The 107128-nt window shown below is 44.6% G+C and overlaps 2 protein-coding genes across 4 annotated transcripts; both read right to left on the bottom strand.

The window, feature by feature from the left end:
• Positions 1-15815: 15815 nt before the first annotated feature.
• SMARCA4 (SWI/SNF related, matrix associated, actin dependent regulator of chromatin, subfamily a, member 4) lies at positions 15816-59339 on the bottom strand. Of its 3 annotated transcripts, none has more exons than XM_063449510.1 (34): positions 59030-59339; positions 42341-42579; positions 41729-41861; positions 41250-41648; positions 40854-40952; positions 40404-40662; positions 39824-39950; positions 39485-39658; positions 38590-38763; positions 38006-38173; positions 37825-37875; positions 37585-37715; positions 36232-36289; positions 34830-34945; positions 34367-34517; positions 34056-34219; positions 33005-33071; positions 32453-32563; positions 31932-32174; positions 31335-31448; positions 30072-30179; positions 29422-29508; positions 29160-29206; positions 28648-28814; positions 27479-27642; positions 26714-26941; positions 26286-26363; positions 23596-23814; positions 22870-23123; positions 22617-22725; positions 22431-22532; positions 21257-21389; positions 17604-17743; positions 15816-16419 (listed from the first exon to the last, which is right to left on the bottom strand). In XM_063449510.1, exons 1-34 carry the CDS (start codon positions 59115-59117, stop codon positions 16387-16389), a joined length of 4935 nt encoding a protein of 1644 aa, XP_063305580.1. In that variant the 5' UTR covers positions 59118-59339; the 3' UTR covers positions 15816-16386. The 3 variants fall into 3 exon arrangements, with proteins under 3 accessions (XP_063305580.1, XP_063305581.1, XP_063305582.1); XM_063449511.1 differs by lacking the exon at positions 59030-59339 and adding an exon at positions 54595-54681; XM_063449512.1 differs by lacking the exon at positions 59030-59339 and adding an exon at positions 54411-54481.
• A 12774-nt stretch (positions 59340-72113) lies between these two features.
• LOC134601452 (dynein light chain Tctex-type 5-like) lies at positions 72114-86683 on the bottom strand. The gene is made up of 4 exons (XM_063445942.1): positions 86510-86683; positions 84979-85080; positions 75834-75884; positions 72114-72706 (listed from the first exon to the last, which is right to left on the bottom strand). The coding sequence occupies exons 1-4, from the start codon at positions 86585-86587 to the stop codon at positions 72359-72361; spliced, it is 579 nt and encodes a 192-aa protein (XP_063302012.1). The 5' UTR covers positions 86588-86683; the 3' UTR covers positions 72114-72358.
• Between the last annotated feature and the right edge of the window lie 20445 nt (positions 86684-107128).

Raw genomic sequence — 107128 nt, 5'->3', positions numbered from 1 at the left:
TCTCACCCCCCTCCCTCTCTCTTCTTACCCCCCTCCCTCTCTCTTCTTACCCCCCTCCCCTCACCCCCCTACCCCTCTCTCTTCTTACCCCCCCTCCCTCACTCACCCCCTCCCTCTCTCTTCTTACCTCCCCTCCCTCTCTCTTCTTACCCCCCCTCCCTCTCTCTACCCCCCTCCCTCTCACCCCCCCTCCCTCTCTCTTCTTACCTCCCCTCCCTCTCTCTTCTTACCCCCCTCCCTCTCTCTTCTTACCCCCCTCCCTCTCTCTTCTACCCCCCCTCCCTCTCACCCCCTCCCTCTCTCTCTTACCCCCCTCCCTCTCACCCCCTCCTCCCTCTCTCTTCTTACCCCCCCTCCCTCTCTCTTCTTACCCCCCTCCCCTTCTCCTCTCTCTACCCCCCTCCCTCGTCACCCCCTCCCTCTCTCTTTCTTACCCCCCTCCCTCTCACCCCCCTCCCTCTCTCTTCTTACCCCCCTCCCTCTTCTTCTTACCCCCCTCCCTCTCTCTTCTTACCCCCCTCCCTCTCACCCCCTCCCTCTCTCTTCTTACCCCCCTCCCTCTCTCTTCTTACCCCCCTCCCTCTCTCTTCTTACCCCCCTCCCTCTCACCCCCCTCCCTCTCTCTTCTTACCCCCCTCCCTCTCACCCCCCTCCCTCTCTCTTCTTACCCCCCTCCCCTCTCTCTTCTTACCCCCCTCCCTCTCTCTTCTCCCTCCCTCTCTACCCCCTCCCTCTCTCTTCTTACCCCCTCCCTCTTCTACCCCCTCCCTCTCTCTACCCCACTCCCTCTCACCCCCCCTCCTCTCTCTTCTTACCCCCTCCCTCTCTCTTCTTACCCCCCTCCCTCTCTTCTTACCCCCCTCCCTCTCTTCTTACCCCCTCCCTCTTCTTCCCCCTCCCTCTCTCTTCTTACCCCCTCCCTCTCTCTTCTTACCCCCCTCCCTCTCTACCCCCCTCCCTCTCTCTTCTTACCCCCCTCCTCTCTCTTACCCCCCTCCTCTTCTTACCCCCTCCCTCTCTCTTCTTACCCCCCCCTCCCTCTCTACCCCCCTCCCTCTCTCTTCCTACCCCACTCCCTCTCTACCCCCCTCCCTCTCTCTTCTTACCCCCTCCCTCCCTCTTACCCCCCTCCCTCTCACCCCCCTCCCTCTCTCTTCTTACCCCCTCCCTCTCTCTTCTTACCCCCCTCCCTCTTCTTACCCCCTCCCTCTCACCCCTCCCTCCCTCTCACCCCCCTCCTCTTCTTCCCTTACCCCCCTCCCTCTCTCTTCTTACCCCCCTCCCTCTCTCTCTACCCCCTCCCTCTCACCCCCTCCCTCTCTCTTCTTACCCCCTCCCTCTCTCTTCTTACCCCCCTCCCTCTTCTTACCCCCCTCCCTCTCTCTTCTTACCCCCTCCCTCTCACCCCCTCCCTCTTCTACCCCCTCCCTCTCTCTTCTTACCCCCCTCCCTCTCTCTTCTTACCCCCCTCCCTCTCTCTTCTTACCCCCCTCCCTCTCCCCCTCCTCTCTCTTCTTACCCCCCTCCCTCTCTCTTCTTACCCCCCTCCCTCTCACCCCCTCCTCTCTCTTCTTACCCCCTCTCTCCTCTCTTCTTACCCCCCTCCCTCTCTCTTCTTACCCCCCTCCCTCTCACCCCCCTCCCTCTCTCTCCTACCCCCCTCCCTCTCTCTTCTACCCCCCTCCTCTCTCTTCTTACCCCCCTCCCTCTCTCTCTTACCCCCCTCCCTCTTCTACCCCCCTCCCTCTCTACCCCCTCCCTCTCTCTCTTACCCCCCTCCCTCTCACCCCCCTCCCTCTCACCCCCTCCCTCTTCTTACCCCCTCCCTCTCTCTTCTTACCCCCTCCCTCACTCTCTTCTTACCCCCTCCCTCTCACCCCCCTCCCTCTCTCTTCTTACCCCCCTCCCTCTCACTTACCCCCTCCCTCTCTCTTCTTACCCCCCCTCCCTCTCTCTTCTTACCCCCCTCCCTCTCACCCCCCTCCCTCTCACCCCCCTCCCTCTCTCTTCTTACCCCCCTTCCCCTCTCTACCCCCTCCACCCTCTCTTACCCCCCTCCCTCTCTCTTCTTACCCCCCCTCCCTCTCCTTCTTACCCCCCCCCCTCTCTACCCCCCTCCCTCTCCCCCCTCCTCTCTCTTCTTACCCCCCTCCCTCTCTACCCCTCCCCTCTCTCTTACCCCCCTCCCTCTCTCTTCTTACCCCCCTCCCTCTCACCCCCTCCTCTCTCTCTTACCCCCCTCCCTCTCACCCCCCTCCCTCTCTCTTCTTACCCCTCCCTCACTCTCTACCCCCCTCCCTCTCACCCCCTCCTCTCTCTTACCCCCCTCCCTCTCTTCTACCCCCCCCCTTCTACCCCCCTCCCTCTCACACCCCTCCCTCTCTCTTCTTCCCCCCCCTCTCACCCCTCCCTCTCTTCTTACCCCCTCCCTCTCACCCCTCTCCCTCTCTACCCCCCTCCCTCTCTCTTCTTACCCCCTCCCTCTCTCTTCTACCCCCCTCCCTCTCACCCTCTCCCTCTCACCCCCTCCCTCTCTCTTCTTACCCCCTCCCTCTCTCTTCTTACCCCTACTCCCTCTCTCCCCCTCTCTCTTCTTACCCCCCTCCCTCTCTCTTCTTACCCCCTCCCTCTCTCTACCCCCTCCTCTCACCCCCTCCCTCTCTCTTCTTACCCCCCTCCCTCTCTCTTCTTCCCCCCTCCCTCTCTCTTCTTACCCCCTCCCTCTCACCCCCTCCCTCTCTCTTCTTACCCCCCTCCCTCTCTCTTCTTACCCCCCTCCCTCTCTCTTCTTACCCCCCTCCCTCTCACCCCCTCCCCTCACCCCCCTCCCTCTCACCCCCCTCCCTCTCGCTCTTCTTACCCCCCTCCCTCTCTCTTCTTACCCCCTCCCTCTCTCTTCTTACCCCTCCCTCACACCCTCCTCTCACCCCCCTCTCTTCTTACCCCCCTCCCTCTCTCTTCTTACCCCCATCCCTCGCTCTCTTACCCCCTCCCTCTCACCCCCCTCCTCTCTCTTCTTACCCCTCCTCTCTCTTCTTACACCCTCCCTCTCTCTTCTTACCCTCCTCTCACCCCCCTCCCTCTCACCCCCTCCCTCTCTCTTCTTACCCCCCTCCTCTCACCCCCTCCCTCTCTCTTCTTACCCCCCCTCCCTCTCTCTTCTTACCCCCCCTCCTCTCTTCTTCTTACCCCCTCCCTCTCACCCCCTCCCTCTCTCTTCTTACCCCCCTCCTCTCTCTTCTTACCCCCCTCCCTCTTCTTACCCCCCTCCCTCTTCTTACCCCCTCCCTCTTCTTACCCCCCTCCCTCTCTCTTCTTACCCCCTCCCTCTCACCCCCTCCCTCTCTCTTCTTACCCCCCTCCCTCTCTCTTCTTACCCCCTCCCTCTTCTTACCCCCCTCCCTCTCTCTTCTTACCCCCTCCCTCTCACCCCTCCCTCTCTCTTCTTACCCCCCTCCCTCTCACCCCCCTCCCTCTCTCTTCTTTACCCCTCCCTCTCACCCCCCTCCTCTCTCTTCTTACCCCCTCCCTCTCTTCTTACCCTCTCCCTCTTCTTACCCCCCTCCCTCTCTCTTCTTACCCCCCTCCCTCTCACCCCCCTCCCTCTCTCTTCTTACCCCCTCCCTCTCTCTTCTTACCCCCCTCCCTCTCACCTCCCCTCCCTCTCTCTTCTTACCCCCTCCCTCTCTCTTCTTACCCCCCTCTCCTCTTCTTACCCCCCTCCCTCTCTCTTCTTACCCCCCTCCCTCTCACCCCCCTCCCTCTCTCTTCTTACCCCCCTCCCTCTCACCCCCCTCCCTCTCTCTTCTTACCCCCTCCCTCTCTCTTCTTACCCCCTCCCTCTCACCCCCTCCCTCTCTCTTCTTACCCCCTCCCTCTCTCTTCTTACCCCCTCCCTCTTCTTACCCCCCTCCCTCTCACCCCCCTCCCTCTCACCCCCCTCCCTCTCACCCCCCTCCCTCTCTCTTCTTACCCCCTCCTCTCTCTCTTCTTACCCCCACTCCCTCTTCTTACCCCCCTCCCTCTCACACCCCCTTCCCTCTCTCTTCTTACCCCCTCCCTCTCTCTTCTTACCCCCCTCCCTCTCTCTTCTTACCCCCCTCCCTCTCTCTTCTTACCCCCCTCCCTCTCACCCCCCTCCCTCTCACCCCCCCTCCCTCTCCACCCCCCTCCTCTCTCTTCTTACCCCCCTCCCTCTTCTTACCACCCCTCCCTCTCACCCCCTTCCCTCTCTCTTCTTACCCCCCTCCCTCTCACCCCCTCCCTCTCTCTTCTTACCCCCCTCCCTCTCACCCCCCTCCCTCTCACCCCCCTCCCTCTCTCTTCTTACCCCCCTCCCTCTTCTTACCCCCCTCCCTCTCTCTTCTTACCCCCCTCCCTCCCTCTTCTTACCCCCCTCCCTCTTCTTACCCCCCTCCCTCTCTCTTCTTACCCCCCTCCCTCTTCTTACCACCCCCTCCCTCTCACCCCCCTCCCTCCCTCTTCTTACCCCCCTCCCTCTTCTTACCCCCCTCCCTCCCTCTTCTTACCCCCCTCCCTCTTCTTACCCCCTCCTCTCTCTTCTTACCCCCCTCCCTCTCACCCCCCTCCTCTCTCTTCTTACCCCCCTCCCTCTCACCCCCCTCCCTCTCTCTTCTTACCCCCTCCCTCTCTCTTCTTACCCCCCTCCCTCTCTCCCTCCCTCTAACCCCCCTCCCTCTCACCCCCCTCCCTCTCACCCCCCTCCCTCTCACCCCCCCTCCCTCTCTCTTCTTACCCCCCTCCCTCTCTCTTCTTACCCCCCTCCTCTCACCCCCTCCCTCTCACCCCCCTCCCTCTCTCTTCTTACCCCCCCTCTCTCTCTACCCCCCTCCTCTCTCTTCTTACCCCCCTCCCTCTTCTTACCCCCCTCTCTCTTCTTACCCCCCTCCCTCTCTCTTCTTACCCCCCTCCTTCTCACCCCCCTCCCTCTCACCCCCCTCCCTCTCTCTTCTTACCCCCTCCCTCTCTCTTCTTACCCCCCTCCTTCTCTCTTCTTACCCCCTCCCTCTTCTTCCCCCTCTCTCTTCTTACCCCCCTCCCTCTTCCCCTCCCTCTTCTTACCCCCCTCCCTCTCTCTTCTTACCCCCCTCTCTCTTCTTACCCCCCTCCCTTCTTACCCCCTCCCTCTCTCTTCTTACCCCCCTCCTCTCTTACCCCCTCCCTCTCACCCCCTCCCGCTCTCTTCTTACCCCCCTCCCTCTCACCCCCCTCCCTCTCACCCCCCTCCCTCTCTCTTCTTACCCCCCTCCCTCTCTCTTCTTACCCCCTCCCTCTCTCTTCTTACCCCCCTCTCTCTTCTTACCCCCTCCCTCTTCTTACCCCCCTCCCTCTTCTTACCCCCCTCCCTCTCTCTCTCTTCTTACCCCCTCCCTCTCAACCCCCCTCCCTCTCTCTCTCTTCTTACCCCCCTCCCTCTCACCCCCCTCCCTCTCTCTCTTCTTACCCCCCTCCCTCTCACCCCCTCCCTCTCTCTTCTTACCCCCCTCCCTCTCACCCCCCTCCCTCTCACCCCCCTCCCTCTCTCTTCTTACCCCCTCCCTCTCTCTTACCCCCCCTCCTCTTCTTACCCCCTCCTCTTCTTACCCCCTCCCTCTCTCTTCTTACCCCCCTCCCTCTCACCCCCCTCCCTCTCTCTTCTCACCCCCCCTCCCTCTCACCCCCCTCCCTCTCACCCCCTCCCTCTCACCCCCCTCCCTCTCTTACCCCCCCTCCCTCTCACCCCCTCCCTCACACCCCCCTCCCCTCACCCCCCTCCCTCTCTCTTCTTACCCCCCTCCCTCTCACCCCCCTCCCTCTCACCCCCTCCCTCTCTCTTCTTACCCCCCTCCCTCTCACCCCCCTCCCTCTCTCTTCTTACCCCCCTCCCTCTCACCCCCCTCCCTCTCTCTTCTTACCCCCCTCCCTCTCACCCCCCTCCCTCTCTCTTCTTACCCCCCTCCCTCTCACCCCCCTCCCTCTCTCTTCTTACCCCCCTCCCTCTCACCCCCCTCCCTCTCTCTTCTTACCCCCCTCCCTCTCACCCCCCTCCCTCTCTCTTCTTACCCCCCCTCCCTCTCACCCCCCCTCCCTCTCACCCCCCTCCCTCTCTCTTCTTACCCCCCTCCCTCTCACCCCCCTCCCTCTCTCTTCTTACCCCCCTCCCTCTCACCCCCTCCCTCTCTCTTCTTACCCCCCTCCCTCTCACCCCCCTCCCTTTCTCTTCTTACCCCCCTCCCTCTCACCCCCCTCCCTCTCACCCCCCCTCCCTCTCACCCCCCCTCCCTTTCTCTTCTTACCCCCCTCCCTCTCTCTTCTTACCCCCCTCCCTCTCTCTTCTTACCCCCCTCCCTCTCACCCCCCCTCCCTCTCACCCCCCTCCCTTTCTCTTCTTACCCCCCTCCCTCTCACCCCCCTCCCTCTCACCCCCCCTCCCTCTCACCCCCCTCCCTCTCACCCCCCTCCCTCTCTCTTCTTACCCCCCCTCCCTCTCTCTTCTTACCCCCCTCCCTCTCACCCCCCCTCCCTCTCACCCCCCTCCCTCTCTCTTCTTACCCCCCTCCCTCTCACCCCCCTCCCTCTCTCTTCTTACCCCCCCTCCCTCTCACCCCCCTCCCTCTCACCCCCCTCCCTTTCTCTTCTTACCCCCTCCCTCTCTCTTCTACCCCCCTCCCTCTCACCCCCCTCCCTCTCTCTTCTTACCCCCCTCCCTCTCACCCCCTCCCTCTCACCCCCCCTCCCTTTCTCTTCTTACCCCCCCTCCCTCTCACCCCCCTCCCTCTCACCCCCCTCCCTCTCACCCCCCTCCCTCTCTCTTCTTACCCCCCTCCCTCTCTCTTCTTACCCCCCTCCCTCTCACCCCCCTCCCTCTCACTTCTTACCCCCCTCCCTCTCACCCCCCTCCCTCTCTCTTCTTACCCCCCTCCCTCTCACCCCCCTCCCTCTCACCCCCCTCCCTCTCACCCCCCCTCCCTCTCTCTTCTTACCCCCCTCCCTCTCACCCCCCCTCCCTCTCTCTTCTTACCCCCCTCCCTCTCACCCCCCTCCCTCTCTCTTCTTACCCCCCTCCCTCTCACCCCCCTCCCTTTCTCTTCTTACCCCCTCCCTCTCACACCCCTCCCTCTCACCCCCCTCCCTCTCACCCCCCTCCCTTTCTCTTCTTACCCCCCTCCCTCTCACCCCCCTCCCTCTCACCCCCCTCCCTCTCACCCCCCTCCCTCTCACCCCCCTCCCTCTCACCCCCCTCCCTCTCACCCCCCTCCCTCTCACCCCCCTCCCTCTCTCTTCTTACCCCCCTCCCTCTCACCCCCCTCCCTCTCACCCCCCCTCCCTCTCTCTTCTTACCCCCCCTCCCTCTCACCCCCCTCCCTCTCTCTTCTTACCCCCCCTCCCTCTCACCCCCCCTCCCTCTCTCTTCTTACCCCCCTCCCTCTCACCCCCCTCCCTCTCACCCCCCTCCCTCTCACCCCCCTCCCTCTCACCCCCCTCCCTCTCTCTTCTTACCCCCCTCCCTCTCACCCCCCTCCCTCTCTCTTCTTACCCCCCTCCCTCTCACCCCCCTCCCTCTCTCTTCTTACCCCCCCTCCCTCTCACCCCCCTCCCTCTCACCCCCCTCCCTCTCACCCCCCTCCCTCTCTCTTCTTACCCCCCTCCCTCTCACCCCCCTCCCTCTCACCCCCCCTCCCTCTCACCCCCCTCCCTCTCTCTTCTTACCCCCCTCCCTCTCACCCCCCTCCCTCTCTCTTCTTACCCCCCTCCCTCTCACCCCCCCTCCCTCTCACCCCCCTCCCTCTCACCCCCTCCCTCTCACCCCCCTCCCTCTCACCCCCCTCCCTTTCTCTTCTTACCCCCCTCCCTCTCACCCCCCTCCCTCTCACCCCCCTCCCTCTCACCCCCCTCCCTCTCACCCCCCTCCCTCTCACCCCCCTCCCTCTCACCCCCCTCCCTCTCACCCCCCTCCCTCTCACCCCCCTCCCTCTCACCCCCCTCCCTCTCTCTTCTTACCCCCCTCCCTCTCACCCCCCTCCCTCTCGTCTTCTTACCCCCCTCCCTCTCACCCCCCTCCCTCTCTCTTCTTACCCCCCTCCCTCTCACCCCCCTCCCTCTCACCCCCCTCCCTCTCACCCCCCTCCCTCTCACCCCCCTCCCTCTCACCCCCCTCCCTCTCACCCCCCTCCCTCTCTCTTCTTACCCCCCCTCCCTCTCACCCCCCTCCCTCTCTCTTCTTACCCCCCTCCCTCTCACCCCCCTCCCTCTCTCTTCTTACCCCCCTCCCTCTCACCCCCCTCCCTCTCACCCCCCTCCCTCTCACCCCCCTCCCTCTCACCCCCCTCCCTCTCTCTTCTTACCCCCCTCCCTCTCACCCCCCTCCCTCTCTCTTCTTACCCCCCTCCCTCTCACCCCCCTCCCTCTCTCTTCTTACCCCCCTCCCTCTCACCCCCCTCCCTCTCTCTTCTTACCCCCCTCCCTCTCACCCCCCTCCCTCTCTCTTCTTACCCCCCTCCCTCTCACCCCCCTCCCTCTCACCCCCCTCCCTCTCACCCCCCCTCCCTCTCTCTTCTTACCCCCCTCCCTCTCACCCCCCTCCCTCTCACCCCCCTCCCTCTCTCTTCTTACCCCCCTCCCTCTCACCCCCCTCCCTCTCTCTTCTTACCCCCCTCCCTCTCACCCCCCTCCCTCTCACCCCCCCTCCCTCTCTCTTCTTACCCCCCTCCCTCTCACCCCCCTCCCTCACACCCCCCTCCCTCTCACCCCCCTCCCTCTCACCCCCCTCCCTCTCACCCCCCTCCCTCTCACCCCCCTCCCTCTCTCTTCTTACCCCCCTCCCTCTCACCCCCCTCCCTCTCTCTTCTTACCCCCCCTCCCTCTCACCCCCCTCCCTCTCTCTTCTTACCCCCCTCCCTCTCACCCCCCCTCCCTCTCACCCCCCTCCCTCTCACCCCCCTCCCTCTCTCTTCTTACCCCCCTCCCTCTCACCCCCCTCCCTCTCTCTTCTTACCCCCCTCCCTCTCACCCCCCTCCCTCTCTCTTCTCACCCCCCTCCCTCTCACCCCCCCTCCCTCTCACCCCCCTCCCTCTCACCCCCCTCCCTCTCACCCCCCTCCCTCTCTCTTCTTACCCCCCTCCCTCTCTCTCTTCTTACCCCCCTCCCTCTCTCTTCTTACCCCCCTCCCTCTCACCCCCCTCCCTCTCTCTTCTTACCCCCCTCCCTCTCACCCCCCTCCCTCTCTCTTCTCACCCCCCTCCCTCTCACCCCCCTCCCTCTCACCCCCCTCCCTCTCACCCCCCTCCCTCTCACCCCCCTCCCTCTCTCTTCTTACCCCCCTCCCTCTCTCTCTTCTTACCCCCCTCCCTCTCTCTTCTTACCCCCCTCCCTCTCTCTTCTTACCCCCCTCCCTCTCTCTTCTTACCCCCCTCCCTCTCTCTTCTTACCCCCCTCCCTCTCTCTTCTTACCCCCCTCCCTCTCTCTCTCTTCTTACCCCCTCTCCCTCTCTCTTCTTACCCCCCCTCCCTCTCTCTCTCTTCTTACCCCCCTCCCTCTCTCTCTCTTCTTACCCCCCTCCCTCTCTCTCTCTTCTTACCCCTCTCTCTCTCTCTCTTCTTACCCCCCTCTCTCTTCTTACCCCCCTCTCCCTCTCTCTCTCTTCTTACCCCCTCTCCCTCTCTCCTCTCTTCTTACCCCCTCTCCCTCTCTCTCTCTTCTTACCCCCTCTCCCTCTTTTTACCCCCTCTCCCTCTCTTCGTACCCCCTCTCCCTCTCTCTCTCTTCTTACCCCCTCTCCCTCTCTCTTCTTACCCCCTCTCCCTCTCTCTTCTTACCCCCTCTCCCTCTCTCTTCTTACCCCCTCTCCTCTACCCCCTCTCCCTCCCTCTTCTTACCCCCTCTCCCTCTCTCTTAACAGGAGTTTCTGTTTCCTGTACCCGGCTGGACTGACAGGAAGGTGCACACTCAGTGTGCACTTTCCTATCACTCCGGCCGGCAACGTGGACCGGAGAGCAGCTCGGCCACGCTACAGGGGAGGTGAGTAGCTGCAGCCACCTGAGGCTCTTAAGAGAGCGCTCAGGCGGCTGCAGCATTTAAAGGGGCGGCCGGGCCCCCTGATGGCGGGCCCCCCTCCCAGCTGGGCTCTCGGACCATGTCCGAAGTGCCCGACCGGTCAGTCCGCCCCTGCTATTAAGCTTACAAGACAAACATACCAAATTTTAAAATCGCTCCATATTAAAAGTTTATTTTACTCCTTGTGCTTTGTGACCTGTAACTACCAAAAAAAAAAAAACTTAAAATCCCAGACACATTTTATATTCTGTAAATCAGAACAACTAAATGAATTTATTTTTAATTACTTTCCTTAACCTGCACTAATTATGCTCACATTATTATTGCAAAAACTGTAAAAAAAAACACATTTTTTTGTTTGCATTTTTCTGTATTTTTTTTTATAATAAATAAGCATATATATTACATCAAATTAAAGCCCTTTCTGTCCTTAAAAAAACAGTATATGTGTCGGTGCAATAAATGAGAGAAATGCAAATTGCAGTTGAACAGCAAGAAAATGCAAAAATTGCTTGTGTCATTAAGCGTAAGACAAGCTTCTGAAGCTGTGTCCTTAAGGGGTTAACAACAACACTTTGTACTCAATATTTAAGCCAATGTTCTACCCAAGAACAAGAATATTCATCTTCTAGACCAATTTCCTTGAGTTTGAACACTAATCTATTGCGAGGAACCTTATCAAATGCCTTGGCAAAATCCAAATAGATCACATCCACTGCAACACCCTGATCTATACTTCTACTATTTTCACTTATTCGTTCATCCTTCATAAAAATATTTAGGAAATTAAAAACTTTAGACAGCATACAGTGTCATTTATCTTGCAATATTTCACACTGGGTCTGAGATGGCAGCATAAAAGCAAAAATGCAATGTTTCTGAAATTCAGTAGGTGTGACAAAATAGCGAAATAAAGAGTCAAAAACCTTCACCCCCTGCACATTGTCACCCCCCCTCCCACACACGGTAACACTTAATATAAAAAGAGGTAAATTATGGTTGAACATATAGCGCAAATTCCAGGTTTTGTTTTGGTCAGAACTTGGTAAATGGTTTCTTATCAGGCTTAGGCTTTGAATGCTGGAGTTTAAAGGATCACTATAGGGTCAGGAACATAAAACATGTATTCCTGACCCTATAATGAAAACCCACCATGTAGGTGGCTTGCCCCCCCCCCCTTAGCCCCTCAGAATCGGTTAAAAACTCCCATATTTTCAGCTCTCCACAGGTCTGCTGGCGCTGGCCCCGCCCCCTCAGTGACAATCAAAATTGCCGATTTTTAGCCAATTCCAGGAAGTACCTCCAGTGGCCATCAGAGGAGAGGCCACTTGGAGGTGTCCCTAGGGGCAATGTAAACACTGCCTTTTCTCTGCTAGATGCAGGACTCTGGGATCCCTGTATTCGGTCCGAATAGCCCCTTCAGAATGGACACAGCTACCTGTGAATGGTTCTTCCCCTTCAGAATGAACACTGCTATTTGCGCATGGCTCCGCGCACTCAGAATGGAGACAGCTACCTGTGCATGGTTCCGCGCACTCAGAATGGAGACAGCTACCTGTGCATGGCTCCGTGCACTCAGAATGGACACAGCTACCTGTGCATGGCTCCGTGCACTCAGAATGGACACAGCTACCTGTGCATGGCTCCGTGCACTCAGAATGGACACAGCTACCTGTGCATGGCTCCGTGCACTCAGAATGGACACAGCTACCTGTGCATGGCTCCGTGCACTCAGAATGGACACAGCTACCTGTGCATGGCTCCGTGCACTCAGAATGGACACAGCTACCTGTGCATGGCTCCGTGCACTCAGAATGGCCAGCTACCTGTGCATGGCTCCGTGCACTCAGAATGGACACAGCTACCTGTGCATGGCTCCGTGTACTCAGAATGGACACAGCTACCTGTGCATGGCTGTGTGCACTCAGAATGGCCGACTATCTGTGCACTCAGAATGGACACAGCTACCTGTGCATGGCTCCGTGCACTCAGAATGGACACAGCTACCTGTGCATGGCTCCGTGCACTCAGAATGGACACAGCTACCTGTGCATGGCTCCGTGCACTCAGAATGGACACAGCTACCTGTGCATGGCTCCGTGTACTCAGAATGGACACAGCTACCTGTGCATGGCTCCGTGTACTCAGAATGGACACAGCTACCTGTGCATGGCTCCGTGCACTCAGAATGGCCAGCTACCTGTGCATGGCTCTGTGCACTCAGAATGGACACAGCTACCTGTGCATGGCTCCGTGCACTCAGAATGGACACAGCTACCTGTGCATGGCTCCGTGCACTCAGAATGGACACAGCTACCTGTGCATGGCTCCGTGCACTCAGAATGGACACAGCTACCTGTGCATGGCTCCGTGCACTCAGAATGGCCAGCTACCTATGCATGGCTCCGTGTACTCAGAATGGACACAGCTACCTGTGCATGGCTGTGTGCACTCAGAATGGCCGACTATCTGTGCATGGCTCTGTGCACTCAGAATGGCCGACTATCTGTGCATGGCTCTGTGCACTCAGAATGGACACAGCTACCTGTGCATGGCTCCATGCACTCAGAATGGACACAGCTACCTGTGCATGGCTCCGTGCACTCAGAAAGGCCGGCTATCTGTGCATGGCTCCGTGCACTCAGAAAGGCCGGCTATCTGTGCATGGCTCTGTGCACTCAGAATGGCCAGCTACCTGTGCATGGCTCCGTTCACTCAGAAAGGCCGGCTATCTGTGCATGGCTCCGTGCACTCAGAAAGGCCGGCTATCTGTGCATGGCTCTGTGCACTCAGAATGGCCAGCTACCTGTGCATGGCTCCGTGCACTCAGAAAGGCCGGCTACCTGTGCATGGCTCCGTGCACTCAGAAAGGCTGGCTACCTGTGCATGGCTCCGTGCACTCAGAATGGACACAGCTAACTGTGCATGGCTCTGTGCACTCAGAATGGCCAGCTACCTGTGCATGGCCCCACTCATTCAGAATAAACACTGTTATCGGTGCATAGCCCCACCCCTCAGAATGAACAGTTAGTTATCTGTGATAATAAACGGTTATTACTTATAGGTTGACTTGGTCTTGTACTGATATAGTTAAAACAGTGTAGAATAAGAAAAAGCTTCTGAAGCTTTTTGTAAAAAACAAAACAAAAAAAACTCAACCTTTAGTGGGATTGTTCCCTAGGGCAGTCAATCTATGTCAGTAAATTCAAAGATTTGTCATAATAAATAGACTACACAATCAATATGAATAGGGGTATATTGTCTAGTGGTAATCCCATACCCTTTGTTTAATTTTGATTATTAAAAGGATAGTATAGGCCAGGGGTAGGCAACCTAGTGCCGAAGGTTTCCCTGGTATAGGCAATGAACATTGAGACTGCAGGGGCATTATCTATACACCAAACCCGCATTATGCTAAAGTTGTTTTGGGGACTATAATGTCCCTTTATTGTGCTTGTGAGTTATGTTGAGCACTGGTGAGATGATGACGACGATACGGATACTACTACTCCTTAACACTAATAAAAAAAAACAAACAGTATTAGCCACAAACTCATACTTCTACACACACATTATACACAAAAATAAAGTAACACTATGTGTGTATATACAAATGTATTATATTTAAAAGTCCAAGCTCTTTTTTCTTTTTAACTAGTTGTCGTAAAGTGCTCTTGATGTAAATCCATGCCAGATTTAGTGCTGCAGGAGTGGTTACATCACCTGCTCCCCATGCAATGTATTTACCACGTGAAAAATTGGATTCTAGCACTGCTGTTAAGGCTGACTGGCGTAGAGAGAGGAGAGTGGCCAGTGCTCCTGGTACTTCTATCTCCACCATCCTATTTAAGCTCAAAAGGGCACATTAAACGTGCTGAAAACAGACGCCCCCTAATGGTCAGACGCCAACTCTGCATAATTGGGAATCCGGCACTGTACAGTTTGAAAGCAGGGGGGTGCGCTGACATTTTTAGCTACATTCATTATAAATCAGAAACTAGTGTCTTCTGGCTGAGAAATTTGTTATGATTACCAGCCTGTAGAAAACAGAGTATGAATGAGGCTTTATGAACAAGATTTTATGCTACCAAAAAAAATATACTAAACTATTCTGGTATTGAAAGGGTCCTGTGGTGCAGCTGCAAACCTGAGTACACCTGGGTTTGAGCCCCAAATAGTAAATTCACAACACAAAACACACAAGCACCACAACCACTATAGCTTAATGTATACCCCACACAGTGAAGTCACTATAGGTTGGTATTGTTTTTTGCTTGGGTATAGAAGCAAATTCTATATTGGGCTGAGGTGTCTAATGCCACTGCTTCCACCTCTCCATTCAGCCATTATTATTATTATTATATATAACAGAATGATAAGATCTCCCTGGGACCCCATCCTTATAGTCCCACAATGAAGGTTATTATAGGCCATTCAGAAATACAATTGTATTATTGGATACGGTCTTAAACTACAACTTTATTGTTGTTGGGAGTACATTATTATTATAATTTGTATTTTTGGCACTACATATTTCATGTTCATTATGCATATATGTACTTTTTCTTTTATTAAAAAAAGAAATAAAGAATTTCCCCCAAAAAAGTTTTCACTGCAGGCTACTAGTATAAGTTGAATGGAGGAAAAACATTTATATATAATATTTGGAGTGGGAAAAAAAAAAACCACAAAACAAAAAAAAAAAAAAACTCATCTTCCCCCTTAGTGGTTTGGAAGGAGAAAACAAAATGTAAAAAAAATTATCGATGCATTTCTGCCTCCTGGAAGCAAGATCGCCAAGTTCCAGCTATAAATATTTGATGATCATTCAGGGTGGTAAAAAAAAGCAATTGCGTAAAGGAAACACTAACAATTAAAGGCTTTTGGTTTCACATTATAAATTGTGTGTGACTTGTTAAGTGTACATACATCTTTCTCTGTCGAACTAAACGTGACAAACCCATTCTAGATACTTCTAACCTTTGTCATTCTTAAGAGAACCAATTTTAAATCCTAATACACATGTTCAGCAGAAGCAGGATGAGGGACAGATAAAATTGTGTGTACACACCTGTATATTGTATACTGGCGTGCGTGAGAGAATGCAGATGTGCTGTTGTGTGCATTAGGCTGGTGCCTGTGACTAGCTACACATAAGGTTTGTATGTGTAGTTAATCATAAAGCTTTGTGTGTATGGAGGGGTGGCATGTAAAATTCTTTACTAAGGGCGGTCACTATGAATACCCAATAAACCTACATGCCACCCCATCCCAAATTCCACGGTATTGGCCAGATTTTGCCCAGATGATCCTTGTGAAGCCAGGTGATTCTCTTTGTTTTAAGTCAGGCTTCTCCAACCCCCATGATTATTTGAATAAAATGGATATGCAGAGAATTATGGGAGTTGTAACATCTGGTGGAACAGAGTTTGGAGAGCCATGTTACTTAGTCATTTACAGTTGTCAGTCGTATGGCTGGGCCTACCAGCAGGATCAGTAAAGCACCCAAATTACCAAATAGGTTTATTTCACTCATGTAAAAAATAAATAAAAATAAATAAATACAACCCCTCCCCCCCAAAAACTGGTGCTTTTTAAAACACACAACATTTCTATAACCAGGCAATGCCCGAATCAAGACAGACCCATTTCTCTCCTCTCTTTACTAAAAAAGGACATCTTAAAATTTTATTGATTTTTTTTTTTTTTATCTCCCAAAAACATAAAAAATTAAATGCATATAAAAAGATACAAGTCAGAGCAGGCGAGGTATCCCATCTTGTTTTAATTTATAACTGTTTGAAATCCAGTGACACTGACACACATACATACAGCTACCACTGCCAGCCCCCCTCCCTGTGCAGCGTGAGAGAGGGGACCCTGGACTTTGTTTTGACCTGTTTTTGTAAAATACAGTACTAATGAGTGGACTGCTAATTGCATGCATCCACGGCCGATACTACAGTGATTCCATACTGTAACTCAAACAGTACTGCCATTAAAAAAAAAAAAAAAAAAGAAAGAAATATATAATCAAAATTCATTCTCCTTTTAACCTATCCTGAGAGGCCTTGTGGCTTGGCCAGATAGTTAATGCTCTTAGAAGATGCTACAAGCAGAACTTCCCTAGAACTCCTCATTTATATAAATATGGAAGAAATTTATTTTTTACAGTTCACTACATTTCTGGCTACCCGTTAGCGACCTACGGAATTAGGGAATAAGAGGGCACGTGGTTTGGGGGATGGAATAGGCCTTTTCGTGGTAGGCCATGGAATGAGACCTAGTGGTGGAAGAGGGGGTGGGCTTTAAAAGGAATGGTTTGAGGGATTTAGTCTTCTTCGCTTCCAGTTGCCGAACGATCCTGGGGAAAAAGGGGAAGAAAAAAAAATAATTAAAATTTTAAAAAGCACAATGAAGCACAACGTTACAAGCTGAAGCAATGAATGGTGTGTGTAATAATTCAGACATGTTTAACCCCTTAAGGACCAAACTTCTGGAATAAAAGGGAATCATGACATGTCACACATGTCATGTGTCCTTAAGGGGTTAAAGATCAGATGTCACAGTTCTGATATTTTACAGAATAGAAGATCCAGAATGCTCTGACTCATATTGCATGGTGTTTTGAAATATTACACGGAGGGAGTTGCAAGCCGGTAACTCCCTCCTTGTAACTAAAACAAATTAACGAACAGCACGGACAAAATTTAGTCCAACCAGTGATTCACTTTTCCTTTCATTTGCTGTAATTTCTATTCATTCATCTTTCAAACAAATGGACTAATAGCACAAGTCTATCAGTAGAAATGACACGAAAAACTCGTGTGGCATCGGAGGAAGGACAGGCAGGGGGGAGGTGAGCATGGTGGGAGAATTTTCTGTGACAAAGGAAGTGGAGCTTGGTTAAGCTCCACCTTTTTGTCACATTTGTCAAGCGAAAGAAAAATACATAAGACAAAGTAGTCCCTACTTTGTATTCGGTTTTATAGAGAAACAGATCGTAAATTAAGAACCGATTCGGAGAGCGGAAGAGAAGAGGAAACCATATGAGAAAGGTATTTTAGTTTACCAGTCTTTGACATGGCAATTCACTTCTTTAGGAATTCACCTTGTGGCTACTAATAAGATGGCTAATGGGTCAATACTGAAAGCAAAAGGAGACTTAAAAGAGTTACCTGACAAATGAAGCCACTACAGATTTCCAGGTGAAAGTGAGAAATGTAACCTACTTAAGTGCCATTGGCAAAGAGCTGCTATTGCAAGCACTTTGTGAAAAAAACTATTGGAATTAAACCAGAGTAATCACACATTCTAGGCAGTCTGAATATTGATGGGTGGAAATCTCCAACCACAGACATTGGTCCACACATGTTTATTAGAGCAGACAGAGGATTGGGGACTTTGCTACAAATTGATAACCTAACAATGTGGGGCAATCGTAAACGGATGTACACCTCTACATCTTCGTTTAGCAATCAGAATAATAATCTGGCAGCGTGATCATAGAGGGTCTGAAGGGGCAGACAGAAGGCAGCATGCACTCACCTCCTCCTGGTCCTCTTCACTGTCATCATCACTAATCACAGGTTTGGCTCGGCACCCGCGGCTGGTCCTTCTGCGGCCCTTCATGCGTTCCTGTATTTTTTCTTTTCTTCCAAGTTTTATCTTCACCTTCACCGAGCGAGCTGTTAACAGAGGAGAATTGTATATAAATTAAAGAGAAACTTTTTTTTAGGTTTTACATTGCTTCAAAGAGTACATATATGTTAATCTGTAGGACATGGTCATCTTTGGTTAGGTGTCTAATCACTAGGCTGTACTGGTAAAAATCACCAACAAATGTAAAGAATAAAAAGAACGTTTAGGTGGGCAAGACTTGGCTGCCATGCTGACCAGACGTGCTCTGTGAAAGCTCTGCGTAAACTTTCTACTTTCAGAGGCTACAACATATTTATGCTAGCCTGCAGTCTCATTGCATACTTACCTGTTTCTGCATTCCCAGGTGCTCTTCCTGCATTTTTGTGGAAAGCGTGCGTCTTCTACACAGAACACTAGAATTTGGCCTGTGAGGCCTTGCAGACCCCGAGTATAGGACAGACGGCCGACCTCCCGGCCTGAAGTAGCATGTTAATCAATGGCGGATGCTCTGTACCACCATTTGTTTGGATGGGCGGATGTTCTCCCGATCCTCACCAGGGATGATCCCCTTAGTAGGAGTCATTGTAAATCTGATCCCCTACCAGTTGGCATCAGCGCTCATCACCTAAGAGGACTTTTTTCTTGGAGTCCTCAAAACCCTTAGTAGTAAAGCAGTTGCAGGGTCAGGAGAGTGGCCATCATTGAGGCATTTGATACACTGTGCCTGAAATGTTGTCAACATCTCAACGTGTCCTTAATTAAAATACAGCAGAAGGGGATAACTCATGGGGAATAACTGTGTATAGTGTCCTACCCGGGCCTAAAGCCACGACAGGTACTCACTCTGGACTCTGCCCACAAATCGCAGGAGACGCTTGATTCACAGGATGGAGGGGAGCAGGACGAATCTGCCTGGGGACATCAACAGACGACGGAGAGAGGGCAGAGTCCGCGGACAATGGGTTTATAATCAGCTTGGGGGATGCACTGGTACTCTCGGGATGAATCCCCACCAGTGTTTAAAGCTGAGGAACCACTATAGAAGGCTCTCTCCAAGATCGTGAATAGGCTAAACAGAATTTCATTATTTGGGGGCTCAAGATTCTCCAAATGTGGGAGACTCCGTCTATTGGCATTATATGGATGATTTTATGGAGGTTTTATCTTTTTGTTCCAATAGTGGGTATCTTGCCCGTATAACTCACATGCCTTTCTGGTGACTATTACTATGCAACATGGCTTTTTTCAAAAAGCACAATTCTATGCCCCAGTAATCTGCTAGTGTAGCCCTGTTACTGGTTAATGGATTATCCTCACAATATCTATACCAGAGTAATACTGTATTTAGTGAAACTCTAGAAAGTCCTAACTGAGCAATCCGTTAAGTATATTTTTTGTGCTTATTTTTTGCTAGTGAGAATATCCATGTTCACATTATCTCTATTACTTCCTAAACACTTCTATAATCAAACAAAAAAAGAATGTGCCTTACTCTTGCATATACATTTGTAATGTGTTTTGCTGTAATCTGCTGTCATTGCCAATATTCTTTTATCTAATGACCTAATCTCCGCTAAATCCAAAAGGTCACTACTCCATATTAATTCTCCTTGACCGCTCTGCTGCCTTTGACACCGTTGATCATGCTCTCCTCCCTCCTTCAAACTCTTCAATTGCTCGGTCTCTGTGACCCTGTCCTCTCTTGGTTTTCCTCCTATCTCTCCCAACGCTCATTCAGTGTCTCCTTTTCCAAGGATACCTCCTCCCCTCGTCCTGTCTCTGTTGGAGTCCCCCAAGGCTTTGTCCTTGGTCCCCTTCTATTTTCTCTTTATACTGCCTCTCTTGGCAAACTTCTGGCCTCTTTTGATTTCCACTACCACCTGTACGCTGATGACACTCCGATATACCTCTCCTCCCCAGACCTCTCCCCTGCCGTCCTGCAACGTGTCACTGCTTGCCTTTCTTTCATCTCTGACTGGATGTCCTCACACTTTCTGAAACTCAATCTCTCTAAAACCGAGCTCCTTGTCTTTCCTCCTCTCTCACTCTCCCTTCAAGTCAGTGATATCCACATAAGTCCATCCCTGCAAGCGCGCTGTCTTGGCGTCATACTTGACTCTGGCCTCACCTTTGAGTCTCACATCCAGTTTGTTGCCAAGTCCTGTAGGTTCCAACTCAAAAACATAGCCTGCATCCACCCCTTTCTTACGCAAGATGCTACCAAGGAGCTTGTCCATGCTCTAGTAATTTGCCGCATGGATTACTGTAACCCTCTCCTGATTGGTCTCCCCAAAAGCCGTATTGCCCCGCTACAGTCTGTAATGAATGCTGCAGCTAGACTGATTTTCCTCTCTAGTCGGTCCTCTCACACCTCACCCCTCTGCCAGTCCTTACATTGGCTCCCTGTATCCTATAGGAGTCAATTCAAAGTGCTAACCCATACATTTAAAGCACTGAACAATTCTAGCCCCTCTTATATCACTTCACTGATCCATAGGTATGCCCCTCCTCGTTCCCTCCGCTCTGCCCGTGACCACCTCCTGACCGCTGCTCACACCCGTACGGCCACCTCGCGCTTGCAGGACCTCTCGCGGGCGCCTTCTTTCCTATGAATAGCCTGCCTACTGCCATCAGACTCTCCCCTAGTCTTCAATCATTTAAGAAGGGCCTTAAAACCCATCTCTTCAGGAAAGCTTATGGCCTCCCAGAGTAATCTCTACCTTACATACCTGTCTCTTGCTTTCTCCTATAGGACAGTGCTTTACTCTCTCCTCCAGCTCGGCTTCACTCCTACTTGATATTTCCTGTCCTAATGTTTCTAATACCCCACCTCCTATAGTCTGTAAGCTCGTTTGAGCAGGGTCCTCTTCAACCTATTGTTCCTTTAAAAGTCTTTCTTGTAAATTGTCCTATTTATAGTTACATCCCCCCTCTCATAATATTGTAAAGCGCTACGGAATCTGTTGGCGCTATATAAATGGCAATAATAATAATAATAATAATAATAATAATAATAATCTATCCTGATAACACCTAAAGAAAGCATTGCCAAAATAAAAAAAATAAAAAAATCTATTGAAGTTTAGGTGAAGGCGGATTCTGCCTCCTTTGGGTGGCCGCAGCAAACAGAGGGGATTGTGTATTCTCAAACCACCATATGGTACCTATCTTATGAAGGCACTCAAAGGATTGTGGGACTTTTGAAAACCTTAAGGATACGTGCATAATCGTCATCAGCCTAATTGGTCATCTCTACCTCTGACCGCAGCACTGCCATAAGAGCATGGCATTTAATTCATTTCAATAAGGTGTAAGCTACACACCTGGAAGTAAAAACTGAATATAGGTAGCGACCTATATTCTGTTTTTCCATTTGTACTTTTTGTTGATGCTTTGAGGGAACATCACGCCTTTAGGTTGCGGCCTATTTTTTCATTTATTTTAGCTGTGTATTGGTTACTTAGCGCTGATCCTATTACCATTTACCATATACATCTGGAAGACATGACCAATTTATGAACAGATTCCCTGGGAATAAACCATATTCTAGCTCGACTCACACTCAGACTCTGAGCCTTCCTCCTCCACTTCTTCCTCTTCTTCACTCTCCTCTCCTTCACTTTCCTCCTCCTTCTCAATCTTCTGCCGTACACTGGTGAAGACTGACTGTAATACGATGGAATCTTCGTAAATCTGAAAGGAGTGAAAGAATAAGTCTACATGTGATGTAAAAAAAAAAATCAATAGGTGGACAACTTTCTTACATTCTGGACCATCTAAAACAATGGTTATTAAAGGGGTACTCAAATGAATAATAGTGGTTTAAAAACAAAACACAGTTCCTGCCCACTCTTAAATAATCAAAACTTGCCTGCGATCCCACACGGAGGACACGTTCTTTCGTCCTCAATATCACTGCCTTGAACTGCAATAGAAGGGAAAACATCCCACAATGGTCGTCCATCACTCTGTGCATGCTGACACCGGATGCTTTTTATACACCAAACTGACATTAGTAGCCTGGAATTAGAGTATTGCTGCCGGAGGTGGACTTACACCTATAAGCGCAGTTACCATTGGCATATGCAGCGTTCTTACGGAAATGCTGCACATAGACTCCAAAGCAGTGAAGTGGTTATGGTTCTTGCAATAATCCTTTAAACCCCAGGTCACTGCAGTAAGTGCTTAACTACGGAGTATTATTCAGTTATATCACTAATAACAGATCCCAACGGACATGTGCCTACATCAGCACAGGTCTCTATAGAGTATTATTGTGGGGATTTAATTCAATCCTCAACAATGGTGTGATGGTAACGGAGATACAATTTCATAGCTTTAAGCGAGTTGTCACCTTTAATACAAGCACCGGTTCAATTTACTAAAACTAAGTGACTGTATGGTCACCTAAAAACACCAAAAACCTAGTTTTACCATTGTGGAGGTCACTTCTTGAAATGCATCACTACTATAATGCAATGACTCTACAGTTATTGAGGAAATTAAGTTTTTTTTACACATCAATTGCCTCAAACACCTAGTCAGAAATATAAACTGTACATTTCTTTTTTGCTGTTCACGTCACTTTATAGGTTTTAATTTTACAAACACTTAAAGTTGACAAATTATTGTAATTCCAGCCAAGGGAACCAGCATAAGACAGTTTCACAATTCATTCTCAATAGCAAACTGTAATTTATAACTGTGGTAATGGAAGGACACAATAGTACGTACTAGGGAACCTTCAAGGTTAAAGGTCTGGGCGTTCTGACACAGCAACATAACATCTTTTTCCAAGTCATTCAGACTGCGGTACTTGTGATTTCTGATCCGCTCCTGCAGAGACAGAAGGATTTAAATCAGTTGTATGTAACAGTTTAGAAGGTAGAGCTCATGTACGAGAGTGGTCTTTCTACCCACCTTTATTTTTCTGAAGTCTACTGGCTTTCGGATCAGTTCATAGTATTCTGGAAGTTCCTTACGAGATGGCAGCTGGATGAAAACTTCACTAAGCTGGCGGCCCGAACCACTTTTGGGGGGGAGGGGAGGAAAACAGAATAAATCAATCATTAAATTTTTTTTAAGAAATTGAATTTACCTTGTAGTAAATTCATGGTACAATTGTAAAGAAGTTTTTTAGGAAAATCTCTTAAAAAATAAAAAATAGTCGTACTTGTCTTTGTATTTTATGACCGCATCCACAATCTTCTTCATCTTCTTGGTTAGGTTTGGAGGATTAGGGGAGAGCTTCTCAGCTGGAGGACGTCCCCTCTTCTTCTGTTTCTTGCCATCGTCATCCCGTTCCCTGCTTCGTGTACTCGTAGTTGGAGTTCCCAGCCCTGGGTCCACATCTCGTTTCCTTTTTCGAGTGGTCTTTTTCTGACGCACCTCCTCCTCAATTTCTTCTAACGTACCTTCTTCTATAGCCTGATGACAAATTATATTGGTCGCAATGTTACATACTACTCTACTTTACTAAAACATATTGGCAAATCAATTTGGGCAAGACTCAAACCATCCTCCGAAAGGCACAAGATATTTTGTGTGGCTTTTTGACACAAACAAATTCCCTCAAACAAAAACAAAACAAAAAAAGTTGAATAGCTTGGATACTAGAGTATAAGTGCTTTCCCGCTAGTTCAAGTTAAGGTTAAATTAAACATTCTATAGATCAGTGATAAGCAACATGTTTAGCTACAGCTCATTGTCATTCAGCTACAGACAGTATTTCTCTGGGATAATTGCTGAATATTATCGGAATGGTTTTCCACTAGCTGCCTGTGGATGGAATGCTTTGATTTCTAACTAGTAAACAGTAGTCCTTCACTTGTCTACACTCTATGCCTCATCTCCTAACCATTCATCATGCCTTTATGTAAGGAGCTTACTGCAAACCTACCTTCAGCCACTGTTTCTCCGTGAGGGAGTCACTGTAATCCACTTCTTTGCGACTTCGAGAGCCACGGCCAAACATTTTTTCTTCCTCCTCTTCACAAGTGAGTCGCTCAACTTCAGCATCATCTTTAATGATCCAGGAAGGCAACTCATCCTCTTCCATTAGACGAGGTTTACGCTTTGGATTCCGAGCTTCCTCTCTCCGTCTGTCTAAGTCCATACGCTGTAAGGAAAAGAAATGATAAGTATCCAGAGTTAAAAAACACAATCGGATACCTTTAATAATTGTTGCAGAAGTGTTGGTAGATCTAAAAAGCAAATGTCGGGGCGGAGCCGAGCCGAGTAACTGACTAGACGCACTCTACACGAGCTCCTGCGGTGCAGGCCCAAACTTAGCGGATAACCCGAGACCAAATGCTGCGATCCACTCAAGCACCAGCCCATGGGCAAGAGAAAGCAGCCACGGTCATGCCGACACCACATATAACGCCCGACCCGACCGGGAAACGCGGCAGCAAACTGAGGCCTAGTGGAGGCACGGGGGATGGACTGCCGCCTTCCCGCCAGATGCCACCCGCAATACACGAGTGCAAACCACGCACTCCCCCCCCTGTGGACCGGTGGGGGATATCCCGGTCCTCGCCAGGTGGACTGCCCCGCACCCCGCACCCAACGACAGGCAAAAAGACCTACACAAGCGAGAGAGAGACGGGTGCACCTAAGATGGCGGATCAAGCAGACACAATAGTGTCTAACAAACGACAACGCCCTGGTGGGGCAGACACCGGGAACCAAGCAAGAGACCCCATTATTGTAATTTTCAAACGCTTCTGGGCCAAATTGCAGGCATGCTTACAGCCTGAAAAGCCTTGCCGACAACATACGACGAGGGCTGGAGTCAAAGGTATGCAGAAGAAGGGGGGGTCCTCCTCAGGGCTACTCTAAGACCCACGCTACCAAATCACACACCCGTGGCCCTCCCGGGCTGAGAGCAGTAAGGGGCGCGCCCCAGAGGTGCCGGCCACACTGGCGGAGTACAACTAAGCGACTACCCAAGCGACCTGGCAAGACTCCCCGCACCACCCCAAAGGGGTTGAACCTGGGCCACGAAGGCTCCCAGGCTCACGACCGACTAGCACCAGCTCTCGCACAGCTCCGAGGCGGGAGAGGATTCCCGACTCTGAACCGCTGCGGCACTACCCAGCCGAGACGTAATTCAGGTAGAAGACCTACACCCGAACACGTTGCATCCCAACACAGCTCATCTGCCCTAGAAGCCTATAGACCATGCTGTTGCAGGTACGTGACCTGCGGCGGGCAAATTCAAGACACTGTCAAGGGACAGCCTGCCCAATTGTGGCAGCGCCTGCTTTACTGCACGAGAGGAACCCCATCGAGGAGGCTGGAGATAGCGGAGACGGGACTTACCTGACACAAGGCATAGGCTGACGGACCCACAAAACATGCCTGCACCACATATGGGACTTTAAAGGAATGTATGCTGAAGCACATTTTCTACTGCCCAGTGGCATTTCCTAGCTGTTTGCCTCACCAGTTCTAGTTTAGCCTGTTTCTCCTACTGTTCACACCTGTTAGAACTAAATTCTAGATGTCACTTAATAACAAAGCTAGTAGCCTACTATTTACAATTATGCATGATACAGTACGTAACCTAGCAATGTCTTAACAAGCGTAGTGGCTGTAAAGTACAGCTTAGAGCAACGTGACCTCTATCAGTCTTAATGCCCCACTGTGATATAATCTGTCGCAAAGTTAGCGAGAACCACTAACAGATTAGCCAAACCAAATGCGTAGTGTTATTGAATATAATGGTTATGCTAAAGTTATTATATTATAAAAATTGTGCCGTTTAACCCAATGCTCCTATTGTTACACGTGAAAATTCGCTCGAGGATTGCTCTTGGGGCACCATGAGCTTGTCTGTCATTATTTCATTGCACAACAAAAATAAAGAATTAAAAAAATAAATAAAAATAATGTCACTGAGACCATGTTTGAAGAACCTGCCAGAAACAATCATTTATCTTGTTGAAAACCAGAGCAGGATTTCCCCAATTCCAAACATCCAAAGAATATACTGGTGGCATAAGTAATGCAAATTTGTTGATTGATCAAAAGTGATTAATCGAAAAAAAAATTTTTTTTTTTTTTTTAAGTTTCTTTCCAAATTTTGCCTGTAGATTTCACAATTACATATTTTTGTTCTGTTTGCATCCATTGACCAAAAGTGACAGTTTTAGGAGTGAAAACAGGCGTTGCTATTATAATGCCAAACGTAGGTTTATTGAAAATGGCCATCGTAATCACACAAATCTTCAGTTTTCTAGGTTCTTTATAATTAGACAAATTGCAAGAAAACATAAGAGTGGTTGGGATACATGTAAAATGTATAGAGTTTTATTCCTTATTCAGTTCCACCATGTAATTTTATTATGACCTATGGAAGAACTCTTCAATAAATCCTACAATCCTGCCATGTCTGTCTCCGTCAATGACCATGTTTGACCGTGCAGAATTAAGATTTTACAGCTCAATGCAGTAACGTGTTAAGATGCCTAGAACAGAGTTACACCTTCACTTATCCCATGATTGCTACAAAGCTATGAAATAAACTCATCCATATAAATACTGAATATGACATTTGTTTACGAATAACTGGAGGTCAAGACTCACCATAAATAGCTCAAACTCCTCTTCATGTCGGGCAATCATTTGATTCACCGTTTCATCATCTGGCACCTCGTCTTCCTCCTTAAGAAAGAAAGAAAACCACATTAAACCTTTTTTAATATAACAAGAAGGGCATAGCATCCTTCCGTATGGAATAATGTCCACAGGTCTAACGTGGTACCAATCAACACCCATCCTAGTCTGTTTCAGTTTGGGGCTCACAAACTGGATTGTGGTCTTTGACAAAAATGGAATTGCAATGGCTCCAACCCACCTGACAGCCTAATTACCCGAGCAATGGTTACCCAGCACGGATTTTCTCACCATTTGGAGACCTATATTATGGGCAGGTCTTACTACTATTATCCCTCATTTCCACACACTGGGAAGGATTAAAATCAGAAAAATGCCAGGTGAATCAAGCTACTCACCTCGTCCTGCTCCTCATGTTCTAGAATGGCTTGCAGGAAGGCTTTCCTCTCGTGGCTGGAGGACTTCTGGTCAAACATGCCTGCCTGAATAACCTTCTGGTCCACATTCAGTTTGTACTTGGCGGCAGCCAGGATCTTTTCCTCCACGCTGTTCACCGTGCACAGACGCAACACACGGACCTCATTCGTCTGGCCAATGCGATGAGCGCGATCCTGAGCCTGGAGATCCTGAACAAGAAGAAACAAATTGTATATCACAGCATGAACGCAACATACAGTTTCAGTGAGTGTCCCCCATCAAATAGAAATATATAAATAGTCCTGCATGTACACAGCAACACGCATACACTACAACATGGGTTTCTTCGGCACCTATTCTCGAGCCAATCATCTATTATTACATATCAGACAAAGAATCAGGGCATCACTTTCAGTCATACAAGGATTCCTTATTGATGCGCATGTACAATAATTCACGCCCACCCGTGCTTTATACCGCAGCATGCACTGTGCACAAAGGAGCCATTTAAAATGGTTAGGCTGAAATGCATTCAGCTTCCTTAGGACACATGTATCACTTCGCAGTCATCAGAATCTGCTCCCTAAAGACATTATATGCCAGTATGGAAAGTCCTGTTCATTAAGATTTGTAATCTCCATGTTATTCAGTGGTACAAGCCTGTTACATGCCTATTTCTGTACCTTGTGTCTCGCACCCTGCAAAACCGGTTAGCAGTATATAAATAACTTTGCACTGCTTTGTACCTGATGTGGGTTCCAGTCACTATCAAATATAATGACTGTATCTGCAGACTGCAAGTTAAGGCCCAAACCCCCAGCACGGGTGCTGAGTAGGAAGATAAAGTATTCAGATGCAGGTTCATTGAATGTCTTTAGCAGCATACCACGGTCCTCTGCTTTTGTGGTCCCTGTAGCGAAAAAACAAAAATAAATTCAGAAAATAAATAAAATGCATCTGAAATCATTTAAGCACCAAAATGGAATATAAAACTTTTATAAACCTCAAGACTATCTATTCATTGTGATTTTTTTGTTTTGATTTTTTTAAAACAATCTTTACTGAAACTGATTAAAGAGGCTTTAGGCTCAATTTACCAACTAGAACACAGGGACACGTAGGAGATCTAGAACTCTGTGGGCTTTGTAACCAATACATGGTATACATTTGTATTGTTTTTTTTAAACCAAATGTGGAAACTAGACTAAGACAGCTTTAATGCTGACAAACCTATGCCAGACAATGTAAATTTGGAATAGAAAAAAAAAATGCAGAAAAGGACAAAAAGAAGCAGTCTTTGGAAAATGGCAAAATCAGGAGACATCACAGGAGTGATCTCAACCTAAAACACCACTTGTAATATCCTAAGGAGGCACTTCATAATCAGATTTGTGTGAAAATGAATGAGAACACTGGTGTAAAACCAGGTCTAGATCACATCTTCCCTATGCAGCTTGAAATTAGAAATTCAGCATTATGATTAAATGCCACTGACTTCAGGAAAAATATGGGGTCATTGACTCAAGTGTACAATGCGGACACTTCCTTTAATACAAGCGTTTATAGAAGAAGGGAACCTACCAAAGAAGTAAACATAAGCATCGCTGTTAGTATAAGTGAAACGAACAAAAGAGATTAATAGGAAAACTGATAAGAATGGCCTTCAATTGGAGATATGAAGGTAGACGACTGAAAGAGCACTAAATGAAACAGGAAATTGGTTCGACATTTTATTAGAAGTCTGCTCAGCAGGTCATCATTTTCTACGGCTTAAAAAGCCATCATGAGTTTATACTCTCCACCGCATGGCTAGTGCAGTGATACATGTATGACAAAAGAAAAAGCAGACAACAAAAAAACAGAACAAAACAAAAACACATAGGCATGGCAAATTACGTTCAATCGATCCACTTACCATCCAACCTGAGGTATTTAAATCCACGATAAGCAAAATAATCTTCCATTATGGTCATAAGAGTGGTCATCTGGCAGAAGAGAAGGACCTTGTGGTTGGTGTTGCGTAACTTTGGGAGGATGCGATCTAGAAGCTCAAACTTCCCAGACGCACGGTATAGATCCTGCCTGTGTGGAGAAAGGACAAGACCTGTCACAATAACGAATGGACGTCAAGCATACAATACTTTAACTCTTGTATTTAATTGTCAATGTCTATCAACCGAAAATCTAACTAGTCAGCTATGCTGTCACTTTCTGCCAACTGCATTACTTCAGCAACACTTTATTAGAACTTCACCATTTCTAAATATTCTATACTGTGAAAAAGAAAAGAAAAGAATAACTGCAAACTCTTGAAATAAGATGGAAGGAAACAAACTAAATGTATAATAAATAATATTTTTTACAATGTTAAAATGGTTTTGAATAGGTCATTTAGTCCATTGAATTCTTGGCATGCCAGTTACGTACCCTTGCACGATACCATTAGTGAATCCAAGGTGTTCTGAGAAGGACTCCTGAAACACAAAGTAACTAGTTACAAACAAAACTTGGGGGGGGGGGGGGAAACAATAACGCTCCAAACACCACACGCATTGCAACCACGTTTATAAAAATCCTAAAATGGACTTTGTTAATTATAGAGAGAGGGGAGAGGGAAACAATTCTAACCAATAAGGAACCAGTGTAGATCTTACTGCATGCACAGACAGTGGTGATCTCTGACACCTACCTCTATGTGCTGGAACATGTAGGGGTGGTTACAGATCTTTCTCAGTTGCATGATTGTGTTCATGAGAGTCTTGGTTCCTCCTTTACCCTGTATTGAACGGTCAATAAAAATGAACAGAGCACATTCACAACAAAGTGTACAGCATATTCACAATCTGAGTACGGATCTAATTAAAGACATATAACCAAATAGGATATTCAGCATCAGATCACTTGATAAACTAAAACGGAAAAGCAAACCTGTATGGTATATCATCACTAGTGTGACCCACCAATTAAAAGTAAAAAAATATAAGAGCAAAGTGTAGGGGGGGGCGGGGAACGAAAGCGCTTTTTTTTTTGTTTTGTTTTTTTAAATAACATTTTAGGATAGGGGAAAAATGGGGGAGGAGGGTTCACAACCTAAAAACAACTAGTGACAACTGCAGCGGTGATTATCGTGAAGGCTTAAGGTTGTGTAAATTTGACTTTTTAGGTAAAGTGAACACAAGTATTGTCGTTACAGTACGTATTTGTGCTTTAACCAAAAATCCATAGTAAAAGTTTGGCAAACTGGCTTCTAAGCATCAATTCGTGTAAGGATTCTGTTCTGCTCATGCACAAACACTGAACATTTTTGAGATATTAGTTTTACATTGGAGATAAACTGACCTTTTTATCTTTTTCTGAACCGTCTGTCAGAAGGACTCCCTTGGCCTGCATGTGTCTGTATAAGACACGCTGCAATGCAGACATGTCACACTTGATGACATATTCAACCTATTCAAAAGACAGAGGATTATTATCTGGTCCATAGCCCTGACATCATACCCTAAGCACCAGAGAGGCAAATAACAAAATGCTGCAGGAAAGCAAGACAAAAACAAGACAAAACAAAAATAATAATAATCTTGCACACTCTGAACCATAAAAATGTGAAAGGACAACCTTTAAAATAAGAAAATTTCATATATTTAGTTTATTCAGGAGTCCCCAGAGGTAGATTGGCCTGAGAATAACCGATAGTGAAGGGGAGATCACTGTAAATCCTGTACACTTATTTACAAATGGAACACAAATAAGAGATGATCGAGCTAGCGAATTTCAGGCAACAAAATGTATTTTCATTTAAATACGTGTAGGGGTCATCTTTTTGCACAGGTTATACATTTAGTATGTTTAAACCTAAAAGAATAAAGATGATCGGATGATATCTGGTCTTTCATACCTACTTAGATAATACCTTTGTATTTAGTGGGAGTATAAACTAAAAGGTGTTAATTAAGATTTCTGTGATCATGAATGGAATGTTTCCATTTATCCAGAGTATTTGATTACAATGCTTTACTGTGAATGCTTCCAAAACAGAAAACTAAATGACTACTACATGTTACCACAATTTCCTGTCTGAATGAAGGTCTCCTAAAACAAGATGCCCAACATGACTCGAAATTACTTTATATGGCACAAACATCATGCAGACATTGTGCCAGTAAATGCATAGCAGCAAAGAAAGTCCTATGAGGGGTCCAAACACACCATACATCAACACCGTGACAACTTTTATCCCACAACTCCTTGTGTATACCTGAAAGCTAGAAATCGTAGGATAACTGCTTCACTTAAGGGTAGGCTTGGCGCATGTGCACCAACCAATCCAAGGCAACATGCCACGTGTATGGAGAGGGAAAAAAAGCCAAGATGCAAACTTTTAGTAGCTACAGACTAAAAATTAGACACTTGCAGGAGGAGATTTCATCAACACACAGGAAAAGATTCCGCCAGTATCTACCAGAGTGCGAGTTATTTTTTTTTTTTTTTTTACTTTCAAAGTAGAGAAAATTGGTCCCAATGAGATAGTGGGGACAGCATCGATTTATAAAAGAAATATAATTTGAAAGCATGCTCCAAGCATTATTAACCAACTACACAAACCTTTTCTGGCAGCTGAGCTTCTACTTCTTTTTTAAGTCTTCGAAGCAAGAATGGACGAAGGACTTTATGAAGACGTCTGATAATTAGAATGGTTTCCTCTTCATTTAGATCCACCTGTGCCGACAAAGGAAGGGTGTGAAATCATTTGTGTTTCCATGGGAGACATTGAAAGCAGATTATCAGTTTTCAACATACGAGAGAAATCAACGCCATCAAAGCACTTTACAATCAATAGATCAGAATAAAAAAAAACAAAAAACAATGATCTTTCAGCCTGCAGAGCACAGATAAGACTATTCTAATACGCTTATGAGAATCTATTTTGCTGGATTGTTACATTTCACAAAACTGCTATACAGCACTAAAATACATGGTACAAGACTTCAAAAGATTTAAATGGCAGGTCAGTAGAAAGCGTTCAGAGCTGCTGTTGTTTGAACACAGCACCTCTCGTAAATCACTTTCACTCAGGACAGGCTTTGTGGATTGAACGATGCCTTAAGTGTAGAAATAAATTAAAATAAGCAGAGACTAGAAGCAGCCTTGAAGTCCAAACTCCGTATAAATAATATTTAGAATAGCATTGATGACACATACCTTTTCCCCAGTCATTGCAAAAGGGGCATTGAACCACTGCTCAAAAGTGCTGCAGCTTTTGAAGATGGTCGGAAGCAGGAAGTTGAGCAGGGCCCACAGTTCTGGGAGCTTGTTCTGCAGTGGGGTCCCTGTCAGAAGGAGACGTCGGGGGGCAATGTAATGTGTGTTTAGCACTTGTGTGAGCTTGCAGTGATGGTTCTTCATCCGATGGCCTTCATCCACAATCATGTACTTCCACCTGATCTGTAAGCAGAGATGGAAGAGTTATCAGCCTTGTTCTAACAGAACGTTGGGGCAAAAGAAGAAAGGAAAACCTAGGATACAAACAAAAACCCTTTATCCATTTATCTTATACCCCAGGACAGACACTATCAAAGAAGAGATACCCTTAACAGATTTAATGTTCAATTCAGTAAAGAGACACCACAGATAAAATATAGGAAAATGTGCCTTTAAGTGATATTTGCAGACACTGCCAGAAGCCCACTACTTATCAGGCCTTGTGACAGAGCAACACACACCTTGGCCAGAATGTGCTTGTCCTTAATTATGTACTCATACGTAGTGAGGAGGACGTTAAACTTCCCACTGCGGAGCTGGGGAACGAAGGCGCGGCGAGCAGCAGGTGAGCCCTGTAAAAACAGACAGCAAGAGGCATAAAAAAACAATACTCTTTCCCTGGGTCACCCAAACTGACATTTAAAACCAATTTACCTGGAAATTAATGTCCAATAATCCGAAATGGCCCATTTTATTTTATGGACGTAGAATACACATTTGAAAAAGAGTGGCATCATTTTATTAAAATTGCTTTGCTACTAAACAAAGTTGTTCATGTTTTTGACATGAAGTGGATTTTCCACTACGACTACATCATAAAGGCCTTTAACAAGCCTGGGTGTTCATGGACAAAGAACCTTGGGCAATTACAGAACTGCGTGATTCCATTGCAGGTCTTACATCTTTGTATTAACGTGAATTACAACTTTTGTTTTATAGTTTCAGTAGGAGCTGCGCCCCTGTGTGCATTATATTATGATTATACACAACATTTTATATGTATGCCAACCTACCTTGTATGATACTTTCACCACTGATGGCCCCCATTTATCAAATTCATAAACCCAGTTGGAAAGTGTTCTGCAACAGAAAGGATAAAAATCATATTAGTCCCATTAAATCACACTAAAAAACGCCTACCTTTCCTGACCCTGTGCAGCATGACTGGAAAGTCACCTAAGCACCAATTACAGAGCAGAAAAAACTACATTTAAAAGAAAAAAGGTTTTCGTGTGTAGAGTGTGTCCTCTGTTTCATTTCACAAAAGTGCCGATTTTAAGAGAAATTGTCACTTTTATAAATGAATACTAAAATACCTCCCTGGCAGTCACGCAGCAGGGAGGCACAGTTTGGCCCGGTTGAAACTGCTCATTGAGAAGTGATGTCTATGAAGGCTTTGATTGGTTATTGCCTGGCTCAGACCAAACCTGTTCTGGAGAAGAAGGAAAGTGTTTTCAGTATTGTCAGATATTAGATCTGCAGCTATTGCAAGCCACTATTCCACCAAAAGGAAACATGCATACATACATACTCCTTTTTGGAAATATATCTACTAAACTGGTTTTTCATTTCTATATACATTGCCATAAAGCTATTTCACACAGTCATATCGAATTAGGGGATATCCACGAAGTACACTTGCACACAAGCCCACAGTTTCTGAGATTACAATTCACTTAGGATGTGAATCTGACTTGTATGCCTGTTAGTGTGCTTGTGAGGATTGAAGATTGGATAAACAATCTATAGATGTTGGTGCCAAGTTACAATAGCTTGATGGTTAAATGATTAATGGAAACACAGAAGAGCTGCTCAACTCTATTAAAACCCATTAGTGACTGTGTGAAAAAGGTTCAAGATGAAGTTTAAAAGTCTTGGTCACTAATACCACATTTCCAACTATGCATCATATTGAGAGCCTCAGAGAGAAATTCTCTTGTAAGCCAATAATGGCTAACCCAGTCATTGCCGCTAAAGATCATGGGAAAAGTAATCCACAGAAGTATCAGGGGTAAACATTGGCCAATACAATGCTCTAGCCAGTTCCAATCTGGTGAAACTCACGAAAGTGGCACGATAATCAGGAAGGGGCCATTAATCCGCTTGTGTTCCATGAGGTATGTTATGAGACCAATGGTCTGGATAGTTTTCCCCAGACCCATTTCATCAGCGAGGATGCCGTTCAGGTTGTTATTGTATAAAGAAACCAGCCACTCGAGGCCTTTAACCTGTGGAAGAGAAACAAGCATAAATTAACCACAGAAACAGATCGCATCAGTATGCTAAAAGTTTAGAAAGTGGTTTTAACTCCAGCATGCACACACACACCATACAAATAGATGTACATTAAAGAATAGCAAGGTGGAGAAACTCACCTGGTATTGCTTGAGGAAACCATTCACTAGCAGCGATGACTGCTTCTCTACTTTCTCACTCACGGCATGTGCCACAGCATAATATGACTGAAGACCTCTTTCTGCAGCCTGTGATATACTGTATTCATCATCCACGTCCTGTCTGGCACACCTGCAGGCAAGAAAAGTTGACCATAAAAAAGTTTGAAAGAGATCAGAGGAAGCAGACAGCCTGGGAATCAGAGGTGTTCATAATCAAATTTGATTAAAAGTCCCCATATAAATTTTAGCTGTAGGCTGGACTAATAATAATTTAAAAAAAACAAAACAAAACGCTTCTGTAGCAGAGGTTAGCAGTCAAGGCATCCCCGTCCTTATTACAAAGTCCTTTTCCAAGGATTTAGGATTTATAAATAAAAAGACTGCTAATCTGCTGGTTACAGAAACATTGAGAATGGAACGTTTACAAGCCTACAATACTCACTCGATAATTTCCCGAGCATAAAACTCTGAGACCTCATCACTGTCTGGGTCGGGTATTTTCTTCTCCCCTACTGTGGGCAAAGCAGTGACTGAAGACATTGGCTGCTCTTCCTCTTCCTGGGTCAAAGGACAAAGCATTAAAAGAGTCAGTTTCAAACAACATATTCTAACAGTATATCCTAGACTGGTAGGAAGCCCAGTTATACTTTATCCTCCCAATGGAACAACCACAGAGCCAAAGTGTTTACCTACAATACATCATGAGGAGAAATATATTTGGAGCCTTGGGTTTGTCTGCTTGGACTGAAGTCAGTTAACCTCAATCACAATTTTCCCCCAACATAACCTATTTGGATTTTGCTTCCCAAGCACTACCAAGCCTCAATAAGCAAACCAGTAACCAACCTCATGCTGATGAGTTGCATTAACCAACGAAACAGCTGTCCATGAGTGGTTCACTGGCTTTGCTCCTCTTCCTAAGTTGTGTCTCAAGCTGTTGTACACAGCAAACACAGACTAAAAGGAATCCATGTTTAAAATGGAATGAGGCAAAAATGCGATTCTTTGTTAAGCCAATTTGCATATGCCCACCCAGAATCCTTTGCAGTAGTAACATCACTGCACATTTGTGATTACTGTGGGAAAAGAAAGTCTTATGCCTTCACTGGTGTGCAGATTTGTGTTTAGCATTGTATTAGCTATCCACAGACTTCAGGTGGAAAGTGTTTTCAATCACAATTTTTCCCCACCATAACTTTTTGGATTTTGATAGATAGAGATATAGAGATAGCTATATCTAGAGAGAGAGAGATATTTGTGCACAGAAATAAATCTGAAGCAGCAAGTATCTCCATAAAGCACTCCTCACATCTTCTAAAACTAGTCAGAAATCTTTGACTTTCTACAGACTATAGAAGCGTAATTTTTCACCCTAGCCAAAAGTAAGGCATTCTATGTCACAGAAGGGGTAAATCATACATGCAGAATCCTGAGTGTTTTGAGTTTCAAGAAGAATTACATTACAATAATGTTCAGGTCGCCATATTTCAGACAATTTGCCAATAAACCGAATACATTTTACACACTGGAACACAGGTTGAACAAAGCTACGTTAGTCTCATCAATTTCTTTATATTTTTTCCTAAAGAAATGCATGCCAGAGATACTATTCCTCGAGGCAGTAACTACATTTCCTTGATGCTGGCTTAGCTTCATGAGAAAGTAGCCAACATCTGCAGTACCGTATCAGGTCATAAACACTCGAGAGAAAGACACGGGCCGTCCTTACTTGGCACTGCAGATGATGAGATCTGTCCTTCAATGGCATAAGTGGATAATATATTGTGTGCCCAAGTATGCCCTATAGACTTCTCTACAAATGCCCTTTTTACAGCGTAACTCACCTCTTCCTCCTCATCTGATTCGCTCTCTTCGCTGTCTGATCTGGGAGCCACTTCATATCTAGAAAGAAAACCAAATTAAGTTCAAATTCAAATGTCAATCAAGTCACGGATGTGAGCAATTTAACAAACTTTTTTTTTTTTTTTTTAAATTAAGCTTTTGGACATCATATATTAAAAATCTACAATTACAAAACACAAGGTGTCAATGTCTCCTAGTGATAAACACATCTTTGTCACAGTTGTCCTTCTCCCCCATTTAATCTGCACATATCTTACAAAATTTGTCTTTTAGTTTCCAACAGTTTTCCTCTATTCCATTACAAAAATATACTGAAATGTATTTTATTTAAATATGCAATTGGTCAGGATATCCCACAGAATAGGTCAACCTACAATAACCCCAGTTACACAATACCTGTGGAATTTAAATGAAGACAAATGTATAGTGTTAAAACCAGCATATAGGCATATCTCTAGACCTTCTTGCAAGATGACCGTTTTATGCTCGTTTACCATAGACATACCTGACTAGCATGTATTCATCTACATTTACCAAAAATGTGCAAGAAAACTGTATGCCATGACATGGTTAGAATTTGGGTTTGTGCCGCTGTCGTGGCATAACATACCGGCTTTGTTCATGATTTGCACAATAAAATAAAGATTGCCAAAAAAAAAAAAAAAAAAAAAAAAAAAAAAAAAAAGCATATAAGGTGGCTTGCCCCCCCTAAAAGGTAAGAAAAAGAAATAAATAAAAAAAAAAAAAACAACAACAACAACAAAAAACTTATTTCCAGCACCGCGCAGGTATGCCGGTGCTGGCCCTGCCCTGCCTCCTTGGCTGACATCAGAATTTATGATCTCAGCCAAAGGAGCGGAGCCGGGCCAAATGGCAGCTTGGCCAATCAGCATCTCCTCAGAGATGCATTGCCCCAGGAAGCACCTCCAGCGGCCAGAGGAGTGACTACTGGAGGTGTCCCTAGGCAGCAATGTAAACACGGTCTGATCTCTGAAAAAGCAGTATTTACAGCAAAAGGCCTGCAGGGACTGACCATACTCACTAGAACAACTACAGTAAGTTATTTGTGACGCTATATACTTAGCTTGACAAAAGAGTGGGTAAAAAAAAAGTAAAACACAAGGCAGAGTGTGCCATAAACCACTGTGAATAAAGCCAGCTTGCAGGAAGACGATTCGTTCAATAAACAGTTTATGGTTCCATGTGTGAGCAACTGATAAAAATAAACCCTCTGAATGAGATCCGTGAAGTTCGAGTAATCATTTCAAGTTCTACAAGGGTTTGTGAATTTTTGATCTACAACAGACACTGTACTGACAATCCGCTGTACGTACCCAGGATTCATTTCCAGCCACGTCTCCAGCTGTCCAGCCCTTGGAGCATCAGCTCCAGTGAGTTTCTTTCCACTCTCCATGTGGATGACTTTGACCGGAAGATCACTCATCTGACTGGTCTCATCCAGTGGCTGCAGAAAGAAGATGGTGGTGAAGGTTAATGGACACATTCTCTTGGCCTTGGATTCACAGATCCTTACATAATGTTCCTCTAGCCAGGAAGGATGCATTCCTACTCACCTCTCCATCTGGTCCAAGTACAGGCGGCTGACCCTCTGCATTCTCCTGCACCTGCAACAACAGCCATTCTTGAGAATTTGTACATGAATCAGACGTGAAAAAGGTTCACATCTGGCCAAGACACTGACAGCAGCACATTACAGCACTGTGTTGTAATGACATGATCATACAGGCAGCCCACCTTTTTTTTTTTCCTCCTCTTCTTCTCTTTTAAAACCTGAGCCGCTTTGTGTTGCCTGACCAGCTCTGTCAGGTTGGCTACATACTCATCCGTCTGCTGTAGGAGGTAAGCAAGACGCTTGTCTTTCTTTTGGTCAATAAGCTTCCTGTAACCTTCCTCATCTTCGGCCTAAAGGAGGAAGAAACAAAACACACATGAGCAAAGAGGAACATTCACTCACCAAGCCAACATCTAGAACAAACCAGAGTGTTTCATTTCAATTGGAAAATCTTTTAAGCCAACAGTCCACAAAAGCTTCTCAAAACCCCGTGTTGGACTCGGATAAGGTAGATTCCGAATGGTTTACATTTAAACTGATCTTGGTATAAAGGACATGGTAAAAGCCTCTGGAAATTAATTATAATTTTATAAATCAGTGTAGATTTATAGAACAACTTGAGGGAACAAAGCCTTATTAAAAAGTAACCCGCCATAAAGACTAGAAAATACATATAACCTTTAATAAAAAAGGCTAAAAATGCACAAACACATTTTATTAAACGTGAAATAACTTATGTGCCAGTGGTCGGGTAGAACATACTGACCATAAGCCTCCGCATTCTCTCTTTTTCAATTCTCTCATTTTCCTTTTTCTGTTCCCGTTCTGTATTAGCATGGTACGTGGCCACAGCCTTGGTCAGTTTCTGGATCTTCCCTGTTACGGAGCGGTGGAATTCTTTGAAGTCCTTGGCATGCTGGAGAATGCTGTTTAGATATTCCTGGAAATAGGGGGTAGGGGAGTGGAGGAAATAAAAGACTTAAGGTAAGATTGAAAGTAGTCGCATTTACAAGTTACATTATAAGATTTTTCAGGGAAGAAAAAATATAGTATGTTGAAGTGAACCTGTCATTTTCAGTTTTTGAATATTTAACTTGACTTCTGCTAAACAAGGATTTATTCCCTTAATAGTTATAAAAGCTCATATTTAAATTTATTTCCAATAGCCCATCTCCTGCTGAAAAAAATCTATCACGTTTGTAGTGGACGTTATACTCTTTTTGAGAGCACAGACTTGCTTCCAATAACAGGTTAAAAAAAACTTTGTGTAGATAAAGTGTATATTATGTTCGCTCTCCATTCTTAGACAGACTGTCCAAAATGGATTCAATAAATCGTTTCTCTATTCTCTCAGAGCTGCTGCTGCTGCTTCTGCTCTTGCACAGCGCCTGCCCCTTCTCTATACGTCTCCATTTCCTAGGAATTCTGCTATCACTTAAGATTAAGCTGTATTTTTCATGACAGTTACCACGTGCTAACTAACAATAACTCTTCTTGAAGTTCGCTGCTCTAAAAAAAATAAAGTTAAAAAAAAGGCATGCATGAAGACTCAAAAGGACATAATTTGAGCGGTTTATCTCTAGAAATGATGAAGCAATGGTTTCCGGCCATTTTAGTAGTTCTCTGTTCCAACACAGCAGATTTGTAGCTTCTCAACTAACCTGGTGTTTCTGGCGCCTTTTGCGTTCCTGTTCAACCTTCTGCTGTTTCTCTAATTTCTCTGTTATCCGCGCCTCTCTCAGGGATTGGCGCTTGCTGCGTTTGTAGGCCTTGGCATTCAGTGCAGTTTCCAGTGCAGTGTCCCGCCTCATACAGACGACTACTTCCTGCCTTAACTGTATTACAATTTGAGAAGAAACCAGGTAAGGCACATCAAGAATTTAGTGTTACAAATCGTATCCTTACGTTATGTGAAAATCTTTTAACTCATCCTGACTGAGTTTGAAAGGTTCCAGATAGTACAGACTACAGTTCCCATAAACCTCAACAGTTGCGCTCACCTGTCTCTGGAAGTTCAGAAGTCTCAGTGCCTTTAGCTCTATGGTAGCTTTGGTCCTCAGATCTCCAGCCAAAGAACCCGGAAGATTTTCCAATTCCTGGATTCGGTGTGCAATTCTTGCCTGAAGCCTGCAGAGAGAGCACGGTGTGAGATATGAAACCACCCACCCTGAATAGTTTATACAATCAGCAAAGAAAGATGCCAAGGCTGTATTAAAGGAAACTCATTTTACCATTAATGGAAAAAAAAAAACAAAAAAAAAAACTACTTGTTAAGTTGACCCTGCTAAGAACAGAATGTGAGATTCTAAGGATTAAGAAAATTTACAGCTGGCACACTAATCAATTTATCTCCATAGCTTCACAATGACTACCAAAGCTCCCACTGACTAGAAAGTCAAAATAGGATAGTTAGGTTTCCATGGGTTGCATATAAAGCACGTGTTGTGCACAACAGGGTTTAAGTGCACAGAGATCATCTAAGTCCCAGCAGTTAGGTGTAGATAAATCTGGATTTAAAAAAAAAAAAAAAACTCCCATGATCTTTATTACTAGCCTGTAATAACCATCTGAACTTCTCACCTGTATTCACGTTCCTGCAGCACTTCTACAGGATCGAGACCCCGAGGTTTTTGGATGGGGGTGATTCTGTTGGGCTTGGGATGGAACTGTACCATAGGAGGAGGTTGTGCAGGCTGCCCTGGCGACTGCGTCTGTGGGGGCATGACAGGAGAAGCAGCAGGAGGCACGGCAGGAGGAGCAGGCGAGGGTCGACCCGTAGGCTGAGGAGGAATCAGCTTCTGGGGGGCAGTAGCTGGAGCTGCTGCATTGGCCATAGGAACTAAAAATAGAGCATAAGGCAGTTGGAGAAATATACTGAATCTACATCTTTAGTAAATTTTATTATGGTTCCACCATCAAAGAGACGGTTACACTTTAGGCTAATCAAGGCAAGTTAAACTATTTATTAAGCAACAATTAAAGAATAGAAAGTTAACCTTGCTCAAGCAGAGTATTTGTAATGTCACTTACCCTCAGGCCACGGTTTAGCAGGAGCACCAGGAGGGTGACCAGGTATCCCATGGGGAGCACCAGAAGGCCCTGGTGGAGGCATGGTGGGCCCGGCCATACCTGTACAAGAAAGCAGACTTACAATTTGAAAAATGCATGAAATGAGCAATATGTAGTAAAGCATTTAACTCTCGGTGCTATATGAACTGTTGTATATTGGTTTAGACCGATAATTACTTCGGCATCCCAGCGGTTATTCAACTTAATTTCCAATAATGTTAAACCAGCTTTAAGGTTGGCAGAGCATCATGGGAAAAAAAAGTTTAACAAGATTAGCAGTCACTTGTATAGTCCACTCTAAAAGAATTGAAGACAATTCAAAGTTCTGATCGATCTAAATCTGTATACAGCTCTTACCGTGAGGTCGGTTGTAGTTAGGTGGTGTTGGCCCAGGTCCTGGACCCGGCCCTGGGGAAGGCCCTGTACCAGTCCCAGAAGCTGCGGGTGGAGGTAGTGTTGGCATCTGCTGCTGCATGCCAGGCATGGGTCTCTTTCCCTGCACGGCCATTTGAAGGTGATCAGGTAAGGCCTGACCCCTGGCCAACATCTTGTAAGCCATTATTTGTGCGCGTAACTGATGCAGCTGATTTTGATTGAAAGGTGTCGGGGTGCGGTTTGTTTGTTGTTGCGGCTGGGGGTCGGAGTTTTCCATGTTCACCCCTCCAGTTCCAGAAGGCAGAGGGGGGCCAGAAGGTGGCCCATTAGAGGGCACAGGGCTTGACACATGCTCAGAGTTTCCCAGGGGTGAAGGATACCCTGAAAAATAGAACAAATTAAAGCTCTTCTGTTGTGGAGATTACCATAAATTGTATGTCAAGGCACAGAGTTCAGTTTACCTTGTGAGTGTTGGTCCATAGGACTTGGTGGGGGTCCCATCCCAGAGTGACCACCAGGTCTCATGGCCATACCTTTCATCTGGTTATAACGAGTGTCTTCAGGTATTGTCTTGTCATGCATGGAATCCATTGACTGAGAAGAGAAGGGGACACACAACTGATGAAAACTGCCACAAATCAATATTCAGGTCATCATTAAAGTATAGAGGTCTATGGAGAATACATTTTTCATTTAGCTCATGCAACAGTATGCTTCATACAAAGACATCAGGATACAAAACCTCTTTTCTGTGGAAATCAGCTTAAATTGTGCTGATTACCTCCATCATAGCTATGGGCTTGCAAATATATAGATTGAAGAAAAGATCTCAGACAGACAATTTGTATGGCATGTTTAAAATGCGCCCCCCTCCCCCCCCATATTAAAAAGATATTCTAATATAGTAGGAAAGGAATACATTCAAGTTATTTTTTATTTTAATTACCATGTTCTGTTATGAATAAGAACAATAAAAAAAAAATCTGTTTTCTTTATAACACTATATAATCAAAAAATTGGTTCAAAGTAAAGATCAGTGTCACACACACACACAGAATTACTAGAATACTGACCTTGTGCATTTGGTGCATATTCTCAGTTGGATAACCAGTTGGTCCCTGCTGAGGCATAGGAGGCCCAGGACTTGGTCCCATCATGCTGTGTGCAGAACCTGGAGAAGGACCTGGGCTGGGACCCAACATAGCACCAGGAGAAGGTCCTGGCCCAGGAGAGGGGACAGGCCGAGGGGTACCCCCCATAGGAGGGTCGGGGGTGGACATTTCCTTAGAGCGATAATCCAAACAACGCCAACCTGCACAAAAAGCAATAGTTTAACAGTTACAGAATACAAAATGTATCTGTCAGAATTCTACCACTATCCAGGAGAAAATAAATGATTGTTTTCTTCTACGCTAAACACAAGGAGATTTGATTGACTGGCACCTAGATATACCAAAACCTAACACCAATATATTCAACAGCATGTCATTGGAAAACATACTGATGTAGACAGATAGAAGATGGCCTTGCTCAAATGCGCTTATTAGTCTAGGACAGCGATTCCCAAAATGTTTCCCCAGCGCTATGATTATAGATGTCCCTCACCACCCCCACTAGCACTGAAATGCTGAAGCCGGCAGGTGAGGGAGAGAGGACCTGGGGGGAGCTTTAACCTGCAGCTCTGCCGGGTTCTCCTCTCGTGAGCTTGCCGTGTTGCCTCGGTTACCATAGCAATGCTCCAACTTAGTTAACTCTAGTCTCAGGAGCTGCTAGAGTTCACTCTCACCACATGGATCACCAGGTCTTAGTACTGTCCCCCACTCCCAGGCAACTGCCCTTATTCCCCTACTACAGCCTAGTGATCGACAGATTATCGGTCTGGCCGATATTATCGGCTGATAGTCGGTATTTCCGGCAAGATCGGTATCGGCCAATAGAGATGCTGATAATACATACTAGGACCGCCGGGTCTATTACAAGCCCGGCGGTCCTGGGGGGGGGCCCACAGCAAGTTCTTACTTACCTTCCCAGCAGCTCCCTGTGTAAATCTCGCAAGTCCCGTGGCAGAGCGTTGCCACGGGTTACCGTGAGATTTACACAGGGAGCTGAAGGAAAGATAAGTAAGAGCTTGCTGCTGGGCCCCCAATGTACTTTCCATGCCAGTGGACCACCAGGGAATGCTATATCCCCCCTCTCCGGTAAGAAGCAGGGAGGGGGAACTAAAACATAAATAAAACATTTTGATATTTTTTTTTTCTTTTTTAAATGCCTCCCCCCCTTACACAAATACACTCTGCATTCGTTATACACACACACTACACAAATACACTCTGCATTCGCTATACACACACACACACACACACACTACACAAATACACTCTGCATTCGCTATACACACACACACACACACACTACACAAACACTCTGCATTCGCTATACACACACACACACACACTACACAAACACACTGCATTCGCTATACACACACACACACACACACTACACAAACACACTGCATTCGCTATACACACACACACACACACTACACAAACACACTGCATTCGCTATACACACACACACACACACTACACAAACACTGCATTCGCTATACACACACACACACACACTACACAAACACTGCATTCGCTATACACACACACACACACACACTACACAAACACACTGCATTCGCTATACACACACACACACACACACACTACACAAACACACTGCATTCGCTATACACACACACACACACACTACACAAACACACTGCATTCGCTATACACACACACACACACACTACACAAACACACTGCATTCGCTATACACACACACACACACACTACACAAACACACTGCATTCGCTATACACACACACACACACACTACACAAACACACTCTGCATTCGCTATACACACTACACAAACACACTCTGCATTCGCTATACACACTACACAAACACACTCTGCATTCGCTATACACACTACACAAACACACTCTGCATTCGCTATACACACTACACAAACACACTCTGCATTCGCTATACACACTACACAAACACACTCTGCATTCGCTATACACACTACACAAACACACTCTGCATTCGCTATACACACTACACAAACACACTCTGCATTCGCTATACACACTACACAAACACACTCTGCATTCGCTATACACACTACACAAACACACTCTGCATTCGCTATACACACTACACAAACACTCTGCATTCGCTATACACACTACACAAACACTCTGCATTCGCTATACACACTACACAAACACTCTGCATTCGCTATACACACTACACAAACACTCTGCATTCGCTATACACACTACACAAACACTCTGCATTCGCTATACACACTACACAAACACTCTGCATTCGCTATACACACTACACAAACACTCTGCATTCGCTATACACACTACACAAACACTCTGCATTCGCTATACACACTACACAAACACTCTGCATTCGCTATACACACTACACAAACACTCTGCATTCGCTATACACACTACACAAACACTCTGCATTCGCTATACACACTACACAAACACTCTGCATTCGCTATACACACTACACAAACACTCTGCATTCGCTATACACACTACACAAACACTCTGCATTCGCTATACACACTACACAAACACTCTGCATTCGCTATACACACTACACAAACACTCTGCATTCGCTATACACACTACACAAACACTCTGCATTCGCTATACACACTACACAAACACTCTGCATTCGCTATACACACTACACAAACACACTCTGCATTCGCTATACACACTACACAAACACACTCTGCATTCACTATACACACACACACTACATTCATTATATACACACTACACAAATACACACTGCTTCCCAGTCTAAACACACTGCATCCACTACATGTGGCATGTATATTTTGTGCATTTACCTTTAGAAATAGTTTATTTTTTCAAAATGGTAAATGTACAGAATATCGGCAAGTTATCGGCCATCGGCCTGAAAGTTCAGAGATTATCGATATTGGCTCTAAAAAAAAAAATCAATATCGGTCCATGCGTACTACAGCTCCTATCCCAGCAGATCACCGGTAAGTTGCCAAACTGTTTCTAAACAGTTTGACTACTTACCCTGGGAGGGCACCAGAACCATTAAACAGTGCTGTAGTGCTTATTGTTTCTTTTTCACTTGGGGCGACTTGGAAAAATATTGAAATATTAAGGGCGCCTTGAACCTAAAAATGTTGGGAACCACTGGTCTAGAAGACATAATACTACAACAGTGCTGAAAAAACTAGAAATGGATGTTTATGTGGGGTACCATGACATATTGTTGAGCTGACTGCATTGAATAGTTGGGATGTCAACTGGTTATGTTATGTCATTTTAAGAGCAGTCTTTGGTTCTGTTTGGCAAATTGAGGACATTTTGTATGATGCATGGATGGTAAAGCTGTTCAGTTTGATGATCTTTTCACAGTTACCATATGTGACATATCTTAGATATCTTAAGGGAAGTTAGCTGGGTTTGATAATGGATCATAGATTGGGCCCAGGCTTTGACAAGCCATTATTATTAAACAGAGAATGATGTTCTTACTATTCACTAGCAAGCCTTTTTACTGAAAAGTTAGATCCGATTTAAAACATTTACTGCTAAAAGCACAAAACATTTGAATAAAAGGCTCAAATGGCAGACGTATGTCATGCCAAGAAATTGCATATCTTTGTGATATTAAAATGCCAGACTACTTCCTTAACTCCATGCCACGGGCACATATACAGCTTTAATGCATACTAAAGTCTGCGATAAAATAAGAACTAAGCACAGAATCATTAGCTCACAAATTTACTGGTAAGCCATTAGTTAATCGTTCAATTACATATGGCTGCAATAATGTATGCAAAAACTAATGCTACCATAGAAAAGCACCCAAAGCCAGGGACTGGCTGAAAGACCCCAGACACTTCCTGGATGTTAATGATATTGAAATGCAAACTGAAAAGGGAGGGGTGCACCATTTAATAAAAGCATTTTAACATTCTTTTAAGATTCAGCTAACAGAAGGACATTTTCTTGTTTTGAACTGGTATATGGTAAATATATTTCCCACCTTAAAGCCTAGACAATTGACACAGAAAATATACACATAATATACATAGAACATAAATGAGATTAAAAGACAAAAACAAAATTAGAATGACTCATTGTACTTCAGAGATCATCATCTCTTAAGGTCACAGTCAAGATTTGATTAAAAGTGAGGTCATTTGGGAGCAATTTCAAGCAGGGTCCTCCTCAGTCCATTATTCCTATAATATTTTGTAATTTTTTCAACTAATGATATTACCACTTTATAATATTTTAAAGCGCTGCGGTATACGTAGGCGCTATATATATATAAATGGTGATAATTTTTGGCATGAGAGGCAGAGTTTGGTTTCCAGCAAGATGTTCTATTGTGCATGCACACTACATGGCCATTTAAAAATGGCTTCTGCAAGGCCATCACAAAGTGAAAATGGCATGTTTTAGAAATGGGAGACTTCAGAGAAATATCAGGCTTACAAAAAAGTTTATCAAGACCAAGAACAGTCCCCTGGCAAATGGAAAAAAAGATATTCATCCCACCATGTTTGATTGCCATCTCCTGTCCTATTGTGTTTGATATCCCACCTCCTGTAGACTGTAAGCTCGTTTGAGCTCTTTAACCTATTGTTCCTGTAAATCTTTGTAATTGTTTCATTTATGGTAAAATCCCCCCCACTGATAATATGCAAAGCGCTCCAGAATATGCTGGTGCTATATAAATAGCAGTAATAATAATTTATAAAACAAAGGCTGAGACCTAGACAACGATTGGATAGGTTTTCATAAAAGCTCAGAATTAGCAATTGCTGTGCTTATGATCTACCGCCTGGTGCCTTAGGGTAGAAAGACTCGTTTTACGTTGGACTGGTAAATTTAATTAAAGAACGAGAAGCCGATTAATGGCTTGCTACACTCTTAATGTGGAATTACTGGCACTTTGATGTCTTGCTTGCATTAAATCACAAGGCCAGCCCTGCTCAGCCAACGTACCTTACCAAAGAAATTAAATTAGGATTGAAGAGAAGATAAAACACAGCCGTATGGAAGAAACTGGGTGTTTCTAGAACGAGTTGCTTATTTTGCAGACGCAAGATGAAAAGCGCAGGAGAGGGGAAAAAGCTTCAAAAGCAAAATGCATTAATTATTGATGTTTTTATCGATGCCTTGGCAGACACTAAAGCGTGCAAAAGGGCTGAGAATAAAAGAAAGCAGACAGACACTTAACATCTCAGGCATCTACAGTGCATTGGTGTATACAGAATAATAAAGCATTTCTACCCAGTACATGTCATATACCATTATAATCTGCATTACTAAGAGGAGTGCAAAGTCCTCCAGCTAGGTCCCCTGTTACCCACAACAGCCATATGTGAACTGCTAGCTTTATTATCTAGTCTACATGAAGAGAACAAGCCATCATCCATGCCCATTACTATCCAGAATAGATCACATAAACTGGATTGGGGCTGAGGAAACTAGGCACAAATAAAGTCCTTTACAAAGAATGACTAGTGTTACTAAGAGAGAGAGAGCAGCGAAAATAGGATAGTACAGCCCTTAAGCCAGGACCACCTGTGCCCAGAGCAGACTAACCTGGAGTAGTAAGTGAGAGAGGCAAAGGGGTCATTCAGTGGACACTACTTGCAGCATGGGGCCCAGATAGTGTGTGAGGTTAAAACCGATCGGTACTCCAAAAATTAGTGGGTGCAGCATCCCACTGAAAGGCTGGGATGAAGTGTGCACAAAAAGGCAGTTCATGGTTACCAAGGCAACAGGCCTTTCTGGTACCCAAACTATTTCCCCATTTCTCTGCACAGTCCATGTCCACCAATGTCCTGGTACTTGACAAAAAATGTTTTTTATAAATGTAGGTTATAATATATCTTTAGAACGTGTTGGCAATCCATTGGTCAGCACAGTTTTTAGATTGCCATTTCCGTTGCTTTATTAGATTAGTAGACACACATGCATATTTAGCAATGAACCAGTCCATGTCCTTATAACGTCTCTACAGTACAAAGTGAACCTGTCATGGGGCAAGTGAGAAAGCCTCTATTATTATTAGCGTGTTCATATGTACACACTTTTGCGCATTTATTCTTTATTTAACTTTTTTTGTACTTTGAAATCATTAGTCTGCAGGGCTCAAAATTTACACTCACTCCTAGCAATTGGCAAGTGAGAAATTAGCACTTTCAAGTAGAAAAGCATCCGTAATGAGAGGGCCAATGATCCTCCAAGCTTGCAATGGTGATTACATTTTAAGGCCGCCTTTACAATTCGACTTGAAATTGCAAGCCCCGATTCTATATTTACATGCGCAAGGAACCATACATTTTAGGAGATTATAGGCATCACATCATTTAAAGGGGAAGCAAACACTATGAATTACACTACTAAACACCGCTCAAGTGGCTTCCCCCAGAAGTCTATAATTATAACATGCAAACCCAGAACGAATGATAGGGACTCTACGTATTAACAGTGGCTATTTATGACATTCTGTGATATCCTTTATCTATACAACACTATGCCATCATTTTCTATTTTACATTTCAGGTTATAATTGACCAAAAGTATCAATGTGACGCTGGTCTATTAAGAGTGCCCCCCTCTCGGTGAGGCCCACAGATACAGTCATAGAAAACGCAAGAAGCCAGAAAGAGGTGGGATATTCATCTGCTGACCCTGAATTACCTCCTTTTGAAAATGTTACAATTCAAACTCAAAGCAACAGAATGGAGTTGACATCTCAGTTACACAAATTCATACGGAGACCCTTTTACTGGTCACTGAATGCCCCCTACAGGACCTGTGCTAATTTACAGCTGGTTTAGAGCTCTGAGCGTGCCCTGCTGTCTGATACCAGAATCATGGTATGTAGGAGTGTATAGATGTGCAAAGGTGCCTATATTTTATATCCTTATTCCAACAGCAACTAAATTACAATCTGTAATTGCTTGGAATCTGGAATACACAATATAGTTTATAAAATAAACTAGGAATTGTTGAAAATGCACAAAAGGAATTGCAGAGTTCTATCCAAAGCTGGTTAGAGTTAGAATATGTCAAACTGCTTTTTCCCAGCTTGTCTATTTTCAATTAATATTTGCAATCCCTTGTTCGTTATTCACAAAAAAAATAAAACCATCTACAACATGTTAGCTCAAGACAAAACCTGTGTATGAACCAAAACCCCAGAATGCACTTTAAATAACAGAGGTTTTTAGTACCGCTGTAGTTACCATTAAATTGTAAGCTCACCTGCCAATGTGAAGACAAACCTCTTAGGGAAGTTCTACGCTACAAATTGGTCTTTTTGCTTCTGTTTTAAAAGAGAAATCTGTACTGAGACAGAAGTAGGTTTATGAAATCCGTAACACTTGACATGGTACCGTCATATCAATTTTGCTTTAATGCTTGCAATGCCTAAATAGGATCTTAAAATTGTAGATTTTTTATTAACTGGCATTTGGTTATTATTGTTGGCATTTATATAGCGCCAACAAATTAGCGCTTTACAATATTTTAGGAGGGGTAGATTTAACAATAAATGAGACAATTAAAAAAAACTTACAGGAACAATAGGTTGAAAAGGACCCTGCTCAAACGAGATTACAGTATAGAGGAGGTGGGGTATAAAAACACAATAAGCCAAGAGATAGCAATCAAACAAGGTGGGAGTGAGGCAGAGCTGGAGGAGAGAGTAGAGTGCTGCCCTTTAGGAGAGAGCAAGCAAGGCTCAGGTATGTGAGGTTGATGTTTCTCTGGGAGGCCATACACTTTCCTAAAGAGATGGGTTTTAAGGCACGTTTTAAAACGATTGAAGACTAGGGGAGAGTCTGGTGGTGGTAGGCAGGCTATTCCATAGGTAGGGAGTCGCTTGCGAGAAGTCCTGCAAGCGTGAGTTGGGCGTCTGAGTGCGAGCACTGGACAGGAGACTGTCATGGGCAGAGGCAACAAAACGAGAAGGGGCATATTTATGGATCAGTGACAAGAGGGGCTAGAATTGTTCAGTGCTTTATAGGTGTGGATTAGTACCTGGAATTGGTTAGCAGAGAACAGACTGTTCAACTTTCTTATTCTAATTTAATAACACACAGAATGGAGTTGAGTTGTGATACAACTTTGAATTCTACGTGTTTTTTGTTCAGAAATGCTTTAGACTTGAGAGCGTGAGGACCTCCAGAATAGGTCATTCCAAAAATTCTCTTAGCCCAATAAAAAGGTATCTTATTTTACATCTCTATAATACCTATCCACGTAAAAGGAAAAAAAGAAAAAAAACACAAACAAACTTACATGTAATCCAGTACTAAGACGTCACACTGCAGCCTCACCAGCATAATTTACATGCAGATTATGAATGTAAATTAGAATCAGTTACTGGGTGTATTTTAGTCCGAAGCTCTATGAATGACAGCCACTATGGGTGTGGGGATTAAAATATGTAAACTGTGCTATTTCTTAGAAAGGGTACAGGTTTTGTCTGCATGGACAACACCAAAAACAAGTGCCCCAAAATTAATTCATTAAGATGAAGTGATGTTGGTGCTTTGACTGTTCTTTTAATAGGAAGTCCTGAGATACCTGCATACACATCTAACATCCCCTGAAGTCCCAGGACTTGTAAAAAAAAAAAAAAAAGTACTCTGAATGTACCTTTCCTAGTTAAAAACTTTATTATTTCTTTGTCCCTTGATAGCACAGGATATAGGTATGTAGGAGATGGGCAGTTTCTCACAACCAACGCTCAATTCCCAAACTGAAACGGATTCGCTGAATCCAATTAATACTGCTGAATATTTTAGTCTAGAAAGGAGTACAGCAGTTGTAAGTATAAAACACCAATCTCTGCAACATTTCTGGGTGTGGAAGCCACCATCATCCCATAATGCTCCAGACACATTCATCTCATTCAGTCAGCTGCTACAAAAGGGCAGGGCATTAAGGTGGTATGCCGACTGTATTGACAACAAATCAAACAAGCAATTGAAATAGCAAAACACAACGAACAACTTCAAGTTGTCTCCCAAATTCAAATGAAAATGATGACATCTCCAGTATTTGTGGCAACAGGCACTGTGGTTCAGTGAGCACAGTAAGGTCTGTGCCAAACTCAGCAGGTTTCCATGCCAAAACGTACACCACTACTGACCCAAAAGCAAAAGAAAAGTCGTCTCCAATATGCTCAAAATCATACAAAGAATCCACAGAAGTTTGGAGATTCAGTTATGTGGAGCGATGAAACAAAACTGGAAATTTTCGGCCCAACGGATCAGTGGTATGTCTGGAGGAAGAAGAATGAAGCACATTTTGAAAAGAACAGTCTGCCTACTGTGAAGCATGGTGGTGGCTCGGTCATGTTTTGGGGCTGCTTTACATCCTCTGGCACTGGAGACCTGCAGCATATGAAAGGCAAGATGGATTCATTGAAGTATCAGGAAATCTTAGCAGAAAACATCATGCCGCCTGTGAGGAAGCTGAAGCTTGGGCGTCACTGGACCGTCCAACATGACAATGATCCCAAGTATACCTCAAATTCCACCAAGGCTTGGTTGCAGAAGAAGTCCTAGAAAATTCTACAGTGGCCGTCACAGTCACCAGACTTGAACCCCATATAAAATCTCTGGAGGGATTTGAAGAATGCAGTTGCAGCACACAAACCCAATAATATTATTGAACTGGAGATTCTTCAGGAACACTGCCAGAAGCTGGTGTCTGGCAATGATCTCCGTTGCAGCAGGTCATAACATCAAATGGGAGCTCTACCAAGTACTGCTTGCCATGACGGAGTTGACATTTTTGAGACTGGAGAAGTCATTCTAAGTTGCATTTTCAGTTGAATTTGGAGAAAAACACTTGAAGCATTCGTTGTGTTGAGCTATTTCAATTGCTTTTATTTGATCTGTTTATTGTAAAAAGCTGAAAGTCTGTAAATTTTGACAAACCTGATTTTCAAATGGGGGATGAATAATTTTGATTATAACTGTATATTGATAGAAATAAAAATATCAATGTCATAGGGAATGGGGGAGGAGGATATTTCCCTTCTCAAAGTAATATTGGTCCAGGAAACACATCCTTTTCCCATCCCAGTTATTAGTTGGTCATGGTGATTCCATTGTATTTTATGCATATTTTACACAAGTATCAAATGGGGTAAATTGGAATTAGGATTCAGATTTGGAGATAATATTTTTAATGACCGGTTATCTATAATTTCAAGTCAGTAGGATTTTATTTTCACGTCTAATGAAGAAAGCAACATTTGGAAAAATAGGTTTTTCTTTAAAAAAGATAAAAACTACGAGGTGTATAACATAATTGACAGAAAGGGTAGATCATCCTACAGTAGTATATCTTTATGCTTCAATAAAACCAAGACAAACATCTAACACGTACATAGCTCTACACAAAGTAAATGCACAAAAACAGTATCTTAGTTTGGGGGAACAACAACAACAAAAAAATAACAGACACTGCAGCCAGAAGGAAAGCTTTCATAATAACATATGGTGAAACACCTTGTGATTAAAATCAAAGGTTAGACCCAACTGTCTTCATCTCAGCATTAAAGATGAAACACCAAAATGTCAAAATCATGTACGGTAAGATATACATAAAATAACACTCTTCAGATTTTAGATCCCAGAAAAAAAATCCATAGACTATTCCTAGACTAGTACTGGCCATGTTTTGACAATCCAGTCATTGTGCTCCAAAAGGCTTTTTAAGGCATATAGGTAGTCACTATTCCTTCAATCTATGGCACGCTACCTGCTGTCCTCCAGGTACCAGAATGTTCAACAAGAAACTGCTACAATGACTTTTTGGACTTAAAGCTCCAATGCTTGTTTTAAAGGATTTGTCAGACTTCTGGCCCCTAACTTATGTCACAGTCCTAACCCAAAACATACCACTAGTCATTGATGACTAATCTTTAGATCAACAGAGATATGAGAGAGAGTTATCTGAAGATGGACTTGGCAATAACTCATGCAATGGTCTGCATATATGGAAGGTGGGACAGGACTGGGTAAAATACATCAAGCACTAGATAATGGGCACTAGATAAAGGCTAGAATGGAAATGTATAGGGACATGATAAAAGCAAACTTAAGACCATTTTCATCGCAATCATCTACACATCACTTTGCAATATAAATTACACAAGCATTCACCAACCCCATTATTTGAGATAGGATTTTACACTACCCATGCTATCCTTGTTGCACACTATATCATCTTTACCCGACACTTTTTTTTCTGTTATTGCACCCAGTTCCTGCTCATGTACTTATCATTGGATACTACTTTATACATACACCCCATCCCATAGCTTCCCACCAATTTTACTGTACCCAAGTTAAGCCCACTTAATTAGCAAAGGATACTAGTTTTAAATACTCCCCATCATTAGGATCTGAGTGTAACCTTGATCAACTCATACCCTATCATGCGCCACTTGATTTTACCTCACCCACTATATTCTTACTGGGCACTGGGCTTTTCCTTGTTCTACCCATATCCCTTCATCCGGCACTGGGCTTTTACCTGCTCTACCCATGCCCCTTTACTGGGCTTTTGCTTGCTCATTTCCATTCACTTGGCACTGGACTTTTCATGCTCTACCCGTGCCTCTTTAACAGGCTTTTCCTTGCTCTACCAATGCCTCTTCAATAGGCACTAAACATTCCTGTGCCCAATCCCTGTCCCTTTAACTGGCACTTAACTCTACAGAGGTTCAATCAATAGGCACTGGATACCAAGGTGCCCAATTCCAGACCCTTTACCTGGCACAGGACTAGATTTTGACCTTGCCCCACTCACCCCCCATCAGCCACTTGCTCAATACAGGTTTAACCCATATATCTCCAAACATTAAGCACTGTACCCATCACACCCAGCCACCATGTCCCCATAGCTCTGGTGTCCTAATTGTGACCCCCCACCCATAGCATTGATTCCTATCAGCCACCCCCCCCTCCCCCTCCCCCCCAGCACTATGATCACACGGTATGTGCCCCATGACTTACCTGTGGGTGCAGAGTGGCCGGTTAGTGCCCCATGAAGCTCTCTCTCCTCGCTGCAAACAGGCCCCTTTGTCCCCTCCGCGCCTCCCACTGCCCGCCCCCTTCATTCAATCAATGCCCAGCCTGAGGCCAGAGCCCAGCGCAGCCCCTGGCCCCCCCGGGCCGCAGACACACACACCGGCCTCACCTGGCAACCTGTCCCCGCTTCCTGCGGCCGCCGCTGCCCGCTCAACCGGTTCTCAGGACCCCCAAACCCACCGCCTTAGCTCAGCTTCCCAGCACGCCCCTCCCCCTCCTCCACTTTATATACCACCCCACGCTGGGTGCGTGCTACGTCATCGCGCCGCCTGGGGGAAAAAAAAGAATGGGCAATGGGTTGCTATGGAGATTGCAGAGCCGGCGCGGCCATCTTAGAAAGGGGCAGCTCCATGTCTGTCTACGCACACAGGTCCCTAGTCCTCACACTCGGCAAGGGTGGACAGCCTGTGATGCAACCAGCTGTGGCTGCAGTGCTCATGGTACTTGGCCAAGAGGTTAAAGCATCATGGGAATGGTAGTCCACAGCTGATACAGTGCCCATGGTTGGCCATCTTTGTCATCTTCTTTACTTGAGCTGATACACAGTGTACCATTTCCAGAATCAAAACATAGAAACTAAAAAGTCATCACAAATTAAAATAAATAAAATAATACACAATATAATCATTCAATTAAATAATATAAAAGCATTTTTTTTCCACGGGACAGCTTTAAGTTATAAACTATGGAATTATTTTTAAAAAAATAAAAAAATAAAAAAAATACTTTGGTCTTCGAAATTATTTTTCCAGTTGCATGAATTAGACTATCGTCAGTCTACGTACACCATGAAGACTTCAGAAACAGAACACCTCAGATAAAATATATATATATATATATATATATATATATATATATACACACACACACACATACACATATATACATACACACACACATAAATAAATAAAAAGCACCAGGGATTCAAATTTCAAGTCTTATTCAACTAGCCTGGCATTAAAAGTTACTTGCCACTGCACACGAGAGTCCATGGCCTACTCATTACTAAATTACTGAATTTCTACTCACCAATCACTAGTGGTGAGGGGAAATTCCAAGGCCCCATAAGTACTACATTTACTTTAGCAAGCATGCAGTTACAGTAATTTTCTCTTCAGATTCTGACAAGGGGGTATTTCAAGCGTGCATATTGCACAGTAGTAGATTTTAAGTGCGGTACTGCTATAAACAATCTATGAATATATAACAGGGCAAAAACTAAAATACAATTCTTACATTTACTACTGGGAATATGGGTACATATTGGCACCCTTTTACAGCAATTCCCACAACTTGTACCATGGAATTCCTATACTTATAAAGGAAGGGGGATTCATTGAATAAGCACATATTGTGATTTTCTCTCTCAAAAAGACAAAAAAATATTGTCCTTAGAGTTACTTTTCCTTGACCTGATACAATATTGTTATTAAATATGTGCAGTGAGCCAACACTGGCATCCCTATATTTATCTTAGAAGACCCCTCATTTGTATCTTTTTTGTATCTGTAACCAAATGTCCCATACACACCCATCTTGACGCTGGCTGTGACATGTCCCTAGCTCAGCTTTTTCCGATGCCATCTGGATTCATAAAAGAGACAAAAGTTGGTAAGTCTGCAACAGGGAGGAGGGGAGGGTGCCAGCAGGTAAGTGTTCCAGCGACAAAATTCGCATCATCTTTCTGTTCCAACGAGCAATGCCACAAGGGCTTTCATTCATGTGGATTAGCCACTAAAAATATGTGAATAGCCCAATTAAAATGTAAGACAAATTGGATAGATTCTCCAAGTCAACTAGATTTTCATTTAAAGGGTTATTACAAGCACCATGACCACATCAGTGATTTGAAGTGAAGTATATGCAGAGTTTTGCTATGAAATGCTGCACATATGAAGTTTCACTCCTCTGCTACTGTAGGTGTATCTCCACCCCCGACAGCATCATTAGGGTATCATCAGCCAGCACTGAGCTGGCGTTTTGGGCTGGCTGATGTCAATTCTGTGCAACTTTCATTGCACAGACTGTCAGCCATTGGCTGAGAGTGGCCAGTTAACGCTTTCAGCTAATGAATAACGACGGCCGCGGCTTCCGTGCCACCAGACAAGCAGGGAGCATTGGATCCCAGCAGGGACACAGTTAAGGGTGCAAAACATTGATAAACGCCCTGCCCTATTACCAAGGGACCGGGCCGTGGTACTCCTCGCATCGTAACCACTACATCAGTCTAAGTAAGTAACCCTTTAATCCACTTTGATGGAACATTTTAAATTCACGTCGAATCGCCAACAATTGACAATTTTAGTGCATAGCCTTGATAATAAAAAACAGTCTGAAATACTCTGCATGTCTGAATGTGCCAATCCATTTTCTCAATAATGAAAATGTACGATTTACAATGAAGTTCTAATGAGCCTACATCTGCTTGCTCTAGCTTTGGGATGGGACTGCCCCTGCAAATGTTTTAACACTCCCCAAACATTGATTAAAGCAGTCATATAATTTAATTAATAACAAACTATCAACTAGAGTTATATGTGAGGCTTACATCCAGCTGTCATGTTAATGTCTTTATTTTGTATTATTATTTTAAATAATTCTACAGGCAAAACTTAGTAGCTATAGGATGTCAGCATGTTAAAATCCAACATGGCCATAGCCAAGACAAATCTAAGATGGCGCCGCCGACTTCTTCGAGCCGGGTCACGAGGTGCACAAAAAGACAAAAGTAGCACAACTATGCCTATGCTAGTGCGGAGGGGAAAAGAAGGCGTGGCTATATCGATTCATCTTAACCAATCAAACGTTCGCCGACAGGAAAAAAAAAACGAGGCTTGAAACGCACAACCAACGAAGCAGAAAAAAAAAAAAAGTTCCCGCATGCGCAGTCACAAAGTCACTGCAGAGAATGGTGGTCACGTGACCCAGCCACTAGCCCGCAGGCATATGTAAATAATGCTGATTTATATCGAATATAACCATCTCCAAATACAGCAACAGTGCATTTCACTTCCTGACAAAATAAATAAAACATGCTGCCAGCAGTAAAACACCTATTTATTTAGTACTGTTTAAATAACATATGCAAATGTTATGGAAATACATGGAATAAAAGTGCAGGTTTGACAAATAAATGTGATATAAGCACAATCATTACCCAGGTACTGTGTTTCTATCTAATTATAAACCATCATTTGTGGTGTAATCCATATATCAAAATAAACAGGGTAACGAATTGTGGGTTTTAGGGGTAAGGCGAGCTGATCTCGCCTCCGTGTATATATTTTAAACTGAGTTTTAAATGTCAACCTTGTTGGAAAAGCAATTTAGCTGCATTAACGGAAGCATTTTACATGCGCTTCTCATCACTATATGTACATGTCCAGGAAAGCATGGTGGTGACCCTATAGCAATATCACAATGTTTACACGGGATGTAAACATTGTATTCCAATTCTGCTTGAGAAATACTCTTGCATAGAGTCGAAACACATACCTTCCAACATTTCAAATGGACAAAAGAGGGACGTTTTTACTTTTGGGGTGTGAGTGGGGATGTGGCCAGGGGCCGAGCTGTTCGGATACATTTTTCCGTGACTTACTAATATTTTATGCAATTAAAATGTAATTTAGAACAATGCATCTTTTTTACACGGACTGATTTCCAAACAAATTTATTGTAGTTTTAAAAACACATTACAGAGAGTATTATAGTTGTGAAGTATGGAGTGCCTAGGAATGACTAACAGAGGGATTTGCGCCCAAAATAGGGACTGTCCCACCTGAATAGGGACACTTGAGAGCTATGCAAACATTGCCAAGTCCTACTAAAGTCAGCTTTAGATTACTTCCCCAAGTGTACCCGGACATCAGTACAATTACACTTTAAAAGGGCAGGGTTCGGGGAAATAAATTCTATAAATATATATATATCTTTCAAAACTAGAGGGATGGGCCCCACCAATAGCTTATTTTCACAATAAACATAATAACTTATAACAGTTAGTGTTTCGAGTATCCTATCAAAAGAAGACAGGACTAAACAAACACTTTATTGTTGTTTCCATCTTCTTAATTTCATGTAAATTACACTCACACAGGTAATTCACAAACACTAAATTGTTGCCTATTAAGTAAAAAATGCACTATTGAGCCTAAAATAGCCACGCTAGGATTATTGCAGAGTTGGGGAACTTTTACAAACTGCTAACTTAGTCTCAGTTTTGCCTTTTGGATTTTATTGGCTAAAAAAAGGTCAAGTGCTGTTCTGCAGGTAGGAATTCAAGTCATTATTCAATAAGGAATACTACATTCTGCAGGGGCATCACTTTTCGTGTGTTGCCAGTGAACACGATAAGGGTAGGGTGTCCAAGAAAACAGAACAGAAATGTGGCAACTCTAAATTGTACCTCTGTAATACGGAATTTATTGGACCTCCCTAATATTACATTTTGTTGAGTAAAGCTTTGAATTCACTTGCTGATACAATGTAACAGAATGAAAAAGAAAAAAAACAGAATATAAATGTACATACACATACATTACCTGCCATAGCCAAATATAATTTTTTGGGATTGTGTATATTCCTCAGTCTTTTGTCTGAGCCAAAAGGGATATTTGGATGTCTATGCATGGAGAGTTTAGTAGGCCCAATAGTTGTATACCTGAATTGCTACAATTCTTATTAATATGGTTGCTTTTTGGTTCACCAGCAAGTTAGGCGCAGGGAAACTGATGTTAAGGTGTTGTAAAATATAATGCAAATTGTATTGGTTTATGGATGGTCTTAAAAATAATGTAACAAGATACCACAGAGACTGTGCTCAAGCAAACCTCCTCCTTTGTTGGGAGCCATAAAAACAGGTGAAAAAGAGGGCTTGCAAGTTCCCCAAATGGTCTCAAGTACTGAAAATCACAGCAAGGCCTGCTGGGTAATCATTAATTCAGAACAATGAGGAGCTTGTTGAGCATCATGGGAAATGTAGTCTAGAAACATCTGAGGTGCAAAGGTTAATTAATACTTAGAAACATAGAATGTGACGGCAGATAAGAACCATTGGGCCCATCTAGTCTGCCCAATAATACTAATTCGGAGTTTATTTTTGTTTTTATGTTTTTTTGTCTAGTTAGAGAAAAATTTACCTTAACATTGCCCCCACAATCAAACTTTAATGGTCACTCAAAGCCAGGTAGGTGTGCACCTAGTGTAAAACCACGACTCCCAGCCTGAAAGGGACAGAATAAGCACCATAACAACTACATAGGTGCAAGTACAATTTTGTTTTGTAAAAATCTGTTGTTATTATGAGTGTCTTTTAGAAAATGCATGTGTCTGCACTGCAGGGATGTGGGAATTATATTGCCTGATGCCAGGTTCATACAGCCATCACACTCCACATACACCACATATACAGCCAGCACACACATCATATAAAGCCAACAGACAGCACACACCAAGCACAGTAGGCACTCACCACACACATGACACACAACTAGCACAAACCACACACAAATGACACAGCCATTTTACTTTGGCACAGCACTACCAAAAGGTTACCTACCCGGCCCTACCACACACACTGCATCCCCCCTCCTACACACTATTACAAATGGAGAGACTATGGTATGGAAAAGAGTCTCTTCCTTACTCATGGTAATTCAAAAAAAATAGAATTTTCAAAATAGCAATGTTGTGACTTTTTCTAGATCAGCTTCTGATTTTCCATTCTGATTTAAATGTTGAAGATTTTGGGTTTAGCATATATCCCTGTCAATATGGCAATATGGCTCTCTGTAGGGGTCGGTAGTCTTTCTAATTTATATTATTTTGTGTTAGCAGAAGTAGATTGTCATGACAGACAAGTAGTCTGGGCCATCGCTTTAGTCCCTTGGACAAGAAGATTTTTTTTAAAACTCATAAACACTTATCACAGACAGCCCACACATACATACCACAAATAGCAGACACACATACTTCACACATCAGGTAGCCAACATACACACATACAAACACAAAACCACGGACAGTCTACAAACATACGTATTACTTCAGATAGCTTCACACAGTGGTTAGTGCAGTGGTAACTTCAGGAAACCCAACTTTAAATCCCAGTTAGACTACTTCACCAGTAAGTTTCCCTGGGCAGGACATCCAATGATATATACATTTTCTCAGTTCCTCATAGATTGTTGTCTCTGTTAATATTCTGTATGTCAATTACTTGTTGTCAATATATTTGGTTGATGTTATGTAAATTACAATACATTACATTCACATAACACCACAGGCAGCAAATGCACACAATACCACGCACAGCCCATATTTACACACAAAAACCTACAAGCAAATCCCTCCATACACAATGTAACAATGCATACACAGCCTGCATATACACTCCCACAACACCACAGACTTCCCACACACATTTGCAAACCATGTGCCGCACCCATACATAACAAAAACAGATTTATTTTTTGTAAAAACAAAAACATCAAACATCCTAAGGGACTTCAGAGTTTTACATTGGCACAGCACTACCAAAAGGTTACCAACTACTGCCCTAACACACACATACACACACCACTACCAAAAGGTTTCCTACCCCTACTCTAACACACACACACACACACACACACACCACTACCAACAGGTTACCTACCCCTGCTCTAACACACACACACACACACACACACACACACACAAACACACCACTACCAAAAGGTTACCAACTACTGCCCTAACACACACATACACACACCACTACCAAAAGGTTTCCTACCCCTGCTCTAACACACGCACATACATACATACACACACACACACACACAGCACTACCAACAGGTTACCTACCCCTGCTCTAACACACACACACACACACACACACCACTACCAACAGGTTACCTACCCCTGCTCTAACACACACACACACACACACCACTACCAACAGGTTACCTACCCCTGCTCTAACACACACACACACACACACACACACACAAACACACCACTACCAAAAGGTTACCAACTACTGCCCTAACACACACATACACACACCACTACCAAAAGGTTTCCTACCCCTGCTCTAACACACACACATACATACATACACACACACACACAGCACTACCAACAGGTTACCTACCCCTGCTCTAACACACACACACACCACTACCAAAAGGTTACCTACCCCTGCCTTATCACACACACAATAGACCAGGCCATGCAAACCGGACAAATGCCCATTGGGCTGTGAGGACTGGCGGATATCCCTTGCCAGCCCCTGCAGGGCATCACTGGCTCAAAGTTCTCACTCACTGATCCAGCGACATGTAATGCAGTGGATGGCCTTAATATGAGGAAGGAGGAGCAGGCTCTGGTTTGCAGACCATGTATATCCGTATGGTCAATCAGGACATTCGCTCAGGTTACCACTCCATTACAGCTTAACACGTTTAGCCTGATTTTTGTAACTCAGTTCGCCCCTACACGGCTTTTATTCTTGTTGCTTTTTCAAGCAGTCTAGGCTTCGGTGATTAAACCCCAGAATATATGAAAGAGCAACAGGAAGCCATGCAGCTAGTAGGTCCATGAATATTCAGGCGGAGAAGTATAGGAAGAATTTCTTTTCTCTTTATAAGATGTAGAATGTCACGCATGACGTCCAGTGTTCTATTGTATCGTTTCTAATGACATACCGTCTTTCCCCAAAAATAAGACAGAGGATTAGATTAAATTTCCCTCCGAAAAACGCACTAGGGCTTATTTTTAGGGGAAACAGAGTAGCAGTAGTTTTTTTACCCTGTTTTACCATTTTTTTTTCTTTTTCTTCTTGCATTCTGTAGTGAGACGTGTTGAACTGTATGGCCTATAGATTCTCATGCCAATTTTTTATTTACATATAATACTGTATAGAATGGGAGGAAGGAGTGTTAGCTAGCATTTACTGATGAGATACAGAGAAATTAAAGGGACACTATTGTCACCAAAACAACTTGAGCTTAATGAAGCCGTTTTTGTGTATAGATCATGCCCCTGAAGTTTTACTGCTCAATTCTCTGCCATTTAGGAGTTAATTAACTTTAGTTTCTGTTTATGCAGCCCTAGCCACAATTTCCCTGGCTGTGACTGACACAGCCTGCATGAAAACAAAGTGGTTTCATTTTCAATCAGGTGCAACTTACTTTAAACGTTTTTATCTCGTGCTCTGTAACTTGAACTTTAATTACATACAGGAGGCTCATGCAGGTTCTAACAAGCTATTAAAGCGGCACTGTCATGGTCGCACCTGTTTTTTTTTTTTTTAACCTCCCTCCCGACTCCACTACATCTAATTGCCACCCTAGTCACCCCGAAATGCCAATAAGCCCCCCATATTAGCTATTTTTTCAACTTTATTTCAGGTCCAGACCTAAGTCCTGGGCACTGCCATCTTTGTGTGGGCAGATGAAGGCCCGGTGGGACACATCATCTGCCCACAGTAGATAGCGCTGTAAAATTACCGCACTTGGGCATTCGCTATTGTCCGAAATTCAGATGGGAATTTCGTCCATTAATATGTCAGAAAGACAAATGAATTAATAGAAATTTCAGATGAACACACAAACACTGAATGTCCATGTTCGTTCGTTCTGGTGAGTACAAGTAGGGAGCTACTGGCTACTAAGCCCCCCCATGTCCTCCCTCACTCTATGGTTGTCAATATGACCGCCATATTAGCATAAGGGAGATTGAAATCTCCGGAATATTCCTACGAGCTATGCCACGCACAGGGGCATGTGTACTAAACAGTACGCAGCCTGTGGCTGCATTGAGGCATCTATTAACTAGCGGAGGATATAGTGTCCCCCCCGAGCCCTGCGAGTGGGGGCTATTCAACTAAACAGGGGACATAGGGTCCCCCCTGGCCCCCACCTATGAGCGGCGGGTGGGGGCCCTAAATGACAATGTGGGGGACCTATTGTCCTCCCCCACCCATGAGCAGAGGGGTGGGGGCACTTAAAGTCAGTGGCGTACGTACCGCGGTCGCAGGGGTCGCAGCTGCGACCGGGCCCGGCACTCCAAGGGGCCCGGCCGCCCTGTGGCCCCCCGCGACCGGGTAGCAGCTGCCACACTTTGCGGCCCCGGCCCGTGCGGCAAACTGTCGGGGCCGCATGTCAAGGGGTCCATCGGGTGGCCCATGCTGTCAGGGCCACCCGATGGACATGGATTTTAAGGGGGCCCGGTCTGCGCTGAGCGCTTTAAGTGCTCAACCGGGCCCCCTGTGAGGACATCATCACGGCTGGGAGGAAGTGACCACACGTCACTCCTCCCAGCCTACTGAGAGCCCGCGCGGGAGGAAACAGAAAGGAGGAGGGAGTCAGAGTGGGAACTCTGACTCCCATCAGGCTGAGCCACCACTGGACCCACACATGGCAGGAAACATTTTGTGTATTTGTGTCTGTGTATGTGTGTATGTATGTCTGGTTATGTGTGTATGTATGTCTGTGTCTCTGTATGTGTGTATGTCTGTGTCTCTGTATGTGTGTATGTATGTCTGTGTCTGTGTGTATGTATGTCTGTGTCTGTGTCTCTGTATGTGTGTATGTATGTCTGTGTATGTGTGTATGTATGTCTGTGTCTCTGTATGTGTGTATGTATGTCTGTGTATGTGTGTATGTATGTCTGTGTCTGTGTATGTGTGTATGTATGTCTGTGTATGTGTGTATGTATGTCTGTGTCTCTGTATGTGTGTATGTCTGTGTCTCTGTATGTGTGTATGTATGTCTGTGTATGTGTGTATGTATGTCTGTGTCTGTGCCTCTGTATGTGTGTATGTATGTCTGTGTCTCTGTATGTGTGTGTGTCTGTGTCTCTGTATGTGTGTATGTCTGTGTCTGTGTATCTGTGTGTATGTCTGTGTATGTGTATCTGTATGTATGTCTGTGTCTCTGTGTGTGTGTATCCATATGTATGTCTGTGTCTCTGTGTGTGTGTGTGTGTATGTATGTGTGAGTCTGTGTCTCTGTGTGTATGTATGTCTGTGTCTTTGTCTCTGTATGTGTGTGTGTGTGTGTGTGTATCTGTGTGTGTGTGTGTATGTTTCTGTATGTGTGTATCTGTATGTATGTCTGTGTCTGTGTCTCTGTATGTGTGTATGTATGTGTGTGCCTGTGTCTCTGTATGTGTCTGTGTGTGTCTCTGTATGAATGTGTCTGCGTGTGTGTCTGTGTGTGTGTGTCTGCGTGTGTGTCTGTATGTATGTGTCTGCATGTGTGTATGTATGTATATGTCTGTCGGGGGTGTGTGTATGTGTTTGTGTCTGTATGTATGTGTCGATGGGGAGGGGCCCACAGTCAGGGGGGAGAGGTTCACGGTAGGGGGGGGCCCACGGATCAGTTTCGCACCGGGGCCCCATGGAGTGTGTGTACGCCACTGCTTAAAGTCAATTGGGGGAGGACCTCTTGTCATAGTCTCCGGCCCCCACCCATGGGCGACAGGTTGGGGCTAAATGTAAAAATACCTCCCCCCATGACTAGGGGTCCCCAGGCACCGAGCCCCCCCTAACCCCTTAAAAAATTAAATAAAGCCTTACCTACCCTCCTTACCCTAAACATAGTGAGGTGGGACAATAAAACTAAATACCTGTAAATAAAAAAATAAAAAACATACCATTTGATGTTTTCTTTTTTCTAAAACCTTTTTTCAGCCCCAAAAAGGGCAAAAAAATTCCATAATTCCAGACCAACGTATAAAATAAAAAAAACCTGAGCACAAAAAAATAATATGCTGAAAAAAAAATCCTGACGCTAAAAAACAACCCATCTTTACCCAGTGAGGGCAGACTGAGTTCCGCAGTGTGGGGAAAGGCTTATGAAGCCTTCCCACTCCCTGCAATTAGGCTCAGAGCGCTCTGATTGGTTGGTTTAAGCCAACCAATAAGAGTGCTCTGATAGGTAAATAGTAAGCCTTACATGTAACCAATCACCGTCATGGGTGTGGACCAAGGGGGACCCTATGCCCCACGTTTAGTTGAATAGCCCCCCATGGGTGGGGGCTCGGTGGGGACAGTATGCCCCCGCTAGTTAATAGATGCCCCACCATGGAGCCATCTATAGGTAGGGTGGGGGGCTGCTCACTGTTTAGTAGACATGCCGCTACTCACGGCATAGCGAGTAGGAGCAGTCACCCTTATTTACTAATACTAAGTCATTTTTACTTAGTATTAGTAAAGTTGGCTGAAAGACCAATCTAATACCGTGGGAATTAGGGAGGTATTTACTAAGCGGCTGCAAGATTCAGCCGCGATCGGATCGGATCAGATCAGAATTTCAATCATTCGAATTAAATTTCGAACTGACTTAAAAGCACAAATGTCATCCTAACACAAATGGACAAACTGTTCTCATTCTGTTAGGAGGAAATTCGGTAGCGTCGCCGGCGTTCAAGCTATATTACAGAATATTCGGGAATATTAAAGGCAGGCATCGCAAGATCACAGAGGAAAGGGTGAGTATTGTGGGAAAATTTCTTTGACCCACAGGAAGTGGGTCAGAGCTGGTCAAACATAGGAAAAATACATAAGACAAAGTAGACCGTACTTTGTCTTATATTTTAAAGAAGACTACATCACATAGGAAGAAACGAATTTCAGATCCTGTGAGAGGGAGAGAAGAGGAAGCGATTGGGGTAAGTTCGGCATGACAGTGCCGCTTTAACAGAGCAGGAGATAAGAAATTCTAAATTAAACAGTGTAAAGAAAGTACCTTTTTGTTCATTGAACTGCAGATTAAGTGCTCTCTGTGTATTTTCTGTGCCTGGAGATAATTGAGTTTAGTATAGTTCCTGACTCAATTATCTCTCAGGCACAGGGGAGGGATTATCTTGTTTTGTGTGGGAGTGTCCTGGACTTGAGAGCCAATGTAATGACAGTGTGTATGTTGCCATAGTCCCCTCTCAGGTCCAGTGGGGAATGCCCCATGAATATGTCACGGTAAACCCTTTGCATGGGAACTTGCATATAAACCAGCCAGTTGGCCTTAATAAATTAATTCCTGTTGCACCCTTCATCTAGTTTAGGCTGATGTTTGGGTATGCGTATGATTGCTGGGAGAATTTACTTGGATACTGCATTTTCTTTTGGAGAACGTTTGAATCAACATCCGAATTGCGAGCTATAATCACTCAGCTTTTAGCAGGTCGGGAGGAACCGGAAGCGAACGGGTATCTGAAATACCAGCGTTCTTAACAAACAGTATTTGCAATAAAGAAAGTGTAAACATTAGACGACTCTTTACAGGAAGTGTTTAGGAAGGCTGTGTAAGTCACATGCAGGGAGGTGTGTCTTGGGCTGCATATTTGGGCTGCATAAATAAAGTGATTTAACTCCCGAATGACAAATAATTGAGCATTGAGAATGGAGGGGAATGTTATATACATCAAAACTACTTTATTAAGCTAAACTTCAACAGAAAAAAATATTTCTGTGCTGGGTGAAGATCAGGTCTGGATGTAAGAAAGGGTTTATGGGATGAAGTCTTATAACAAATACCGTATTTATCGGCGTATAACACGCACTTTTTTCCCCTGAAAATAGGGGAAAAATCGTGGGTGCGTGTTATACGCCGATATCCCATAATTACTTACCTGTCCTGAAGCGTGGGCCGGCTTCACAGCGCGCACCGCGGTACAGGAACTTTAATTTAAGGTTCCGGTTTCCGGCGGGACTGAAAGGAAGTGTGCACAATAGTGTGCACACTTCCTTTCAGTCCCGCCGGAAACCGGAACCTTAAATTAAAGTTCCTGTTCCGCGGTGCACGGTGTGAAGCCGGCCCACGCTTCAGGACAGGTAAGTAATTATGGGAGGGGAGGAAAGTACACTATGGGAGGGGAGGGGAGGAAAGTACACTATGGGAGGGGAGGGGAGGGGGAGGAAAGTACACTATGGGAGGGGAGGGGGAGGAAAGTACACTATGGGAGGGGGAGGAAAGTACACTATGGGAGGGGAGGAGGGGAAGTACACTATGGGAGGGGAGGAGGAGGAAAGTACACTATGGGAGGGGAGGGGGAGGAAAGTACACTATGGGAGGGGAGGGGGGAGAATACTATGGGAGGGGAGAGGGGAGAATACTATGGGAGGGGAGAGGGGAGAATACTATGGGAGGGGAGGGGGGGAGAATACTATGGGAGGGGAGGGGGGGAGAATACTATGGGAGGGGAGGGGGGGAGAATACGAGGGGAGGGGGGGAGAATACTATGGGAGGGGAGGGGGGAGAATACTATATACTATGGGAGGGGAGGGTGGGAGAATACTATGGGAGGGGAGGGTGGGAGAATACTATGGGAGGGGAGGGGGGGAGAATACTATGGGAGGGGAGGGGGGGAGAATACTATGGGAGGGGAGGGGGGAGAATACTATGGGAGGAGGGGGGGAATACTATGGGAGGAGGGGGGAATACTATGGGAGGGGGGAGAATACTATGGAAAGGGGGGAATACTATGGGATGAGGGGGGAATACTATGGGATGAGGGGGGGGAATACTATGGGATGAGGGGGGAAATTTCCTGGAATTTCTTTCTAAAAATGAGGTGCGTGTTATACGCCTGTGCGTGTTATACGCCGATAAATACGGTAATAAAAGTTATCCCTTGTCACAAGGTTGGAGGAATGGGTTCATTTCTAATTCCTTTTTTTTAAAAATGCATTGCACCCTGCTTTGAAAGGGGTCTTTCAGTGTATATGTTCAATAAATGTCTTCGATTAAAGGGACTGTCCTGTAAATCTATCTTCTTCATGCATGGGCAACCTAACAAATACAGATAAAGAAAACAATGCACTAGAAATTAAATTCCAAAACGTCATAGTTTATTAGTTATCAAAAATAAAAAAATTGTTGTCACACAAAGTAGAAATGCAAATACATGGTGAATACATGTTTTTACAAATAGCAGGATATATGCAGTACTTTACAAAATAATTAAGGATAATGTTCAGATCAGGGCATGTCAGATAAAGCTGGCATAGTTAAAGGTGTGATATTAAATTATTTTTATTAAAATGAAAATGAAAATTCTGGGGTAAAATTTGACTGCATGGAAAAATAATTCTGATTTCAACCCTTTTTAGGAGAAGCCTAAAGGATTGACCTTAAGCCCCAGAGTAGGATCTGTGATTTGTAGCATGGAGAGGTCTGTGGAAGGGGCTATACATAGAGGACCTCCCAAATCTTTTGCAACCTTTGTTCTTTTAAAAGCCAGTATTTAACCCCTTAAGGACCAAACTTCTGGAATAAAAGGGAATCATGACATGTCATACATGTCATGTGTCCTTAAGGGGTTAAAAGGAGATCTTTAGATGTCCCATTACTGGTACACAGAAGATCCCTGCAGCTGGGTCTCCAACATAGGAGGACCTCAGTTCTAAACAGGGCCGGTGCAAGGATTTTTGCCGCCCTAGGCAAAAGTAAAGTTTGCCGCCCCCCATCCCCCCCCCGATATGACATCACAATGCCCCATGTTAACTAACGCAAGTGCTGCAGTGCCGCCGTGTTTACATTAAAAGGCCTGCAGGGACAGGCTATAGACACCAGAACCACTACATTAAGCTGCAGTGGTTCTGGGGACTAAAGTGTCCCTTTAATGTGAGGTAAATTAGAGATTAGTGCCACGAATAATATACTAGATTGCCTACTTACAATCAGATGAGGATGGTGATGGGCTCTACCTGCAGTCTGGCTCCACTGGTCTGGTGTAGAACAGGCTCTCTGGAGGCTGTTTGTGTTCTGGGAGAACAGGAAGAAGGCTCCATTTTTTTTAAGGCCCTTTGCACAGCTCAAGGTCTGGGCCCCAGGGTCCACCTTCATGTTCCACCAATTAGTTTGTTCACAGGAGTAGGGGATGTCCTGATATGTGTGTAAGGAATGCATTGTGTGAATCTGTGTTTGTATGTGTAAGGGCTGCAATGAGTGTTTCTGTGTATGTACGGGATGCAGTGTGTGCGTCTGTAAGGGGTGCATTGAGTGTGTGTAAGGAATGCATTGTGTGTTTCTGTGTGTGTAAGGGATGCATTGTGTGTAAGGGTTGAATTGCTTGTGTGTGTGTGTCTGTGTGTAATGCATTGTGTGTTTTTCTGTGTGCAAGGGGTGCATTGTGTGTGTGTGATGGATGTCAATCTCTCCCCCCTCCCTTGTCACTCTCTTCTCCCCCTCTCCCTCCCTCGTCACTCTCTTCTCAACCCCCCTTGTCCCTCTCTTCTCCCCCCCATGTCCCTCTCTTCTCCCCCCTCTTGTCCCTCTCTTCTCCCCCTCCCTTGTCACTCTCGTCTCCCCCGTTGTCACTCTCTTCTCCCCTCCCCACTCTCATTCCCCCTCCTAATCCCGTCAACTCCCCTCCCTGTCAATTTATCCCCCCCCCTTTCAATTTATTCCCCCCACCCTGCCTGTCCATTTATTCCCCCACCCTGCCTGTCCATTTCCCCCCTCCCTGTCCATTTATCCCCCCCCTCCCTGTCCATTTATTCCCTCCCCCTCCTGTCCATTTATTCCCTCCCCCTCCCTGTCCATTTATTTACCCCCTCCCTGTCCATTTATTCCCCCCCCTCCCTGTCCATTTATCCCCCCCCTCCCTGTCCATTTATTCCCCCTTCCCTGTCTGTCCATTTATTCCCCCCTCCCTGTCTGTCCATTTATTCCCCCCACCCTGCCTGTCCATTTATTCCCCCCTCCCTGTCCTCCCCCCCTCCCTGTCCATTTATCCCCCCCCCCTGTCCATTTATTTCCCCCTCTCCCTGTCCATTTATTTCCCCCCCTCCCTGTCCATTTATTTCTCCCCCCTCCCTGTCCATTTATTTCTCCCCCCTCCCTGTCCATTTATTTCTCCCCCCTCCCTGTCCATTTATTTCTCCCCCCTCCCTGTCCATTTATTTCTCCCCCCTCCCTGTCCATTTATTTCTCCCCCCCCCCCTCCCTCTTCATTGATTTCTCCTCCTCCCCTCCCTGTCCATTTATTTCTCCCCCTCCCTGTCCATTTATTTCTCCCCCTTCCCTGTCCATTTATTTCTCCCCCTTCCCTGTCCATTTATTTCTCCCCCTTCCCTGTCCATTTATTTCTCCCCCTCCCTGTCCATTTATTTCTCCCCCTTCCCTGTCCATTTATTTCTCCCCCTTCCCTGTCCATTTATTTCTCCCCCCCCCCTCTTCATTGATTTCTCCTCCTCCCTGTCCATTTATTTCTCCCCCTCCCTGTCCATTTATTTCTCCCCCCTCCCTGTCCATTTATTTCTCCCCCCCCTCTCCATTTATTTCTCCTCCCCCCCCCTCTCCATTTATTTCTCCTCCCCTCCCTCTTCATTGATTTCTCCTCCTCCCCTCCCTCTCCATTTATTTATCTCCCCCCCCCTCTCTATTTATTCCCCCCACCCTCCCCTACCTCTATAGTAGCGTGGCCGAGCTCTGTATCATGGTCCGCGGGTACAGGGAGCTTTTGTTTCCTGTACCCGGCGGACTGACAGGAAGTGAACACCAGTGTTCACTTCCTGTTAGTCCGTCCGAGTACAGGAGACAGATGCACCCTGAACCGGCGGACTATACTGCGCTCGGTCACGCTACAGAGAGGGAGTGACAGGAGGGAGCGCTGAGCGCTTCCCTCCTGTCAGCCCCCTCCCTCTCCTCATGCTGTGCCCGGGCGGTGCGCCCTCATGGACGCACCAGCCCGGGCGAAGCGGCAGCTGCCTGAGGCTCTCTACAGAGCGCTCGGGCGGCTGCAGCATTAGGGGGGCCGGCGCTCCTGGCGGCGCCCCTTCCCAAGGGGCGCCCTAGGCGGCTGCCTAGTCCGCCTTACAGGTAGCGCCGGCCCTGGTTCTAAATCTCTGAGGAAGCCAACAAAGTCTCAGAATTTTTTTTCTCAGAAAATACAGTGCTTACAAGAAAAAGGCTGCAGGGAGCTGTAGCACTCACCTGAACAACCTCATTAAGCTGAAGTTGTTCAGGTGACTGTAGTGTCCCTTTAATTCTTTAGGATATATTTTAAATCATCACAATCTGCAAGAATTGTTTTTTCAAAAGATTTATCTACAGAAGCAACAATTAAACTCTAAGGGAACCTTTGTGGATAAATAATTTGAAAAGTTTTCCTAACAGATTGTGATCACTTGAAAAGCTTACCAAAAAGAATGAACTCGAGAACAAAAAGGCTAATTCATCAGCCCTAAAACTGCGAGTGTCTCAGCTACAAAACAATAAAAATTAAAAATACAAAATTACTTAATGTGTCAAGAGGAATAGTGAAAATAAATGACATGCCACAAACTGCATTGGTAAGAAAAAAACAGTGGTTATGGGTTAAACTCATCAACAAAGTTAAAAAGCACAGTTCATAGGATAATTTGGAAATTTAACAATAGTATAGCTTAAAATGAACAGGGTACTTACTTTTTGACCCATTCTCAAAAAGAATCTATTTTCCAAAGTAAACAGAAAGCTTTTTTCAGTGTATATTGCGCATTTTTATAAAAATACTATAAAAGGGTTTATTTACGTATCTCCCAACAACTGATGACGTGTTTTGGAAAATGCATTCGACACAGTAAGGCTGCAGTGAAATGTAGAGGGAAATATACAAAGACAATATACATAGCCAAACATGTTGTGCAAACATTACACTTCCATTTTCAGCATGACCTTGGATTTAACCAAATGTAATTAATAGATGTAGCCTTTCTGACTGTATATGGGAAGCTTACAATAAGTGCATTCATGAAAAGTAATTGTAATTGTATTTAATATGAGGCCCACTGGAAAATGGACAGATAGACTGTATTATTGTAGGGCAAACGTTGAGAAATGCCAGGTCATTGTAGGCCAAAAAAACATGTATCGAGAGACACACGGGTAACTGATACAGTGCTACTCACAGTATACCACATATACAGCTACCACGCAGAACATGCTGGAATTCTGATGCACATGTGCCACGTAGCTGTCAGAATGAGAGTCCCACAAGCTGCGACTGACCACGATGATGTCCTCTTGTCCTCGTTCCCCCAGATTCACCACGCACAAAACCTTGTAACGGGCTGGAAGTACGCGTTTCACCAAGTTCTTTACCTCTTCGCTGACCTCTTTCACCAGCGATGGAGCACGGGTGGTGTCATAGGTCATCTCCCCAATTTTCCCAGGCAGGTAGTCCTCCAGAATGTGTTTAATGGTTGGGACCTGGATCTTCTCAGAAGGTCGAGCTGCGTACGAAGGTGGCTGGGTTTGGAAACAAATTATATTTAGCATAGAAAGTAACGCCTACATTCCACAATTTGATTTTCAATTTCTGTTTATTATGATATTTTCATGTTGAGAAAGGCATTCAATTGGTAAACAGTAAGAAACTCGCAGGTTTCTGTTCTCTGTAGGCAAAGTTAAGACAGTGAAACAAGTAGAATTCAGCATACATTTCAATAGAGAGACCCGCGGGTCTCCGGGTATGATAAGAATAGCTATCCAGCATAATGTTTACAGCGTGGGTATTATATATTCGATCAACAGGATTATATGCAGTAGACAAACATTGGTTGCATACGGGGCAAACCGCTCCCAACACAGAAACATGAGAGTCACCTAGCACTGTATTACACGAACAGTAGGGTACGGTGTCAAGGAAGGTATAGGAAAGGTGGGTTCAGACTTTGATTTTCAATTTCCTACATTTTTGATGTTTAACAAATAAACCCCAATCCATTATATTGACCATTCCACTGCCACGTTAAACACTGCACTTGAACTTGTTTTACTGTATTGCCGAGGGGTTATTCCTGTATATCAATGACATCTCTGTAGCTGGAACTGAGAATTAGGAAGCAGACATGACATTCTACCCCTTTAACAAAATATATTGGGCCCTGCTCTCTTAGGTGATCCAGTGGATTCTGGGTAGGGGATAGGACATATATGAATGCCCTTGATGCCCTTCCGTCACTACTAGACTGTAAGCTTGTTTGAGCAGGGTCCTCATCAACCTATTGTTCCTGTAACATTTTGTAGCTGTCTCATTTATTGTTAAATGTCCCCCTTTATATAATATTGTAAAGTGCTGCAGAATAAGTTGGCGCTAGATCAATGCCAAAAATAATAATAATAATAATAATTCAGTTTCCAGGCTTTATATTAACACCTGCTCATCTGTACTCGGAGCCAGTTACTTCATTACTGCCATTGTTTGCAACAACTATGGAAAAATGTAAGCATGAGAGACAAAAGTGAACTTTGAATCCACAGCCTCTAGGGGGAGCCCAAGCACAAGTGATAGCCGATGATATCTAACATTTCAGTAGGTCTCAATCTTTGTAGATCAGTGGACGAGCGTAAAAGGTAACAATTTATAAAACCCGAGATAAAAAATAAATGCAAAAGGTATGATATAATATTTTCATGTTAATCAACACATGATAGTAAGGCACGCACACACAAACTAGCTTGCACACCACACAGGGCCACCGTGGAGAATCTCAAGGGCTATATACCAAAGTTTTGGGGCAACTATACATACCTCTTATTCTGTATGGTGAGAAGGAGGATATACTGTATTAGTAAATTACGGTTATGAGAGAGCCAATACAAGGCATAGAACCATGGACAAGGACCTCCTTCGCTTGGACCATAACCCAGACAAACAACATAATGAGTAACGGCACATGGAGTGTCCCTTTAAACCACTGCTGAATAACTTTTTATCACAGATTCCTAAATTGCGTACATTGCTTCAAAATATTCTTACATTTCAGTGACCCATTTTTTAGGTGCAATATTAGATATCTCAAAACTAATTTAGCAAGAACCCTTCTACAGACTTTTTTCCAAAGTAAGAAGAGTCTCCATTGCCTACAATAAACAATCCATGGAATATTTGTCTGGAGACTGATCAATAGTTTGTACCTGTTGAAAGTATCGGGGACCCAATGAATTAGCAAAGAGACCCACATTTGTGTCCTGGCCCATTATTTAAAGGGTCACTATACTATAAGGACCATAACTGCTACAGTGATTATAGTGTCAGGAGTCCCCAGGTTGCATCTCACTGTTACGAGAAAGGCTGAACTTGATGGATGAATGCCTCTTTTAACTATGTAACTATGTAACAGTGAAAAGTGTCAAACCGGTTTTGAATGGAGTGACACCTGTTGGGTTTCCCCGGTGTATGTCTAGGTTTGTGGTAGTCCTTATGGAAGTGCGACGCGGTTACTGGATCACGTCAAAGGCTTTTCCTTCATTGGCATGAACTGTGAGGTCAAATTTGCAGATTTTTTACAAAACACACAGACAAAACAGTTGACAAAGTCTAAGGATTAAGTTGTTTGATGAGTGTAAACTGAGAGGATCCTGCGGCATGTGACTTTCAGGGATCTCCTCTTCTGTGCTGCGGGTTAATCCTGTTTACCCCTTCCGCCCAACTCTGTGGTTACACACACACAAACATTCAGCTCAAAGAAAACACAACCAATTCAGAAACAAACAGTGTTACGGCAACTGCTGTGCAGGAGAAATGCCCCACTATTTGTCACTGTGACACCGTCAAAGCACAGGAGTATTATTTAGTATTGTATGATTGCTTTTTCTTGTCTGCTTTTCAGAAAATCAGATGGGGTTCATCTATTAAACCAGGATTCATGGAGGGTCAGTAGAGAGACTGAAAAATGAGACATTAGATTGCAATAAAACTCTTTAGAATTCTCGCTGCTGCTTTCAATCCATAGGCAAACAACAGCAGAGAGCCACTTAGACCAGGGAACTACTCATCAAGGACATCTCATGGTGATCTATGAGGTCTGTTCTTACTCTACCAATCCCTGTAGAGCAAGGATTTATTTGATATGTAGTTCCAGTTGCATTAATCTAATCAGTGGAAATACCCCATGATTCTATATCAGCCATGCTGCCGTTTCTGTAAATTTAAGGACACAGTTATCCCAGTTTTGTGCATAGTGTTCTATCGAAATGTTGATCACTCATACGGGCAACTGGTACAGATATGGTCAAGTCTTGGGGATCTACTATATACCACTGCATCTGTGGCAATACAACATATGTGACTCCATTTTACCATGGTGTCTCTCCATGGCGGGAGTGGGAGAGGAGATCTGTGACTCGTGCAGATCGCACAGCAGGGCATATCTTTAAGTGACCATTCGTTGGACCCAATCTTCTTTACCTCGGAATCCCAGATGGTATATAGCAGAAACAGTTTAAACCAGACATAGAAGCTTGCACGTGTATTCACAGGCCCCTGCAGGCTGCAGCCATTATACTCTAACATGGGATGATCTAAGGCCTACGCGGCATGGTTATCTGGTGGGTATCTCAGATCTAGAAGAATACAGGAATTTATACGTACCTGAGGAACCACAATTTCCGTCTTCTTATTTACCTTCAACGCTCTCCTCTCCTGGAAAGGATAGAAATAAATGAACAGTCAAAACCGGGTATATGTTAAAGCCCAGGTAGCGCACTGCTTTGTAGAGGAGTCAAACATCGGTCCTTTCACTGTTGGACTACATTTCCCAGAATTCTCCCCAAATGTTTGGAATAGTGGTAAAACCAGCAAGTGGAAGGCCATGGTTGAACCAGCCTAATCTCAGAATTTTTTTTTACAATAAAGGTTCTGGAATTAAAGAGAATACATTCTCTCATGGCACTAGTGTTATACTACAAGAACTATTCCAATAGCCAGCAGAGTCCGTAGGATTTGGGGTGCCTTCACATGTGGTGAGTGAGAAAACAAAATTATATACAGGGTTGCCTGTTCTGCTACCTACTGAGACAGGCAGTCTAATTATATTTCTTGAACCTTCACTATATTAAGAATTACGGAATTAAGTACAGCAGGTTTTTATTTATGTTATTATGTAGTGATCTCCTTCACTGTAGTGTGAAGAGGTATCTTCATTACATATACAGACACCTACATTCACACACACACACACAAATACATATCTGCATTCATGCACAATAATATTACAAGTGCATACACACCTGCATTTATACACAGATAAATACACACCTGCGTTTACATAGAAAAAGCCGCCTGCATTCGTACACTGATAATACGTATAAATAGGCAGCTGCATTCACACACACCTGCATTCATAGACAATGACATTACAGAGAAAAATAGACAACGGCATACACACACACAAATATAAAGACATTAGAATACATACACTGATATTACAAATAAATAGACACTAGCCACCACACATTGACTATATACAAAATTATTCATTGTTTCTGTTTATGCAGCCCTAGCCACACCTCCCCTGACTGGGACTGACAAAGCCTACATGAAAAAAAACTGGTTTCACTTTAAGTCAGATGTAACTAACTTTAAACGTTTGTATCTCCTGCTGTGTAAAATTAACTTTAATTACATATAGGAGGCTCCTGCAGGGTCTAGCAATCTATTAACAGAGCAGGAGATATGGAAATCTAAATTAAACAGATTTTGCAATAAAGGAAGGATAAATATTAGATTCCTCTTTACAGGAAGTGTTTAGGAAGGCTGTGCAAGTCACATGCAGGGAGATGTGACTAGGGCTGCAAACACAAAGTGATTTATACACCAAAAGTGCTTCATTAAGCTAAAGTTGTTTTGTTGACTATAGTGTCCCTTTAATATAGCTCAACACAACAAATGTGTGGTTTCCCCAAATTCAACTAAAAATGCAACTTATAATGACTTCTCCAGTCTCAAAAATATTCAACTCCCTGAATAGAATCCCTCACAACAGCACACATATGCAAAGCAGGTGTTGTCTTAAGCACACCTGATGCAACTAATCAAGGGCTTCATTAGTTGCACCACGTGTGCTTGAGCAGGAACACTTTAAATACCTGACTGGCTAGGGGTTTATTGAGTGTTACGTTTGACTGCATGTTAGAAATATGGCAAAAGCCTAATAGAACCAGAAATACCAAAGAGAGGGGAAAGGGAACCAATAGATGGGGAAACACCAATACGTTGGTGGTCAACCCAGAGGTCAATTCAACTATGGAGAGGCGCCTGGGTGAAGGAGCTCATGGACCCATTGTTCCTCCCAACGTTGATCGTGGCAGGGATGTGGGAACATGTTCCCCACAAAACTCTGGCAATTGGTAAGACCAATTGGTAAGACCAGAGTCCAGATGCTGTTTTTATATTTTATTTTCTTTATTCCCCACTTTCTTTTGTCTTTTCTCCTATTCTGGGGGGTTGCGGCGGCTGGGGGCTGATCGAGGGGGTTGCCGGGGGACATGATAGGGTGACGGAAGACGGAAAAGAAACTATGACAGGCATATATGGTAGAAGTGAACATATCACAAGATGGAGATTAAGATCACCTCCTTGAACGTTAAGGGTCTTAATGCCCCAAGGAAGCGCTGACTTATGTTCAAAGAACTGAAAAGGACGAAATCCGACATAGCATTTGTCCAAGAGACCCATTTGCCAAAACAGGCCCAGTTTCGGCAGAGAGACCACACCTAAGCCAGGTCCCATCGCAAACGTAATGGGGTGTTGATCCTTATTAGAAGCAGCTGTCCCTTCCGAACAAATTCTCAGGAGGCAGACCCAGAGGGTCGCTTTGTTATCATTTTGGGTACCCTACACTCGCATACCATTCATCTGATAAATATCTACGTGCCGAATCAACTGGATCCTGGGTTTTGGAACATGCTCCGGGACAAACTCTCGGCTCTGCCCCACGGCATGGTGTATATGGGGGGCAATTTTAATGCGGCCCTGTGCCCGGCTGTTGACGAGAGCTCGCGGGATGGAATACCTAGATCCCAGGGCAGGGGCAGCCAGGATTGGCTACTTAAAGATTTCATAGCTGAAACTGAGATGGTAGATATATGGCGAGCTCACCACGCGGGCATGCTCCCCATGGCCCGTACTCGAGGATAGACCTCTTCTTGGCTAATGCGTTGGGCATGGCTCGAACAGTGGGGTCAAAGGTTGGCAATATATCATGGTCGGACCACGCAAATGTGTCTATCACATTAGGCAACCTATGTGTAGCATCCTCATGGATGTGGAAACTGAACGCGTCTTTGCTACGGAACACGGAGATACAAGAACAGATTCGGAAAAGGATAATAGAATAAACAAAAAAGAAGGGTTTTTGAAGTGATTAACAAAAATACTGGACAGAAATAATAGGGTGTTACGATTGCCTCCGGTCTAGCAGGAGGTTGGATCGTTTGGATGTCCTGGTTCCCGAACACAAAGAGTCGAACGGAGCTGTAATCGGTAGAGACCTGCAAGTGTAATATCTCCCACTAGCTATAGCTCAGCTAGGATACCCTTTCCCCACAAAACGAGCCGAGGCTGCGATTAGAGGGTCAAAATAAGAACTGGCTTTACTGACACAGGACAGCGTTATTTATGCAAACGTTCCTGGTCCAGGGACAGCCCCCTCTGGACCGGGTGGCATGTCGGGACAAAACATACAATCAGTCAATTACAATACACTTTATCTTTTGAAATAAGTCCCCTCCCTCCTTGGCGATAATGAATCCAACGGCTAGTGTGCCTCGATTATCCCCAAGGGCCCAAAATCCCACGTGGAATATCCATACGGGAAAACAGTAGAAAATATATAATCACAACATTTTACCAGGAATCCTTCACATCCTACCCATCATTATATAGCTCAGGTCTGAGTGCATCATCCGGGTGAATAGCGCTCAGACCTCACGAATAACATAGTCAGTCTCTTGGATACAAAGTCTTTTGTGTGTTCTTTGTCCCGAACACGAGGTGGCGGCCATGTTTTAAGCGGTGACAATAGGCAGCAGTACCTCGGCGTGATATTATGGAACTATCCCCGGCTAAGGTGATATACGAATCCCTGCTCTCTGTCTGGGTGTTATCACTGTTCCGTAAACGAATGGGGACTGCCATGAAGGGGCACTTAGTCTGCGTTTAACCACAACATTCCACCGACTGATTGAGGCCACACGCCTGGTCGTAGGTGGTCCCCGTTCGTGTCCTGCTCGGTAGTTTCCATATCAGGAGATCCGACACGAACGGGCCTCGTCGAGAGTCGTCAATTAGCTTGCTGTTAACCGCAAACCGCCATTCCCTGGGTGATTAATTGGCGGCACACTTCCCCAGCCGGGTGGTCGGCCGTTCGGTACTTCCAGAGGTGGCCGGGGTTAAGTGGCGGCACACGCCAAGAACTGGGGGATCCGTCGATCGTTTGCCGAACCTCGGTATAAATCCATTGGTGAGTTTTGTATTTCCAGTGTGACAACAGTTCTTTGTAAAGTATCCAGCATAACGTTAGTTGTAGCAGTGTTATAAACAGTAATAGTGTAACATAAGGGATAACCCTTAGAAATAAGTGGCAAACACGAAAAGACTGAACTGTCCAGTGACCTCTCTTAGAATAATAGAATACTTCGATTTGAACACCACCCCGGAGGTGAACGCGAGCACGATTTGGGCGGCTCACAAAGTGGTTATGAGAGGGACCCTGATCAAATTGACCACCAGAAGGAAGAAAATGAAACATCAGAAGCTGGAGACCTTACTGGGACAATTGAGAACCCTCGAACAGAAACACCAAACTGTGCCGGATGAGGGATCCTACAGGCAACTGGAAGCAGTGAGAAGAAGCATCCGTACACTATTACTGGATGATACGGCTAGATCCATGGTTTGGTCAAAACGGACATACTTTGAAAAGGCTAACAAAATGGACACTCTCCTGGCTAGGATGCTTTGGCCTAGGCAGGAAAGGTCCCACATTACAGCCATCAGACATCCTGACGGTATTACAAAATCGAAACCCGCTGAGATAGCTAGGGTTTTCGAAGATTTTTATAAAAGGTTGTACAACCACACACCGGACGGAAGTCCCTATGGGGAGCATGAGGAGGATCATATACTTCAATATCTGGACAACTTAGGGATGACTAGATTGAGGGGAGAGGCAGTGGGTACTCTGGCGGCGGATATTACTGAAGACAAAGTGGACAAAGCTATCTCGAGTTTGAAAGGCAACAGAGCACCAGGGCGAGACGGATTTGATGGCACATATTACAAAACCTTCAGGGAGGAGCTCGCACCTCAACTGGTACGACTTTTTGATAACCTACGACAGGGAGGACAACTGGACCCTGATTTGTCTCTGGCTACCATCGTGTTACTGCCCAAACCAGGAAAGGATCCACTTCATCCAGAAAATTATAGGCCCATATTGCTAACTAACCATGACCTGAAGATTCTGGCAAAGATACAAGCAGACAGACTGAACCCGTTGTTGAACTCGCTCATCCATGCAGATCAGGTCTGTTTTATCCAAGGCAGGCAATTGTTTGAAAATACCAGGAGGAATATAGATTTGATTTGGAAACAAGTGGCTACTGGGACACCCACACTATTGGTGTCCATAGATGCTGAAAAGGCCTTTGACAGGGTCCGGTGGCAATTTCTCTTCCCGGTACTGAGGAGTATGGACTTCCCGGAAGGATATTTAACAATAACGAGAGCGATGTACCATAATGTGCGGGCACAGGTGCAGATATCGGGAGCCCCACTGAACCCTTTTCAGTTATACAATGGAACCAGACAGGGGTGCCCTCTTTCCCCCCTCCTCTTCGTATTGGCTTTGGAGCCTTTGCTACAAGCGATACGTCGGCATCCGAACATTGAGGGTGTTAGGATGGGTGACAAAGAATTTACAGTATCGGCCTACGCGGACGATGTCCTCCTGACCTTTACGAAACCCGATGGAATTGATGTCGGCACTACAGGAGGTCATGACAGAATACGGTACGGTATCAGAATACAAGGCAAACATCCAGAAGTCCAGTGCTCTTCCGGTCTGTCTCATGGAGGCCGATACAGCTCGGATTCGGGAGACCTACCAAATCCGGATGGAAACAGACTCCCTAAAGTACTTAGGGATTTATCTGATGGCTGATCCCGGACGTATATACCTTGCTAATTACGTCCCCATGCTTAGAGCGTTGATAGGAGACCTAGACAAGTGGACGGATAAACCTATCTCTTGGATAGGACAGATCAATCTGTGAAGATGAACATCCTTCCACGCATACTATTCTTATTTCAGGCATTAACCGTCGGCGTCACAAAACCTCAATTAATTCCTCTGCAAAGATCGATAGGGGATTTTATTTGGCAAAATAGAAGGCATAGAATCTCCAAACAGATACTGTATAGACGTAAAGACAGAGGGGGGTTGGGCCTCCCGAATCTATATTTCTACTATCTCGCGGCACAATTGATGCAGGTAGCCATGTGGCACTGCTCGTCGGAAGAGAGAAGGTGGGTGGACATTGAGTCTATGATGGTGGTGGTTGATGTCCCTCAGTTTACGATGTGGGTTCCCAAGGAACATAGACCTGCTATACGGATAACTTGTCCAGCCATACTCAACTCGATCAAATATGGGACACATGTAATACCAAATATGGGCTGGCATCGCCCCCCTCCCCTTTGACTCCGATCCTTAGGAACAGAGAGTTTCTGCCTGGCATGGCCCCCAGAGAATTTCGTAATATAGAAAGAACCGGACTACAACGGCTCCACCAGCTATATCAAAATGGAGAGGTCGTCCAATTTGCAGAACTCCAACAAGGCAACCACTTAACCCCTGCAGACTTTTTTAGATATGTTCAGATTTGCGATTTCACAAGAAGACCACACATTAAGGCTAACCTTCTATGAGAGGCTTTGCCTGGATGGGGCAGCCCCCAAAGGTATGATCACACTTTTATATGCTCACCTTAGTGCAGAAAATGGAGAATGGGGAAGACTGACTTATACAGATCAATGGGAGACGGACCTCAGGGAGGTCTTGGAGGGAGTTGAGTGGCAGGAGATATGGGAGGCGAATGCCACAGTTTCAATATGTGTCACTCTACAGGAGTAAGCATGTAAAACTATGCTTAGGTGGTATACCACGCCAGTAAAACTATATAGAATGCACAAATTGGACACTGACGACTGTTGGCAGGGTTGCGGAGCTCGAGGAACATCCATCCACATGTGGTGGGACTGCCCGAAGTTACGTAGGTCTGTGGAGGATCCGCAGACCCATGGATATACCTGTTAAATAGATCACTGGACGGATGGACTAGGAGAGAACAGAAATTAGTACATAAGATAACTTTGAGCGCACGCCGTGCAATAGCGACCGCATGGCTCTCACCAGAGGGACCAGAATTCCCGGGGGTAATATCTAGGATCAGAGAATGTAGAATTATGGACAACTTGACAGCAAGGGTAAGAGGGACATTTCAAAAAATGTGGGAACCATGGGACAACAGTTTAGTGGGCTCAAGTGGAGACTGATAGGGCTCTTTTCTTGGGGGGTCTGACATGATTCCCGCGCTGTCGTTGTGGGGCCACTGTCCTCCCCCCAGCCCACCCCCTTTTTTTCTCGTCTTTGCTCTCCCTTAATTGTCTACATATCTTCTTTCTCTTCCTTTTTATTAGAATTTCTCTTTTTTTTTTGTGTGTTCTTCTTTTCTACTTTTTTTTGGCCCTTCCCCTTTCTCGGGAATAAGGCCTTTTTAATTTTTTCCAGGCATGATAATACTGTCGGAGGAACAAGGTAGCACATGAGCAAGACTAGTTATTGAATAGAATGGGCTACTTGTATCGCCTAAATGCCTGTCCTTGATTAAAATAAAAACCCTCAGTAGACGGCAGGTGTCAATGGTTTTTAAGGAATGGGCATGTATTGTATTTGTTGAAATGCATTATGTTTTCAAGAATTGTATTCAAGTTGGCTATTGGGCACGCCCAAAGTGGATGTACACTTGCTATTATTATTGAGTGAAAAATAAAGAATACTAAAAAAAAAAAGAAATATGGCAAAAGAAATAAGTCAAAAGAAATATCCACAAGGTTAAAATAAGAGATCATCGCTCTTCACAAACAAGGAACATTATACAAAAAGATAGTGAAGGCACTGAATGTTCCTAGAGAGAAAATTGGGAGCATAGTTTGCAAGTTCAAAGTTGAAGGAACAGTGGTCACACTTCCTGGGAAGGGCAAAAAAAATTAGCTATCAATTGCTGAAACAAGATTTCTGAGACGGCAGGTTGTGAAAAACTCTCGAGTGACTGCAAAAGACCAGCAGTAAGACTTGGTGGCAACAGGCACTGAGGTTTCAGTGAGCACAGTAAGGTGCGATCTCACATAGAAAGTTTTCATGCAAGAACTCTAAAATGTGCACTATTAATGACCCAAAAGCACAAGAACAATCATCTTCCATATGCTTAAAATCATATAAATAGGGTACAGAAGTTTGGGTATTCAGTTCTGTGGAGCAATGAAACAAAACTGGAACTTTTCGGCCCAATGGATCAGTGGTATGTCTGGTGGAAGAAGAATGAAGCATAGGCTGAAAAAGAACACTGTGCCTACTGTGAAGCATGGTGGTGGCTCGGTGATGCTCTGGGGCTGATTTGCATCCTCTGGCACTGGAGACCTGCAGCGTGGATTCATTGAAGTATCAGGAAAGCCTTGGAGAAAATGTCATGCTGCCTGTGAGGAAGCTGAAGCTTGGGCATCATTGTACCTTCCAACACGACAATGATCCCAGGTATACCTCAAATTCCACCAAGGCTTGGTTACAGAAGAAGTCCTAGAAAATTGTACAGTGGCCGTCACAGTCACCTGACTTGAACCCCATAGAAAATCTCTGGTGGGATTTGAAGAAGGCGGTTGAAGCACGCAAGCCCAAAAATATAACTTAACTGGAGGCCATTGCTCATGAGCAATGGGCTAAGATTCTTCAGGAACACTGACAGAAGCTGGTGTCTGGCTATGCATCTCATTTGCAGCACGTCATAACATCAAAAGGGTGCCATACTAAGTACTAAAGATGCTTGCCATAACGGGTTAGAAAGTTTTGAAACTGCAGAAGTCATTATAAGTTGTATTTTCAGCTGCATTTGGGGATACCACTCGAAGCATTCGTTGTGTTAAACTATTTCTCTTGCTTTTTTGTTTTATTTGTTCATTGCATGCAGCAAAAAATTTGTACATTTTGACAATTAACCTGATTTTCAAATGGGGTTGAATAATTTTGATTACAACTGTTGGTAAATACGCACCTTAGTTACAAACACTGAAACTACTAGGAAACACTGAAACACTTGGGTTACTTTAAAACATCTTAAATCCTAAAGAACAAACCATAGAGCCGAGAAATTTGCTAAAAAATATATATTTATTATCTACTAAACAGTGAGTTTTAGCAAGTCGATGGGCAATTTCCTAATAAAATGATCCTAACTTCGGCTGAGCAGCAGATTTTGGGTTAACAATTGCTTGTCAACTCAGCGTAACCCAATGCTTCTTTACCAGCACCGTCGCAGACCAAATCCCACCACAATAACCATCACCTGCAGCTACATTCCACCCAGAGGTATAATTAAACAAAGCTCCCAGCTTGGCCAGTAATTATCTAGATACAGCTCACGTAAGCACAATCATATAGATCATTCCATGCAGGTCGTACCTTTAGATTTTTTGTCATTCTCTGAGCAGCGAGGAGACCTGTTAAACTCCAGGATGCCTGATTATTGATGGACACATTGCCCAGCCTGCTTCTCAGTAAAGGCTGGAAATTGGGAAACAAGAAAGTGGGCAGATTTGTAGTTACATAGTATCACTTTAAAAAAGCAATGTACTCAGTATTATTATACAGGGCAGCGTGTTCATTATCAGTGTATAGATACTCAGTATTATTATACAGCGCAGTGTGTTCATTATCAGTGTATAGATACTCAGTATCATTATACAGTGCAGTGTGTTCATTATCGGTGTATATATACTCAGGATTATTATACAGTGCAGTGTGTTCATTATCAGTGTATAGATACTCAGTATTATTATACAGCGCAGTGTGTTCATTATCAGTGTATAGATACTCAGATTATTATACAGTGCAGTGTGTTCATTATCAGTGTATAGATACTCAGGATTATTATACAGCGCAGTGTGTTCATTATCAGTGTATAGATACTCAGGATTATTATACAGCGCAGTGTGTTCATTATCAGTGTATAGATACTCAGTATTATTATACAGCGCAGTGTGTTCATTATCAGTGTATAGACACTCAGTATTATTATACAGCGTAGTGTGTTCATTATCAGTGTATAGGTACTCTGTATTATTATACAGTGCAGTGTGTTCATTATCAGTGTATAGCTACTCAGTATCATTATACAGTGCAGTGTGTTCATTATCGGTGTATTGATACTCAGATCATTATACAGTGCAGTGTGTTCATTATCAGTGTATAGATACTCACCATTTTTATACAGCGCGGTGTGTTCATTATCGGTGTATAGATACTCAGGATTATTATACAGTGCAGTGTGTTCATTATCGGTGTATAGATACTCAGTATTATTATACAGTGCAGTGTGTTCATTATCGGTGTATAGATACTCAGTATTATTATACAGTGCAGTGTGTTCATTATCGGTGTATAGATACTCAGTATTATTATACAGTGCAGTGTGTTCATTATCGGTGTATAGATACTCAGTATTATTATACAGTGCAGTGTGTTCATTATCAGTGTATAGATACTCAGTATTATTATACAGCGCAGCGTGTTCATTATCAGTGTATAGATACTCAGTATTATTATACAGCGCAGTGTGTTCATTATCAGTGTATAGATACACAGAATTATTATACGGCGCAGTGTGTTCATTATCAGTGTATAGATACTTAGTATTATTATACAGCACAGTGTGTTCATTATCAGTGTATAGATACTCAGTATTATTATACAGCACAGTGCGTTCATTATCAGTGTATAGATACTCAGTATTATTATACAGCGCAGTGCGTTCATTATCAGTGTATAGATACTCAGTATCATTATACAGCGCAGTGTGTTCATTATCAGTGTATAGATACTTAGTATTATTATACAGCGCAGTGTGTTCATGATCAGTGTATAGATATTCAGTATCATTATACAGTACGGTATTCCCGTATAAAGATGTTCGGATTCATTAAACTCTGCTTACCATTTTAGGAGCCGCTCTGTCCGCAGGGTCTCTAACACTGGCAATGGAAGATCTCTTTCCATCTGGTTTCGAAGCCATGTCCCAGGCTCTATCACTGCTGTAACTGCGGGATCAGAGCTGTACAGTAATGCAGGGACAGGTTCCAGGTAAATATTGATTGCAACGGCTCAGGAGATCAGGCTTTGTGTATGGAAAATGTCATGTGTTGCTTTGGCACTGTGACAGCTAATCCTTTGTGTCAATAAAAAGCTTTAGATTTGTGGCACCAACAGAGGTGTGTATCCTATACAGGGGAAACACCACTTCAGAAGGGAAATATTGACTGGTTAAAGTTAGAGTACAATGGGTACAATTAGCTCTATAATCTATGATAGGGTTAGATCAGGGGTGTTCCTCTATGTCAATTATTAAACATAGGATTCAAAATCAAGGGCCATTTTATTCTATAAAGTGAAAGGAATTTGTTGATTTAAATACATAAAGGGAATCAACACAGTAAAGGAGGAGACTATATTTAAAAGAAGAAAAACTACCACAACAAGAGGACATAGTCTTAAATTAGAGGGACAAAGGTTTAAAAATAATATCAGGAAGTATTACTTTACTGAGAGGGTAGTGGATGCATGGAATAGCCTTCCAGCTGAAGTGGTAGAGGTTAACACAGTAAAGGAGTTTAAGCATGCGTGGGATAGGCACAAGGCTATCCTAACTATAAGATAAGGCCAGGGACTAATAAAAGTATTTTGAAATATCGGGCAGACTAGATGGGCCGAATGGTTCTTATCTGACGTCACATTTTATGTTTCTATTTTTCTATTTATATAGCACCAACACGTTCCACAACGCTTTCTCAGTCCATTACTAAAGACCTTTAAAATCATCTTGTTGGCCCTTGAGATGTCCGACAAGCGGGTCACTAATGTCTGTATTGTACATAACAAAGGCTTTTTTTTTTTTAATAATCTCAAAATTGTAGCAAAGTAAACCCATATTTAACGAATCTCCCAGCATAACCTCAGCCAAGAAGCAAAAATTCACAGACATACATGACCACCAAATACAGACGAGAATAGCAATTTGTGCATTGCATCACCAGAGACCATCTGAGTTCACTGAATGCAATAATTAAGGTCTGGAAATCTCATTGCCAATAATTTGTAATTAGACTCCTGAACTGTACTAGTCACTGAGCAATGGTATGCCATATAAAATATCTTTTTCTATTGTTGCCTCAATGACAAAATTACGTTTAAATTACTGGGGCAATCGAAAGGTAGTCCAAGCTGTTGTGCAACTAGTCTCCCACGGTGCTTTGCTGGCAAACTATTATGGAAAACTGTAATTTTTTTAACAGCTGCTTTTTGGCTTCCCCTAACTACAAAAGGGTGAAGTCTACCAGAAGTTCCAGAACCTCTTTGTTTTACATTTTCCCGATTACCACCCTGCTCAAGGACACTGCATATGGAAGATAAACTTCCTGTCTTTTGTATTTTTATGCATCGTTATATATTTTATATAGAATGACATGTTTTCATTTTTAAACAAGGGTATTAATTTAACAATAGAATGCAACAGATTTTTTCTAGATACCCCCATGTGGCCATATCTTTAACTGCAGAATAATACAAACACCTGCTTTTAGACCAGATTAATCAGATTAGACTATTCTGTTACACTCTCATGAACATTAGAATTTTTGTTATCCAAAATAAAAGCAACTTTCATTCTTAAAGATGCACTTTAGTTACCAAAACAACTTTAGCTATATGAAGCAGTTTTGGTGTATGAATCATGCCCCTGCAGTCTTACTGCTCAATTCTCTGCCATTTAGGAGTTAAATCGCTTTGTTTATGCAGCCCTAGTCACACCTACCTGCATGTGACTTACACAGCCTTCCTAAACACTTCATGTAAAGAGTCATCTAATGTTTACACTTTCTTTATTGCAAATTCTGTTTAATTTAGAATTTCTTATCTCCTGCACTGTTAATAGCTTTCTTTACCTTGCAGAAGCCTCCTGTCTGTCATTGAAGTGCAGGAGATAAAAACTTCCTAAGTAAGCTAACATCTGATTGAAAACGAAACAATTTTTTTCATGCAGTCGGTGTGAGTCACAGCTAGAAAGGTATGGCTGGGACAAAATGGATTTAACTCCTAAATGGCAGAGTATTTAGAAGTGAGACTTCAGAGACATGATCTATACATGAAAACTGCATCATTAAGTCAAGGTTCTTTTGGTGACTATAGTGTCCCTATAATCATAAAGGCAGTGTAACTAGCTGCTCTGTAATCTGACCACATTATTTTTTATTTATTTATTTTTAGCAGTCATGGGATTAATCTTTTCTAAAGCAAGCCTGAAGTTCAACATACTGTGATTCCATAACCCGTGCATTGTAAGGAACAAACCAGGATAACTGTGCTAGAATAATAACAGAATTCTAGAATTATTCCAATTCAACAGTATTTTTGCCTACTAATAATCTGCACAGGGGGACAGAGTTGTGACTGGGCTCTATCGATCCCAGGTGTTATAGAATTATTAAAACCTTTATTAAATTTCCCCATTAACTTCATTATATGACAGATTTTCCTAACAGCATTTAGAATATTAGAAAGAGAATGTATTTTCTAGAAGGATATGAGTAACACCGGAATTGTTCCTGTAATATGTAACAATGTATGCCATAGTTAGATCATGAGAACTGTACTAATGAAATGTCCATTCACTAAAAAGCCTTGAACCTGACCTCGAATCTAACATCACTAACTACTCAAAATGGCGCCTAAAGCCCCCCTCCCATCGAGTAAAGCCTCGTGCTAGCAAGATGGCGCCTGGGCCATCGTGTCCACTCCCATGTCCAAGATGACGCCACCTCTCGGTGGGAGGACATGTAGCCGGCCACTTAACACTTAAGCCAATTAATAATATTAATGGGTGGGTATTGACATAGCCACTTAACACCTAACCAAATTAATGATGTTTATTTGTTGTTATCTTGATATTCTATGATGATGTAATATTGCTCTTATAAGGGTCTGCGAGCCCGCTTTTTAACCAGATGCCATTAAATTTTCTCGAAGTTCTTTTAACCTGAACTCCGTGTGTCAGTGTGAATTTACTTCTGCGTATACGCAATTTAATCATCTCAGATTTGGACAGGAACAGATAGACATTCAAACTTATTTGCTTGCTTAAAATAATCTATATCAATTTGGCGCATCCAACGTGGGGCACCGGGTTATGGCCTTTGGCCGGTAAGCCGTCCTAGAAGACGCTGGACGGAGGAATCCTGGGGGAAGGAAAGGAGACTGATCACCTCCCAGTACACGGTAGAGACTGCTGCAGAGCCTAGCCGGTATGTTCCAGCCCCTTTGATTGACCCGTCCCAGTGTCTGTGACTGCTACCGGGAGGACATCAAAGTCAGGTAATAACTTGCCCCGGTGCCTTATTGTTACCCACCTGTTTACCTGCATTTTGCCTATCTGTTGCCTGGGTGTGTTTGTATTGGTCTGTCTTTAGCTTAAGTGCCCGGGTAGAGTGTTTGCCTGTTTACCCCTTTTGGTATAAAGGGGGGTGGACCTGTGGTAGTTTTCCTGGGGGTCCTCTGTTGCCTGTTTACCCCTTTTAGGAGCCATGTGGCTGTGGCTGTAAGGAAAAAGGGGGGTGGACCTGTGGAAGTTTTCCTGTTTACCTCTTTTAGGTGCTGGGTAGCTGCGGCAGTAAGGAAAAAGAGGTGGGGGGAATCTGTGGAGGGGTGTAGACTCACTGCTTCCTGGGGATTCCCCATGGTGTCACTTTGATAGCCTAGCTAGCCTCATTGTGCACATTGCTCTGCTTGCAGAGAGGTGGTACCCTCCAGCCTCGAGCGCTGAGGCTGGTGGCATTCCAATTTTATTTGTGGCGCGTGGATTCGGGCAGGCATTGCTGTCTCCATCACCACGTGGTAGTGAGACTTACGGGTGGGTCCGTAGGGGCACTACGGGAGTGAGGGAAGTGGTGGTCACGGTTACCGGTCCACTTTAACGGGGGAGGCTTACGGATCTCGGGCCGGTGTTAGCTGTTTTCCGTAGCCGCTGGTAGTGAGACTTGAGGAAGTCATTCTCCTAGCGGGGACACTACGAGGTTGAGGGAGGTGGCTTTGGCCACATGAGTAAAGGAAAGGGATTACTGTTGAATTTATTTGAACTGTGATGCATGCACTGTATTTCAATTGAAATGTTGTCTTAATTGGGAGTCATTCAAACTCCTGTGTCTGTCTCTACTTTCACTTTTTACTTTTACTCTACTTCCTGTGTTATTTACACTTTCCCCTCCTATTTCTCTTTGTGAGAGAAGTGATTGGTCACACACTTCTCACCTCGCTCCAATCCGTGGCTACCTCGGGTAGGCGGAATAAGTGACTAGTCTACGTTTTGGGAAGACGCACGTAGGGACCCACCCTTCACGTGGCAGTCGAGCATTGTAGATCCTCTGTTTCATTTTCTTCCTCTATATCTGGGACGCCTTTTATAGGGGGAATGGGACAGGGGTTAGATAAGCCCAGTAAGGGCTGGTTAGCGTGTGATCTAGTTGAAGACAGAGAGGGTGAAGAGATGGTTAAGGGAGTTGAAAAGATTGCTAAGGTGTGCAGGATTGCTGTACCTTCATGTGGTAGATTACAGCCAGAGAGCTGGCGCAGATTACTGACAGAGAAGAAAGGCAAGCTTACAGATAATGGTTTGCTTCGTACAGCAGAAGCCTGGTACAGAGTAGCAAGAGCTATTCAGCAGGAAGGTTGGGTTGAGGAAGAAATTGATCACAAAGGTTTAAAACTGTATGTATATCATAATAATTATGTTGCTGGGGGGTCCCCTCAGCCAGCGCCCCAAAATGGCGCCCAGGGGATGTCCATTCCCAAGGTTCAGTCAGCAATGAGTGACATTCAGCTGACCATGTTCCCCACCCCTAACTCTCCCATCACCCATCCCGTCATCGCCCCTGTTTGCCCAGTCCTGAATTCTGATGGATCTCTATTCTCCCCCCATCATCCCTACAACTAACATCACCCTCATCCATCCCTGCACTAACTCCCCTTCCTAATCCAGCTATTCCATCCGTCATTCCTTCTCTACGCTCTCTCTCCGTCACTAATCCTACCCTCCCCTCTGCATCCACCCAGTCCACTAACCCCTCCTCACTTGCCATTACCCATCCTACTACACCCGCTTCGGTCCCTCCTACTACACCTGCCTCTGCTAATCTCTCTCCGTCCTCCTTTCTGCCTACTCCTCCCGCAGCCCAAGTTCCCGCCTCCCCACCTTCACTTCCCTACCCCGGATATCCCACCTCCCTTCCTAATCCTTGCCCAGCTATCCCGCCCTCCCCAGGTTCCGCCTTAGCCCCTGCCCAGATGGCCTGGCCATACCCCTACCCCTACCCCGTGACCCTGTCCTATCCAAACAATCCCTACTTCCTTTCCCTAGCCACACCCCAGGCCCCGTTCACGCCCATCCCGATACAGTCTGCCCCAGATGTGCCCACATCCAACATGGCCGCCACTACCTCTCTTGACCCTAACGCAGCTTCCTTTCACGCTTCCAATATGGCGGCCCCCAGTAATCCAGCACCCCTAATGCCGGTACTTCCTAATGATTTCTCTCCCCGAGCTCATAACCCACTGGCCACCCCGGCATCCGGGATCCCCTCATATCCCCCGGTCCTGACACCTCAAGCGGCTCCACTTCCCAGAGGGGTCCAGGTCACATACGAGGATGAGTATGAAGAGGCTGGCTCTCATGGTTTCCAGGGCTCACCGGATGCCATAGAGCCTCAGCCTCGCTGTTCCCTCGATGATCCTTTCGGACATATGGGCCAGGGAGAGCAGGCTCCTCCTAAATATGTTTCTTTTAATCCCATTCAGGCTAGTGCTTTGATGAAATCACTCCCTGACCCAGAAAAGCAACCAATGCCTTTTTACCGAGGGATAGTTCAGATTCAAAAGACCTATTCCGCCGCATGGCGTGATTTACTAAGCATTTGTGCCATTAAGGCCGGAGATGCATACTGGCCTAGCATAGCCCGCCACCTCAGCACAAATTTGCTTGAGACTGATATTGATTACTCTTCAGGAATAGCATTCTGCAACCAGCTAAAGGACTGGGCTAAGGATAAACTTGCGGATCAGGCTGCTGGCCTTACTGATATTGTACAAGAAAAAGGAGAATCAGTGGAAAGGTTCCATGCAAGACTGTTTCAAGTGTTCACAGATTTGGGATTTGATCTTACTAATAAGATTCATTCTCAAATGCTGTCCGGTGCCTTTGTCCTAGGCATTAAAGACTCTATACGCAAGGGGATCATTGCTGCACGCCCTGAATTTAGAGTTGTTCCTCTGGATACATTACTCCAAGTTGCTAGGGGACTAGAATCTGCTCAGACTCCAAGAAAGCCCAATTCAGCTCCCCTTATGGTGTCCCCTCCTGGCACTGTTCCCAGAGCAACCAGACCCGAGGATGGATTCTGCTTCAATTGCAAAGCAAAAGGGCACTTTAAAAATGAGTGCCCAGAACCCAAGTCAGCTCCTGCCCCCAAGACCCCAAAAGCCATTCCACTTGTTGAGGAGCCAGAAGATTAGGAAATTGGCAAGCCTGTGTCATTAACCCCTGTCATGACAGTGTCTTCAGTGGATCAAGGGGGGCCACTTGCCACTGTGACCCTACCCATTGAAGGACAACCTACTACATTTCTTGTTGACACAGGTGCAGCCCGAAGTGTTCTACGAGAACAAGACCTGCCAGACCCATCATTTCTGTCAAAAATTGATGTCTCTTGTGTAGGAGTGGATGGCCTACCATTACGGGTTGGCAACTACCCTAGCCTGCTTGCTCGTTTTGTGGTGTCCTCCACATGCCCCATTAACCTGTTAGGCGCTGATGTTCTTTCACGCCTGCAGGCATCTATCATCTTCACTCCAGATGGACAAGTAGAATTATCTACCCCTCTATCTGTTTCTGACACCTCAGCCTTGTGCTCCCTGCCTCTGATGCTACATCTTGAAGAACCCCATGGGGATGCAAAGGAACTGAGGTCTAATTTCCCTGATTCACTAAAGACAGATGTTCCTGCAAAACTGTGGTCCTCAGGCCCAGAGGACATAGGTCACCTAAAAGTCCCACCTGTGGTGGTAAAACTCATTCCAGGAGCAAAGTTACCAAGGAAATCACAATACCCTTTGAAACCAGCACAAGCTGCAGCTATCACAATTCAAATCCAAGCACTCCTGGAGAAGGGTGCTCTTGTCAAATGTGAATCACCATGCAACACCCCGTTGTTTCCTGTGAAGAAAAAGACACCCAAAGGAGAACCAGAGAAGCACAGAATGGTCCAGGATCTCCGTGCAGTGAATGAAGCAACAGTCCTGGACACCCCTATTGTGCCAAACCCACACACTCTGCTCTCTGGAGTTCCACCTTCTGTAAAGTACTTCACAGTCATTGATCTGGCCAATGCCTTCTTCAGTGTGCCCCTGGATCCAGTCTGTCAATACCTGTTTGCCTTCACACATGAAAAACAACAGTATACATGGACTGTCATGCCCCAAGGGGCACAAAATTCTCCAAGTCAATTTGCAAAGGCCATGTGTTCTATTCTTGATCCATGGCAATCTAAACATCCAGAGGTTGTCTTGCTTCAGTATGTTGATGATTTGCTGCTCTGTGGAGATGACATACCCACAACAGAAGAATGCTCAATTAATCTCCTTTGCTATTTAGCAGAACAAGGATGTAAAGCTTCACGTCTCAAGCTTCAATTCTGTCAACCTACTGTTATCTTCCTTGGCCATTGCCTATCTCAGGGTACTAGACATCTCACCCGTGACCGAGTTAGAGCAGTACTGGATATTCCACCTCCAAGGACTTCAAAGTCTCTACATGCCTTTCTAGGCCTCATTTCTTACTGCCGTGCCTGGATCCCAGAAGCTTCTCTGCTCATGCAACCACTCTATGATACCCTCAAATCAGACCCATTCTGCCTGACCATAGAAGCCCATGACAACTTCTGCACTCTAAAACGTGCTATTGCATCTGCTCCTGCCCTTGGCCTACCAGACTATACCAAACCCTTCAAGTTATTTGTCTCTGAAAGACAGGGCCATGCTACAGGAGTTCTTACCCAAGCACATGAATCTAGAGGACGACAAAGGCCTATTGGATTTTTCTCCTGCCAACTGGATCTTGTGGCCAGAGGAACCCCTTCTTGCCTTCGGGCCGTTTTTGCAGCCAGAGAACTAATTGAAAGAACTGCAGACCTGGTCCTTGGCCACCCTCTAGTTGTTTTGGCCCCTCATGACATTTCTGCCATCATCAACCAAGTACAACTCAAGCATGTCTCTCCTGCCAGACACCTCCGTCTTCAATGTCATCTTCTGTTACCTGACAACATCACCCTACAAAGATGTCAGGTTCTCAATCCGTCCACCCTTCTCCCACTACCTGAGGGGGGTATCTACTATGGGTTTATCATGGATGAAACCTATATTTTTCTTCTTACTGGCACCATCAAGAAGATGCATCCCAATTTATCCTTCTATGACGGACAAACACCTCTCTGTGATGGAGCAGGATATGCCTTCTGTACCATGTGGTACAAGCCAAACATCACTCCTGAACCTTGCTATGAAGATGAGCTCTATCATCTGGTAGAGGTGAAACTTACTTCACAAGACTTCTACTGTGACTCTGAAGGCAACAGTATGGTCTTGATTCATCTACCTTCAGAACTCAAACATTTGTATCGTCATTGGGACATTGCCATTCCACATGTCCCTGTCACCAAGTTAAAGACAAGATCATGGAATGATCTTGGGCCCATGGCAAAATTATGGGCCACCATGAATGAATCACAGCTACAGGAAAATGGCGTTGTCAAATACCCAGCAACTGACCATCTAGAAGCATGGCCACGCCACTTCCTGGAAAATGAATTTCAAGATCTGGTCATAGTAAATGACTATGACCCAGAGACACCTCATGACTGTTTTGAACAGATGAAAATGGAGACAACACATTTACCAACTGTGCATGAGGATCCACTAGTAGATCCTGATCTCACTCTGTTTGTGGACGGTTCAAGGTATGCTGATGAAGAAGGAAAATACCACACAGGATATGCCGTAACCACAACAGATGAAATTATCAAGTCATCATCTTTACCACCAACAATGTCTGCACAAGAAGCCGAATTGCAAGCCCTGACTTCAGCGTGCAAGATCTCTGAAGGAAAGCGCGCCAACATCTACACTGATTCAAGATATGCATTGGGCGTGGCACATGACTTCGGATTAATTTGGAAAACAAGAGGATTTCTTACCACTGCCGGTACGCCAGTCAAACACAGTTCTGCAATCAAGGAACTAATGGATGCCCTCCTACTCCCAGAAGAAGTGGCCATTCTGAAAGTGAAGGCACACGGGAAATTGGATACAGATGAAGCAAAGGGCAACCATTTAGCTGATCAGGCTGCTAAGCAAGCGGCAAGAGAATTGCAGGAAGTGGATGAAGGAGTGTCCGGACACAAAGAAATTCCTATTTTTACCTTGCAGACTCTTCCTACTGACCTAAGAATCCTACGGGAACAGCAAGCTGCAATTGCCCCTGAGGAAATACAGAAATGGAAGAAGAGAGGAGCAGTCCTAAAAGATGGAGTATACTACAACAATCTTAGATTTTGCCTCCCTAAGAATTTATACCCAGCAGTCGTCCAATGGGCACATGGACCTGCACATCTGTCAAAAGACCTAATGGCTGCTCTCATACAGAAGTATTATGAAGCACCTGGAATTACTACACTGGTCAACAACTTTTGCAAGGCCTGTGTTATTTGCGCAAAGTGCAACCCAGGAAAACCAACCAAAGTGCCCTTGAAACACCTGGCTAAGCCTATGTACCCATTCCAGAGAATTCAGATTGACCACATACAAATGCCAGAGAGTGGTCCCCATGAATATGCACTAGTAATAGTGGATATGTTTTCAGGCTGGCCAGAAGCCTACCCAGTAACCAATATCACTGCCAAAACAACAGCAAGACGTCTGCTCACAGATATTGTATGTAGATTTGGACTACCAGAAGTTATTGAGAGTGACCAGGGCCCAGCTTTTACAGCAACAGTGACTAAAGAAATTTGGACCGCTCTGGGAGTGACCCTAGCTTTCCACACCCCTTACCACCCACAAAGCAGTGGCAAAGTGGAACGCATGAATGGTACCCTAAAAGCTAGAATGCTAAAAATGTCACAAGAAACAAAGATGCCCTGGCCAGAAAGCTTGTCAATAGCTTTATTCAGCGTTAGACACACACCTAGAGGGAAGCACTCACTATCCCCATATGAGATTCTATTTGGGACTGCACCAGACTAGGTTGTTATTACCCCCAACAGCTTCAGCTTCAAACTGATGTTTTGGTAGATTTATGTGACTGAACTTGCAAGTGCTTTGAACAAAATACATGCCCAAGTTTTCTCTTCAATTCCAGATCCCGATTTTGATACGGGTACCCACAGCCTGCTTCCTGGAGATTGGGTCCTGGTCAAGAAATTTGTGCGGAAACACACCCTGGAAACAAGATTTGACGGACCATTCCAAGTTCTCCTGATCACTGCAACCTCCGTCAAGTTGGCTGGCAGGCCACATTGGATCCACGCTTCCCATTGCAAGAAGACTCCTGCCCCAGAGGAAGCAGACAGCGCACAACCATGTACCCCTGGTACATTATCACCTTAATTAGCCTAATTAAGGCCCAACAAGTGGCCATTACTAAAGATGCCAGTGGATATACCTTCTGGTACAATTCCTCATGTACCCGTGTGGCTACATATACTTTTGACTATTGTGACATTGTAGACTGCCCATTCCCTACGTCACAAATTCAAACCATCTATAGAGATATCCCTCATGTAAAAGACCCCTATGTTTGTGTAGTTGACAAACAATGGGGGCATAACTGTAACCATTGGGGGGCTGCAGGGTGGAATGCTGGGCCTGCCTGGGGTTACAAACCCAAAAGTGCCTTATCTAAGGTAGATGACCATGGTAGATCCCTCCTCCAAAGAATGACTTTAAGGAAGCCTGGAGGAGGTACACCCATGAAATTAATTCTAAACATAGAGCATCCCAGTCCAACGGATGCAGACCAGTATGTAATGGGAATGTATTGGAAGAAAGGTTCCTATAACAAATTGGGGCACTTCTACCTGAAAGATATGTGCCACTCTCCAGAGTGGCAAGGGGCTACCCACATGGTCCCAAACCCATTAAAACCACACATCCAGTCCTTTAAAGACATGATGGCCATTTCAAATCCCACCTTTGAAGATACCATGGCCGCTGAAACAGGTTTTAATGATGTTAATTTATGGTTGGAATGGATGAAATATAATGCCAACAAACATAACAGAACCGCATGCTATGTGTGTGGTGGTGCCCGGCCTCACCTCGGCACCGTACCCTTGACTCTGCCATTAGAAATAGAAAATTGCATATTAAGTCTTTTTGCCTACCATTACAATTATAACAGGTCCCTCTGCAAAGCATGGACAGTAGAATACCCCCTCCTAATCAAAGATGTCAAACCCCCAGATGGTATTACGATCTATAAGGGAAACTACACCTGTTATGCTAATTATGACGGAATTGGTAAGTTCATGGGTAACTTTTCCGAAGGATATTGTGCCACCTACAGAACTGTCCCTATGTACCTATTACAATTCCATACTAGGTCATTAGGAGATATTTACTGGTTGTGTGGGGATTTACAGTTAAGATCCAGAATGGACAAGGAATGGTGGGGGGAGTGTACTCTGGCTAAAGCCATCATGCCTATACATATTATCTCTGACACACACCCTGACATACATGAGTCCATACACACACCAGCCAAGGTTAAGCGTGAAGCCCCAGTAAGAGGCAGTTTTGACCCCCACATTTATATTGATGCCATTGGGGTGCCTAGGGGGGTACCTAATGAATTTAAAGCAAGAGATGAAGTTGCTGCGGGGTTTGAATCACTTTTTACCATAGTTACTGCAAACAAGAATTTAAATTGGATTAATTACATTTATTACAACCAACAACGCTTTGTCAACTACACCAGAGATGCCCTCCAGGGTTTAGCCGAACAATTGCAGGCCACATCCCAAATGTCCTTCCAGAACAGAATGGCCCTAGATATGATTCTAGCTGAGAAGGGGGGCGTATGTAAAATATTGCCCGACACCATGACCTGTTGTACCTACATCCCAGAAAACACAGGTCCTAATGGTAAAGTCACCATGGCCATAGAGAAATTAAATGACCTGTCTGAAGAGTTAAAAAGGAATTCTGGGGTGAAAGATCCCTGGGAAAGGTGGTTTGGTTGGATGACAGGGTGGCAAAAAGCTTTAATTCACATTGGTATGGCATTACTAATTTTTCTTTTTATTCTCGCTCTTCTCGTTTGTTGTGTCCTCCCCTGTCTGAGAAAATTCCTACAGAAGACTGCAGACCAAGCGGCACCAACTTTTGCACATCTGACAGTTGATGACCAAGATTTCCAAGATTTCAATTCATCCTGTATACCGCTGCAAACTATATCTTTTACTGATAAAGTGCAAGAGTTTTAGGTAGGGAACCAGCTTAGGGACAGCGTCCGTCTCTATGGATAGACTGCCGTGCGAAGATGTGGTGGGCAAGCCTCGGGATACCAGCGGAGTGAAGAAAGTTCCTGACCGTATTGACGGATGAGCTGCAGCCTATTAGGGACAGGAAGGGACAGAATTGCACTTTGCAATAACACCTAGCTAGCGGTCATGGGGTTTCTGTGCCTTTGGGCTAACACGTCTTCTGGTATTAACAAATAAAGTTTATCTTTTTAGTGCCTAACATTTCATAGGGGGGACTGTTATAGAATTATTAAAACCTTTATTAAGGGGGGCGGGGCCTGACCGCCATGCTGACCGGTCGCAGGCCACGGAGGCTCCTGATAAACTTGGTCCAATATGGTTAAAAAAACACACGAAAACGTAAACTGAGTGACCTGCAGTTGAATCAAGCACCCGGGCAGAAGCTGGAGCCACCGCGGACCCTGAGATCGGGAGTGCCAGAGCCCCCAGCGGGCACTATGGGACTTCGGGGTCTGCGGCCTATGAGGGTGGAGAGCGGGACGGACGGCCGCCGTCCTGCTTGTGAACCTGGCCGCCATGCAACAGCCTAGGGACGCACCTCACAGGCCTTGCTTCCCCCCCCATGGGTGGTCATCCCGGTCCCCACCGGAGGGGAACCTCACCATCTATAGCCCAGCATCGGACCTACCTGAAGGAGCGCACCACGGGCCAGGCCTCTAAAATGGCGGCGCCGCGATACAATACAACCTCGCATGCCTTCAGGCGAAAGCGTCATCACCCTCACTGTATAAGCCCGCATGGGACCATGCCTTCCGACTACACGGAGAATAAGCTGGGGCAGGAGATGGAGGACAGCGTCGGCGACCGGAGCCCACAACACCGCCACTTACCTGGTACCCCGGAGGCTGGGCCTGGGAAACAATGTCGACTGGAACGACTCATTAGCGGCATCAAAGGCAATCTAGGCTGCCAACAAAGCGACAGAGCCCATCGGCTGCCCTCCCTACTCGCACATGCCATCACCTAACGAGCGGCTCGCCCACATCAGGAAACTCACGTGCTGACCTCCATACCTCATCGCCTAAAGAAGATGGCTGAGCCCAGCCTCGGACGTGCCGGTCACCCAGTGCCCCCCCCACGTTGCACCGCAGCACTCGGGGGCCAGGGACATACATATGGACAGGTCTACCGCCGGTGGTGTTGCTTTTGCTTATGATTTTAATTTCATTCTTATTCTTTCACTTTGAAAATATACATGCTTGTAATTGATACTTAGGCTACCCTTTGGCTGTTGATTAATGCTAGCAGTTTCGTTTACCTTAAATAAGCGCATAATGTTCAACATACACTGCATAATTGTTTAGCTTTGACTTTTAATTACGTGCTATTTTGTTGTACTATTTAATAACTGGCATAGATAGCAGCTAAAATCGCCTAGGTTAACATGAAAGCTTAAACTAGCTAGCTCGGTGACTTGCTGCCCTCTGGTGGCCAATATTAAGCAGTGTGGAGAAATCTGCACCTGATACTCTGTCACATAAGCCTGAAACTTAAAAACTGTATCTTACTCATTCAAATAAGCATGTATAGCTCAGCCATACAGTTTTATTAAAGTGTACTTAACTTGATATACTTAAAAACTCAACGTGCTGTTTGCTTTACCATGACTTAGTATATCATTACTGTTTAACCTTTTATACTAAAAATGTATGCATACTTATCGTGCCACAATACTGTTACCATATGTTTATGTAACTTGAGCCTGCTAATGCTGTTGTGGCGACACAGGCATTATTGTACATACCTGCATACCAAAAATAAAGAATTAAAAAAAAAAAAAAAAACCTTTATTAAATTTCCCCATTAACTCCATTAACTTCATTATATGACAGATTTTCCTAACAGCATTTAGAATATTAGAAAGAGAATGTATTTTCTAGAAGGATATGAGTAACACCGGAATTGTCAAGTTCCTGTAATATGTAACAATGTATGCCATAGTTAGAACATGAGAACTGTACTAATGAAATGTCCATTCACTAAAAAGCCTTGAACCTGACCTCGAATCTAACATCACTAACTACTCAAAATGGCGCCTAAAGCCCCCCTCCCATCGAGTAAAGCCTCGTGCTAGCAAGATGGCGCCTGGGCCATCGTGTCCACTCCCGTGTCCAAGATGACGCCACCTCTCGGTGGGAGGACATGTAGCCGGCCACTTAACACTTAAGCCAATTAATAATATTGATGGGTGGGTATTGACATAGCCACTTAACACCTAACCCAATTAATGATGTTTATTTGTTGTTATCTTGATATTCTATGATGATGTAATATTGCTCTTATAAGGGTCTGCGAGCCCGCTTTTTAACCAGATGCCATTAAATTTTCTCGAAGTTCTTTTAACCTGAACTCCGTGTGTCAGTGTGAATTTACTTCTGCGTATACGCAATTTAATCATCTCAGATTTGGACAGGAACAGATAGACATTCAAACTTATTTGTTTGCTTAAAAGAATCTATATCACAGGTACTGAGTGCTTTGCACCACCCCTGGCTACATTTTGTCAGGTGGTCTAGTGGTGTTAAAATGGGATCTCTCAATGAAGCTGAAGACATCTTGTTTTGCCTTAAAGGGACACTATAGGCACCCAGACCACTTCAGCTCATTAAAGTGGTCTGTGTGCAGTATCCATGGTCCCTTAACCCTGCAAAGGTAATTTTTTGAGATTTTGAGAAACTGCAATAATTTCTATCCAGGGTTAACACCAGGCAGCCACTAGAGGGAATTCCGGGTGCAGAATGTTCTCACTCTATGCATGAGGTCATCCAGAACAGATATATATTTGTAACAGTCATCCTGCGATCCTGGAAGAGGGCAAGAGAAGGCATTGCTTGTGTAAAGCATAGATATTTTCTTTTTCTAAAAAAAAAAAAAAACATTTAAATGTCACACAGTGAAAAAATTCAAGAGAATACTCCTCCTCCAGAATTGAGAGAACTGCCCGAAGCAGCTGAAATGTAAATAGTATAACTTACCTGATAAGGAAATAAATAGTCCTGTCCAGACTTGACCAGGATAATCTTCTTAAGACTCAATGTTCCATTATCTACATCCTGTCCATAGAAAGAACAGTAATCAGACTGAGCTTAGTGACTGACAGCAGCTAATTTTTAGCATTAGAACAAAGCTACAGTTTTTATTCTGGCACACCTCACAAGGACTAACCATTTCTCATACAAGAGCTACACTACATCCATAGGCGGTGATCATACTGCCCAGGTGCTAAAGTTACAGGTACATCGTAAGATCCAGAATAGTGTAAGTGATCCAGAATAGTGTAAGTGTATCTCTCTTTTTTTTAAATCTTCCAAATACCAAAGACTTACTACAGTATCAGTCCCTGTATTTTCTGCTGGTTTTGTCATTCCATAAACCACAAAGGACATTCAAGGTGCTACACCTACACCCCCTTCCTTCCCCCCTTTTCTACCACATTTCTATTCACTGGAGAAGAGAGACACCGGATTCGTGGATTCGGTGTTGTAGCTACCTGTAAGAACTGCATCAGTTTTATCTAAGCGCTCAATATTTTTCATTTTGTTTTCCCTAATATTGTGATAGCCTTTATACTTATTTCTTTGGATGGACCCCCCACTTCGTACACACAACGGTTCAATAAGAGAATAGTCAAGAATACAGAAGAGCATCACCAGAGAGGAATCCGCAAGATGAATTTACCTTGCTCTGAGGAAACATTTGTGATAACACTTATCCCAGGCGCCATGGCAAAATGTCTAACCGCCATGGCAATGTGCCACCTCGGATTTGTTGAGCCTGTTCAGTGGCTGTGGAATCAGCCTCTCTGCGGCGGTGGCTGAGGCAGTATAAAGCAGGGCGGCGAGGGAGCTGTAATCGTGAAGCTCTTCTTGTTCTGCTCCCTCGCGCCCTGCTGTGAGGACGGGAGCCGGTTATGACCTCACTCCAGCACCAGCATCACTAAACAGCACACGAGGGAGCAGAGCAAGAACTTTAAAGGGGCACTCCAGGCAACAAAACAACTTAATCCTAATGAAGTTGTTATGGTTACAGGAGGCCCCCGGGTGCACTCTTACCTTCTCGAGCGGTTGGCAGAGAGTGGTCAGCTGACGCTCCCAGCCAATCAGGGACGCCGCATTCACAAAACTGGTGTGGAAAGAAACTTAACTTTTCCAGCCAATCTGCTGTGCCCTTGCAGGGCGGCACTCCACCCTTCCTGAAACTGAAATTTCCGAAGCTGGATACCGCCTGGGGGCGAAGTAGTTGAGATCAGCGCTGGAGGCAACTTTGGGATTAAACCGCTCGAGATCAGTTTAACCCCTGAAGGTAAGAGTGCACCCAAGACCCTCTTGGCACCATAACAACTTTCTTTAAATGAAGTTGTTATGGTGCCTTATGTAGACTAAACTGCTCCTTTAAATATAAAAACAAACAATTTGTGAGTGTGTGAGAGAGAATATATGTGTGTCAAAACACTGAGTATGTTCAGCGCCTTCATGCAGAGCATAGTCTAAGAAGCACCTCTAGTGACCGTCTGACTGTCACTAGAGGTGCTTCTAGCAATGTAAACACTGCCTTTTCTCTGGAAAGCCTGCAGGGACAGGCTTTAGCCACTAGAGAACTAAATTAAGCTGTAGTGGTTCTGGTGACTATAGTGTCCCTTTAAGAATTATATTTTTCTTGTTGAAAATAAAGCTTTGTTAGATTTTAAAAAAAAAATCCCTGGCTTTTAAATTCCAAGCAAATTTGTCAGCCTTAACATATGCCATTAGTATGCACATGCCAAACATCCTGGTTTTTGTTATATCTACTTCATTCTTTTCTCTTAAAGGGACTCTTTGAAAGTTGTATTCCTAACACTTTAGTGCCCTCTGGTCACCCGCTTCCTCCCTCACGCTGCCACACCCAGCATATGAAGGGTGAAAAACACTTTAATTACTTAACCCAGGGGTGGGCAATTTGCGGCCCTCCAGATGTTTTGGACTACATCTCCCATAATGCTAGCAAAGCATCAAGGGAGATGTAGTCCAAAACATCTGGAGGGACGCAGTTTGCCCACCCCTGACTTAACCGATTCCAGCGCAGATGTTCCTCGACGCTGGATAGATGGTCTGCCTCCTCCGACAGGGGGGACTTAATGCACATTAATGCTTTCCTATGGGGATTTTACCAAAGCTGGATGTTCTCATGCAGAGCATTACGACATCCAGCGTCGTTTAAGGGACCCAGAGTCCTGTAAACTCTCAGAAGCGCCCCTAATGACCATATGGCAGACAGCCACGAGAGGCAGACTTAGTAATGCAATGTAAACATTGGAACTTTACAAAAACTGTTTTTGATAGGGATCGACCTATTATCGGTCTGGCCAATATTCTATATTTTCAGCAATATCGGTATCGGCCAATAAAGATACCGATAGTGCCGATAATGCAGACCAGTGCCGCTATCAGGGTCCTGGGGAGCCCAGCACACTCTTACTTATCTTCCAAGCATCTCCATTCAGCTACCCTGTCTAAATCTTGCGAGTCCCGCGGCCATCAGAGCGTTGCCACGGGTTACCATGGCAACGCTCCGCGCGGCACGCAGGCCAAGAGAGTTAGACAGGGGAGCTGCTGGGAAGGTAAGAGTGTGCTGGGCCCCCTCTGCACAGTCCATGCCACCGGACCGCCAGATAATGCCATATCCCCCTCCCTGGCCATGTAAAAAAAAGTAAATATTTATATTAAAATTTAAATGCCCTCCCCCATTTTACACACTTATCATACCTACACAAACATTCACACTCTGCATCCATTATATACACACACTTCACAAACACACTGCATTCACTATACACACACTACACAAGCTGCATTCACTATACACATACTACACAAACACTACATTCACTAAACACACACTCTGCATTCATTATATACACACTACATTCACTATACACACACTCTGCATTCATTATATACACATTACACAAACAGCATTCACTATACACACTACACAAACACACACTCTGCATTCACTATACACACACTACACAAACACACACTGCATTAATTATACACACACTACACAAACACACACTGCATTAATTATACACACACTACACAAACACACACTCTGCATTAATTATACACACACTACACAAACACACACTCTGCATTAATTATACACACACTACACAAACACACACTCTGCATTAATTATACACACACTACACAAATACACACTCTGCATTCATTATATACACACTACACAAACACACTCTGTATTCATTATATACACACACTACACAAACGTACACTCTGCATTCATTATATACACACACTACACAAACGTACACTCTGCATTCATTATATACACACTACACAAACTTACACTCTGCATTCATTATATACACACTACACAAACACACACTCCGCATTCATTATATACACACTACACAAACAGCATTCACTATGCACACTACACAAACACACACTCTGCATTCATTATATACACACTACACAAACAGCATTCACTATGCACACTACACAAACACACACTCTGCATTCATTATATACACACTACACAAACACACACTCTGCATTCAATAATCAAATACTCTCACTGCATCCACTACACACACACACATATATTCTTGAAAACAAAATATTCTGACTGGCATGTATATTTTGTGCATTTACCTTAATAAAAAAAAAAAAAGGATTTGCAAATAAATAAATAATAAACCTGTTTAGATCTCAGCTTACGGGCAGGGCTCTCTCTACCTCTTGTATTTGTCTGTGTATATTGTACGTTTCCCCACCAATTGTACAGCGCTGCGGAATCTGTTGGCGCTTTATAAATAGCAATAAATAATAGTTAACAGTAGATTTGTGTAGAAATAGTTTCTTTTTTTTTTTTTAAATGGTAAATGTACAGAATATCAGTATCGGTAAGTTATCAGCTAGAAAGCTCACAGATTATCTGTATCAGTATCCTCTCTAAACAATCAATATCGGTCGATCCCTAGTTTTACATTGCAGGACTAAGAGCCATGGGGACAGTGCACCCAGACCACTTCAATGAGCTGAAGTATTCTGGGTACCTATAGTGTCCCTTTAATGATCAGTCACCTGACCCAACTTACAAATTCCCCAGTTTACCTATCCTCCCTTTTAACCCTATGAGCATCACAACCTTTACTTTTCCTCCTCTTGACAAGATCCAACTTAATGTCTATGGAGATACAAGTCACAGGTATACACAAGCTGATTTTTGCATCTTTCTTTAAAAAGGCCAGGGGAGAAAAATATTGTTTCAATATCACAAATATATATATATATTCCCCCTCGCCCGGGATATCACATTGCATATTGTGTTAAAGTAGCATTTTAAGCACCATAACTACTACAGTAGTCCTTAGAAGCCAACTCTGCATTCACTCAAACTGTTCACAATTGAATAGGCGTCATCTGACCAGGAGTAGACGTCATCATGTACACTCCGCCTCCCGGGAGTATCAAGAATAAAAGCACAGCCTCATCTGGAGCGTATACGAGCACAACGAACAGCCGGCGGTTACATGTATTCAAGGCAGGACTGTTGCTACAAAGGATCCAGTGATATTTGGTACAAAGCATTTTTTTTTTTTTTTTAATTCTTTATTTTTGCAGTGCTTAGGTTTAACATACACGCTTGTAACGCCACAATAGCGGGTACCAGCCAATGGAATAATACATGTTGTACAGCATCATGGCATTCAATTGAACAGCACTTTTTTTTTTTTGCTTTTGTGCAAAGAGAAGATACAGGTGAATGCAACACCACAATAGTTGTTGCTCGCATGGGTATCAATCAGGAAGTACAATAGTGGCATCATAGAACATTGCATACTTTTTTATAAACAACATTAGGTATAACAGTAGTAGGAAGCAATTATTGTGCTCCTTGTGGGTATGAGTAGA

Source organism: Pelobates fuscus, chromosome 3 (genome assembly GCF_036172605.1).
Source record: "Pelobates fuscus isolate aPelFus1 chromosome 3, aPelFus1.pri, whole genome shotgun sequence".
In the NCBI taxonomy this organism is placed as follows: domain Eukaryota; kingdom Metazoa; phylum Chordata; class Amphibia; order Anura; family Pelobatidae; genus Pelobates; species Pelobates fuscus.
Note: the sequence above shows the minus strand (reverse complement) of the source record. Positions and strands in the feature narration are given on the sequence as shown.

Bases quoted from the DNA above. Each gene is read 5' to 3' on its own strand.
- SMARCA4 (XM_063449510.1), bottom strand. From the start codon at position 59,117: ATGCATAGACATCCAAATATCCCTTTTGGCTCAGACAAAAGACTGAGG. The intron at 37,716-37,824 runs GTGAGTAGGAAT...TTCTTTCTGCAG, and splicing joins TACTTGGACCAGATGGAGAG to CCACTGGATGAGACCAGTCA. The intron at 22,533-22,616 runs GTGGGTAGAAAG...CTGTCTCTGCAG, and splicing joins TAGACTTCAGAAAAATAAAG to GAGCGGATCAGAAATCACAA.
- LOC134601452 (XM_063445942.1), bottom strand. From the start codon at position 86,587: ATGGCTTCGAAACCAGATGGAAAGAGATCTTCCATTGCCAGTGTTAGA. The intron at 75,885-84,978 runs GTACGACCTGCA...TATCCTTTCCAG, and splicing joins GAATGACAAAAAATCTAAAG to GAGAGGAGAGCGTTGAAGGT. The intron at 72,707-75,833 runs GTACGTATAAAT...TTCCAAACCCAG, and splicing joins CGGAAATTGTGGTTCCTCAG to CCACCTTCGTACGCAGCTCG.